We start from the raw sequence: 110,023 nt of genomic DNA, 5'->3' as shown, positions 1-110,023 counted from the left end.
ACCCTCTGTAATGTGGGTGAGCCTCATCCAATCGGCTGAAGGCCTCAACAGACTGCTGCTGCTGCCGCCACTAAGTTGCTTCAGTCGCGTCCAACTCTTGTATGACCCTATGGACGGCAGCCCACCAGGCTCCTCTGTCCATGGGATTCTCTAGGCAAGAATACGGGAGTGGGTTCTTGCCATTTCCTTCTCTCCTTAACAGACTAGAGGCTAACATCCTCCAATGAGGAGGGAATTCTTCTAGTGGACTGCCTTCAAATTCAAGCCACGACATCTGCTCTTCCTTGGGGCTCTTTCCTGCTTACCCTGCAGATTCAGGACTCACTAGCTTCCAGTCATGTGAGCTGACTCCTTAAAATTCCTCCCCTGTGCACCCAGTGTGTATATGCCTGCTTGGGAGCTTCAGTCGGGTCTGACTCTTTGAGACCCCATGGACTGTAGCCCACCAGGCTCCTCTGTCAGGGGATTCTCAAGGCAAGAGTACTGGAGTGGGTTTCCATGCCTTCCTCCAGGGGATCTTCCCCACCCAGGGTTCAAACTCCCGTCTCCTGCATCACAGGCGGGTTCTTGGCCGCTGAGCCGCTGGGGAGCCGTATATACATATTCTGAGAGAGAGGGGCCTCCTGTTGGTTCTGTGTCTTTGACTTCTGTTTGCTGCTCCTTGAAGGCAAGAACCCTTTGGTCCCTGTGTCCCTAATACCTGGCACAATACCAGGTGCAGAAGTGCACTCAGCTGATGTCTTTGAATGAATCTCAGTCAGTAGACCCGCGGGCCTGGGGTCTTTTATTTTCCCCCCTAGTTGGCCAGTAGAGCCTTGTGGTTAAGGCTTTGCCATCAGCTCGATATGGGTTCCGATCCTGATTTCCGTTACCACCAGTATATGATCTTGTTTGAGCCCTTTCTCCTCTTTGAGCCTCAGTTTATTTGCCTACAGAACGAGGGTGGCAACCCCTTCCTCCTGGGGTTGACATGAGGATCACTTGAGGTGATGTGTGCCAAGGGTTCACCTGGAGCCTGCCTGGAGCCCAGGACTCACTAGTCAACGCTGTTAGTTGGGCACACAGTACTGGAAAATTCTCTGCACAAAGGCAGTCAAGAAAGCATTGTTGGGATATCACAGGTGAAAGCAGGACATCCCAGAAAAATCGAAGGTTTCCCTCTTCAACAAGGGAAGAGGTCCTGGCACACAGCAAACGTCTGATACCTGAGTGAAAGAGGCGTGCTCAGGGAACATGAAGCAGCCACCAGAGGCCCCGCTCGGTGAGAGACGGGACAAGAGCCCCAGGTGCAAACACAAGCGGCAGCCAGGGCTCATCCTCCCCCGAGAAGGCTTCTGAGCCCGGGACGGCACAGGACCCAGAGGTCTGTTCATGCGCACTCGCAGAGTCCTTGAGTGGCAGCCCTCCCCGGTGAGCGGGCCGCACAGTGAGGTCTGGAGCAACCAGGAGGGAGCGCGGGAGAAGCCGGTCCCCAGGCAGGCAGGCTGCACCCAGACCCCCACGACCGTGCCCAGCCCCGCCTGCCGGCTTTCCGGCTGGGAGTCAAACCACTGAACAAACAAATCCCAGGCAAGCTGGCCCCACAAGCCTGGCTGAGAGGAACGTGAGGTGTCGGTGTTATTCTAAACCGGCTCTAGGTTCAAGCTTGCACGGCAGTGCTATTTTAACGCAGCTCCAGTTTCAACTGTCAAGCTGCCGCAGAAAGACAATCACAGTCTATCCAGAAAGAGCAAAGCTCTGGATTCGGGAGGCGACAGCTTGCCCACAGGGCCCGGCTCCTGGCTCTGGCCCTTTCGCTCCCTAAGCTCCCGCCTGATCAAAAGTGCTCTAAAACCAGAGCATGAATGGCAGACAAGCAAGGCGACAAGCTCTGGAACATTTCTCAGCCTCATTAGGGACTAGACACGAGATGCAGCCGTCAAGAGGGCAGAAACGAAAACAAAGCGCAAGTCGCTGGGAAGGCCGGGAAGAAGCGAGCTTTCCTGCGAGCTGCAGGAAAACCGTGGTCCTTTCGTTTGATGGGTTATATGAAGCCACCACCACATGGAACCTGCAAACTCTGTACAACATCAGGATGAATAGCTTTGCGTTAAGTGAAAAAACTCTGGCTACAAAAGGAAGTGACCTGAGAAATGACTAAACAGATTAGTCGGGGTGGTTGTAGTAATCATTACCTATGGAAATGGTTTTAATTGGGCATGACTTACTTTGAACACATTTTTAAAATTTTAAATGTACGAAAAAAGAGGGAAAAACAGATTTAAATGTGCAAGATAGAAAGTTGTCAGTGTCCTGTAAAGTGAAAAAAGCTGTGCAACAGTAGTTTTGGCCTTAATCCAACCATTTATACTGCTCTAGAAGAATCCACGCCTAACTGATAACAGAGGTTACCAGTGGAGAGCGGAACAAGGAGGCATGAAAGAGGGGGAATTTCTCTTTCTACTTCAAAAAATAACGTCACCTTTGGGATAAGGACTGGACATTTCTAAAAAATTGTATAAGAACAGAAAAGAATCCATAAGATATGAAATTTAAAATTCTGTGTATAAAATATAGAAGGAAATAAAATCATATGCCAGAAATGGGGCTGCAAAGAGTTGGGCACAACAGCAACCGAACGGCAAAGGTGACTGATGGACTCAGGGAGTATTTTTATTGTGTTTCCTCCAACTAGTCTTTCCCCCACGGACTCATTATTATCAGCCACTTGTAGTAAGAAGAGGGAAATGTCCCGATGTCCCGTAAGTGTTTTTAAAAGGAGACTGTGGAACTCAGTAACCCTACCATGTGAAATATGAAGTCTTCTCTGGGGAGTATCCATCCGCAGGATACAAAGCTCCAACCTGGAGGCATTCGGAGTTTCCTCCAGCAGCCACAGACAGAACCTCAACCACGGGGGTGGGAGGAAATGCCTACTTTAAACTCTCAAATAATGAGCTGGTTGCTTTCCCCAAAGATGAAAAGAACTGGCCCTTTGAATCCCTGCCAAAGCAGGGAAGGCTCCTCCCCACAGAGGGAAGCGGATCTGAGCCCTTACTCTCCACCATCCAGTTCAGGCAGTGGTGGAGGGAAGACAGCTTGGGCTCTGAGCCTGCCTGGGCCCACACCCCGGTTCAGATCCCTGGCAGTCCAGACAAACGCCTGAGGTCTGCACGACCCAACTGTATGAAATGTAAATGGCTGAAAACCAGAGAAGAGAAAGACAGCATTAGGAATTCAGCCAGGCAGCAAAGCAATTAGTTGAAAAAAGTTAGCCTCAGTCCCGCAGAGGATTCCAGACTCAAAGCAAATGAAAGAATTGCCTTGAAGGTGTAGCTTGAATTCAGGTAAATCATTACCCCTCCAAATGACACGGACTTGGAGTTCTCTGTTGTCATAGTAACTAAAAACCACAGGCTCGGCGGTTCCTCTATGGCCAGGGGAGAATCACTTTATGTTTCAGGTTCCTGCCCCCAAAACACATCTGGTTGCTACTTTCTTGAGATAATAAAACTGCTTTATTTTACAGGAGGCTAGTGGAGGAGGCAGGACTGCCGTGACCATCTTCTCACACTCGGGGCCAGGGGTGGAGAGTGATAACAAGGCACGCTTGTGTCTCCTGACCGGGATGGTATCGGCTGCGACCAGAATCCCCACCATCATCTCCTATGACAAGAGACGAACTCAGAAGCGCCATAGATAAATCAAAATAATGAAAGCCTCAAAAATGTTGAAGTAACCTTCATGAAGGCAGGGAGGACAAAACAGAAGCAAATAGATAATAAAATGACAAATTTCAGCCCTGATATGTCAATAATAACATTAAATATTAGTGTTCTAAAGGTACCAATTAAAAGGGATTAGGAGAATAAGCTTTAAAACCATATACTGTCTACAAGAAACTTACTTCAAACATGTAAAAGTAAGTAGGCTGACAAACAAAACAATGGAGAAGATTACCATGCAAATCCTAACCAAAAGAAAGCCGGAAACAGCTTTACGAATATCAGATGACGTAGACTTGGGGCTTCCTGGGTGGGTCAGTGGAGAAGAATCTGTCTGTCCAGTGAAGGAGACTTGGGTTCAGTCTCTGGGTTGGGAAGGTCTCCTGGAGGAGGACATGGCAATCCACTCCAGTATTCTTGCCTCTAAAATCCTGTGGACAAAGGAGCCTGGCAGGATGCAGCCCACGGCTCGCAAAGAGTCAGACACAACTGAGCGACTGAGCACGGCTGCACCAAGCAGACTCAAGAGCAGAAAGCTTACAAGGGGCAGAGAGGGACGCAAAAGAGTCGGTCCACCAGAAAACAGAGAGCCTACATGTGTATGCTCCAAACAAGCGCTGCGGAGGTGTGGAGAGCTGATAGAACGGAAGGGAAAGATAGACAAATTCACAGCAATAACCAGAGACTTCAACACTCCTCTCTCCACGCTTGAGAAAACAACTAGACGAAAAGAAATTCAGGAGGACGAGGAACTCCACAGCAGAACTGAACTGGCGTCCAAAGAACACTCTACCCCAGGGCAAGCTAGTGGGGTGACGGAATCCCAGGGGAGCTGTTTCAAATCCTGGAAGAGGATGCTGTGAAAGTGCCGCACTCACTGTGCCAGCAAATTTGGAAAACTCAGCAGTGGCCACAGGACTGGAAAAGGTCAGTTTTCATTCCAATCCCAAAGAAAGGCAATGCCAAAGAATGCTCAAACTACCGCACAGTTGCACTCATCTCACACACTAGTAAAGTAATGCTCAAAATTCTCCAAGCCAGACTTCAGCAATACGTGAACCGTGAACTTCCAGATGTTCAAGCTGGTTTTAGAAAAGGCAGAGGAACCAGAGATCAAATTGCCAACATCCACTGGATCATTGAAAAAGCAAGAGAGTTCTAGAAAAAACATCTACTTCTGCTTTATTGACTAGGCCAAAGCCTTTGACTGTGGATCACAACAGGCTGAGGAAAATTCTGAAAGAGATGGGACTACCAGACCACCCGACCTGCCTCTTGAGAAACCTGTGTGCAGGTCAGGAAGCAACAGTTAGAACTGGACATGGAACAACAGATTGGTTCCAAATAGGAAAAGGACTACGTCAAGGCTGTATATTGTCACCCTGCTTATTTAACTTCTATGCAGAGTACATCATGAGAAACGCTGGACTGGAAGAAACACAAGCTGAAATCAAGATTGCCGGGAGAAATATCAATAACCTCAGATATGCAGATGACACCACCCTTATGGCAGAAAGTGAAGAGGAGCTAAAAAGCCTCTTGATGAAAGTGAAAGACGAGAGTGAAAAAGCTGACTTAAAACTCAACATTCAAAAAACTAAGATCATGGCATCCGGTCCCATCACTTCATGGCAAATAGGTGGGGAAACATGGAAATAGTGAGACTTTATTCTCTTGGGCTCCAAAATCACTGTAGGTGGTGACTGTAGCCATGAAATTAAAAGACACTTGCTCCTTGGAAGAAAAGCTATGACCAACCTAGATAGCATATTAAAAACCAGAGACATTACTTTGCCAACAAAGATCCATCTAGTCAAAGCTATGGTTTTTCCAGTAGTCATGTATAGATGTGAGAGTTGGACTATAAAGAAAGCTGAGCACTGAAGAATTGATGCTTTTGAACTGTGGTGTTGGAGAAGACTCTTGAGAGCCCCTTGAACTGCAAGGAGATCAAACCAGTCAATCCTAAAAGAATCAGTCCTGAATATTCACTGGAAGGACTAATGCTGAAGCTGAGACTCCAATACTTTGTCCACCTGATGTGAAGAATTGACTCACTAGAAAAGACCCTGATGCTGGGAAAGATTGAAGGCGGGAGGAGAAGGGGGTGACAGAGGATGAGATGGTTGGATGGCATCACCGACTTGATGGACATGAGTTTGAGCAAGCTCCTGAAGTTGGTGATGGACAGGGAGGCCTGGCGTGCTGCTGTCCATGGGGTGAGTGACTGAGCAACTGAGCTGAACTGAGTGACCCCCAGTTCACGTGTTGAAGCCTTGATGGTCCCATCTATAACGGGGGCATCACAATAGGACCTACCTCATGGGGCCGTTGGCAGGAAGCAGGCTTGGAACTCAGGCCTGACTAATCCCACAGTCCTGCTCTTAATTAATGAAGCAAATGCTTTGCTTCAAAACCAGAGAAAATAAACAAAAAAACTTCCATATATGTTAAATAGACATTTCTCCAAAGATATACAGATGGTCAAAAGGCACATGAAAAGATGTTCAGCAGCGCTCAGTCTTAGAGAAATGCAAATCAAAACTATAGTGAAGTATCACCTCATACCAGTCACAACGGTTATAATCAAGAAGTCTACAAACAATAAATGCTGGAGAGGGTGTGGAGCAAAGGAAAGTCTCCTACACTGTTGATGGGAATATAAATTGGTTCAGCCACTATGGAGAATATGGTGGAGGTTCCTTAAAATAAAACTGAAAATAGAGCTGCCAGAAAACCATAATTTGAAAAGATATGTGTACCCTAACGATTGTTGCAGCACTATTTACAATAGCAAGGACGCGGAAGTAAGTGAAATGGCCGCTGACAGAGCAGTAAAGAGGATACGGTGTGTATATATATATATGTATGTATACACAACGGAATATTACTCAGCCGTAACAAAGGATGGAATAATGCCATTTGCAGTGACATGGGTTGACCTAGAGATTGTCATAATGAGCAAAGTCAGACAGAGAAAGACAAATATATGATATCACGTATATGGAGAATCTTAAAAAATGGTACAAACGAATGTACTTGCAAGACAGAGATAGGGTCACGGATGTAGGACACAAACATGGCGACCGAGGGAGGACGGAGGGAAGACTGGACTGGGAGACTGGGCTTGGTGCATACGTGTGACTGGATGTGAACCAGGGAACTATTAATGATGAGGCCCCGCCTGTAGCAGAACCCACTATGTGTACAGGGAGCTCGACTTAGCACTCTGTATCGACCGTCCGAAAAGGACTGGCGGCGCGTATCTGCATAACCGGCTCGCCTCGCGGCTCAGCAGAACCCAGACGCCACTGCAGACCCCTAGGCTCCAGTAAAGGCTCTGCTGCTCCAGATCCCCGAGCAGGCCTCCTCTGGGTGTTGGCTCTGGGGCCCGTCCCGCCACCCCCTCACCTGGACGGGCAGGCGGTGAATGTTGGCCCAGGGCAGGGTGCCTTGGGCTCACCCCCGGCTCTGCCGCTTTCTAGCTGTGAAATCTGCCCGTGACTCGCTTTCTTCCTCTGGGAAATGGGGGTGATAATGGCGCCGACCCCAGAGAGCCTCTGTGAGGGTGAAATGAGGGAATCACAGCAGAACCCACCTCACAAGCTCGCCTTAGGGAGTTTTCCACGCGAAGGCCAGAGAAAGATGCCCCGCACACCCAGGAGAAACCCCAGGAGACAGCCGTCGCGGGGGCGGCCCAGCCTGGGGTGACTTGTCCCGAACCTGGTCAGGCTTTTCTTCTTCAGTCCCTTTTATTTTGCTGTTTATTTTTAATCAGAGTGTAATGGCTTTACAAAGTTGTGTTAGTGTCTGCGGTACGGCGAAGAGCATCGGCTGCACCCCCCCCTCCCTCTGGAGCCTCCTCCTGCGTGCCCCTGGCCCCACGCCCAGGCCATCGCAGAGCGCCGAGCCGAGCCCCCTGCGGGGTGCAGCGGCCCCCACTCGCCGCCCGCTCCACACACGGCCGCGTGCGCGTCAGTCGTACTCTCTCAGCTCGCCTCCACGCCCCTTCCTCCGCTGTGTCCACACGGCGGTCCTCCAGGTCCGCGGCTCTATTCCCGCCCTGCAAACAGGCTCCTCAGTCTCAATTTCCCAGATGCCGTACACGTGCGTTCATACACGCTGTTTGTCTTCCCTGGCTCCTCTTTGAAGGTGTCGCCCGGCCTGTGACCTCAGCCTCGCCTTCTCCTCTCTGATACCCTGTCTGGATGGACCCAGGTGTCTATGGCTCCAGGAGGGGATGGGGTGGCGGGACCTCAGACCCACACCCCCGCTCGCAGGCTTCCGAAACCCTCAGCTCTTGCCAGGACGCTGACCGAACCATCCTGCCACCAGTCCTGGCATCAGCGCCAAACTGGGTCCCGGGCCTGGGGGCAGCTCCAGGACAGAGGAGGGGCCGGGGAGACACCGCCGGCCCTGGGGGAGGAAGGGTTGAACCACAAACCGCAGGCGCTGACTCACGGCCTCCGCTGGGTGCTGGGCAGATAAAAGCAGCAGCCCCGGGGCCTCCTGCAGCCACAGGGACGCACAGGCCAGCGATGGCCTGGGGCACGGTGGTCCACGTGGCCCCGGGGCAGCCCACCCAGGCCGTGTGTGTGCTGGGCACCGAGACGCAGCTGGATGTCTACAGGTGAGCAGGGGACGTTCTGGGGCCACGGGCAGCTCTGGGGCTGTGGGTGAATGCCTTCTGCTGCCACACGAGGGGTTTGGCTCAAGCGGCGGCCACTGCCGGGGAGAAGCCGGAGGGCCGAGAGCCGAGTGGCCCCGGGACTCCCCTGGACTCAAGGCAGCGGCTCATCGCCACAGATGAGCAGGGCTTCCCCAGGGCCTCACCGCACAGGAAACCTGGTAGGGCAAGCAGGACCACATCCTCTCACGCTTGAGGCTGTGAAGCGCAGAGAGGTCCTGTGACTCGCCCAAGGTTGCACAGTGCATGGATCCTGGGAACGAGTCTGGCCTCCGGATCTCACAGCCCCGGCCCAGCTCCCCTTGCACTGGGCTGCCCTGCGCTGCTCAGTCAAGCCTCCCTCCGTGGGTGTGCAATAGCGCGGGCATGATGAGACAGGTTCTGGCATGGAACGGCGGAGGCGGAGGCCTGGCCCTGCTACTGGTTAGCTGAGATGCCCTGGGCAGCTGGGCCTCAGTTTCTTCATCTGTGAAATGGGGATTATACCCACTTTGTAGGGTGCTTGCAGGGATTAAGTGTGGAAGCCTTGAAAATGTCTGTTGTGTACTCACTACAGTGCTGGACCTGCCCCGGTGGTGGATCTTCTGTTCATTCATTCCTTTGACAAATGCTAACTGAACCCCTGTTGTAGCCAAGCCCCGTGCCAGGCTCTAGCTAAACAGGGAGGTCTAAGCTGCTCGTGGTGGGCACGGCTGGGCCGTTGCTGTTGTCGGTGGGCATGGTGCCAGCCTCCAGCTTCCGCCGCCACAGGTGAGCAGCTGTGCTTCTAGAACAGTGCCCAGAGGACAGTTTGGCACACTGCCTTGAGTGTCACTTGCCTCCTGAAGCGGGGCAGCAAACCGCAGGAAGTGTCTGGGGCCTCCTGGGGACATGGAGGCTGGCAGGAGGCCGAGAGGGTGAGGACTGAGGGGGGAGGAGGCCCACCATCATCCGGGCCACCCTGCGCCAGGGCAGTCTGTCCATCGAGCCCGGGGTTCCAGCCCCGCTGGCTCACACGGTCACGGTGACACTCACGTCACGCTTGGCACACACAGCTCAGTCAACCCCCCGTGAGGAAGGCAGCGCTGTCCCCATTTTACAGAAGAGGAAGCTTGTTTTTACCAGTTACCTTTCCGTTGTCCATTTTTCTCTGTACTTGCCTTTTTGAAGGAAATTTTCCTGTTCTCTTGAAAACTTTCTGCATTTTCTCCATGTATGGAAATTTATGGACTTTATTTCTATTCTTCTGGTGAACACCTTTCCATTTTAACAATAAAATGTTGGAAGTAAAAGCTGCTCAGTCGTGTCCAACCCTTTGCCGCCACGTGGCCTGTGCCCCACCAGGCTCCTCTGTTCATGGGGTTCTCCAGGCAAGAGTACTGGAGTGGGTTGCCATGCCCTCCTCCAGGGGATCTTCCCAACTCAGGGATGAAACCTGGGTCTCCCACATGGCAAGCAGATTCTTTACCATCTGAGCCACCAGGGGTTAAACACTATCTTAATCCTCTCTTCAATCAAGCACCTCGGAATATTTTAACTCTCATTACCCCTCCCAATTTACATTCTGCCTTTTTTCTTAATGTCACAATTTTGATATTTTTATAAACTTTTAAAATACAGACAATACTCTTTAGATTAACCAAAGTATTTACCATTTTACTTGCTCACCATTCTTCCTTGCACCCAGATGCTTCCAACATTAGATATCTTCTTCTTAAGGTATACTTCTTAAAGTGTATCTTTAGAAGTTGCTTTGGTGAAAATGCATTGGTTTTAAATTAAAATGCCAGTTCTTCATCTGAAAACGTTTTTATTAAAATATAACTTTATGTACACAAATAACAGTTAACAGTTATTTTTTCAAGATACTTTGAAGATGTTATTTAACTGTCTTCTGGATTTCATTACTGTTGTTGAGAAGTCTACTTTCAATCTAATTATGAAGCAGGGAAAAGACTAATAGAGTTTTGCCAAGAAAATGCACTGGTGATAGCAAACACCCTCCTCCAACAACACAAGAGAAGACTCTACACATGGACATCACCAGATGGTCAACACCAAAATCAGACTGATTATATTCTATGCAGCCAAAGATGGAGAAGCTCTATACAGTCAACAAAAACAAGACCAGGAGCTGACTGTGGCTCAGATCATGAACTCCTTATTACCAAATTCAGACTGAAATTGAAGAAAGTAGGGAAAACCGCTAGACCATTCAGGTATGAACTAAATCAAATCCCTTATGATTATACAGTGGAAGTGAGAAATAGATTCAAGGGCCTAGATCTGATAGATAGAGTGCCTGATGAACTATGGAATGAGGTTCGTGACATTGTACAGGAGACAGGGATCAAGACCATCCCCATGGAAAAGAAATGCAAAAAAGCAAAATGGCTGTCTGGGGAGGCCTTACTAATAGCTGTGAAAAGAAGAGAGGCGAAAAGCAAAGGAGAAAAGGAAAGATATAAGCATCTGAATGCAGAGTTCCAAAGAATAGCAAGAAGAGATAAGAAAGCCTTCTTCAGTGATCAATGCAAAGAAATGGAGGAAAAGAACAGAATGGGAAAGACCAGAGATCTCTTCAAGAAAATCAGAGATACCAAGGGAACATTTCATGCAAAGATGGGCTCGATAAAGGACAGAAATGGTATGGACCTAACAGAAGCAGAAGATATTAAGAAGAGGTGGCAAGAATACACAGAAGAACTGTACAAAAAGGATCTTCATGACCCGGATAATCACGGTGGTGTGATCATTCACCTAGAGCCAGACATCCTGGAATGTGAAGTCAAGTGGGCCTTAGAAAGCATCACTATGAACAAAGCTAGTGGAGGTGATGGAATTCCAGTTGAGCTATTTCAAATCCTGAAAGATGATGCTATGAAAGTGCTGCACTCAATATGCCAGCAAATTTGGAAAACTCAGCAGTGGCCACAAGACTGGAAAAGGTCAGTTTTCATTTCAATCCCAAAGAAAGGCAATGCCAAAGAATGCTCAAACTACTGCACAATTGCACTCATCTCACATGCTAGTAAAGTAATGCTCAAAATTCTCCAAGCCAGGCTTCAGCAATACGTGAACCGTGAACTTTCTGATGTTCAAGCTGGTTTTAGAAAAGGCAGAGAAACCAGAGATCAAATTGCCAACATCCACTGGATCATAAAAAAAGCAAGAGAGTTCCAGAAAAAACATCTATTTCTGCTTTATTGACTATGCCAAAGCCTTTGACTGTGTGGATCACAATAAACTGTGGAAAATTCCTCAAGAGATGGGAATACCAGACCACCTAACCTGCCTCTTGAGAAACCTGTATGCAGGCCAGGAAGCAACAGTTAGAACTGGACATAGAACAACAGACTGGTTCCAAACAGGAAAAGGAGTACGTCAAGGCTGTATATTGTCACCCTGCTTATTTAACTTCTATGCAGAGTACATCATGAGAAACACTGGGCTGGAAGAAGCACAAGCTGGAATCAAGATTGCCGGGAGAAATATCAATAACCTCAGATATGCAGACATCACCCTTATGGCAGAAAGTGAAGAGGAGCTAAACAGCCTCTTGATGAAAGTAAAAGAGGAGAGTGAAAATGTTGGCTTAAAGCTCAACATTCAGAAAACGAAGATCATGACATCCGGTCCCATCACTTCATGGCAAATAGATGGGGAAACAGTGGAACCAGTGTCAGACTTTATTTTTGTGGGCTCCAAAATCACTGCAGATGGTGAGTACAGCCATGAAATTAAAAGACGCTTACTCCTTGGAAGAAAAGTGATGACCAACCTAGATAGCATATTCAAAAGCAGAGATATTACTTTGCCGACTAAAGTCCATGTAGTCAAGGATATGGTTTTTCCACTGGTCGTGTATGGATGTGAGAGTTGGACTGTGAAGAAGGCTGAGCGCCGAAGAATTGATGCTTTTGAACTGTGGTGTTGGAGAAGACTCTTGAGAGTCCCTTGGACTGCAAGGAGATCCAACCAGTCTGTTCTGAAGGAGACCAGTCCTGGGTGTTCATTGGAAGGACTGATGCTGAGGCTGAAACTCCAGTACTTTGGCCACCTCATGCGAAGAGTTGACTCATTGGAAAAGACTCTGATGCTGGGAGGGATTGAGGGCAGGAGGAGAAGGGGACGACTGAGGATGAGATGGCTAGATGGCATCACTGACTTGATGGATGCAAGTCTGAGTGAAGATGGTGATGGACAGGGAAGCCTGGCATGCTGCGATTCATGGGGTCGCAAAGAGTCGCACAGGACGGAGCGACTGAACTGAACTGATTATTCCTTAATGGGCGACCAGACTTTTCTTCTTTCCGGAAACCTGTAAGATCTGTTTGTCTTTGGTTTTCTTAACTGCGGTGAGATGTGTTTGTCTGCAGGTGTACACAAGTGTGTATGTGCACATACAGAGGGGAACCATTGACAACTCCTGTTACTTTCCGTATCTCAGCAATGCATCAAAGAGTATATTCTAAGAACTTCCCTGGTGGTCCTGTGGTTGAGAACCCGCCTTGCAATGCAGGGGACGCAAGTTCGATCCCAGGTCTGGGAACTAAAGTCCCATATGCTGAGTCTCCTGAGCCTGAGGGCCACAACTAGCCCCAAAGCAGCCACATAAAGAAACTGAATAAGTGTTTAAACAAGACTGTGCTCTAACCACGAGCCAGCTGCTTTCTAGAGCACGGCCTACCACGACTCCAGAAACAGAAGCTCGTGTGATTCTTCACGTGTGCACAGCCCCATGTGTGCACGTCTGTGTGCAAACCTCGGGGTGTGCGCCTCACTCTCCGCACACACCCGTGCGTGTGCCTTGGTGTGCCCCTTCCCAGTTCAAGAATCAGTCCTCCGGGTCAGGGGTTTCCTTTCTGCTCCTCACTGTCTCCTGTGGGCACGCGTGCGTGCTAAGTCGCTCAGCCGTGTCCGACTCTCTGTGGCCCCGTGGACTGTAGCCCGCCAGGCCCCTCTGTCCATGGGATTCTCCAGGCAGGAACACTGGAGGGGGTTGCCACGCCCTCCTCCAGGGCATCTTCCCGACCCAGGGACCGCCCTCGCGTCTCTTATGTCTCAGCGTTGGCAGGCAGGTTCTTTACCACCACGCCCCTGGGGAAGCCTGCTGCCCCCTGAAAACCTCCTTATTACCACCGGTCAGGGTCAGTCTGCCTGCCTTGTGGTGTCTGCACTGGCAGCAAGGGAGGAGCCCTGGGGCCAGCCGCAGTAGGCTGGGCTCCGCCTCACCGCCTCCGTCTGTCCTCCCCGTCTGTCTCCTCCACAGCTCTGCCCCCAAGGGCTCCACATCCTTCAGCATCACCGCCTCCCCAGGAGTGGTCGTGAAGGTCGCCCACAGGCCTCCAGCCAAGAAGAGTCCCACAGGCTCGTCCCAGTGGCCCCTGGAGCCCGGCCTGGACGTGAGCCTGAAGCTGAGTGCGGCCAGCGAGAGCACAGGGGACCAGCAGGTGAGGGCAGCGCGGGGCCGGGAGGCGGGGCGGCCAGCAGGTCCCGACAGGCCCGCCCCTCGGCCCGTCCGGGGTCAGCAGGTCCTAACAGGTCGGCCTGTCCAGCATCGACCCGCGGCCTCCCCACTCTCAGAGCCTGCTTGTCTCCAACAGAACTCATGATAGCTTGTTCCACCCATAGCATCCTCACATCGAGATGTCGGGGGCTCACGGAGGTCAGGGTTTTGATTAAATTTATTCATCCAGCAAATGTTTAATAATCGCCTTCTCTGTGCTGGGCACTGTCAGACCCTCAAGATTTTAATGAGCAAGAAGGTGAGATCGCAGCCCCTATGGTGCTCACAGCCCATGGGCGAGAGCGTCAGACAATACGAATGGCTAGGAACGGGGTGTCCGCTGGGAGGCGCATGGTCCAGCAGCCCCGGGAAACTGGCCCTGGCCTTGCACTTAACTTCTTAGGCTGCTGTAACACAGGGCCACGGTTTTAAAGCAACAGAAACCTGTTCTCTCACATTTCTGGAGGACAGAAGTCTGAAATCAGGTGTCAGCAGGACTGTGTTCTTTGGAATCAGTTCTTTGCCTCTTCCCGCTGCTGCTGGCTGCGGGATCCCGGGACTGATGGCTCCAGTCTCTGCCCCCGGGGCCCGCCCCTCCTTCTCAGTCCCTCTCTGCTTCCTTGGCAGGACGCTTGTCACTGGACTCAAGGCCTGTCTGGATAACACAGGATGATCTCAAGGTCCTTAATTACATCCGCAAACATCTTTTTTTCCCCCCAAATGGGGTCACATTCACAGGATCCAGGGATAGGACGTGGACATGTCTTTTGGGGAATCACCGTTTAACCCGCTGTACTCACATTGACTATAGATGGATAATCAGGGCCCTCCGGAGGTTCTCACACATAGATCTGGGCCAATAACCACTTGTTCCCAGCAGGGGAGGTCAAACAGTCCCTCCCCAGGGGCAGAGAGTTGTTTCTTGTTGTAGGAACACAGACCTTGGGCATCAAAGCTGCTCAGCGAGTGAGTAATCAGGGGATGCTTCCTGGAAGAAGTGGCAAGCTGAAGGGTGCTGTGAATGACCTATTTAAGAGGGGTAAAGAGGAGCTAGAGCTCAGCATAGAGGATGTGGCCTCGGTGCGCACTGCGGATAGGAGAGGGTGAGATGTATGTCGGGGAAGCTGAAAAAGGCTTGTATGGAGAGAAAGGAGCGGGAAGAGAGGGAGCCAGTGTCAGAGGGTTGGCATCCAGGACCTCTTTCTCTTGGGGCAACAGGAACCTTTCATGCAGGAGCAGCGAGACCGTAAACGTACATTGGTAAGACCCACTGGCTGCAGTGAGTGAGTCGATTAGATCTAGGCAGGGCGGCTGGTCAGGAGGTGGACGGTTTAGACGCAAGGTGACGGCAGCTGCGACGTTTCTCTGGGTGCCCACCATCCACAGGGCAGGTCCAGACGCCTCAGTGTGGCCCCCGGGAGCTCCGCTTCCTCTGGGGGCAGCTCTTGGGTTTTGCTCTGGGGAACTCCCCTCCACCCTCTTGCTTGGGAGCGTGGTTCCTGATGCTCGGCCAGACGGGGCCCATCGGATGGGTTCTCCCTGGACTTGGAGCCTTGGGAGACGGGGGCTGGTGTTTCTCGATCTCAATGGCATCTGCCCTGAAGAGGCCAGCCCTGCTCAAAGCCCCTGCTCCCCGATCCCTGGAGGCTGGGGCCCAGCCTTCCCCAGTCTGCTTCCTCAGGCCTCCTCCCTGCCCCTGCTGGCCAGCGCTCCCCGCGGCTGTCACCCCAGCCTCCCTCTCACGCGTCTCCCATCACACCCCCAACCGCTGGACTCCTGCGGTCCCTCCTGGAGCCCCTCAAAGGGTGCCTCCCGACACCAGGCAGGCAGACCAGGCCCCGGGCCCCGGCTCCTGAAGGACCCCCTTCTACGCATCACAGTCACTTGGGGGTGTTGCTGCCCCTCCAGCGCCATGCACCGGGGCGTTCCCAATAGGCTGGGAGCCCCTTCCTCGTCTCCTCGGCACCCCGCTCCGAGCCGGCGCGTAGCAGGCCGTTTGGTGTCTGTTGAGTGACTAAGGACGTCATTCGGGTTCGCTCCTGTTCCGCAGGTTCAGATTTCGTACCATGGACCCGCGCCCACCCCGGTTGAGGCCCTGCTCTACATCACTGGGGTCGGTAAGTGGTGCCCAGCAGCTCGGAGCTCAGCCCCCTCCCCTCCACACACCCCACGCAGGAGAGACTACACCCCGACGCTTACTCGAGACCAAGTGGAGAAAAGAAGCATTTCTAGACAGCCACACATCTGGTCGCTCGTAAACATTCCTTCCCCAGGCAGTGAGCACAAACACAGCTGGAGGCAGGGCGTTTGCAGGGAGGTTCAATCACATGTCAGTGTTTTACTTCCCAGCTTAGGAAGTGGCATGTGGATTTTTGACATATGAGTCTCTATACCTTTTTGAAACCTCAAATATTTATGAGAAAAATAGATGATACTGTCTTATACAATAACATAGACCAGGATCCCCCAAATGATTTACATCCCACCTTCACCATTTTTGCCATGTCAGTGATCTGTACTCAGATTTATTTAGTATTCTTCTTCAAATAAATTATGTTTGAACTTGCCTTCATATTGGACAATAATATCATAATACCAGCATTATTTAAATGTACATTAAATATATGAACAGCATATGAAGGTTTCATTCATTTATTTCATAGTAAGTGTAATTTATTTATTTCATTAATAAATATGAATATAAATAAATTCCATTCATTATTTCACTAAAACACATTTTAATAATTTTATTATTATTATTTAGCACTTACTCTATGCTGGACAGAGTGCCAAGACTTTACATTTAAACCTTACAACAGTCCAGTGAAATTGCCACTATCATCCCATTTTACAGGTGAGGAAACTGAGGTACAAGAGGTAAAGAGACTTGCCCAAGACCACACAGCTGGTTAGCCAAGGAGCCAGGACGTTCTGGCCACCGAGTGCTGTGCACTCTGGCCCAACATTGACTCACGGCCGTGTGTGTGTTTACAAGGTCATCCAGGCCAATCTCATTCTGTGACCTCATAAGGTCACCGCACAATTATCACTGGAATGGTCACGTTGCCGAGTGTTCTGGTGAGGGGAAGGCATATGCTTTCTCACCCCTGCCATGTGGACAGAGCAGGTATGTCTGAGGCTGTGATTTGTCCCACAGCACACAGATCAGAAAGTCAGGTGGGACCGAAGCAACCACTGTGCCCCCTGCTGCAAGCTCAGCGGGGGCTGAAGGTGGGCCAGAGGTTTCTGTGAGGGGGCAAGGTGTCCTTGCAGGAGCTTTGCCTCATACACCCATTGGGGTGGCTGGGAACTCTTTCTGAAGCCCTGGGGTGGGGGCGCATGGGGCAGACAGGCAGGGTCTGGTTGGCATCCTGGTTGTGGCATGGCCTCCCACCCAAAGAGGATGCCTGTGGTCAGGAGCCCCTGCTCTTCTGCCTGAATTACAGCCAGACTTCTTGGGGGACATGGGGAGTCTTACACCCTGTGTCTCCTCTGAAGGGGAGGCAAAAAAACCTTCGTGCAGGTACGCCTCCTGGGGAAAGGACTGTCCATCTGGGGCCAGACCAAGTGCCCCACCCTTGGTCTGGTATCCTCACCAACACTCTCCTCTTATTTGCTGGGATTTCAGAAATCTCCTTGAGTGCAGACATCAGCCGCACTGGCAAAATGAAGCCCACGGGCAGCGTGAAGAACCAGGTACGCACGCACAGCTTGACCTCAACCTGGCCCTGAATGGCCTCCTGACTCTGCTGGGCTCGCCTTACACGCCCCCTGGTGGTGATGGGATGAACAGCAGTGTGCTTCCTATATCCATGTCAATAGGCCAAGAAATACAAGTTTAGGGAGAAAAAGAAAATTAAAACCGGCAATACCATTATTGCTTTGGTTTATATAGGCCCCATCGAGTCTACAAAACTACATTTTCATGATTGTACATTCAGAGAACCTGTCATCCCACAAACCGAAAGCTAGATTCACCCAGTTCATGCACAGCAGAGAAAATTTGCAGGCAGGTCAGGACCCTGGCCCCAAAATCTAGGCTGTGGAGAATTCCCTCATGGCCCAGTAGCTAGGACTCCACGCTTCCACTGCAGGGGTCCTAGGTTCAATCCCCAGCTGGAGAACTAAGATCCCACACGTGGGACTTCCCAGTAATAATGAATTCACCCGCCAACGCAGGAGACATAAGAGATGGGGGTTCAATCCCTGGGTCAGGAAGATCCCCTGGAGGAGGGCACGGCAACCCACTCCAGCATTCTTGCCTGGAAAATCCCACGGACAGAGGAGCCTGGCGGGCTGCAGTCCATGGGGTCACAAAGAGTCAGACACGACTGAACGAGTGAACAGCAACAACGTGCCTCATAGCATGGCCAAAAGAATCCCCTGTGCTAGAGTTTAGCGGCTGGTGGGCAAGGTTCACACGGGGGGAACAATAGAGAAAAGAGGCAGTGGTTGGCAGAGGGAAGGGGGTGGGTGGGGCAGGGAGTGTAGGCTGCAGAAATGTAGGGTGGTGGGATACACAGGCGACGAGTTGCCTTAAACCTCAGGATAAACCTCGTGGTGTCCCTGAAGCCCCAAAGCTGCCTGCACATTTTTATGCTGATCTGGACTTTAATTAACCAATTAATTTTTTTTTGGTCACGCTGCACAGCTTGCAAGATCTTAGTTTCCCTGCCCCAGGCAGTGAAAATGCCGAGACCTATTCACTGGAGCATCAGGGCAATGCCAGGGCAATGCCCATACGCTGGTGTGCACTTAAGGATGACAGGACCTGTCAAAAATGAAGGTCCCCTTGTGGGATCGGCCAGCAGCGAAGGGAAGAACTGCAGCTCTGGGAGGGGAACCCGCCCTCTGTCTTTCCCAAATTGCAGTCATCCCCTGGGGCAGAACGCTCTGCTACAAACAGAGGACGGCATCACCGTTCAGATCCTTGATGGGAGGGCCGCTCCATTTGCTTTCATCTTCGCAGAGATAGCAGCCAGCTGCTGAGAATAGTGCCCACACTTTCAGGAAAGAGTTAATTAAGAGTTCTCATAAGAGGAACGATTTAGATCCGAATCTTGACACAAACGTTTAGCTCAGTTTGGTTTGGCAATCCAACAGTTTTTAAAAGCTGTTGAAATCAGTTTTACTGTCTTGGCCTCCTAACTTCATTTTTTAAAAATTTTTAAAGATTTTTTTTTTTATGTGGACCTTTTTAAAGTCTTTATTGAGTATGTTACAGTATTGCTTCTGTTTAACGTTTAGACTTTTTTGGCTGCGAGGCATGTGGGGTCTTAGCCCCTCCTCAAGGGATCAAACCCACACCCCCGGCACCGGAAGGCAAAGTCTTAGCCACTGAACCACCAGGGAGGTCCCTTGGGCTCCATTTTTAAAATGGATGAACTGAGTTTGCTTATGACTTTGGGGGGAGGCAAAAGTCCACTCTCGGGACCAGAACACTACCTGATGTGGGAGCGAGGTGTGTAAACCATTCAAGACTGCGAGGTGCCAGGCAAGGCGGGGGCTTCCCCAGGAGAGGGAGGGGCACACACGCTCCTAAGTGTGCCCGTTTCTGCTGGGTCCACAGAGGGCCTGGACCTGGGGCCCCCGTGGGCAGGGCGCCATCCTGCTGGTGAACTGTGACAGAGACAACCCCAACTCTTCTGCCGTGGACTACCAGGATGAGCAGCTTGACGACAACGGTAAAGACCCCCAAGATCTAGCGGAAATAGGGTTTTTTGTCTTTTTGTAAGGTCTTTCGTCCTGAGCCTGGCAACAGTCCTCAGAAATCAGGCTTATTGGAAGCATGCTCTTGTTAGCACACGGGTTATGTAGGTGAAGGAATGAACAAGGGTCCTGAGAGGGCAAGTGACCCGCCCAAGGTCACACAGCAGCCAGGGGAGGGCTGGGAGCAATGCCTAGTGTCCCAGTGCCTCCTCCAGGGCCGTTTCCATCTCCAGCCTGTTGCCTAATGCAAACTTCTGCTCTCAGCTCAAGCCTGGGGCCTCAAATAATTTAAGACAAAAGCCTGACTAGAGCCCCAAACTCAGGTGAGAGCGACTCTGAGCCCTGGCCAGACTGGGCACTGCTCTAACCAGTTCAGAACTATTAACTTAATTGATCCTTCAGAAGTATGTATGGTTCTCATTCCCACTTTACAGATGGGAAAACCAAGATACAGGAAGTTAAGCAATTTGCTCCGGGTCACACAGCCAGTAAGCGTGTGGCTCAGGATTTGAGCCCGGGCATCCTGGCACTGGGGCAGGTTTAGGAGCCCTGCTGGCACACCTCCGAGTGGTGGCCAGGATGGGAGACGCACGGCCCAGGTGCACTGGAGGAGGGCGCCCAGGGAGTGAGGTCGTTTGGCCAGGGCAGCAGCTACTGCCTTCCTGCGGGAGTTGCTAGAATGGCCTAGCTGGATGCAGTTTGAAGTTGCGGGCAGTTGGCGTGTCCTGATGCCAGGGAGCAGCGTCTCCATGGTGCCTGGCACACACATACCTGTATGGACCCTCCCAGGATGCAAGGTGCTATAATTCGGGCTTTGCGCCTGTGACTGCACCCTTTCCGCGCGGGCTCTGTGCCTAGCCCTGCGTGCTGACAGGGATGCAGAGGCGTGGAGAGAAGAAACGACTCCCCAAGCTCCCACAGACCCAGGGCTCACGCCCCGCCCACTCCAGCGCCCTTAACCACGCGACTCTTATCCGGCTCTGCTCTCCCCACGTCTTTGCCAGCCACCATTCAGGCCGGTTCACCTCCCTCGCGGGCCCCGGGGAGAAGCTTCTCCACTCACTCAGTCCACAAACAATCAGTGAGCGTCTGCCTCGTGCTAGGCATTGGTCTGGACGCTTCTCAGAGCTGGGAGCAAAGCAACACGCAAGACAGATGTGGTTTCTGCCTCGCCAAGCTAGCATCCTAAGCTCATCCTGGTGGGGGAGGTCATGTCCAAACCCTGATTCGCTTTAATTCTAAAATGAAAACTGTCACTTAAAAACTGGAAAGAGCGCAAAGAAAATAAAGCCAGGTGACGAGATGAAGGGTGGTCTTGGGGGGAGGGTGGTCTCAGGGGCTGACGTCTCAGCCACGCCCTTCTCTCTCCAGACCTGGAGGACCTGTCCCTGGTGACCCTGAGCACCAAGACCCCCGGGGACTTTTTCAGCAAGCACCAGCTGGTGCTCCACGTGGCCAAATCTGAGATGGACAAAGTCAGGGTGTTTCAAGACAATGGTGAGTCACCTCTGGCTGTCACCTCACCGCCCCCCGCCAAAGGGACTCAGCCTCTCCACACCCTCCTCGGGGAAAATTCCCGAGCACCTCCCCCATGCCAGGTCCTAAGAATCGAGGAGGCAGCAGGGAGCGAGCTGGAGGGCCTCTCTGAACGGATGGGCACAGAAAGGGCACAGACAAGACCCAGGCAACAGACGGGGTCTGGTGCCAGGCGAGCGCAGAGAAGGGCCTGCCGTCCCTCCCAAGCACTGCCGAGGCTGATCGTGTGTGTCCAGCTCTTCTCTCTCTCACACACATGCACAAACACACACAGAAGACTCATTTGCAGGAGCTGTTTTGCTCTTATTTCTGAAAGCAACTGGGGTTTTTGTTTGTTTTCCTTTTTTTTTTTTTGGCCACAGCGTGTGGCATGCAAGACCCTAGTTCCCCAAGCAGGGACTGAACCCCCGCCCCCTGTGGTGGAGGTGTGGCGTCTTACCCATGGGGCTGCCGGAGAAGTTCCCACAGGGGACGCTGAATCCAAGCTGACTGCACACAACACCTGGTAACATGCAATCATTTGTTCAACAATCTGCTGGTCAGAAGCATCAGCAGCTTCTCGGTGGCTCAGGGGCCCCTGCCGCCCCGCGCTAGGTCAGCTCTAGGCACAGGGGACAGAGCAAAGAACTTAGCAGTCTCTGCCCTCGGCGGGATGGGGTGATGATATGTGAAAGATCGTTGCCTGCGGCCCCAGAAGGCGCTAAATGTGTCCTTGCAGAGAAGGGTGCAGCAAGGGAGGGGGAGAGGGCGGTCGGGGAGGCCCCCCAGAAGGTCGCTGAGCACTGGGAGACGGAGGAACATCAGGGGAAGGGCACTCTGGGGCAGGGGGTACCGCGGGTGCAAAGGCCCTGAGGTGGGCTGTGCCCACGGCTCGAGGATGCAGGGGGGCCAGTGTGCTGAGAGCACCAGGCAAGGTTTACAAGGGTGAACAGGCAGAGCAGAGAGGCCAGAGGGGCGGGGCCGACCACAGAGGCAGGAAGCGACTACTGCTTCTCGTCTGTACGGGGTGGGGGGCCTATGAGGGCTGTGCCAAGGAGCAGACCTGACTTACTTCCATTCAGACCGCAGGGATTAGACTGACATTGATTTGGCCACAAACCAACTCCTTGCCTCTGTGGAGGTATCACCCCCTCCAGGAAGCCCTCCCTGACCCTCCAGCACTCATTGCTGTCTGTGATTTTGACTGTCTTTTCCTTGCCTCTGTGGAGGCATCACCTCCTCCAGGAAGCCCTCCCTGACCCTCCAGCACTCATTGCTATCTGAGATTTTGACTGTCTTTTCCTTGCCTCTGTGGAGGCATCACCTCCTCCAGGAAGCCCTCCCTGACCCTCTAGCACTCATTGCAGTCTGAGATTTTGACTGTCTTTTCTTCTTCCTGCTGTGGCGCTGGTGGTGAAGAACCCGCCTGCCGATGCAGGAGGCATAAGAGACATGGGTTCGATCCCTGGATGGGGAAGCTCCCCTGGAGGAGGACACAGCAGCCCACTCCAGTATTCTTGCCTGGAGAATCTCACGGACTGAGAAGCCTGCTGGGCTGGGGTCCATAGGGTCGCAAAGAGTCAGACCCGACTGGAGTGACTTAACATGGACGCACTTCTCCAGTAGACCATGCGCTCCGTGCGGCCAAGGACAAAGACTGTCTCCCTGACCCTTCGGGGTCAGCTGCGAGCAGGTCAAAGGCAGGGAGTGGACGAGAGAAAGAGCGGACTATCACGTATGCTGGGCTTTCTGTAGCACTGGGTGGGACTCAGGCACCCCCATCACGCCGGTCCTGGGCCTCCATTCGGTGATGTCGCGGCTGAGGCTCAGGCCTCTCCCCCTGAGGAGGGGCTCGGGCTCCTTAGAGACAGGGACGCAGCGCTGACCCCCTGCTCGCTCCCAGGGGGCCGGCAGCCCTCCCGGTACAGCGCGGTCCTGGGGCCGGGGCGCCCGTGTCACCTGCTGGAGCTCCCGGGCGGCCGGCGCAGCGCGCACTTCTACGTGGAGGGCCTGGCCTTCCCCGACGCCAGCTTCCCGGGGCTCGTTTCCCTCCACCTCTCCCTGCTGGACGCGTCCAACCCGGTAGGCGCGGTTGGGGGTTGGCGGGGGCGGGGTGGGGGGGCGTGGCGGGGAGGTGCTGGGGGTGGTGCTGGGCTTCCAGGCCCCGGCCCAGCTGGGGAGGGGCTCCCCGCGCACCTGGCTGCTCTCACAGCCCCTCTCTCGCCCTCCCCCCCGCCGCAGGAGCTCCCCCAAAGCCTGCTTTTCCAGGACAGCGTGGTCTTCCGTGTGGCCCCCTGGATCATGACCCCCAACACCCAGCCCCCGAAGGAGGTGTACGTGTGCAGGTGAGGGGCCCTGGAGGGCCGGGGCGGGGCCCAGACACACACACACACCCCCCAGGGAGACCCTGGAGCAGGACCCCGGGGCGCTTCGTGCCCCGCGGCGTGGATGGGGGCAGGGGTGCTCCCGCTGCGCCGGCTGAGGGCGGGGCTTGTTTGGCGCCGCAAGCGGACAGGGAAGTCATCGTGGGCGCTGTTTCCCTGCCACTCTTCGCCCCGAGCATCCTGAGGGTGGCTTTAGCGCCGGGGGGCCTTTGGACTTCGCCAGACCCGGAAGATGAGAGCTCTGGTCCTCCGGGCGAGGCCTCCGGGCTCCCACGAGGGCGGCCCTGCACGCGGAACCCGGGCACTCATTTCCAACGCCCGTTCCTGACCAACCTCTGAGCTCGCGTTCTCCATCCTGGGGCAGGGCACGCGGCAGGGGGCCCTGGGCGTCCATCCCGCGGCTAGGGAGCCCCTGATAACCACGCAGGGCCCCGGGGGGGCCTTCCCCCCGCCCCTTCCTGCCACCTGGGGGAAGGAGGGCTGCGAGTGTAACCTAGTGGTCAGGACGCAGCCTGGAAGCCAGCAAGGCCTGGACCTGAAAGCGCGTGGCGTGACCTTGACGCTCACCTCCACGCTCTGCTTTCTGCTCGCTGGAAGGGTGCCTGCTGGTCCCCTCCTGGGTTGTCAGCAGAGCTCAGGGAAACAGCATGCTCAGAGCAGACAGACGGGGCAAGCGGGGGTCTCCATCGGGCTCCAGGGGTCTCGAAGCACCCACCGCGGGGCTCCCGTCCTGTGTCCTGGCCTCAGCTCCTGCGCCTGCTCCACCCTTAGTCCAGCCCGCCTCCTCAGAGCCCAGCCAAGGCCGCTGGGTGTGGAATCAGGGGCCCCGAGGACCTTTTCTTTCTTCCTGATCTTTCTAGGTTATTTGAAAACGAGGACTTCCTGATGTCACTGACCGCGCTGGCCAAGAAAGCCAAGTGCAAGCTGACTGTCTGTGCGCAGGACGAGAGCGTGAATGACCGGTGGATGCAGGTGTGTGCCCTCGGGGCAGGCGGGCTGGGCGCGGGAGGCACACCCCGAGGGTCAAGGGGCACGGGGCCCCGGCTCCACAGGCTTGGCCCGCACCCCGCTGGCCACCCTTCCTTGGCCGGCGAGGGAGTTAAGAGCCTCCCAGGGTCCCCGCAGACGGGGGAGGCTCAGGAAAGCGACCCTACTGACATTTAAACGGCCTGCTAGCCGTGTCACCAAGATGACCTTCCTGCTTGAAAACTCTCAGACGACCTCAGGAAACTGAACAAATGCTGCAGCGCTCGGGGGCTGGGGCTCCAGCGGCCACTCCAGCAGCCCTGCCTCCAGGCAGGCCACCCCGGGCTCAGCTCCCAGGCCAGGCCGCCTGGGGCTCAGCCTCCAGGCCGGGCCGCCCCGGGCTCAGCCTCCAGGCAGGCCACCCCGGGCTCGGCCCCCAGGCCGGGCCGCCCCGGGCTCGGCTCCCAGGCCAGGCCACAGCCCTGCCCCAGCGTCTTCTGAGGCGCCCGTCTCCCCCTCAGCTACCTCCCGACCCAGTTCCCCCACGTCCACCACCCTGGATCAGCATTCCTTTCTAACCCCCAAATGTGGCCTCCCTGGTGGCTCAGACGGTAAAGAATCTGACTGCAGTGCAGAAGACCTGGGTTGAATGCCTGGGTCACAAGGATCCCTGGGTCAGGAAGAGCCCCTGGAGGAGGAATGACAACCCACTCCAGTATTCTTGCCTGGAGAATCCCATGGACAGAGGAGCCTGACGGGCTACAGTCCACGCGGTTGCAGAGTCGGACGCGACTGAAGCAGCTGACACACACACACACAACCCCCAGATAATACCCTCTCTGCCTTTCCTATCATTCCACCTGTGTTAGAGCAAACTAGATGAAATGGCTGGAACGTCACCATTTTTCATCTCAGGGAATGGCAGTTTGAACCTCCAAGATGGTTCAGCCTAATAGTGTTTTATGGCCAATATTAGGCCTGCTGGCTGGAATGCAGGCCAGCTGTGCACCCGATCCAATCTGCGCCCTCCCGTCTCTGTCCCAGGGGCTCAGCTGGGGCCTTACCCCCTCTCTTTTGGGGCAGGATTACCTCTGTCCTCCAGGCTCCAACTCAGCAGCACTCTTATTATTATTATGCATTTGTGGGCTTCCCTTGTGGCCCAGTTGGTAAAGAATCCACCTGCAATGTGCGAGATCTGGGTTCGATCCCTGGGTTGGGAAAACCCCTTGGAGAAGGGAAAGGCTACCCACTCCGGTGTTCTGGCCTGGAGAATCCCATGGACTGAGTAGTTCATGGGGACCCAGAGTCGGACATGACTGAGCAGCTCTCACTTCGCTTTCATTATTCATTTGTGTTAGGGAACCGGTGCTTCACAATGCTGTTAGTTTCTGCTCCACAGCAAAGTGAATCAGCTGTGCGTGCACACGTGCTGCGCTGCGCTCAGTCGTGTCTGACCCTTTGCAGCCCCTTGGACTGTAGCCTGCCAGGCTCCTCTGTCCATGGGATTCTCCAGACAAGGATACTGGAGTGGGTCGCCATCTGCTCCTCCAGGGCTCTTCCCGACCCAGGAAGGGAACCGGGGTCTCCTGCGCGGCGGGCAGATCCTTTACCAGCTGAGCCACAGGGAAGGCACACGTACACGTGTATCTACGCTTTCTTAGGTTCTCTTCCCATTTGGGTCGTCATGGAGCGGAGTAGAGTTCCCTGTGCCCCACTAGAACCTCTTTAAGAAGTCTCCCCTGCGCCATCCCAGCTGCGTTGGGAGCCCCCCTCTGTGTTCCCGCGGACGCCTCACCTCCCTCCCCTCCCCTCCCCTCCTAGCTCTGGGTGCTAAACGCCCAGCTCTTGGGTCGCCCCTCGAGCTCAGGGCCCATGGCTGGTACACCATGGGTCCCTGGCACCCACCAGGAGCAAGAGTGAAGGGCACCTGGGTTGATTCCTCTGCACGTGGATTCAAGTACAGGACAGTAAGCTCTGCTTTCCCAGAGCCCCTCTTCTGGGGTTGAATAACCCAGTGCATTTGCCCTTGACCCCATGGGGAGAGAGAGCAGATGGTTCTCCAGCCCCCATCCCTGCGCCAGGCGTCAGGAGCAGGTGTGACAGCCTCCCTGCCCCTCTCTCTGCGTAGGACGAGATGGAGATTGGCTACACCCAAGCCCCACACAGGACGCTGCCCGTGGTCTTTGACTCCCCGAGGAACAGAGGCCTGAAGGACTTCCCCATCAAGTGCATGCTGGTACGTGCCGCACGGGGCGGGCGCGGCGTGCACGCCCGGCTCCCGCCTCCTTCCTGGCTTCCACCCCCCGCCCCACACTGAGAGCCCGCAGGTGCGTAGGGCCGAGCAGCTGTCGCACAGGTGGAGGGGCAGTTTTTTTTTAATTGTCTGTCTATCCGTTGCTATCTTTGTTTTTAAGTTTGTGTTTCTGTGTGTGTGTGCATGCTCAGTCGTGTCCAACTCTTTGCAACCCCCTTGGCTATAGACAGCCAGCTCCTCAGTCCGTGGGATTCTCCAGGCCGGAATACTGGAGTGGGCCGTCATTTCTTCCTCCAGGGGATCTTCCCAACCCAGGGATCAAACCCAAGTCTCCTGCACTGGCAGGCGGGTTCTTTACTGCTGAGCCACCAGGGAAGCCATTTTTAAAGTTACTGTTTTATTTTAATTTTCTTTTTCAGCTGCGTGGCTTGACATGTGGGATCTTAGTGCCCTCACCAGGGATCAAACCCACACTCCGTGTGTTGGAAGCGCGGAGTCTTAGCCACTGAATCTTCAGAAAGCCTCCTCCTGGGATATTTCTGTTATGTGATGAGATATGGGCTTGCCTTTCCCAAAGCCCTTTCTGGCTGTGAGCTCGAGCTGTCCCTCAAGAAAGCCCTGCTGAGCGTGCAGGTCGGGCATGGGCACTCTTTGTTCCGCTGCAGATGCTCTTGGGGCCTCGCTGGTGTCCGGCGGTTAGGACTCTGCACTTCCACTGTTTAGGGCACAGGTTCAACCCCCAGCCAGGGAACTAAGATCCCTCATGCCCTGTGGTGTAGCCAAAAGAGAAAAAGATGCTCTTCTGCAAGGTGGGGGTAGAGCCCGGACCAGAACCTTCCTCAGCATCCAGCTGGAGGCTCTGTCTTTTGAGTGGGAGTGTGACTTTCAGGGGCTCCCCTCGGGACACGCAGGCTGTTCAGGACCAGAGTGGTCATTTCCTTGGTGTGACTTTATCAGCCAAGGTCTCCACATGTGTTTAGGGGGTCAGGTGACAGCGTAGCATTGAGTCATGCTTGACTAACTGGGTAGCTTCCTGCAAACTCAGCACAGAATAACAAAAACGGTAACAACTGTAATAACAGTCACATTTGGGGCTCACGTCCTGTGGCGCTCACGGTGCTGAATGCCGACATGAGGTCACGTAATCTGTCTGACAACCTCTAATAGTAGGTGCTACTACTAGGCCCATTTCATAGATGGAGAAACTGAGGCTCAAAAGGTGAAGCGGCTTTCTTCAGGTCACACAAAAAGACAGTTAAGCTGCAACTCAAAGCAGGCCATGAGCACCCTGCCCCTGCTTTCTCAGAGAGCCCCAGGCCTGTGCTCTGAGCCCTGACAGCCCCCAGACTTCAGGCACCCAGAGAAGATGGAGGAGGGAGTGTGAGGTGCAAGCTGCGCTTCGGTGAACGGCTGTCCAAGCAGCATTCTGTTCCCCAAAGGGCGAGGGGCTGACCTTGCCCACGCGGGAGGCTTTGAAAGGAGACCTGAGTTTAACTCACTGGCTCTCCCGTGCTGCGTGCTGCCGACGCAGGGATTTAGTTGGGGTCATGACGTCTCTGCCATTTGGTTCACTTCAGTCACTCAGTCGTGTCCAACTCTTTACATCCCCATGGACTGCACCACACCTGGCTTGCCTTTTCTTCACCAACACCCGGAGTCTGCTCACATTCATGCCCATCGAGTCGGTGATGCCATCCAACTGTCTCATCCTCTGTCACCCCCTTCTCCTCCCACCTGCAATCTTTCCCAGCATCAGGGTCCTTTCAAATGAGTCAGTTCTTCATATCAGATGGCCAGAGTATTGGAATTTCAGCTTTAGCATCAGTCCTTCCAATGAGTATTCAGGACTGATTTCCTTTAGGATGGACTGGTTGGATCTCCTTGCAGTCCAAGGGACTCTCAAGAGTCTGCTCCAACACCACAGTTCAAAAGCAGCAATTTTTCAGCACTCAGCTTTCTTTGTAGTCCAACTCTCACATCCATACGTGACCTCTGGAAAAACCATAGCTTTGACTAGATGGACCTTTGTTGGCAAAGTAACGTCTCTGCTTTTCAATATGCTGTCTAGGTTGGTCATAGCTTTTCTTCCAAGGAGTAAGCGTCTTTTAATTTCATGGCTGCAATCACCATCTGCAGTGATTTTGAAGCCCAAGAAAATAAAGTCTGACACTGTTTCCACTGTTTCGCCATCTATTTCCCATGGAGTGATGGGACCGGATGCCATGATCTTCGTTTTCTGAGTGTTGAGCTTTAAGCCAACTTTTTCACTCTCGTCTTTCACTTTCATCAAGAGGCTTTTTAGCTCCTCTTCACTTTCTGCCATAAGGGTGGTGTCATCTGCATATCTGAGGTTATTGATATTTCTCCTGGCAATCTTGATTCCAGCTTGTGCTTCTTCCAGTCCAGCGTTTCTCATGATGTACTCTGCATATAAGTTAAATAAGCACGGTGACAATATACAGCCTTGACGTACTCCTTTTCCTATTTGGAACCAGTCTGTTGTTCCCTGTCCAGTTCTAACTGTTGCTTCTTCACGTGCATACGGATTTCTCAGAAGGCACGTAAGGTGGTCTGGTATTCCCATCTCTTTCAGAATTTTCCACAGTTGATTGTGATCCACACAGTCAAAGGCTTTAGCGTAGTCAATAAAATAGAAGCAGATGTTTTCCGGAACTCTCTTGCTTTTTCTATGATCCAGCGGATGTTGGCAAATTGATCTCTGGTTCCTCTGCCTTTTCTAAATCCAGCTTGAATATCTAGAATTTCACGGTTCACATTCTGTTGAAGCCTGGCTTGGAGAATTTTGAGCATTACTTTGCTAGTGTGTGAGATGAGTGCAATTGTGTGGTAGTTTGAACATGCTTTGGCGTTGCCTTTCTCTGGGATTGGAATGAAAACTGGCCCTCCTATAGACAGCCTTGGATGGAGGGAGGCTGTGGTGGTCCCTTGGCCCGCACGCCAGTCAGGGGTGTCGGTCACTGTGCTTAGTCACTCAGTCGTGTCCAGCTCTTTGTGACCCCGTGGACTGTAGCCCGCCAGACTCCTCTGTCCAAGGAAGTCTCCAGGCACGAATACTGGAGTGGGTTGCCATGCCCTCCTCCAGGGGATCTTCCCAACCCAGGGATCAAACCCAGGTCTCCTGCATTGCAGGTGGGTTCTTAACCATCTGAGCCACCAGGTCGGGGTATCTTGATTCAAATCACTCAGGAAAGGAATTGGGGATCGTGGAATAGGGACTCCCCTGGGCTTTCCTGGTGGGCCAGACGGTGAAGAGCCCGTCTGCCACGCGGGAGATGGAGGTTCGGTCCCTGGGCATGGCTGCCCAGTCGAGGGCTCTCGCCTGGAGAATTCCACAGACAGAGAGTCTGGCGGGCTGCAGTCCATGCGGTCGTCACAGAGTCAGACTGGACTGAGCGACTAACGCCTTCACGCCTGCTTTCTCAGGGACTTCCCTGGTGGCCAGTGACTAAGAATCCTCCTTGCGATGCAGGAGATGCGGGTTCAAAGTCTTGTTGGGGAGCTAAGATTCCCCCTCGCCTGGTCAGGGAGTAAAGACCCGATGCAGCCAAGTAAATAGATAAAAATACATTTTATAAAAAGAATTGGGATAAGAATCGAGCTCCTCACCAGGCTACAGCGCCATCTGCTTCTCCAGCCCTGGGCCACTTCCCTGCCCCTCACCGGGCTGCAGCCCCACTGGCCTCCTCCCTGGCCTTCACATGCGCCCAGCTTGTGCTCACCCTGGGGCCTTTGCACCTGCTGTTTCCGCTGCCTGCGGCGCTTGCCCCAGTTCAGGGTCTGGCTGCATCTCCACCTCCAAGTCTCAGCCTCTGTGCCCTCCGGGAGGCCAGCCTGAGGCAGAAGGACCCACCCACGGCCCTGGTATTCTCCACCTGCCTGTTCCTCCTGGAGTCTCTTATACATCACCAGCCTGCTTGCTTCCCACCCTCTGCCTCCCAGATAAGCTGGAAGCGCCACACAGGCAGGGGCTGGGCCGTGGTGCCATCACTGCTCACCAGGCACTTGGCGCGCAGCCTGACACGCGGGGGCTGTTCCTTCCACAAGGCGACATCAGTAAACTTTAAACCAGTAAATGGAGCACCAGGGGCGCTTGCCAGAAATAGAAGCGTTTAACCTTGAAGTTAAACTGAATGAAAACAAAGAGTGCTATTAAATCCATCTTCACACAAAGGTCCACAAAAGCTCAGAATCGAGGTTTTGCTCTCCTTGTTAAGACAGGAGGTGAGTGGGTGTTAAGGGTGGATTTGTCCCACCGCTCTGAGACCTTTATCTTTGACTGACCAGAAAGACTGGAGGAGAACCTGGACACCTTCTAAGTCTGTGCTGGGATCGATGGCAAGTGCCCCCCGTCCGGGCATCTCCTGCACACCCCACTCTGGGGGACCCCCTTCTGCAGACAGTGGAAACCCCTTGACTGCAGGAACCCAAGCCTGCAGCCTTGGTACCTTTCATCTCATGGCACCAGGGCAGTGACCGGGGTGAATTTATCACCCCTTCACCACACGTTCTTTGAGCACGTAGTCTGTGTCCAGCCCTGTTCTAGGCAGTAGGGATCTATTGCTGAGCGATGCCAAGGCCCCTACTCTCATGGGGTTGTCATCCTAGCTCAGAGAGATAGACAAATGAAATAGTCAGGGGAGGCCTCGTTGAGAAGCTCACAGTGGAGCAAACACTCCAAAGAGGAGGGAGCTGACTCCGCGGATGTCTGGGAGGAGAGGGCTCTGGGCAGTGGAACAGCAACGATGAGTCTTTTTAGTTTATTTATTCTCGGCTGCACGGACTCTCTCTGGTTGCAGAGTGGGCGCTCGGTGTGTGGGCTCAGCTGCTGGGGCACACGCACTCGGTCGCTCTGCGGCATGTGGGATCTAGCTCCCAGACCAGGGATCGAACCTGTGTGCCCCGCACTAGCAGGCGGGTTCTTAACCACTGGACCCCCAGGGAAGGCCAGAACAGTAAGCCTAATGAATAAATAAGTTACATTATATGTTGGGAGGTGCAGTCAAGTACTACAGAAAAGGAAAGCGGAATCACGGGGCTGCCAGCAGCCAGAGTGCTGGGGGGATTAGATGGCAACTTTAAATGAAATGGTCAGGGGAGGCCTCATCGAGAAGCTGACACCGGAGCAAAAACCCCACAGAGGTCAAGGAGTTGCCTCTACGGATGTCAGGGTGCAGAGGGTTCTGGGCAGCGGGAAAGTCAGTGTGGAAGTCCTGAGGCGGGACGTGCCTGGCAGGCCCAGGGAGTGGTGAGGAGGCCGGAAGGGGGGTACCGAGTAAGCAAGAGGCAGAGAGGTGGGGAGGCAGGCACGTGGCGGGGATGGGTGTCGCTGGGGGAGACGGGTCCTGGGGCTTCCTGGCCACTGTGAGGCCATTTCTTCAGAATCTGAGACTCTGTGGGTTCATTGCAGAGTCTTCAGCAGAGGACGAGTATGATCTGATTGGTGCTGTTAAAGGCAGTCTGGTTGCATATTGAGAATGGACCACAGCGAGGAAGGGTGGGGCGGGGGGATCGGGGACGAGGTCACCACTGTACCTGGTGACAGATGATGGGGCAAGGGAGTGGAGAAGCAGTCGGCTTTGGGATGTGATTTTATTTTTAATAGTCACTTGCTGATCTGCCTGCACCAGGCCTTAGTTTCAGCCTGCAGGAGCTTAAGTTGCAGCATGTGGGGTCTAGGTCCCTGACCAGGGATTCAACCCAGAGTCCCTGAGCTGGGAGTGAGGAGTCTGAGCCCCTGGGCCACCAGGGGAGTCCCTTGGGATACGCTTTGAGGGCAGAGCGAACAGGACTTCCTGACACTGTGCGGGATTGACAAGGGGGGTCTCCAGGCCTTGACCCTCGTGGGGGGCAGGCGCCACCCCCTGGGAGGGGAGGACCTCGGGACAGGCAGGGAATGAGGGAGTGGGGAGCAGGGTCAGCAGTTCTGATTGGGGCAAGTGTGAGATGTTTGGTCAGCCTCCAAGCGAGGCGTCAGGCAGGCCGGGGACGCACTCACGGCGTTTGGGAGGGGCGTGCAGACCGCGCTGTGAGCCTGGCCACGGTCAGCATGTGGACGGTATTTCTCGAGACCAGGCGAGACCACCAGGGGAAGGAGTGAGAGGAGGACCAGGTCTGTGCCCCACCCCCACCCCCAGCGCACAGGAGACTCGGAGGGAGCAAAGGGAGGGAGACCACAATGGCCCAAACGCCAGGTGCAGAGAGCGTGGGAAGGCCGGGGGCGACCAGCCGACCCAGGCGCCGCTCAGGGACAAGGGAGCCCAGGCCTTGCGCGCCGAGCTGACTGTGGCTGCAGGGACCCCGAGGGGCATCTGTCCCACACTTACTCTTGGCCGGCTGGTGCTTGCTGTGGGGGCTTCCCGCTGCACACAGCCTTCCTCCAGCTGTGGGGGGGCTCCTCACTGCAGTGTCTCCTCTTGTCTCAAGGCACAGGCTCTGGCGCTCGGGCTTCAGTAATTGCAGCTCCCGGGTCTCGGGCACAGGCTCTGTAGCTGGGGGCACGGACTTCGTTGTCCTGTGGCAAGTGGGAGCTTCCCGGGCCAGGGATTGAACCCTGGTCTCTTGGACTGCAAGGTGGACTCTTAACCAGCAGACCACCAGAGGAGCTCAGGGGAGCAGTTTTGATGGCCAGCAGGGGAGGAGGTCAGGTTGGCAAGCGTTTTAGAGAGAAAGGGAGGATTTGGAAAGAATGGGTTTTAGACCTGTGGAGTCACAGACCCGCTTGAGGCTACTCATCTTCCCACAAAACATGCCCCAAGCCCAGTATTTGCCATCAAGTTTCAGGGCGTCTGTGGCCCCCATGAAGCCCCAGGGTACAAACCATCAATTTGTGGGCAGTAGAGTTAGAGGTGAGCTTCCCTGGTGGCTCAGCTGGTAAAGAATCTGCCTGCAACGCAGGAGACCCTGATTCGATTCCTGGGTCAGTCGAGAAGGGATAGGCTACCCACTCCAGTATTCTTGCCTGGAGAATCCCCATGGGCAGCAGAGCCTGGTGCCTGTAGTCCGCGGGGTCACAAAGAGTCAGACAGGACTGAGCAACTGAGCACAGCACAGAAGCACGGGTTAGAGGTGCAGCAGGCAGGCTGAGAACGGCCTCTCAGACGGGCCCTAAGCCCAGAAGCAGACGCCGTCTTACATGGCAACAGGGGCTTTGCAAGTGAGATTAAGTCAGGGACCTTGCGATGGGGATTCTCCTGGGTGATGTGGGAGGACGCTATGCCCTCACAAGGCTCCTCATGAAAGGGAGGAAGCGGGGCCGGGATGGGGAAAGACTTCTGATGTCAGCAACAGAGGCTGGAGTGATGGGCACTGAATACGGAAGAAGAGCTGCCAGCCAGCTGACCACTAGACGCTGAAAAAGGAAGGGAAATGGGTTCTCTCCCAGAGCCTCCAGAAGGAGCCAGCCTGCCACCCCTTGATTCCAGTCCCGTGAGGCTGACTCAGACCTCTGAGCTCAGAGCCGGCGGCTTACAGCGGCAGCTGGAAGCCAGCGCGGGGTGGGAGGGCGCCGCCCCCGCGGTCTTCTCTCGAGGACAAGGGGCCGCAGCCTTGTGGGGAGGCCCACTGCAGCCCCAGGCCGGGACACGCCCCTGTGGACCAGGAGCGTCTGCTGTAGAGACAGCTCGAGCCGCAGTCTTCCTGACATAGTTTCTGCTCTGAGGACAGAGATGGAACCTTGCAGACTCATTTTCACACCCGAGTTAAAGCTTATGGCGTGGGCTTCCCCAGTGCTCAGGGGTGAAGAACCCACCTGCCAGTGCAGGAGACGTGGGTTCGATCCCTGGGTCAGGAAGATCCCCTGACGGAGGAAATGGGGACCCACTCCAGTATTCTTCCTTGGGAAATCCCGTGGACAGAGGAGCCTGACAGACTATAAATGCATGGAGTCACAACGAATGGGACACGGCTGAGCGACTGAGCAGGCACACACACAAGGCTTAGAACGCGCCCCGCAGAGACTCATAAACCCCTCTCCTGCCCGCCCTGACTCAGCCTTCCTTCAGAATCCCTCAGACGGTAACGGGACCTGCTCTGAACCAGTGGCCGAAGGGTTTCTTCTGTGACCAGTCTCATCTTTAAACCTGGACCCCACACTCTCGTCCCCAAGACCCTGGGCTCTCTAACTCTTGGCCCCTGCTCCTCCCTCCTCAGGGTGCAGATTTTGGCTACGTGACTCGTGGGCCCCAGACGGGCAGTGTGACTGACCTCGACTCCTTTGGGAACCTGGAAGTGAGCCCCCCAGTGACGGTCGGGGGGAAGGCGTACCCGCTGGGCAGGATCCTCATTGGGGACAGCGGTTACCCCAGGTGAGGAGAGGAGGCAGGGAGGGGGCGGACTCAGGGGCGTAGGGGCATGGGGTGCAGCAGAGGCCAGAGCAGAGGGCTTCCCTGCTGGCTCCTGGCCAGGGGGGCTCAGCGGGAACGTCCCTGGGGTCCCGTGGGTTAAGACTCCACGCTTCCAACATGAGGGGCGTGGGGTGGATCCCTGGCTGGGAAACAAAGACCCTGCATGCTTCTCAGTGCAGAAGAAAAAAAAAGAGGGCTCAACAAACTTGAGGGACTGTGGGGAATCAAAGCAGACAGCAAAGAACACCCAGTGGGGAGCCCAGTTCCAAGCTCGGCCACCTGCACGCCTCAGGCCGCTGAATGTTTGCTGAGCACCTGCTTTGCGCGGGCCCTGTGCCAGGAGCTGGCAGGGAGTGTGGCCCTGAGCAGGACGGGCAAGCCCTGCTGCTGTCCTAGTGGGGACGACGCGCCACAGAAAAGCTAACAAGTAAGCATTTCCAGCAGTGAAGAAAGCAGAAAAGTGGGGCAGAAGAGGAGAGGGAAGCCGGGTAGGCAGACCCAGGAGGGCTTCTCTGGGGCGGGGCCCGAGGCCCGACGACGAGCGGGGCACGGCCAAGCGGGGCTCTGGAGCAGGGTTCCTGGGCAGGGACTCCCGAGCTGGTCCAGCAACTGAGGCTCCGAGCTCCCAGTGCAGGGGGGCTCGGGTTCGATTCCTGCTCAGGGAACTAGATCCCATATGCAGCAGCTAAGAGTCTGCGGGCTGCAACTAAAGCGCCCACAAGCCACAGCTAAGACCCGGTGCGGCCAAATAAGTAAGCGCTTTTTGAGAAGATCATGGGCAAAGGCCCTGAGGCAGCAATGAACTCGGCGGGTTCAAGGCCAGAGGGGCTAGAACAGAAGCTGAGCAAGAGGAGGGGTGAAGGGCCGGGTCCCGAAGGCGCCTGGAGGTCGAGGCAGAGCGCGCGGAGGCCGGGGCGGTGACGGGGCACGCGCGAGGGCGCACAGCTGACAAGGGGCACTGACTCGGTGGGACCAGCTCCACGCCCACGGCGACGCTGCTCACGACACCAGCATCCAGGCTGAGTCAACAGGCAGCGCTTGCAGAGGCTAAGGACTGGCCCTACACCCTTCACTGACTCCATGCCTCAGCCGTCGCCAGTAAAACTGGGGTGACGGGTTCTCAACTTCTCAGACGGTAGGAGATACGATGATAACAGAAGGCATCCCAGGGTCTGAACCCCTTCCCTGGAGAGTCCTGGCCGCTTCACCAAGTCCCAGGCCCTCAGAGACTCCCTTGGTAACTCCTGCCCTCGTGGACGCCCCCACCCCCGTCTCCCCATGAAAGTGAAAGCGTTAGTCACTCAGTCACAAGTGTCCAACTCTTTGTGAGTCCGTGGACTGTAGCCCACCAGGCTTCTCTGTCCATGGGATTCTCCAGGCAAGAATACTGGAGTGGATTGCCATTTCCTTCTCCAGGGGATCTTCCTGACCCAGGGATTGAACCCGGTCTCCTGCACTGCAGGCGGGCCCTTTAGCAGCTGAGCCAGCAGGGACGCCCATCTCCCCACTGCTGCTGTAGCTGTTCAGTTGCTCAGTCACGTCCAACCCTTTGTGACCCCATGAACCGCAGCACACCTGACTTCCCTGTCCTTCACCATCTCCCGGAGCTTGCTCAAACTCATGTCCAGTGAGTTGGCTCTTGGCATCAGATGGCCAAAGTACTGGAGCTTCAGCTTCAGAGTCAGTCCTTCCAATGAATATTCAGGGTTGACTTCCTCTAGGATTGACTGGGTTGACCTTGCTGTCCAAGGGACTCTCAAGAGCCTTCTCTAGCACCACAGCCTGAACGCATGCCTGTCTCCCCGTGACCCCCCTCTGTTGGCAGCAAGGAGAGCCAGGAGATGCACCAGACCCTGCAGGACTTCCTGGGTGCCCAGCAGGTGCAGGCCCCGGTGAGACTCTACTCTGACTGGCTGTCTGTGGGCCACGTGGACGAGTTCCTGAGCTTCGTTCCGGTGCAAAAGAAGGTGTGGTCTTGGGGGGCTGCCTGAAGGAAGCCACAGGCCTCCTTCCCGGGTTCCCAGACTCAGCTCTGCCTCCGCCGGGGAGGGTGGGGGACACTGACCTTATCTTCCCAAATCTTTCTCCCTCACCCAGAAGGGGGCATGGAAGAAGCAGCCAGCTTAGGTACAAGCCCCCGCTCCCCACACCCTTGGCAGAGCCTTCCTCCCGGGACCCCCAGGATCCAAACTAACCTCTGACCGCAGGCTTTCTGCCCCCAGGGCTTCCGGCTTCTCCTGGCCAGCCCCAGGGCCTGCTACAGACTGCTCCAGGAGCAGCTGAAGGAGGGCCACGGGGAGGCCCTGCTGTTCCAAGGGGTCAAGAGTAAGTTGGCCGCGCCTGGCCTTTCCCCTGGGAAGCTTCCTCAGCCTATACGTGGTCTCCCATCCCCAGATGGAATCACTCAGGTCACTGGCATCTTCCACCCTGCCACCGGGCACCAGGCACTGTGCAGGGCGCTAGGGGTGCCGCGTGAACAGAGAGGAGGAGGTCCCTGCCCTCGGGACTCACAGTCCGGGGCGAGTGAGTTCAGGAAGCAACAACACAGGGGCTTTGAGGGGTGTCTGGGAAGAGTCCCAGGAAGGCTTCCTGGAGGAGGCAAAGGTCAGGCCTGAGTATGAGACGTGAGCAGGAGTTGGCCAGATAAACGGGGCAGTGGGGTGGGACTAAAGATAGTCCAGATAATCCAGGCAGAAGGAACAGCCAAGGCTCAGAGGCAGGAGAAGGCAAGCTGTGTCTGAGGACCTGAAAGAAAGCTTAATCTGGATGGAGCACAGAATGAAATATGTTTTCAGTGATGTCTGCAGACTCAGGCTGGAGTCAGAGGCTGATGTCACTACGACTGAGAGCTTTCACCTAGCGTCTGTATATGTCATGGAGCATCAGGCAACGGTCAGGCCTCTGCCCCTCAGGAAACAGGATCCCTTTGGAGATGAGAGAATTTACGAGACTGAAAGTAACGCTCTTAATAAGAACTTACCCAGTGTAAATTTTTTTATTAAAGTCATTTACCTCCCAGGTACTCATAACAAACCTGTGTGTTCTGAATCATCGCTGCCCCCATTTTCTAGACGGGAAAACTGAGTCCCTACTGGACCTTCTGGGAAGAGCAAAGTGGATCTCTGAATTCACCTGCTTCTTTTTCTCCATGACAGAAAAAAAACAGCAGAAAATAAAGGACATTCTGTCAGACAAGATGCTGAGGGAACACAACTCGTACGTGGAGGTACTAGGCTGGCCACTCAGGGCACGTCACCCCCCAGGTGGAGGTACTAGCCTGGCCATTCAGGGCATGTCACACCCCCAGCAACCTGACACTCGCCCCCACCCCCGCGCCCAGCTCTCTTCCCCGAGGTTAGAAGACCAGGACGGAGCCTTCTGGGTGATCAGTCCCGGGATCTGGGTCAGTGTGTGCGTGCGTGTGTGTGTCTGTGTGTCTGTGTGTGTGTCTGTGTGTGTGTCTGTGTGTCTCTGTGTGTGTGTGTCTGTCTGTGTGTGTGTCTGTGTGTGTCTGTGTGTATCTCTGTGTGTGTGTCTGTGTGTCTGTCTGTGTGTGTGAGAAAAGAGTTGGCAAAGTCAGAGAAAGACAGGGCAGACTCAGAAACAGGCACAGACGCGTGCAAGAGGCCAAGCACTGGAGTGGCGGGACAGGCAGGGACACTGAAGCGGAGCCGGGGCGGAGCAAAGGCAAGCAGGAGAGGGGCCAAGAGGTGCCCCGCTGCCTTCCTGGCCCTGTCTCAGGCCCTCCCCTAAACCGGCCCGCCTGCGCCCCACCCCCAAACCCCATCCCCAATCCCGAATCCCCGCCCCGCCCACCGCTGCCCCTCCTCCCGCCCCCCAGAAATGCATCGACTGGAACAGGGCGGTGCTGAAGAGGGAGCTGGGCCTGGCCGAGCGGGACATCGTGGACATCCCGCAGCTCTTCAAGCTCATCAAAGACTCGCGAGGGACCCCCAAGGCCGAAGCCTTTTTCCCAAACATGGTGAGAATGCGGACCTCCGAGCCCGCCCAGCTTTGCCTGCAGTCTTAAGTCCAAGAGGCCTGGGCTGTGGATCCAGCAGGCTTGGCTGTCTCCTCACCCCTCGGGGTTTGCGTGGCCCTCTCCAGCTTACAGCGCTTTTAAGAGGCAACCGCCTGGGGGTGAAAGACTGTCGTTACCCCGCTGATGCGCAGGGAGTCAGGTCTCTAGCGAGAGCTGGGGTTCAGAGCTTGGCGTCTGGCTGCGCTGCCCGCTGTGGGCTTCCTTGTGTTGGGCCAAGTAAGAGCCAGGCAGGTGGTTTGCGGACTGGGTTCTCCAGGACTCTGGGGTTCCAAGACAGGGCCTCCCTCCCATGCTTTAGATTCGTCTCTGTTTTATGCTTTGAGATATTGCAGAAAATTTTGTTTAGAAAAAAAGGATTCCTTGGCTCAAACGAGACAGGAGGGAGCACCATCCTCGTAACCCCCTCTCCTGAATAAGGGTCCTTGGCCCCAAGCATTTCATTTCTTTCTGCAGTTTAGCCCCGGGGGAAAGAAAGCTGATGCCTGAAGCTGGCGGTGCAGCGTCTCAGACGAAGGAATCTGAGGGCTGACTCGGTTCCTCCTCCCTGTGAGGCCTCACAGGGAGCTGTGACTGGAGCTTGGGGGCGAGGGCCTGGGTGTGGAGCAGGTGGAGAAGTCTAGAGTGCCAGGCAGCCGGCATGGGCCGAGTCTGAGAGCTGAGATGTCCCTGCAGTGACTCTTGAGCCCTGGAGACTGACTCCGAGCTCACTGCACCCTGCCCAGGCCGCACGCCTGTTCTCACGCGACTGTCACACCTGGAAGCGTGCTTGGCTCTTTCTGCTGATGGGGCGCAGAGAGGCCAAGTGACTTGCCCGAGGCCGCACAGCTGTGTAAAAGTCCTGGGATTCGAACCCACAGGCCACCTCCCAGTGTAATACCTTATGTAACCGACTGTGGAGGAAACAGTCGTTTACATAACGCATTATGTATGGAAAGTGCTATAAAAGGTGCACTTATTCACCAGATCGTAATATCAACAGATCTGTATGAAGTGCCTCCTCTGTGCCAGGCGCTGTGCTGGGAGCTGCGGGAACCCAGAGGATGGCTAGTTGCCCGAATCTGGAGAGCCACAGGCTGCTTCACACAGGCAGTGGCTTTGGGACGGGGCCTTGAGGAATCGAGTTTGCCGGAGAGCGGCAGCGAGGAGGGAGGGGAAGGGCTGAGAACACGGACCCAGAGTCCGAAGGCTTGGGTACAGGACCTAGCCTCACTCCCTGGCCTTCAGTAGCTCTCATCACCTTTCTGGGCCTCCGTTTGCTGGCCTGTGAAGTGGGGCTGTTATAGGGGACACTCAGGTGGTGCCGCAAGGCGCACGCTGCTGCCCCTGACCTGGCCGCCCCCTTTGCAGGTGAACATGCTGGTGCTGGGCAGGCACCTGGGCATCCCCAAGCCCTTCGGGCCCGTCATCAACGGCCGCTGCTGCCTGGAGGAGGAGGTGCGGGCCCTGCTGGAGCCGCTGGGCCTCCACTGCACCTTCCTCGACGACTACTACGCCTACCACGTCCGGCAGGGGAACGTGCACTGCGGCACCAACGTGCGCCGGCAGCCCTTCTCCTTCAAGTGGTGGCACATGGAGCCCTGAGCCAGCCCCGCCCTCGGGAGCTCCTGGCCTAGACTCCGGCTTAGCCAGGGGGATAACTTCCGTGCTTTGTCTCTGTTACAGCAATTTACTTCTCTTGTTTAGCTGTTCTATACTCATGAAGGGCTTTAAAGCAATGTTCTTGCATTTTCAACAATAAGCTTGATTTTTACAAGACTATATTAGAAGGTTGATCCCATGGTGATGGTCTGACCTCCTGTGACCCACCAAAGCATCAGAGATGGAAGCAGCATCTTCCCAGCAGCTCTGACTTCTCAGTTCTAAGGACGGTCAATTCTTACTCAACCGGCCCATCAACTGATACCTCCTCTCTCCTAGAGGTGCTATTGCTTCCTGACCTGCACACAGATTTCTCAAGAGGCAGGTCAGGTGGTCTGGTATTCCCATCTCTTTCAGAATTTTCCAGTTGATTGTGATCCACACAGTCAAAGGCTTTGGCATAGTCACTAAAGCAGAAATAGGTGTTTTTCTGGAACTCTGTTGCCTTTTCCATGACCCAGCGGATGTTGGCAATTTGATCTCTGGTTCCTCTGCCTTTGTTACCTAGAACTAAAGAAACTACATCTAAACCGCTGCGTGGCAACAAGGACTGATTCAGGGGAGGATGTCCAGCCAGCCGGCCAAGGCCGCGTAGCCCCGGGCCTGCTGACTGTAAACGCTTCTGGACCAGAAGTCCTGCATCATCACCTCCCGGTCTCAAGCTCCTGCTTCGCCAGCGTGAGACACAGCACGTTTAGACCACTCTCTCTCTCTGGGGCCCATCAGTTACAGCTGTCCCGGGACCAGCTTCTCCTACAGGGCGACCGGCTTCCTGATTCACTATCCCGCTCTGAATCAATAGGTCTGAGCGGCGTTTCCTGGACACCCTGGCTAAATTCAAGCGCAGTCTTTTCTGCAGGTGACAGCCTTTCCCCTTAGGAAAAAAATGACATGGCCACTGTTCCTGGGCTCCCATTTTCATCTCAGGTAGCTTGGTGTTCCTTGGTGATCTGTGGCTTTTTACACAAGTCCTGGTAGAATTCTGACTCCTAGAAACGCGGATAAGAGTTGTTCCCCATCAAGCTGTACACCCTTTTCTGGGCACTTGTGAAGCAGCCGCAGGGAGCCTCCTGTATGTTTTGGGCAGTCAGAGTTTTTGTTTCAAAGGCTATGTTGATCTCTTTTGGAGCTTCTTTTTCTATGAAGTCAGTATATATTTTCTTTGCTTTTGAGGACTGCTTTTGGGGTGACTTGGTTTTTTTTTGAAGTGTTCACAGGCCAGCCAGAATTCAGTATTTTCATCATAGAGTTCAGATTTTTCAAAAGCCCTGAATGCAGCAAGACCATATTTACCGGGTGGCAGCTCATCAAATGCTTCTGACCGCAGCTGCGCTTCCTCGGGAGAAGGCTTAATGAAGGCTTGCTGTTTGCTTCTCTTGCCAGTTTTGGGCTTCCCAGGAGAGGAGGGATTTTGCAAGAAGTAGCTCAAAACAGCTCTTCCAATCTTCTAGGGGGGGTTCGCTTCGCCTTCTCTCGCTTCTCCCCTTCTTGGGGTGGGTGCCGGCGCTTTTGCCCCTGGCTCCGCAGTCCTGCTGGACAGTCAGGAACACAGCACGTCGCGTCACCGTCCTGCAGCTGCTTGCAGGGAAATCGCAGTGACAGAGGGGCCTGGGGGGCTACAGTCCATGGGGTTGCAAAGAGTCGGACACGACTGGGCCACTAAACAGCAACATGCATTCCTGATTCATGATACAAAATAAAACTGTGAGTGTAGACCGATCAGAGACGGCAGGCAGAAAGAGCAGCAGGGAGCCAGTGCCTCCAGCCTCAGGCTTCTCCGTAGACCACACAGTGTCGTTTACCAGGTTTGAGGGCAAAGGTGCAGCCTCAGAGTCGGGTTCCCATTCACGTTGTGCCCAGAGAAGAAGCAACAGGCACGGAAGGCACGCGCGGCGGGAGAGCCGCCTGTCCCCCGCGCAGCGCCTGCAGCCTCGCGCACCCTCCCGCTTGTCGCTCCCACTCCGGCAATGTGAAGTCCCCGTACAGCGGCCCCTGTCCCTCCTTTCCTGCTGGAGACACGCGGCACGGAGTAGGGGGCCACAGGCTTTGTGGAACGAGGTGATGCCTCCCCACTGCGTCCTTCTTAAACGCTTTCTTTCATGACCGTGACTTTTGGACTTTGATTCCTCTCTAGAAAATAAAACTCAGTGACTTGAGGTCTTGAACACTGAGGCCAGATTTCAGCCGCGTGGAGCCTGGGGGGCTTAGAAAACATCCAGAGATACCATTTGCAGGCGGGGGCGCGGAGACCGTGACGGTGGGGAAGATGGTCACCGGGAGCATCTGCCCTCACCGGGCTGAGGAGGAAGGGATTCACACGCCAGCTCACCGTGGGCTTCTCTGAACAGAATCAGCTGTCCACACCCCCCAGCCCTTCTCGGGATGTGCTGGGACAGAAGGGGCCGGGCACAACGGGAGGCTGCTGTGAGGCTGTCCCCAGACCTGACCGGTAGGGCGGCTTGGAGCAGCGACTGAGCTCAGCAAACGAAAGCTGGACGTATCGCCAGATCCCTGGGGCTGCAGAAGGCTGGAGACAGGAGCTGACGGTCAGAGTAGCCCCTGGTGCTGTTCTATAGTCACTACGTCATGTCTGAACGCCTCGCAGCCCGTGGACTGTAGCCGCCGGGCTCCTCTGCCCGTGGGATTTCCCAGGCAAGAATACTGGAGTGGGTTGCCATTCCCTTCCCCAGGGGATCTTCCCGACCCAGGAATCGAACCCGGGTCTCCTGAACTGGCAGGTGGATTCTTTCCCAGTGAGCCACTGGGAAGCCAGGGCAGCCCTTCTGTTAGTCGCTCAGTTGTGTCTGACTCTTTGTGACCCCGTGGACTCTAGCCCACCAGGCTCCTCTGTCCATGGGACTCTCTAGGCAAGAAGGCAAGAATACTGGAGTGGGTTGTTGTTCAGTCGTTCAGTTGTGTCCGACTCTCTGCGACCCCATGGACTGCACCACACCTGACTTCCCTGTCCTTCACCCTCTCCCAGAGCTTGCTCGGACTCACGTCCCTCGAGTCAGTGATGCCACCCGACCACCTCATCCTCTGTTGATCCGCCGTCAGTCTTTCCCAGCGTCCTCTGCTGATCCTCTGTCGTCCCCTCCTCCTCCTGCCGTCAGTCTTTCCAGCATCAGCATGTTTTCCAATGAGTCCGCTCTTTGCATCAAGTGGCCAAAGTATCGGAGCTTCAGCTTCAGTCCTTCCAATAAATAGTCAAGGTTGATTTCCTTTAGGATTAACTAGTTTGATCTCCTTGCAGTCCAAGGGGCTCTCAAGAGTCTTCTCCAGCACCACAGTTGGAAAACATCAATTCTTCAGAGCTCAGCCTTCTTTCGGAGAAGGCAATGGCAGCCCACTCCAGTACTCTTGCCTGGGAAAGCCCATGGATGGAAGAACCTGGAAGGCTACAGTCCATGGGGTCGCTGGGAGTCGGACACGACTGAGCGACTTCACTTTCACTTTTCACTTTCACGCATTGGAGAAGGAAGTGGCAACCCACTCCAGTGCTCTTGCCTGGAGAATCCCAGGGACGGGGGAGCCTGGTGGGCTGCCGTCTGTGGGGCTGCACAGAGTCAGACACGACTGAAGTGACTTAGCAGCAGCAGCAGCAGCCTTCTTTATGGTCCAACTCTCACATCAAATGATTACTGGAAAAACCACAGCTCTGACTGGATAGTCACGACTGAGCACAGCACAGCAACTTTCAAACTTCTGAACTGAGATTTTTTGGTGACTGTTTTATGTCTGGTTTCTGGAAACAGATTCTGAAATGAAGGCTTCCTCGCAGGAGGTTTTTGGTGGGCTGTGGGGGTGCTCTTAGGAACCGCACCTGGGAGGGCGTGGGGGGGGGCAGCAGGAGGTGATGAGCTGGGATCCAGCGGCCACCGATGGTTGGGAAACCCCCCGGGACGCTCTGGGGCTGAGTCCTCAGAGTTGTCCTGAATTGAGACAAGCAGCCTGCCCGTTGTCTCCCCACGGTGGGTGTAGCTGCCCTCCAAGGCTGGGTGATGATGACCTCTGGAACTGGCAGTAGATGATTTTAGGAGGGGGGCTTGCTGTGAGCAGCCCGAAGCCATCGCCTGCAGCAGCTGGGGAATTAGTGCCCTCGCCCCAAATACCATGGAGTCCACCAGGGACGCCGGGACTTGACCACCTCAGAGTGAGGCGGAAGTGTCACTGCGGGGCTGAGGCAGGACTTCCTGCATGGGGTGAGCATGCGAGGAAGTGTGGAGACCCAGGCAGAGCTGTTTTAAGGTCACAAACACCTCGCTTCATTGGGAGACCTGGGGAAGCCCACTGGGTTATTTTGGTCCGGCAGGGGGAGGGGGTTGTGGGTCATTTAGTGATTCGGGGCCACAAGAGTGTATGGAGCACCTACTGTGTCCAGGGCTGTTTTGTGGGTGCTGGGGAGTCAGTGGTGAACAAACATCCCCTAGAGGGGATGCAGGACCTGAGCTAGACACAGCCAAGCCCCTCGCGCGCCCGAGATGTCTCTGCACCAGGCCGAGGGCCCCCGCACAAGGCAGGGCTGCCCCTGGGTGGGAGGGACTGAGCTCCTGAGCTGTTCTGCTCCAGAGCCCTGAGCCCAGCCCTCTCGAGCCCTCCCCAGTCAGACCACCCCACCCACCAGCCAGCCTCTGGCTGACGTGTGTGAGCAGATGGCTGGGTGTGAGTGAGCCATCTGGGGTGTGAGCTTACACATGGCTGGTGCCTCCTACCTGAGGGGCTAAAATTTTAGAGTTTTCCTGGCCACCCCCTGCCTGCAAGAGCCCCCAGAACAAAGCCACTCCTGACAGTTACGCTGCAAAGCTAAAACCTCCAACAAAGGGCTGTGTTTCTTTCAATCTCAAATTCACCAAGCCTGGCTCACTGAGTGACCTTCACATGGTACCCAGTTTATGTCCCCCAGGCTGTTATACACAGCTTAATCATCACAGCATCACGTGCCAGGGCAAAAGGTCGGAAACAAATGCCTGCACATGATGAGGCAGACTCGCCCGGAAGGCTACACAGCCATAAAAGGGCCCGGGGTGCTTCTTACACGCCTCATACATACGTGATATGAAGAGCCTCCGAGCTACACTGCGAAGTAAGCAGCAAGGTTGGAGCCCTGAGCAGCAGAGAAGTGAAGAGGAGGGAGGGCACAGGTTCCCGTTGGCTTGGGGACCTGTAACGTTTGTTTGGAAAGATTTAGAAGAACCCGATGCCGCTGGCTGCCTCCACATTGGGGAGCTAACGGGAGAGACAGAAGGAGGGAAACTGTTGCAAGCCGCCTTTTGAACTTGGACGCATGTGCCTGTCATATGTATTCAAGAACCATCAGTTCAGTTCAGTTCAGTTCAGTCGCTCAGCTGTGTCCAACTCTTTGCGAACCCGTGAATCGGAGCACGCCCGGCCGCCCTGTCCATCACCAAGTCCCAGAGTTCACTCAGACTCACGTCCTTCGAGTCCGTGATGCCATCCAGCCATCTCATCCTCTGTCGTCCCCTTCTCCTCCTGCCCCTGATCCCTCCTAGCATCGGGGTCTTTTCCAATGAGTCAGCTCTTGGCATGAGGTGGCCAAAGTGCTGGATTAACCCACACTTAAAGTCTTAAACTTTGCTGGCGAGCCTCGTGGGCTAGAGCAGGTGTTCCCATTTCTTGGCTCAGTGAACTCAGCGGAGATGCGGAGCTGCTGGTGACCTTGCTCAGCGGGGGCCCTTCGTCCGCTCTTTCCACCAATCCCTGCCCGCCCCCTGCTGGGCGCTGATGACACAGCTGTGCTCAAGGAGCCCCCTAATCCCCTGGGGAGGGCACGCAGCTGCCTGGACCACCCCCAGGGGTTCGAGGCTTTCACAGGCGCCATCCCCTAGTCAGCTTCAGAGCCCTGGGAACCACTGGTCCATCACTCACCACTTTCCAGGAAACCCACACCTTACGACCGAGGCCTCAAAGTCTAGAGGGGTGCCCCGTGCCCTCTCCTGACCAGCGCCCCACGCACCCCCCTACAGATCCTTGCTCCTGACAGCTCGCAGCTTAGTTAAGCCTCCAGCGCCAAGGCCAGGTTGACCAATCCCAGGCACCAGCTTTCCAGCTGGAGGCCAGAGCTCCAGGCAGCCAGCCCCAGCCCCTGCAGAGCTGCAGACACTAGCTGCTTAATGAATTGGTGCTGCCCCGGCTCTGACCCCAGCTGCACCTCAGCAGCGCCTCTCCTCCCAGCAAACCTCTGCGGAGGAAATCAATTACACTCCGGCAGCTGCTATAGCCTCCTTAACAAGGGGGCGGGCTGGAGGCCCCTGAGCCCATAAGAGGGGCGGGCGGTGGGCGCAACCTCGGAGTTGTCAGAGGTTGCCGTGCCGGGTGGGGTGGTCACCCCAGAGGGCCGTGCCATGGCGTTCCGGAACATCGTCCCTCTGTCCCTGGACGGCCCAACCCATGCTGTGTGTGTGCTGGGCATGGAGCTCTTCTTAGACGTCAGTGGGTGAGGAGCTGGGAGAGGTCCGGGCGGGGAGGCTGGCGAGGCTCCTTGCCTGGGGCATCCTGGGCCTAGGTGGGAGTCGGGGGCTAACTGCACGCCCTGTACCTACCCCGCTGTCCTGCTCCATCTCAAGGAGCCGAGGTCGGGTCTTTAAGGGCCTCCCGGTCCCGCTTCTGCTGCTCCTAGGCTATGGGACCTTGGAAGCATGTGCCTTGCCCTCTCTCGGTGCCCTTCCCCATGAAAGGGGGTGAGGATGACCCCCGAGGCGGCCGTGTGGACTGATGAAGCAGGCTCCTGTGAGCTGGAGCTGCGGTGGGAGGGGACTCTCAGGGCCCCTGCCTTCCCCCGGCCCCGGCACAGACCTGCCAGGCCTTGCTTTTCCCCCGTAGGGATCCCTCGTGGCTCAGACAAGGGGCCCTCCCCTCCTAGGAAGGTGGGTGTTCAAGAATAAGATGTAGGTTAGCAACTTCCAGAGCATCCGCGGGAGGCGGGGGTCTGGGCTGCAGCTTGTCGCGGGCGGGCACGGAGGTCCTGGGAGCAGGACGTGGTGAGGGGAAGGCTGATATGTTAGGACCCAAAAGTGCCTTGACCGTGAGTTGGGGGGCCTCAGCAGCAGAGAGGCTGGGGGCACCCCCTCCAGCTGCGCTCCGGGCCAAGAAGGCGGGGCTCCTGTGCGCCAAGCTCTGTCTGCTCGCCGGCCCCCAGGTGCGCCCCGCCGGCGTGTGAGTCCTTCTCCGTGGACGCGTCTCTGGGCGTCGTGGTCCGCGTCTGCGGCGCAGACCCGGTGGAGAGCAGGGAGGGGCTGCCCGCGCCCCGCTGGCCCCTGTCGTGCCCCACGGACGTGCTGGTGGCAATGACGTCCCCCAACTTCGCGGAGGACGAGGGCAAGGTAGGCCTTGAGGGGGGAGGTGAGGGCAGCTCTCCCGGGAGGTGCTGATGCAAGCCCTGGGGGCTCCCTCCTGGCAGCTGTGGCTTCCTGAGCGCCGAGTCTGAAAATTCAGAGCCAAACGCTTTGTCTGATCGCATTCAGTGCTTGCAGCCAACCTGTGACTCCATTTTACAGACAAAGAAACTGAGGCACAGAGTCAGGGAAGCATCCTGCCCAGGCCAATAACTGGCTGAGCAGGGATTCAAGCTCAGGTGTGTCTGTCTCCCCCATTCACGCTTCTGACCACCACACTAGCTTCCAAATTAGCTTTTTTAAGGTCTGGCCTAAAAAGTTTCAGCAGTAGGACTCAGATGGGCTTTTTGGCTAAGGCTGGTCTCCCAGATGTGGAGCCTCTTGATGAAACTTAAGAGCTACCATGGGTCTGATGCTGAGTACCAGGTATCGAATCACGTTTCCCAAGGTCGGCGTTCCCTCTGTTCATGTGTGAGGAAACGGAGCCACACCCTAATGGGACAGACCCAGGATCCAAGCCCAAGCCCATGCCCTATCCTCTGGGCAGGATGCCGCCCTGATGGGACCCGTGGCAGGGAGATGGACTCTCAGCTCGTACAATGGGCTCAGCTGAATCTGAGCGGTTAGTGGTGGCTGAGTAATTAAAATCACCTGATGCCCAGGCCTCAGCCCCTGCCAACCAAACCATCCTCTGGGCCTCATAGCTCCCAGGTGACCCCAGTGTGAGGCTGAGCCAGCACAGCTGAGGGAGGCATGTTTCGGACCGGGGGACTTTTGTTGCCAGAACGTTGCAGAGGAGAGTCAGCAGGGGGCTAAGCTGGGATGACTGAGGGGGAGTACACACACCCCCCTACACCCGTGTCCAGGGCAGGTGACTCCCCAACAAGCAGGTGAAGTGAAAGTCGCTCAGTCGTGTCCAACTCTTTGTGGCCCCATGGACTATACAGTCCATGGAATTCTCCAGGCCAGAATCCTGGAGTGCGTAGCCTTACCCTTCTCCAGGGCATCTTCCCAACCCAGGAATTGAACCCAGGTGACCCGCATTGCAGGCGCATCCTTTACCAGCTGAGCCACAGGGACGCCTGAGAGACAGGTAGGACACTTATCAAGCGTCTCAGAGAAGGACTGAGGCTGTGATGTGGCCCAGCTGAGCCCAGAGCACCTGAGAAGCGTCTCTGCCCAGGGCTCCGCCTCCAGCAGCACCAGGACTGAGACGCTTACCTCGGGCCCCAGCTATCGGCTAGTTCTGTGGTTCGTGATGAAGGCCTGTGGTCAAGGCCAGAGGCTGAAGGACAGGGCTTTCTCGAAAGTACGAAGACTCCTCTGCAAGCAGAGGTCGCTGTGAGACCCAGGACAGGCACCCCCCGCCCCCGGCGGCCTCTTTCTGGGCAGCTTGGCCCATTGGAGGCCCCACATCCTCACGGCCCATCTTGTGGGGTCCCAGGAGGGGTGGTGTAGCAGGCAGGACATGGAGGGCAACTTAAAGCTTCACCTCTAGAGCTGCACAGCCCAGATCATAAGTCCTGTTCCACCCCTTTTACTGGCCAATAGTTCAGTCCTGACTTCTCTGCCCTGTGGTTAGAGCCCGCCTGGACGGGCAGTGGTGAGGCCTCGATGTGGAAGGGCTTGGTGGAGGGTCGTGGCGCGTCACACCTGGGGGCTGTAACAGCCCAGTGACCCTGTGCTCACTCCCGGGAGTCACTGGAAGCTCAGAAACTGTGGCGTGAGACCGAAGGCAAACGGCCAGAGCCGGGTACGGGGCCCTGTCCCCGGCCCATCTGCTAACGCCCCGGGGGTCCCGGGTGGTCTTCACAGGTCCTGGTCTTCTACCACCAGCCCAAGGAGGACACCCCTGTGGCCACGGCTGTACTCCACCTCACAGGCGTTGGTGAGTGTTCCCCGGGCCCAGGGGGAATGGCAGGGCCTCTCCATGTAACGAGAGGCCCCTGTGGACTCATTCGGTGCCCGCTTCCCTCAAAGCTCAGCCGCTGCTCTGCCAGCCTCGCTCGCTCTCGCTGTCGGGACCCCTCGTGTTCATGTCCACACCCACCCGTGTCGGGGCCCTATGGCGGCCTCTCTTTTAGTCGGTGATGTCTGGTCCCAAGTTGAGCTTAATGATGACAAACTCTTTCCCTCATTCATGAGTATTCCATCAGCAGTTCTTGCTGGTGGAGCAAGCCACCTCCCCTCCTGCCCTCTGCCGCGCTAACAAAGTCTCGTGTCCATTTTGGGCTGCCCCGCATCGTCGTGGCTGTGCCCGCTTTCTCCGGCTGCGGGAGCAGGGGCAGGGCTTGGGCATCTCACGGCAGCGCGTCTGCTGTCGCCAAGCACCGGCTCTGGAGCTCAGGCTCGGTTGTGGCCCAAGGAGCTCAGAGGTCCCGCGGCACGTGGACCCGCTGGGACCGAGGATCGAACCGTGTCCCCTGTGTTGGCAGAAGAGTTCTTTATCACTGGACGGCCAGGGAAGTCCCTGCCCTTTCTTAGACTGTTCCGGAACAAACTATTCCCTTAATAGAAACAACTGTGGGGCCTATTCTCTTGAGGAACTAGCTATAATGTCTGCCTTTAGACCTAATTCCATGGTGTCTTCAAACTCCGCCCCCCGCCTCTCTGCATCCTTAGTCCTTGCTCACCTTCCCGTGAACCTGCTCAGACCAGATGCCCACCGCCGAGGGTACCAGACAGCCTCTACTGGCCTCGCCTCAGTGGTCCACTCTCCTCCGCCTGGACCTTTCTGCAGTGTCCGTGGCCCTGGTGGTCCTTTCTTGAGCCATTTCACCTGGAACGCCACAGGGACCCTGTGCCCAGATTCCTCCTCCACGGCTGCCCTTTCCTTCTCAGGTTCCGGTTCTGGATCCTTCGCTGGCTACACCCATGCCCCCAACCCACCTGGCAGAGTGCTGCAGGCTCAGGCAGCCCACGGATGACTCAAAACCCTCTAGCCCAGCATCTCCCATAAACTCGGAGGCCTACCGGCCAACATAGCTCCTTGAGGGTCTAAGCAAAGTCTCACACCGAATAACGCTGGGCTGACTCCCCCTGCCCCAGACGTCTCTTTCCTAATAGTCCTGGCATCCGGCTCGATGGTAGCTCCATCCTTCCAGCTGGTCAGGGCCAAGCCCTTGGGTTTGCCCTGACTTCTCCTCGCCCCATGTTGACTGTGAATCTTGTTGGGTTATCTTAAGTCTAGCTCAGGTCCAGCCATCTGCCGCTTCTGAAGCTCTGAGCCTGGCCTAAGCCTGGTCACCTCTGCCTGGGTCACTGATCAGCCCTCAGCGAGGTCCTCAACGGGGTTCCCTGCTCCATCCTTGACCTTCTGCAGGTCCAGTCTCAGTTCGGCCCCTAGAGAGGCCCCCTCTTTAGAAGGCTGTCAGGTAACATTTCATCGAATCAGAGCCTGCTCCTGCTTGCCCATGCTCGGGTTAAAGCTGGCATCATCCCTGCCCACGCGACCTGCCCAGCCTGGCTCCAGGCTCCCTCTGACCCGCAGCCTCTTTCTCTCACTCTGCTCATCCTGTTCTGGGTACTCTGGCCTCTGATCTTGGAACTTGCCCCTGTGCGCTTCTCATCCTAACGGCTTTTATCCCAGACACTAACACGGGTCACTTCCTGTCTCCTGCAGGCCTCTGCTCACACTCAGGAGGCTTCTCTGATCTAAAACTGAGACGGCCCACCGGCCCCTGTTCCCTGCAGCGTTTCACCGTCGGACATAATGTGCGTTTTATTTCTTCACCGCTTGCCACTGCTGTGTGTGCACGGGTACACGCACGCGTCCCTGACGCCAAAGCAGCCAGGGCTCATCCTGTGTGTTGCCGTACCCCAAGGACCTAGAACGGTACTTGGTGGGTAGCAGGCCTCGCTAAGCGGACGGCAGCAGAGGAGGGCTGTTCCTTGGCCCTGACATTCCAGCTGAGAGATAGCGTCCTAGATGCCAAGAGCTATGAACTGGGGTAAAGTCACAGGCAATCAGTAGGGTCAGAGGAGGGGGCGGGAGGCGGGAAATAAAGACCCAGGAGGAGCCTCTATGGTGATACTTGGGCAGAAGCCTAGATCCTCAGCCCTAAAGGGGCTTGGAATTCCCACGTACTGAGCCCTGGCTGTGACTCAGAGCGCCAAGAGCTTTCCTGAAGTCTAGGGAGTTGGGCCTTCCAAGTAGGCATCACCTGGGAAGCAGCCAAGAGGCACAAATGGCATTGTGACCGCAGTGCAGCTGTTCTGCGGGCCCCCAGGAGGTTAGGAGAGACCCACGGATGCCTGGCCCCCTCCAGGCTGGCTCACGAGACACCGTCTACCTCTGAAGAATTTTCTTCTAAGCCAGCAGCCTGCCCCAAAGGCTGAAGGATCCTAACACCAGCCCTAGGCCATCCGGAGGGTCCTTACCTTCAGCCCAGAGGCTGCGTCCCGCAGGTCTCAGTGGCTGAGACCTCTTCCCCTCTGTTGCAGAGCTCTCCCTGGATGTGGACATCTACCGCAGCGGGCGCTTTGAGGCGACTGACAAACAGGCTAAGGTGAGGCTGGAAGCAACCACAGACTCGTTTTGGCCTTTGTAGCTCTTTTTTTTTTAAGATTTATTTTTTAATGACCATTTTTAAAGTCTTTATTTAGTTTGTTATAATATTACTTCTCGGTTTTTCTTTTAATGCTTTGGTTTCTTTGGCTGTGACGGCATATGGGATCTTGGCTCCCCAGTCAGGGATTGAACCCACACGCCTGCAGTGAAAGCTGAACTGTTGGACTGCCGGAAAGTCCTGTGTCCAGTGTCTCTATAAGATATATATATACACACACACATATATATTTGGCTGGGCCAGGTCTTAGCTGCAACATCTAGTTCCCTAACCAGGGATCGAACCCAGGCCCCCTGCTTTGGGAGCACGGAGACTTAGCCACTGCACCACTAGGGAGGTCTTATAGTGTCTCTTAAGTCAAATTCAGTTCAGTTGCTCAGTCGTGTCCGACTCTTTGCAACCCCATGGACAGCAGCACATGAGGCCTCCTGTCCATCACCAGCTCCCGGAGTTCACTCAGACGCGTATCCATCGACTCGGTGATGCCATCCAGCCATCTCATCCTCTGTCATCCCCTTCTCCTCCCACCCTCAATCTTTCCCAGCATCACGGTCTTTTCAAATGAGTCAACTCTTCGTATCAGGTGGCCAAAGTATCAGAGCTTCAGCATCAGTTCTTCCAATGAATACTCAGGACTGATTTCCTTTAGGATGGACTGGTGGGATCTCCTTGCAGTCCAAGGGACTCTCAAGGGTCTTCTCCAACACCACAGTTCAAAAACATCAATTCAAATCAGAACGGGTGGCATCAATTTCTAACACTTTCAAAAAATTAAAATGTCAGTAACTAGGTGTCACTAGGCTGCCATCCTCGCCTGGTCATGGAGCCAGGTAGGCCAGAGGGTCAGCTCTCCCCTCAGAGGGAACATGTCTCCTCAAACCCACAGGGCTTCCCCTGTGGCTCAGCTGGTGAGGAACCCCACCCCCCTACAGGAGGGGAAACACAGGGTTGCTCCCTGGGTCGGGAAGACCCTCTGGAGGAGGACATGGCGACCCGCTCCAGCCTGGGGAACCCCATGAACAGAGGAGCCTCGTGGGCTACAGTGCATGGGGTCGCAGAGAGTCGGACACGACTGAGCGAGTTGGACTTTCTCTCCTCAAACCCCACCTCCTATGACCCTGAGCCGAGGCTGGAGCTGGCAACCTACCTCTGACCTTCTCCCTCCTCTCAGCCCTCTTTCCTGATCTGCTGGCCGATTCTGGAGGCTCTTGAGTGGACTCTGAAGGGTTCACCCTGGAGGAAGGCTTGACTCTGCCCCGAGGTGGAGCAGCGTCTATAAGGCTGAGGACGCGCCTGGCTTCGGCCTGAACCAGTGTTCCTGTCGTCTTTACAGAAAACCTGGGTCTGGGGCCCCGGTGGCTGGGGTGCCATCCTGCTTGTGAACTGCAGCCCTTCTGTCGTGGGCCAGCCCATGGACAAGAACAAGGTGTTCTCCTCTGAAGGTGAGAACGGGTCGCTGATGGAGGCCCATCTCCCCTCCCCTCCCTGGGCTCTGCCCCACCTCGCAGTAAACCAGACTCCAAGCTGACACCCTGCTCTGGGCCCTCGAGCCTCTTGTCAGTGGACTGAGCTGGGCAGGAAGGGGCCCCGAGGCAAGAACACAGGCTCTAATGTCAGATAACAAACTGCTGTTACTTCCTGGCCATGGACTTGAGTATGTGAACTTTCCTGGTTTTGTCTCCCCACCTGTAAAACGGGGGTCATACAAAGGTCGTAATGGGTGCTTGAGAGGGCTAGACAAGGACCTGCAAGGTGGAGGCCAGACACTTCCTGAAAACCCGCTCGTAGCCTGGGGGCAGGGCCCTGAGTGTCCGGACAGTGTCCTGACCTGTGATCGCGACGTGGGTCCCAAGTCTCAGCTGTAGAATGGGGTGCCCTGGTTCACACCAAACCTGGAGGGGAACCCTTGCTGACCAGCTGTGCCAGGCCCTGTTCTAGGAGTTTGTGGGGACCTATCTGCCTCTTACAACTGAGAGGGTAACTGCCAGCCTCACTGGGGTGGGCCCCCAGGATGGCAAGCTGCCTGTGGCCATGTGGGAGGCAAGCGGCAGAGACAGTGACGCAGGCCTGGGCCAGGGCAGGAGGTCAGGGGTCTTTGGAGCTCCAGTGTTAACACAAGACCCCAACCCCCAGCCCTACTGCCCCCTTCACCCCTGGGGCTCTGGCCCCTAGAAGCCCCTAAACCGTTTCCTTCTCTTTTGTTCAGAAGTAAAGACTTTGTCCCAGATGGTGCTGAAAGTTCAGGGGCCCAGCTGCATTACAAAGAATTACCGGGTGGTTCTCCACACCTCCAAGGAAGAGTCGGAGAAGGCAAGAGTCTACCGGCCACAAAGTGAGTGAGTGTGAGCATGTCAGGGCAGGTTGTGGCCATCCTCGGCCTGGGCAGAGTCCCCGGCGGGAGGTTGCTGGGGACCTAGGGCAGCAGCTCAGGGTCTGTTGCAGCTGGATGTGTGTCCCTGAGGCCCTCTGCCTGCTGCCCCCAGCCCACATGGTTCTAGAAACAAAGACGCCGTCATGAAAGCCGCCATCATCGATGGCCCTGGCGGTTGGAGGGTGGTAGTCGGGTACGGAGAGGAAGGTGGCAGGTGGCATTATCTGAGAGGGTGCCCGTCAGAGGGGTGAGATTCCTGAGGAACGAAGAGGTGGTCTAGACGTACCATCGAAGATCAGAGGGCATCTGCCCCACCTCCAGCCAGTGGTCCACCGCTGGAGAAAGCCGCGCGGTTCAAGGAAGCGCCTACTCTGTGCCCTAGGGCACCAGCTCTGGAAGGATAAGCGTGCTGCCTGCTCCCAAAGCCCAGGGCCGATGGACAGAGAGCCAAGGACCAAGCAGGGGCTTGGGATGGAGGTGGGCAGGGCCAGGCCCGGGCGGGCAAGAGCAGGAAGGGCCTCCAGGTGAAGGTAGCCGTTGCGGCTGGTCCTGCTGCTGCCTTTTTTTGTTTTAATTTGGCCTCCTCGGGTCTTTGCTGAATCTCACTGGCGCTCTCATTGCGGTGTTTGGGTTCCCTGGCTGGGGCACAAGGGCTCAGGGGTGGTGACATAGGGACTTGGCTGCTCCACAGCATGTGGGGTCTTAATCGCTTGACCGAGGGTCAGGCCAGTGTCCCCTGCCTCGCAAGGTGGATGCTGAACCACCTGGACACCAGGGAAGTCCCCGGCTGCCTATTCTGTGTGGCACGGATGGCTGTTAAGCCCCCAAAGGGGCGAGGTTGCCAGTGAGTCCGAGCCCCCCCTTAGCGGCCGGTATATAGGGAAGCCCCCAGGGAAATCGGTTATGCTTCTAGATATGAGAGAAGGCCCCGGCAGAGGGGAGAGACCAGGGCGCGGGCGGCCACACCCCAGCCCTGCAGCACACCTGCTGAGACCCCTGGGCAGGGGCCCTGCAGGGATTTGGGGGAGTCCCACCCCCTCACGGCCTGGGCCGGGCCAGTGAGGGGCCCTGCAGGCAGACGGGAGCAGGGGGCCGTACGGGTGTGTCCCCTGCGCTGGGGTGGCCAGCTGGCCCGCCGCATACCCGGGCCAAGCCTGCCGCTGGCATGCCTAGCGCCTGCGATGAGGCTCTTCTGAGCCGCCTGGAGCCCGTCTACCTGGGAGCCACAGCCCCACTCGGTGATCGCTGTGTTACAAGCCAGAGCAAGAGGCTGGTGGCCCGGGCCTGGGGCCCGGCTTGTACTGGATGAGGCTCCCAAGCCTGTCTCTGAACAGTCTCTTGCTTTGAAGACTTATGACACTCCTCCCAAGTGGGTCAAAGCGTAGAACCACCATGAGCCTTCACTTCCTGAAGGCAGGTGTTTTTTTGAGTCCCACCCCCGGCAGGTCTTTAAAGAGCAACTGGCCCTCACTGATGAACAAACATCTAGCTATCCATTAAGCCCCAAACACCAGGAACCTAGGGGCACGGCCAGCCTGGCTTCTGACCCAAGGATGTGCCATCGGGGGTGGTCTGCCCTCCTTTCCTTCCAGATGATGGTTCCACGGCCTTCGAGTTGGTTCTGGGGCCTGACCAGCACACCTACACCTTGGCGCCCCAGTGGGATGACAGGAAGGGTACCTTGAAGGAAACCTTCTATGTTGAAGCCTTAGAGTTTCCATCTGCCAGCTTCTCGGGCTTGATTTCCTTCTCGGCCTCCCTGGTGGAAGAGTCTCAAGACCCGGTATGACCCCCTGGTAGCCAAGCAGCCCTCGGGGCAGGGGCTGTGAAGGAAGGAGGCCTCACACAGCCGGGCAGGAGACGGGGGCACGGTGGGGCTGGGGTGTCGTCACCTTCGGGTGAGGGCCCAGGGGGGTGCGCTGAGCTGAACAGCAGGAGGCCTGGGGGAAGCGGGGAGGGTGGGCGGGAACCAGGTCTTCCATTGCAGCGAGGTATAAGCGGGACCTCGTCTTGCTCCGCAGCTGGTTCCAGAGACTGTGCTGTACAAAGACACAGTGCTGTTCCGGGTGGCCCCCTGCATCTTTGCTCCCACCACCCAGATGCCTTTAGAGGTATACCTGTGCAGGTAAGAAACCCAGGCTTCCTGGGCCGGGCCATTTCTGTAACTGCTATGTCTGCCGGCAGGGCGGGTAAAGGTGACTAGACCTGTCACCGGGAAGGTGAACTCCTTCCCCCGAGACGGTCACCCAGGGCTTGTTACTTAATGAAGGGGCTGCATCAGTGACCATAGCGGCCCCCGTCTGCTCTTACCAAGAGGCAGACAGCATGGCTCCCCATAGGATCGAGGGCTATAAAGCCAGGTATTAATAAGGGGACAGAGAGGGTAAGGCGGAGACTGTTCCAGCAAGGAGGCCTGAGCAACCAGGAGACGGTGGGGAGAGGGGAAGGCAGGATGACAGGGCTGGGCGTGTTTAGGTTGTGGCCTCTGGGGCTGCAACAGACCCTCGAACACTGGGGTTTTCTTTTAATTCGGTTGTGCCGGGTTCTAGTTATGGCACGTGGGGTCTAGTTCCTGACCAGGGATTGAATCCAGGGCCCCGGCATTGGGATCATGGAGTCTTGGCCACCAGACCACCAGGGAAGTCCCAGGAAGGCGGTCTTTTTTTTTTTTTTTTTTTTAAGGGAAGCAAAAAATAATGGTAATAGGTGAGGTCCAGCAGAGAAGGGAAAACTTACAGGGGAAAAGAGCAGACGAGTCACATGGCCTTAAGTGGCCAGCCCGCCCACTTTCTAGGAGGGAAAGCGGGACGCACTGGCTGGAGGACGTGCCGGTGGTGAGAGGCTGTCTGGTGCCAAGGACCTGGTGAAGTTGCCATCTTAGAGACTTGCCAGTATGGGGGTTTCCCCAACTGTTTTTAGTAAGAGTTCTAGAGAATAAACACAGAACTAAATCCAACCAGGGTGGAAGGTTTTTCCAGGCAGATAAGCCCAAGGAGAAGGACAAGAATGTGATTGTTATGGGGCATCACAGACTCGACGTCGGATATGGAGAAAGGCAAAGACGTGGGCTGACGGGAATAAAAGCGGTCGAGAGGCGGGCATCCCAGTGAGGTCGAGCTGCGGACCCAGGGAGCAGACAAAGGGGAGGGGAAGATGGAGGTGGTGGAGCTGGACGGCTGATCTGGGAGCTGGGGGCCACTGGGATGGGAGGGCAGAGAGAAGACCTTGTCAGGTCCAGGCTCGGAAGAGGTCACGGTGGCCTGGATGGAGCACCTTACGGCAAGGACCTCCGTCCCTCCTCCAAACCCAGTGGAGGGGTAGGATAGAAATAGCTCTGCCGTGGAAGGGACTGATAGGGGAGTACGGTCTGCTGAGGAAAGCCAGGCTTCAGAATGAGAAGGGAGAAGGCAAGAGCTTGAGGATTCTCCTGACAACAGATTTCCAGGTGCCAGGTCTGTCTTTGCTTTCTGTATCTGAAGACAGAAGTTCACTCGCAGGAGGCATCTGCTGACACTCTGAGCTAAAGACCCGCCCGTGGGGGAGGCACTCTTTGCCGCAGATGGTGTGCGGGACTGGGGCTGCGTCTCCTCCCTAGCATGCACCTCAGACGCTCCAGACCTTAGCAAGCTGCTTCGCTCCCTGTAGTCTGGTCTGTGTAGAACTGAGAAATAGGTCCCTTCGGAACACTGGCGTGGAAGAGCAATTCAGGTTCATCGTTCTCTCCCGCACTGAACAGGTGCGCACTGTGGGCCTGTCAGCCTGGGGCTACGCACTGTGGTACCGAGGCCTCGGGGCTCAGGACCCACCCCCGACACCCCTGTGAATATGTCAGCCACACGGCCATCTCACGGGGGCACTCGGCTTCTCGAGGAAAAAATGCAGCCGCTGTGGGGAGAGAAGAGACCGCCTCTGGGTAGACTGAGGCAGTTCCCAGACCGCTGGGCAGCGGGCGGAGAGGCCTGCAGAGCAGGGGCGAGCCGGTCCTAGGGCCCCAGAGCAGATGCTGATGCTAGCGACTCTTGATCTGACTTCGCCGTGAGCTGGGCTGAGTGAGGCTGGGCCGGGCACACCCTGGGCGTGCCAGCTGGGGCTCCGTGAGCGGGGGGACAGCACTCTGCTCCCCTCGAGGGCAGGGGCACCCTTCCCCTGGGGCTGAGAGGTCACGGCAGGGGGGAGAGCTCGGCGGCCTCCCCAGACCGGCGCGTCTCCCGTGGCAGAGAGCTGCAGGCCCAGGGCTTCGTGAGCGCGGTGACGGAGCTGAGCGAGAGGAGCAACAGCCAGGTGGCGTCCGTCTACGAGGACCCCAACCGCCTGGGCCGGTGGCTCCAGGTAACAGCCCGTGGCGAGGGGCGGGGGCGACCCCACGAGCGACACACGGCAGGCCTCACCAGCGCCACTCAACCCTCCAGCGGAGCTAAGACTGACCAGGGACGGCCCTGTCCTCGGGACGCCAGCGGGGGCCGACGAAATGACCTGCCCAAGTCCTAGCCACTAAGGGTAGAGCTTAGGGTCCAGCCTCCTCCCCTTCCAGAATGTTCACGTTCGGGACCACAGAACACACAGCCCGAAGCCCCAGGTTTCTGAGGATCTGACACCTCCAGCTACAGGGTCCAGCTCAACCCTGGCTGAGCACGAAGTGTCGAGCCCAGCCTTTGGAGGTCCGGTTCTCTGTTCACAACCGAGCCCCGCTCTGTGTAGCAGAGATGAAAGAATACTGACCTCTGCCCTGATCTCACCATAGCAGAACTCTAAGCGCTGTGAAAGCAGGAGAACGAGACGGTCAGATGAGTCCCTAGATCAGCCTCAGTGGTGTAGGCAGTCAGGACAGTCTTCAAGCCGAGGGAGTAGGAGCTGGCTGTGCAAAGGTTGGGGTGGGGGTGGACTGGACTGGAAGTAGGAGGCCTTCGGGCACAGAGACAGCTGAGATCCACCCCGTGTGGAACAGAAAAGCTGGTGTGGCCAGACCAGAGCCAACAGTCGTCAGAGGTAAGAGCTGAATTTCATTTATCGGGGAAATATTAAGCCAAGTTAAGGAAGGGAAGAGGCCGGTCCTAAGCAAGGTGACACTGAAAGGTATGAATCGGGGGAGTTGAATATTCTGACTTAGGGTTTTTAAATTATTCTTATTTTTGGCTGTGCTGCACAGCACGTGGGATCTCAGTTCCCTGATCATGCCCCCTGTGGGGGAAGTGTGCAGTCTTTTAACCAGTGGCCACCAGGGAAGTCCTTGACTTAGGTTTTGGAGAGACCCTCTGGCTGAGAAATAGAGCCCACCTTAGGGAGGGCAAGAACAGAAGAGACGCTGATTGGAGGGTCTTGCGGTCACACAGGCAAGAGGCCGTCAACAGCAGGTGGCTTCCCCTGAACAGTCCCAGAGAGGAGTCCACTGGGAACAGATTTTGGAAATAAAGCCAGCAAGGTCTGCTCATGGACGAGGGTGCAGATGAGAGGAGAAAGGGTCTTGGGTGACTCATCAGGTTTTAAAGGAGCGACTGGTCAGGGAAAGCCCCCAAGGCAGGGGAATGCCTGTGCAGGATTTTGAGGGTTGAGCAGGAGTTTGCAGGAAGCCCGGGGGAGTCTCTGTACCCGGAGGGGGCCTGTGTAGAGGGGGCATTGTGGCTGGAAAACAACATGGGAGAGTAGCTGATGGAGCGAGAGAAACTCACCGCCTGTCCCCCTGTCTCCTCCAGGATGAAATGGCATTCTGCTATACCCAGGCTCCTCACAAGACTGTCTCCTTGGTCCTGGACACCCCTCGGGTTGCCAAGCCTGATGATTTCCCCATGAAATACTCACTGGTGGGGGCTCGATTTGACTGATCTGAACTTGGTCCGCCTTCTCGGGTCTGGTGCCTGCCGGGACGCGATGGGTGCTGGGGAGAGGGCCCTGGTGGCGTCTGGGGGTGGGGGTGGGACTCTACCGGGAGCCTGGAACGGGTAAGACGGAGGCTTGAAGCCCCTCCCTCCTGACGGCCGCCCCGGCCGGGTCTCCCTCCAGAGCCCTGGGGTTGGCTACCTGACTCTGCGCACCCAGGACCACACGGTGGCCAGCATAGACATCATCGGGAAACTGATGGTGTCCCCCCCTGTGAAGGCCCAAGGAAAAGAGTACCCTCTGGGCAGGGTCCTCATCGGCAGCAGCTTTTACCCCAGGTGAGGCAGGAGGCCAGGTGGGGGCTGCCTTAAAACCAAGGGGAGGGACCCTCGGAGTTCGCCCGGACCCTCCTGATTCCCGGGGGACTCAGTGGGCCATCTGCTCTGGGCCTTCACCTGTCAAGTCAGGCCCTCTGAGCCCTCACGTAGGAGACTAGCGGGGAAACAGCAGACAAGCTGCTCATTCCAAGCGGCGATTTCCAGGGTTTCAAATGAAGCACGCGACGCTTGGCCGGCCTGTTGACCCAGCGGGACACACTGCCAAGGAAGGTGTGGCTAGCTTTCTTGGTGGCCGCTCGCCTGTTATAGAGCCAGGAAATAGCTGCGTCCCGGGCTCAGGCTCCATCTAGAATCCCTTGGCTCAGTCCTGAGTTGAGCCAGAGTAGAGAGTTTCAATTTTTATGGAAGTACAGTTGATGTACAATGTCTTAATTTCTGCTGCACAAAGCGACTCAGTTATACAGACCTGTGTTCATATTCTTCCCCACTACGGCTTGTCACAGGATGTCGAATGTCATTCCCTACGCTGTGCAGTGGTGAGAGATTCTTAATAACCACGACCCCCTTCCCCCGGTACAGCCTGGCCAGGGGTTAGCGCACCGTGTTACCTGAAGGTTGCCTGGCTCTCAGCGAGTGTTGGCCGCCAGCCTGGGCCACACCGCTTCCCGGGCTGTTCTTTCCACCTTCCCTTTAGCAAGGACTCCCGGAACATGAGTCAGAGCCTCCAGGACTTCCTCCGTGCCCAGCAAGTCCAGGCCCCGGTGGAACTCTTCTCCGACTGGCTGATGACCGGCCATGCCTGCGAGTTTATGTGCTTCCTCCCCACACAGTACAAGGTGGAGGGCAGAAAGGTCTGTGCCGGGGGCAGGCGGGGATGTCTCCCACCCTCTTCCAAAGACTCCTGGAAGTTTCTGGAGGAGAAGCTGGCACCCGACCCCCCTCCTCTGTTCCCCAGGACTTCCGGCTGCTCCTGGCCAGCCCCAGCTCCTGCTACAAACTGTTCAAGGAGAGACAGAAGGAGGGCTATGGAGATGCGATGCTCTTTGAAGGGCTTAGGAAGGACCAGCTGCTTTCTAATGGTAAGGCAGCCCCTCGGCCCCCGTGTCCTTTCTAGACAGCCCCCTCTGCTTTGTCCCTCCCGATGGAAGGGGTCCTCAGGAGGCATGGGAGCATAAAACGTGCCATCTTAGAACATTGTGTTCCCTTTCAGGGTAATTCTGGTGGTACTAGCATGGGCAGACCAGCCAGAAACCCTGGGACAGCTGAGGCTGCTAGGATATATGCCGCGGGGAGCTCCGTGCTCCAGGGGGCAAACCAGATGCTACCAACGCCAGCCTCTGGACCTCTCTGGGGAGGCTGGACAAGTTTCTGGGCACGGGGACTTCCGGCCCTCTGGTCGCCCTTCAGGAGGACGCAGTGGGCAGACAGTGGGGCCTGCTGCCACGGCAGCTCTGTCCTGTCCCTTTTGGGAGCCTAGAAGGGGGGTCAGGGTGCTGCTGTAGTCCTCCAAGTGTGGCCTGAGGACCGGCAGCTTTAGCGCTCTAACTGGGAGTCTGCTAGAAACGCAGAATTCCAGACTAGCCTTTGGGGTGGGGCTCAGGATCTCACGGTCCGAGGACTTGCGAAGGTGACCTTGAGCACGAACCACCTGTCACACACCAATGACTCTGTTATCTCAGTTGATGGCAGAGTTGGGCAACTGAAGAACAAAGTTGAATAACGCGGTCGAGACCACAGGTGGCAGGCAGCCAGATCGGAAGGCAGGGAGGTGCCCAGGCAGGCGCGGGCTGCTAACCTGGCCCAGACTGCCTGCCTCAAAGCCTGTGGTAGGCTCCCTGACTCTAGCCAGGGATGGAGGGGCCGGTTGTGGCGGCAGGAGTCCTCCTTGGCCTTTGACTGACCCTGCTGGGTCTCCAGATGTGACATTTGACCTAGAATGGTCCCCTGGAGATGAGTCGGGCCACACGCCATAGTCCCTGGCTGGCACGGCAGCTTAACTAGTGAGCTGTCTCCAGGACGGGAGTCTGCCCAGCCCTGACCCACAGCCTGCCTGCCCTCTCCTCCTTCCTACAGGGAGGGAGGCCGTTACCATCAACCAACTTCTGGCTGATGAAAAGATGAGGAAGCAGAATGACTATGCCGAGGTACGGACCACGGATGGGGGGACCTGCTCTAAAAGGCAGGGGAAGGCCAGGACCACCTCGGCAACGGGTCCCTAACTGCACAGTAATAACCAACCAAGCGTCACGCACAACGCCCGACTCCAGTCCTCACGGTGACCCTATGAAGTGACCTTGGCTTGTCCACGCGGATGGCGAGGCGCACAGAGCTGATGCCAGTGAGCTGGGAAACTGACCTGAGCCCCAGGGTGACCCAAGTCAGCCAGTGTTGGACCAAAGTCAGGGCTCTCTCAGCACCCACAGCTTCTCCAGGAAGCTCTGAGCGCTAGAGAGCACCCCAGGGCCTTCTTGACTCTTCCTGGATGAAATTGCCCAGTACCTCAAACCTTTGAAAACGTGGATCACAAGTTATGAGAAGCAGATGTCCCAGAAATTAAACAACCTCTAATGGGGAAGCCGGGGCCTGGAGAAGGGCAATGACGGGCCCAAGGTCACCCATTAGCACAATGCCGCTTGCCTCACTGAGTCCTTAGGGCTCCCAGCCAAGGCATGCACTGTACCCTGACCTGTGAAACAGGGGAAGCTTCTGGGCACTGCAGGGTGGGCAGCAGCCAGGTGGGTGTCCGAACAGCACCCCTGAGTCCTGGTGACACGCACCCTGGGTGTAGGGTCGCGAGCCCTCTGTCATAAACCTGGGAGGTGGCTCAGGCATTGGGTATTAGCTGGTCTGGGGAGGGAGGTGCCCGGGGGTCCACTGCTGGTTCCGTCTCTAAGGGCCTGACAACGATCTGAGGACCGATTGTGCCCTCGCCCGGGTCCCCCACTCTAGCCAGGATCGAAGCCCAAGGGGCCCCCACGCTACCATGGAATTGGCACTAGGAGCCGGCCGGCCCCGTGCTGACGAGCTGGCAGATCCTGGCCTGAGACACCAGGCGTCTGCGCTGAGCGCCGCACCCCTGCCCGCAGCCACTGCCGAGGCGGCCAGTTCCTCGGGGCTGCGCCTGAGCGCCCTCCCTCCCTGGCCCCCGCCCCCCGCAGAAGTGCATCCACTTGAACCGCAGCATCCTCAAGAGGGAGCTGGGCCTGCAAGAGGAGGACATCATCCCCATCCCGCAGCTCTTCTGCCTGGAGCACATTGCCAACGCGCCCCCCAGCGAGCAGACTAAGAGGCTCTACGCCCGGCCCTACTTCCCCGACCTGGTGAGGGCTGCGGCTGGCCGGCCTCGGGGCTAGACTAGAGGCGGGACCCCGCAGACAGGGGTGCCTGAGAGGAAGGGGCAGCCCGCCTGTTAGGGCAGAGCCCTGCAGGGAGCAGGTGAGCGGGGCCCGGCTGGGCGACACCAGGGTGGAAGGGGCTGAGCCATCTGCTGGGCACAAGACCACAGAGAGTCTCTCTCGTGGAGTCTCCATGTATCTGCAGCACCCTCTGATTTAGAACAGGAATTGGGAATTTGGCAGTGTGGGTATTATGAGAGACCTCTGCTAGGCCAAGCCTCTTCCAACCGTGGTCTACACCTGACCTGTCTCTTACCACTGTGACTCCTCATGGAGATGCCTAAAAAACTGAGACACTTGTCAATTTCTTAAACACTTGCAGGCCTCTCTAAGCCCTGGGGATGCAGGACCTGCATTCAATCGCAAATGGTTCTTTTTACAAAACCAGTGAGGCCTTCTGGGTGTGGAATATAGACTTTCCTGGCCCTGGGAGAAGGGAGGCGTGGGTAATGGTGGGAGCAGCTGTGTTTGAGGATGAGAGATGCTGGAGTGAAGGTGTGTGAAGTCCAATGACGAAACTGGGGGTGGAGAGCGTTCCAGCAGAGGCAGGCGAGATGACAGGCCAGGGCAGGAGCAACGCAGTACTGGGGAACCGGGGAAGTTGCCAAGCTAGGCCTCGGCTGGGCAGGGTTCTGGTCTTGCTGATGAGAAATGCGGGAGTCACTGGAGCGTCCAGCGGAGTGGGGAGGCTTGCTCAAAGGGATGAGTGGCGCCTGCCCGGGCACGGGCTCGGGGACCTGGTCTAGCCCAGCTGCAGCTGGGTTTTCCCTGCACGGAATAAACCCCGTGGCCTTCCTTGAAGCCTAGAAGACTGGGGGGCTTTTCCACGACGACTCTGACCCCTGTCCAGGCCTGACCCACCTAACCACCCCCCGACAGCTGCAGATGGTCGTGATGGGCCTGAACCTGGGCATCCCCAAGCCTTTCGGGCCCCGGGTCAGCGGCGCCTGCTGCCTGGAGGAGCGGGTCTGCCAGCTGCTGGAGCCGCTGGGCTTCCAGTGCAACTTCATCGACGACTTCGACTGCTACCTGACCGAGATCGGAGACTTCTGTTCCTGCGCCAGCATCCGCCGGGTGCCCTTTGCCTTCAAGTGGTGGAGCATGGTCCCCTAGACCACCTGAGCGCCCCTGCCCTGCCCTGCCTGGCACGCAAGGCCCACCACCGCCACCTGACAGCGCCTGGTTCGTGCCCTGCTCAGGGACCCCCTTCCTAACCCTACGCGCCTCCAGCTCCCGGATGCTCAGTGGGTGGCAATGCTGGCAGCCTGAGCCCCTTGGGAGAGCTTAGAAAATGGCTTTCAGCAGAGAAGTTACTGAGGGCCCATTAAAGTCCTAGCTGTTCTGACTGCATCTTGGCCATGATCTTGTTTGGGGCGGGGGGAGGTGGGGACAGGGGCTAACGGCTCAGGATGGGAAGTGGAACAGCTGGGACACCCCGGGGTCAGGCCGCCCCAGGGAAGGGCTGGGAGCCAGGCTGCCTGGAGCAGTAAGTGACTCGGCTCGGGTCACAGTCATCTTCCCTGGTGGATCTCGATGCTTGAACTGCACAGGAGACTCTAGGCTGGGAGAAGGGAGAGGGCTTCCCTTTGGCCAGGTGGGAGCTGCTGGGGGCCAGTCCTAAGGAACTGACCCTGGGCCTTATGGACAGTGGGCTTCAGCAGGGACAGGCTCCGGTCTCCTGGGTGGGCAGGTACAGCCTCTAAAGGGCAAGCTGCGCCTCAGTCCCTAGGAAGCCTGTAGTGTCTGAGAGAGAGGGGCCCACCCGTGACCACGCAGATGCTGAGGTTTAACCACAGCTGCTCCCGCCCTGCCCCCGGGAAGCTCCAAGCAGTCCAGACACTGGGAATGAGGCGGGGTCGACGGGAGGGGCTGATCGGAGTACAGAAAGCAGCGGGCATCCCAGAGGCCTCACAGGGAAGGTGTTGCAAGGCAGGTGGCCTGGAGAAGCTGTCAACTCGGGCGGAACAGAGTTCACAAGGTGCCCCCTGGTGGACAGCTCGCCACACCGCCAGGTGGGCATCAGCAGGGCTCCCCATGAAGGGCGGGGGAGGCGGGCAGGGCGAGGACGCTTTCCCTGCCTCAATCTTAGCCAGCCAGAGTTGGGCCAATGGGGCTCTGGAGCCTCCCTGAGGGTCGAATGCCTCCAGGGACAGCAGGGGGCTTCACCCACCTCCCCACCCAAACAGGGCTAAAAGCTACACTCTGAAGCCCGGGGCTCTGGGGGGCCTGGAGTCGGGGCTGCGGAGGGGCACGTTGGGAAGCACTTCTGTGTCCTTCCCCTTGTTCCACTGAAAGAGAAATGCAGAAGCCGAAACAGAGCAAACAACGATGCCGTTTATTTAAAATGTTTACTCCAAGAAATATATATATAAAAAAGAACAATTAGAGCACTAAACCAGGCACCTTCAACGAACCACCACCTCCCCCTGGGCTCTCCCCTCACGCCCAGGCTCCTCGTCCAGCCTCCTTCCAGAGCTGGGAGATGGGTCTGGGGCCACAGCCATGCCCCGGGCCGAGCTGTCTCCCAGTTCCCTGTTCTAAGGGGTTTTCCCTGTAAGAAGTTCATTTTACAATTCTGAGCTCCAAGCAGTGACTGGGAGACAACAGGGCAGCCTCACGTGGAGGGGACATCCCTTTCCTGCTCCAGCCCCCGGCGTGGGCCAGGACCTGGGTGGGCGCACAGCCCCAGGGAGCCGCACACGGTCCAGGAGCGTGGGCGCCAGGCCTGCTTCAGGAAGAGCTCTGTCGGGGGAAACCGAGGGGCTCTACACGGGGAAGCTTGAGTCAGAGATGGTGATTAGAGGGTGATTTGGACAAATCAGGTTAGTTTAGCAGAAGCTCTGGAGTTGCAGAAGCTTCTCCCCTGGACTATAAACACAGACAGCAGAGATGAGCGTGAAGTCAGACTAAACCTTAGCACAGATGCAGGCTGGCCTCCTGCCGCGAGGCCTCCAGGCTGGCCAGGACAGGCGCTGCCACATCCCTGTGGAGGAGGGAGCCGCCGTCAGGAGCGACGGGGCGGGAGGGACGAGGAGAGGAAAAGCAACGACTAGTCATTTTTGGCATTTTAACATCGAGACAAAAACGGTAACAAAAGCGAAGCAAGAATAATAATAAAAAAGAGAAATACTGAACTTTCCCTTCCACCCAGCCTCACAATGCACCTCTCCCCCGTCTCCCCACAAGCACCACTGACCCAAACGGCTATTTTAAAGCACCCAAACCAGTCCAGACCCTCTAGAGACCACGGACCTGGCCAGGGCCTCCACCTCTCTCGGGTCCGAGCAAGAGGAGGGTTCCAGCAAAGGCACCTCGTAACTCAGGCAGCGCCAGGGACATGCTGGTGCGCAGGGCACTTGCGGGGAGCCGGTCGCAGCCTCTGCGCTGACTCGGGGAAGGGGACTTCTTCCACAATCCCAACTATTTGGTAGCACAGCCAAGCAAACATGGCTAGAGAGTTGGGTTTGTGGAACAAGAACCCAGGCCTCGGAAACAGACTGGGCTGTTGCAGCAGGATCCAGCCAGGGGCTCGGGATCAAGACAGAAACACGCAGGCGATGAAGGCCGGGACAGAGAGGACGAGCCTCCTGCGCAGGGACTCCAGACGCACTGTCCTGCTGGCCGGCCTCCAACGGCAGGTGCTGGCAAGGTGGCCCCGGCTCACGGGAGCCTTGAAACCGCATCTGAAACCACGTCTGTCCACCCCCAGGTCCCCACTGGTTCCGCGATCACCTGGTTTCCATTTGGACTTGACAGCTAAAGTACGTACGAATGGCTACACACAGACCCACGAGCCCCCGCCGGGGGGAACGGCAGGTTCTATTAATGTCACAGCCAGAAGGCAACGGGGCTTACAGGCAGCCAGGGGGAGGGGCAGAGCGCACGCGGCCGGTCAGAAGGAAAAGCGAGAAGGCGGCGGGCCGGGTGCTGCTGAGCACGCGGGGACCACCGGGAACGGTACTGCCGCTCCCACGAGCGATGTGTTTTTCGAGCACAGAGAGACCTGTCCCAGGCGGCACCCGCCAGGCTCACAATGCTCACCACAATGGAAAGGGGCGTTTTTGAGAAGTGTATGGGGCAGGGGATGGGGAACCTAAAAAAAAAAGCCTAGATTGCTCAAAGTTTCTGCCTCTTTCGTAGGAATGGTAAGTCTACTATGAGCAAATATTTTAATTAAACATCAAGGAGGGGGAAAAAAAATACCCACTTTGGAAAGCATAGAGAAAAGGTAGTTGGCGTTGAATCACTTATAAGACGGAGCCTCAGGGAGTCTGACAGAAGTGCACCTTCGGTCCACTTTCGCTTCTGAAACGCCTCGCTGGACTTCCCGTCCCAGTGCAAGTGGCCGTGACAGCTGCCGCGAGAGGTGTGGAGCGGGGGCTCCGGGGCGTCAGAGGGTCCGCGGGTTGTACTCTGGCAGTTTCCTGATCTTCTCCTTCTCCGCCTCACTTTCGTCTCTTGCAATCACCAAGGAGTGTGAGTAACCCATGGCCACCTAGGGGACACGGGCACCGGGTGGGCAAGGGCGCATCAGCCAGGCACTGAGTTTGGGGTTGACAAGCCCAAGGCTGACCGTGGGACACTGGGAAGCTAGGCTGGCCAGGGATTAGCACAGAGGTCAAAGCGGAAGCACCCTGGAAAGCTCAAAAAGGCCCTGACTGAGGACCCCCAGTGTCAGTGAGACCGCCGCCGACCATCTGGGGCCCCAGCAGGCCCGGACAGCAATGGCCGGCAGAAGCCAGCAGCTCCCTCTGCCTCTCTGAACCACAGCCCTGCCTCGTGGGAAGGACAAGCACCCTGCGCCTCAGCAACAAGGGCTGGTGCCCGAAGGGCCAGTCGCAGGGGCCTCACCCTACCACCTGCCCCACAGCCTCAGGGGAAGGCGAGATGCAGACAGGAGCAGGCCCCGCACTGGAGCAAACTGGCTGTGGCTGGGCCGTGGCCGGCGGCCCTCAGGGTGCGTGCGGCTCACCTCTGTGCCGGCCTGGTCACCCACCAGAAAGCCCCAGAGTGAGGCACAGGGAGGCGGCAGTCGAGACCAGGCAGCGTGCAGAGGGCAAAGGCAGACGAGCGCGGCCCGGCCCACCTTCTCTCCCTGCTCCCCAGGGCTCCCCACTCACTTGCTCCGTAAAGATGCCGTCGAGCGTCTTCACCTCCTGAGCTGCCGTGGAAGACTTTGGCTTGTGGTCCCCATAGCCCTGGTGAGGTGAAGAGGGATGCTCACGAACACCAGCCGGAAAGCTGGCACCAGGGTAGCCTGCCTGGGCCTCCCACGGACCCAGGGCCTCTGTGGCTGAGCCCCGCCATCTCAGACCCGAGGCCAGGCCTGGGCAGCAACAGGCACCCCCAGGCGCCAGCAGGTGCCCTGTCCTAACCCTGGGATCAAGATGCTAAGAACGTGAGCTGAAGGGTTTCTGCCGCCTTCTGGGGAGAGTCCCCAGGCAGATGGCAGCACGGTGAACACAGGGGAAAGGCGGCCTCGGCCCTCAGGGGCCCTAGGCCACGGGTGCTGGCTGTCCCCGTCCCCACAATCAGCAGGGACTCCAGGACACGGGACGGAGGCACAGCCCAGCCTGGGGACAGGGGTGCAGGGGGCGCACAATACGTGCTACGGTGTGAGGGCCTTCCAGCCCAGCTCAAACAAGGGCCCCCACGGGGGGCCAGCTTCCTCTGCTGCCAGCCAAGGGCCTCACGGGCTCCTCAACTCTGAGAGGGGGACCCAAAGTCCACCTTGTTCCCTCCAAGCCTCCAAATCAACACTCGGAGTCTGTTTCTGACAGATGCTAGGGACATCTTCTCTCAGAACGGCCCAGGTTCTCATCTCTTTCAAGGTTCCACTGCACGGCCCCGAGGAAAAGGCATGTTCAGGGCCACCGGCCCTTGAGACGGCACAGGGGTCGAGAAGCACCCCAACACCCCACACCCATGACAGGGGGACAGGAAACAGGCCTCGTTCCCAGAAGGAAACACAAGAGCCAGGCTGACGACCAAACCGCAACGAGAACAGGCGGACATCAGGGTGAGCCCCAGCCCAGCCGTTCTTGATGAAGACATTTAAAGTTAAGAACTCACCACACCCAGAAGCTTTGGGTGAGGCCAAGTGTGTGGGGAAGGTTAATCAGTCCAGTAACTGAGATTAAAAGCAGGAACACAGACAAACTTACTGGGAAAAATGAGGGAACAATGTCCCCAAATGACCTCAGAAGCTGGAAACCAGGAAGACCGGATACATGGTCATTGCTGGCCCCACGGTTTAGGAGGGCACGCTGATCCTGTAGCTTGAAACCCTCCTGGGGAGAGCGAAGAGCAACCACCCTCTCCCCCATCACGTCATCCCACAATTACCGTTTACACAGCGTGAGGGGAAACAGGACCTGCAACTTCCCAGTTTCCACTAACAATGTGGCCAGAAAAGACTTTCAAAAAACCGTCTCATCTTTGAAAGCTGAAGCGACACTGCAGGCCTGCATGCACCAAGAACACAGACGCGCACGCGCGCACTCCTCCTTTCTGCGTGACTCAGGAGCCCGAGCAGGGCTCTGCCCACCAGGCAGGGACCAGCTTACCAGCTCCCCGAAGGTCGGTGAGGGGCCCCAGCTGATCGTGCTCTCGTCCGCAGCCACGATGATGCTGCTCTTCCTGCAAACGGGCAGCAGCTGTCAGCCAGGCGTCCAGCAGTCCAGCCCTGCACCCCACCACCCAGCAGCCCCAGGCGCTTTCGTGGGCTCCCTGCAAGGCGCGAACCTACCAGCATAAAACCAAGCTGGCCCCACTAAGCCTCCATCTGCGACAGCACAGCACGGGGCCAGGAGCGCCTCCTGAAGCCCACTGTCCGGAGCAGACGCAGACAGGAGAGGCCCTCAGCACCCGGAAACACGGGCCCCCATCTCCCCACCCCGTGCCCACCCTTAGCTCTCAGGCCCTTGGGGCAGGTGGTCCCTTTAAGAGGAACAAACACAGTGGGAAAAGGAAGAGACACCAAACGAGGATGAAGAGCTCCCTCCGAAGGGGTGGAGCCTGCCGGACAGGAAGCTGGGCAGGGCCACAGGCTTCAGATCAGGGCCACAGCAACCCAAGCACTACAGAGCCACCTCCCCCAAACCCGGCAGGTAACGGACATCACCAAACTCCTCCCCGAGAAGTGCTGCATGGCTCAACAAGTACCCTCAAAACAAACAGAACACCACTGACTTAAAGTCACTTTCTCATTCCCACTGTATTACGGTAACTTAAAACGTCCCAACTACATAGGGTTGTGAACCTGCAACACAGATAGAGCACACCATCTTTGAAGAGTGAAACCCTCAGTGACTTTCTGCAGCTGCAGGAAAAGTAGTCACCTGTCCAAGGACCTCCCAACGCCCCCTGCTCGGAGCAGAGTCCCTCCCCTCCAGACTCTGGAATTCGGAGCACCTGACACCCCAATGGAAGAGTGGAGCCCTCTAGGGACAGGACACCATCTAGGTGTGTCCACCATGCCCAGGGCAGGGGCAGACGTCCCGCTTACGGGAGACACGGTCACGTACCCACAAGCTAGGCTCCGGATTCTCCAGCCACAGAGGTCCTGCACGGCCTTCGGGTACATGGTGGACTCCCGGGACGTGTTGGTGGCCCCCCAGAAAAACAGACCACCTGGGAAAGAGAAACACGCCCCCACTGTCACCGTCTCTCAGGGGCTGAATGACTCCTCATCTCAGCAGCATCCAAGGAGAGGAGGAGAGGAAGGGGACCCGCGAGGCCTGAGGGGCAACAGAGAGTTCTGGCCAGGGCCTGGGCGGTTGATGAAATCAGGTCCCTGGTCTCAACCACGGCAGAGGCCACGGGTCTCCCCAGTGGAGCATGCAGCCAGGCAGGAAAACTGGGACTCTGGGCGCCTTCCTCCCAAGGCCCAGACAAGGAATGATCACTGACCCACTTCACTGACAGCGAAGGAGCAGGTGTAGCCGGCGTAGATCTGGGACGCCCCACGCCCTGGGAAGTCGAACAGCTTCACCAGGCGGGGGACCATCTCGTCCTTCTGCTCGGCGTGGCCCAGCCGGCCGTAGCCACCGAAGCCCCAGGAGAAGACCCGCTTCTGGGAGTCCAAGACCAGCTGCAGGAGGGAGAGAGCACAGCGCTGGGACGGGACGCGCAGGGGGCTGCTGCTCTGCGAGTCTGCGGCCGCAGCTGAGGGCAAAGGGCAGACACACCGAGGTGACCTCTGCCTGCCGTGGACGGGGGAGGGGCCTGCCAGCAGGTGCAGCACAGCCAGGATGCCTGCTGCCTCCTCGGCCATTCCTAAGACATGGCTGTTCAGGTCTTAAGTCTTCCCCTTTCCCCCATTACAGTGATGTCTCTAGGGCAGGCCGCTGCACTCCACTTCCTCTTTCAGCCCTGACTCAACTGCAGACAGAGTCCGGAGGAAGAGCCCTGTCCACCTCTCATTCTCCTTCAGGCAGGCCCACATCACACAGCTGACCTCCACTTGGTCACAGGCGCAGTGCGCGTGGTGACAAGTCAACAATTTAAACCCGTCTTTACATGCACCCCGGTGTTCACTGTAGCATTCTTTACAACAGGCAAGACGTGGAAGTTGAATGGATAAACAAGGAAGATGAACGGATAAACCAGGTGTTTATGTAGCAGCCTGGAAGGGAGGGGAGTTTAGGGGAGAATGCACCTGAAATGAACATAACACTGTTAATCGGCTACACTCCAGTGTAAGTTTAAATAAGTTAAAAAAAAATCTTTTTAATTAAAACACCAATTCCTCTTCTGAAAAAAAAAGGGGGGATACATACACAATGAGCTACTGCTCAGCCACCAAAATAGTGATGTCATCTGCAGCGGCGTGGGGGGGGCCTGGAGATGGCCACTCGGAGTGAAATGAAGCCAGAAAGAGAAGGACCACAGGGCATCACTCATCCAGAATGCAACAGAATCGAACTTGTTTATCACACAGACTCACAGACCAAGAAAACAAACTCACGGTGACCAAAGGGGAAGTGGGGCTGGTGGGGGCAGGGGAATAAATCCCAAGTCTGGGACTGGCAGACACACAACAAGGAGACGACAAAAAAGGCCTACTGTAGCACAGGGGACAGCAGTCACTGTCCTGGAGCAAATCGCAATGGAAAAGAATATGGAAAAGGACACAAGAACACATATAACCGAACCCCTCTGCTGTAAAGCATACACCAGCACAACGTGGTAAAGCAACTATACTTCAATTAAAAAACCCATCTTCCTCTCTCCAGTCTCCTTGATGTCTGGTGTCTGAATCATGTACATGTAGAACCTATAAACATGATTTGAGGTCAGAGGCCTGAGTGAGTAAGATCTATTTCTTCTGACTACACTGTATGAGAGAAGCAGCCGTTGGACTAGAAGGGACCAAAGTTGCCCAGTCCTGAGGTCACACCGCCAGTTGCCCATGAACAGGAGACTAGCCCGTCTCTGAACTCCTAGCAGGACAAGGGAGATGAGACCCAGGGCTCAGGCAGAATAGCCACAGGAGGGCAACTGAGGTAGAAAGACGCGCGTGCAGAAGTTCCATCGCCTTGATCTAAATTGGCCTTTAAGGAAACACCCTCAGTGACTGAATCCATTCACCGCCCTGAGATACCATCAACCTGGAAAGACATGACACAAAAGACAGAAACAGAAAACTCTTCCTGTATGACCCCAACCCAAAGTCTGCTCACTCAGCCCCGTCTGTGAACGCCATGCAGAAGCTGGCAGGTGAAAATGATGCCCCCAGACATCTGACAGTGTGAAGCCCTCCAGGCGGCCAGGGGCTGTTATCTGCTTTGCAAAGCCCAGGGTCTCCACTGAGGTGAGAAACACTGAAGCCTTACCGTGTGGTTAGCGCCACAGGCCACGTCCCGCACCACCACATTTGGGACAGGCAAGATCTGGCCGTCTTTTGTCTTCTCGATGAAGATGGCTACGCGCCGGGGCACTAGCTCGCAGTCATACTCTATCCGCTGCGCCCGGGCAATAAACTTGCCGTCCGAGTTGTGACCTGCAGTGACCAGAGGTAGCCGTCAGTCAGCAGGGACCAGGGCGCAGGGCACCTGTCCAGTCTAGCCGGGCCTCATGGGGACTTTTGGTCAGCCAAGGTAGCATCCTCCTATCTGAAGCATATCCAGGGTATGGAATTGATGTTGTGGGTTGAAAGCAGTTACTTTAAAAAATGAACAGAAATCAGAATAAGAAACACCCAAAGGCATGATCCCTAACAGGGAGTTTTGTAAAACCCCTGTGTCTGCACGGCTAGGGCTGGACTGGGGCCAGACACGCGGGAGGCTCTCATACCCATAGGCTGAACTGCTCCGTGCCCACGTCGGGGCCTCCGAGGGCCCTCCACGGGCCAGAAAGGCCAACCCGCCCCAGTGACCCAACATACTAGAGTGGCTGTCGGAACCAGGCACGCTGTTGTCTCTGCTGCGCTGACCCGGAAACTGTCGCGGGGGCGCGTGCACAGCTCACAACTCAAGCTCTAATTCCCCGAGACCACCCTGGGTTCAGACAACGGGACTGAGGGCGGGTTCTCCAACAAGCTGCGGAGTTAAGACTAACGGGCTCCACAGACACAGACGAGGCCAATCCCCCAGAGCCCGTTTCAGCGAGCCTAACAAGCCCGGGCGTCTAGGCATCCCGCCGCAGCGGGGACGGGCGCCCGGGAGTTGCTCACTCAACATCAGCCGCCGCCGCCAAGGGCGCCACATGTCCCGGAGGGAGAACCTACCCGCCGGCCGCCTAAAAAGGCAGGAAGAGCGGGCTGCCCCCGCGGCGTTTCGGGAAGCAGGCCGGAGGCTCACTTCCGGCGCCCCGTGGCGTTTCCGGAAGCAGGCCGGGGGCTCACTTCCGGCGCCCCGCGGCGTTTCCGGAAGCAGGCCGGGGGCTCACCTCCGGCGCTTCGCCGGCCGGCACCGGCGCCCACGCCACGGAGACGGTTTCTCCGGCAGGCTCTGGCAACTCCCTGGCAACCAAGAGGCGTGTGCACGGGGCTGTTCCTGCTCACTCACTTCTGACTAAGGTATATTTAGTTTCACAAAGGCGCTGTTCCCTGAGTCTATTTATACCGCCTCCCAGCCCCGCGCCCAAATGACGCGGAGCCCCGGCAGCCCCGGGCGGGCGCCGAGGAGCCCGCGCGCCAGCGGCCACGTGGCCAGCAGGGGGCGCCCGCGCCGCGCCGCCAGGGGCTGGGAGACGCCGGGGAGGGAAAATGGAGACCTTGGAAAAGCAGGACTTTTCCAAAAGGAGTCAACTCCACTCACTGCCGGTTCCTTCTGAGTCTGACTTTTCTACTCAGTGAAATGTAAGCCAATTTCATCCGTTCTGTTTAGGGCTGAAAATCCGGAAGGGAATCCTACTTTCAAATGATTTTGGCTCTTCCGTATACCTGAAACAGTGGCCAGGCCAGGGTGTTCAAAACCACCTTACTCTTGTATAATTTCCTCACTTTCGATAAAGGCCAATCTTTAAACACGAAAATGAATGAACATAGGTTTGATTAAAAATTGGTAAAGAAAAAAAAAACCCTGAAATCATTTTATATAAAAATGAATTCCCAAATGAGAAAAAAATCCTTTGACAGACTCACGCCCTGACTTTCATTAAGGCAAGTCCCTGTCGGACTCCACAGCCCCGTGAGTTACGACATGCTGGTCCACAAATGGGACATCCACTTAATGGATCAAGGCCATTATCTGCGATCAATTACCCACATTTCTACCATGTGTGTGCAGCCCCACACTGACTGCTGGTTTTAAACATACAGTTATATCACAGAGCTTTTTAAAAATGTGCTTGCATACCCAGCTGACCGTATTCAGGGCACCCGAAGGAATAGAGGTTCCCTTTGCAGTCCATTATCATACTGAATTCCGCCCCACAGGCCATTTTGGTAATTGGCTGGCCGTTGTACATTATCTGAAAAGAAAAGACAGCAGACTTTCAGACATTTTTTTTTTTTTAAAGATTGATAAAGTCTCCACAGGTTGGTGTGAAACAATTACTAGGCTATAAAGGATTTCTAATGGGCTCAACAATGCTGAAGGCAAAGGCTTTGCACATATGTAAAGAAACACCGCCCAGTACAGAATCAGTTCACAGATAGGCAAATCATGTCCCTGGGTCTCTCTAACCCTCAAAACGGGGGGCCTCACACATTCTAGTGCCCAGTGAACGCTGAATTCAACTGACTGGGACTGTGGGCAAGAGGGTCCAAGGAAACAAACCAGAATCACACTTAGCCCCCACACTTCCCTCTCGTCACTACCTCGGATGTCGGGCGACTTTAAAAAGAAAAGCTTTCATAAGCATTACTGCTAACCAGTAAAATGAACTGGTTTACGTTCTCTTTTACCACTTTAAGAGCTGCTGGCTAATTAGCCTTAATTGAAGGTGTGAATAGAAAATATAATGGTCTGAAATTAGGAGGTAGAAGACAGCAAAGGCCCTGAGTAATTTAACATGGGGTTTGGACACAAATCTGAGAAAGCGCTTAAGATTCTCTATTGCAAACTAATCAGCCTGGGGAAGCCAGACTGGAGAAACCGGGGGGCGAGCAGTGTCAGTATTGCAGGAAATCATGGGAAATGGCGATGAGACTGGGAGGGGGCGCTGAGCCTCGGGCTCTGACCCGGCCTGGCTCACTCTGAAACAGTCTCATCCCACTGCAGAGCAAATGGCTGACAAAACAACATTTCGAAAACCCTCCAAACGACAGGTGTATTTGTCCAAGGTCTCTTTTTCAGACTAAGACGTCAAAGTCCCTCCTCTAAAAAACACTCAGGAGCCTCCTGCTGCCTTATGGCAGAAGTTCAATATTTAGGTATAAATCCCAGCCCCCAGATGACTCCAGAGTTTTTCAGGAACAAGAGATGACCTAACCTATTTGTGTGCTGAGCACCTGGCAAGTCGCTTGTTACGAGGTCAAAATTCAAAAGTAGTTTCAGACAAAGACAAATCACATCCATGGAACAATTCTCACTGCAGAACAGAACAGGCTTCACACAGGCCTCTGGAACAGATTATTTCCAGTCGGAATAAAAAACTGTTTCTAGGACGTTCTTCAACTGTGGCTGTCTATTAAACCTGATCCACTCAAAGCATCGAGACCCTGCTTTTAGAAAGGAGCCAGCAACTCAAACAAGGGGGAGAGATGCCTGATCTCCCCCTAGAAAACCCAACCCCGAAACAGAAAGAAGCAAAGGCCCTGAAGGGGGGGGCGCGGGCGGCACCTGCGCGGGGCTGGGGATGGCGTCGGTCTGGTTGCCGAGGCCCAGTTGCCCCATCTTGTTCTCTCCAAAGGCAAACACGGAGCCCGTTTCTGGAAGGAGAAAACGACATCGTTAGCAAAGGGAAAACAACGCTGAGGACGTTGAACGAGACTGAGAATCAAAGGCTGGAAAATCAGAAAAACAGCTCCTTTGCCAGGAAGAACGCAAGTGAGACAATTTTCCACAAGGGGGTAGGGCGGACACCTCAGAGCAGAGCCACTGCCCGGCACAGACCCCCTCCATAGCCTTGGCCACTGACAACCCATGGGTGCGGCTCACGACGCCTTGAGAAGCTGCCCACCAGGCTCCCTGGGCATCTTTATGATTGTGACCGTGAGTCACAGGGGCAGCTCCACCCCCAACCCAGCTGGACTGTTTGGCCTCTGACCCCATTTGGAGGGAAGTGGCCCTTCCTTACCCGTCAAGGCCAAGGTGTGGTTCCTCCCACACGCCGCAGACACAATCACCTCGTGGCTGAGCCCCTCGATGAGTCTGGGGGCTTCCACTCTCTTGGTGTCACCATGGCCCAGCTGCCCCTTCTCATTTCGCCCTGTGGGTCAGGAGCAGGGCAGATACAGCAGGAGGGAGGGACAGGGCGGCCAAAGCAGCCACAGGGCGAGTCAGGGTCTCCCAAGAGGCGCCCCCCAAACCCGCAGCCGAGAGGCGGGCGACAGCAAGCCCGGCGCTGCAGGCAATGCCAGCCTTTCAAGGCTGCCGGGTAGAGTTGGGGGGCCAGGTAAGATGTGCAGAGCCGTCCCTAGAGTCGCTTTTGCGGGCAGCCGCCAGCCACCACCTCACCTGCTCTGACCCTCTTTTCTGGGGCAGGGCTGGGACCCATCCTGGCATTTTCGTCAGCTCTGTCCTCCAGGGAAAATGATACAAAGCAGGTTCAGCCAGGACGTCACACACGAGCGGACGAGCTCATGGAAACTCACAGCTCTCACTTCTCCCCGTTCCTGCCAGACGCCAATCCCCTCATCCGCTCCACTCTGAGGTATTTTAAGACAGTAACACCTGCCTTGCAGGAGTCTGACTCCCGCAGTGCTCTGGGCGTCTACCATAGACCTTGCCCTTCTCTTCAACCCTACCTCCTGCCGGTCAGCCTTCACAGGACCCTTAGCCATGTGAACCCCAGCGATGGCCCAAGGCCAGAACACAGAGCTCTGAACACAGGCTCTCCCTGGACACGGGCCCCCTCCACCTCTGGGCTGTGCTAGCATGGAATCGGGGCAGGAAGGCTCCAGGAGGCTGAGCCCTGCCCGGCCCCCTGCACTGCACAGCCCCCCAGGGCTTCCCAGGTGGCACAGTGGTAAAGAACCCGCCTGCTAATTCAGGAGATACAGGATTGAACCCTGGGTCGGGAAGATTCCCTGGAGGAGGGCATAGCAACCCACTCCAGCATTCTTGCCTTTAAAATCCCATGGACAGAAGAACCTGGCGGGCCGCAGTCCTTGGGGTCACAGTCACCCATGACTGAGCATGACACCCACACCCACCCCCTAACAGAGCCTTTTAGCTCCAAGCAAACATGGAGGGCTGGGTGGGCCAGAAGGCTGGCCTGCCCTTCATCTTACCTAAGCTTTCAACTCAGGTCACAGTAGTTCCAAATCTAAACCGCTCGGTGGGCCTCTCCCAGGTCTCTCTAAGAACCACACTTGTAAATAAACATTTTGGGAGATTTTATGGGGCCAGAAAGCCAGGCAATTTGGAAACCATGGGAGGTTTCCATATCCTTCCCCAACAATGAACTTTGACCTTGCAGTCATGAAAGGGGGCGAGGAAAGCCACAAAGGTGAGCCCCAGCTGGCCTGGACAGGGCTCAGGAAGGGGTGACTGGTGGCCATTACAAGAGGAAAACCATCCTCAGGCTCTGATTACGGTGCTCCAGGGGGACAGAGGGACACCAGCGTCAAGTGGAAACTGCCCAAGTTCACTGTGAAAGGCAAGAACAAGCTGGGGCACAATTCCTCTGCAAACATGAGGGGCCCAGGTGGCTGGCACATGCAGACCCCGTGAGTTCCGGGCCCCTGCACTAATGCCCCCGGGCCTCACCGTGGACTCGGGACACCCCCTGTAGCTCGTCCCCCCGGCCCCGCCCTGCCCCACAGTGACGAGTCTGCTCATCGGACACATCTTGGTTCTGGGGCACAGCTTTTTCAATCATTCTCTGCCCACAGGTTCAAGAGAGGGGACATTTTCAGAAACACCACGAGTGAAATTCAGCAGAAAGATGAGAAATAAAGACACCTGAAGTTGGGGACCCCGACACAGGAGGCTGCATCCAGCGTTGGAGACAGTGAGCAGGAGGAACGTTCTGGGGGAGAGACAGAGCTCGGTGCCCACCAGGAGAAAGTGAAAAGCGTGGCAGTGCCATTGTGTCACCAAGAAACTCCAAAGTTTAAATTTGGGCCAGACACACTGCTTAGCTTTTTTTCAACAGAATCACAAAATTAGCAGAGTGCAGGGAAGACAACAGATGTTAATGTATTTGGACTTTGGTACAGCCGCTCATGAAATTGCAAAAAATGGTTCAAACAGCCCAAAATAAAAATGCAGTCATATGGACGCAAAGCTAGCCAAAGGGCCAGAAACAAAGGGTGAGGACCAATGCCAACACCCCCCGCGGAAAGAAGGGTCTCGGAGCCAGCAGAGGGCGTGGACGAGACAGAGCCTCAGCCAGAGCCTGCACGAAGGATCTGCAAGAGGAATCGGGCTCTTGGCACAGAAGCCCGCTGCAGGGGACCCTGAAATGGGAGGGAGGCGAAGAGACAGGGACAGCTCCCCCGCACCCAGGCCAGGGAGTCCAGGAGCAGGGCAAGCAGATGACTTCTGGAGAGTTAACTGGGCAGACGGAGTAAGAAGCTGCGGAACAGCCAGGCAGAGACTTGGGCTGGTGTCACCGCGTGGCGGATGGGAAAGCTGGTGGCATTTAAAGTGGCAGGAACAGAGGTCTACGTCATACTGTGCTGGGTGCTGGGGGGGACCGCAAGCCTAAAATAAGATAGGATTCAGTTCTAGGCCCCTCGATCTCAGAAAGCTGCAGGTTCGGTCAGAATGTTCGGGAGAGGGCTGCTTAAAGAGGATGCCAAGAAAGCGGGGGCGAACCGCTCAAAACCAGGCAGGAGGGCAGAGAACAGCGGCGTGCTCTGGGGGCAGGCTGGCTGGGCGTCGCGAAGAGAGGACACACAGGAGCGGGGGCAGCTGAGGGTCCTCCACCCAGAGGACGGAGGCCGCGAGTCCCTGGCGCGCCCCGCTCCGTGGGTTACCGCGACCCCGGGTACTTACCCCAGCTCCACAGCTTCCCTTCCGTGGTGATGAGGAGGCTGTGGGCGGCGCACGACCCCGAAACCACCGTCCGCACCCGGACCCCCGACAGGCACCCATACCTGTGGGGCCCCCACAGGTTCTGACCAAGGTTGCGGTAAGCAGCTGTGGGGAAGGAAGGACCGCGCGTCAGACACCGCCCGAGCTCAACTGCCGGGGAGAGCCGCCCTGGGGGCCCCACCGCCCCCCAGTACCCCCGGGGGCTCCAGGGCGGCCCGCGACTCCCGGCCGCCTCCCGGGGGGTGGGGAGGCCCCGCCCGCGCCGCCCTCCCCCGCAGCCTGCCCGCCTCGGCCCACCCTACAGCGCTTCCGCGCTTCCCGCCCGTGCTGCTCCAGGCACGAGGCCCCTTCACAGCCCCACTTCCCCTTATTAATGCACGGGGTGTGGCCAACCTCTGGCCTAACTCTCTCAACTGGAGGCTCTCAGAAAAACGAGCTGTTTCTAGGCCTGTGGTGACTTTCATGAGATACTGCTGCTGCTGCTAAGTCGCTGCAGTCGTGTCCGACTCTGTGCGACCCCACAGACGGCAGCCCACCAGGCTCCCCCGTCCCTGGGATTCTCCAAGCAATCACACTGGAGTGGGCTGCCATTTCCTTCTCCAATGCATGAAAAGGAAAAGTGAAAGTGAAGTCGCTCAGTCCTGTCCAACTCTTAGCGACCCCATGGACTGCAGCCCACCAGGCTCCTCCATCCATGGGATTTTCCAGACAAGAGCACTGGAGTGGGGTGCCGTTGCCTTCATCATGAAATACCAGCTGCTGCCAAACCAACTGTGTCAGACTGGCAGGGATGCAGGAGCTGACTGAAAGGTCAACTTGGCCATCAAGCACCTGGCTCCAGGGGGAAGTCTGTTTACCCGCCCAGTCAGTCCCCACGCTGAGGCGCCCCGCCAGCAGAGGGCGCAGGCGCAGCCTCAGAATCACATGGGGCCCGGGGCGCGGGGCGCGGGCAATCCACGGACAGAGGGGCGGGGCAGGCTGCAGTGCACGGGGCTGCAGGGAGTCGGACACGACTGCAGCCACCTTTCGCTTTCAGCGCATGTGGCGCGCGTGTGCTCAGTCTGGCTCTGTGGCCCTGTAGGCTGTAGCCCACCAGGCTCCCATCCGTGGGACGTTGTGGTAAAGAAATAGGGCAGTGGGCCACCGTTTCCTTCTCCAGGGGAGTTACACAGGGTGTCCCACAGAAGTGGGAAGTTCCCCAGCGCGACTCAGGACCCCCTGGGCTTCTCCGCCTGGAAACACTGCCCCACTACTGCAGGGTGAGAGAAGACCCAGCAACTGGCTGGACAAAAGCAAGTCAGAAACGACGGCCTTCGGGGCTGTGCTGAGGGCTGGGCGCCCTGTCTGTGGACAGCACACAGGGCCAGGAGGCACTATGGCTGACCCAACGGCCCTAAATGGACCCCTCACGGTCAACAGAAGGTCTGATTTGCCAGAGCGTCTTCCCTGACTGAGCTCCACAGATGTCAGAGGCCAAGATGTCATCAGTTTGTGAGAGATGAGAGGCAGGAATTCTCAGGGCCTCCCAAGTAAGCTTGAGGGGAAGCCTAGTTAAATGAAAGGCACTGCAGCAGTCCAGGCAAGTGGGCCAGGCTGGAGCTCACTAAAGCCCGGGGCCCAGGCCGAGTCAGGGGGAGCACGCCATCACTGTGCAGTCTCGAGAGAGGAGGAAGCAGCTGCCTGTCTGAGGCCCAGCGATGCGCACCTAAGGGCACATGGGCTCCGGAGGGAAGGTCGCTTTGCAGAGGTGGGCAAGGCTGGGGCAGGCGGGGAGACCCTCCTTCCCTTGAGGTTTGACACAGGTGGGAAACCTAATTCTCCCTCCCTTCCCTTCATGTCCATTGGAAAGGTCATGGCAGCCGAAAGACATGGAAAGACTTAAATTTTTCATTTCATTCAGAGGGAGAAACATTTGGGAAGCAAAGGTAGGCCTCAGAGAACACAAAAAGGCAAGAGAGAGGCCGGGCAGGGCGCCAGCCCTTCAACCAGACGCTGCCCTGCTCCGCCAAGGGCTCCCCTCTGGAACCTACTTCCTGCCCAGGGCCCCGAGCGTCTCTAGTTGCAAGCACGGCCTCTCACCTGAAGAGCAGCTTCAATAAACAGTGCAACTCCTGCACAGGAGCTGGCGGGGGGGCTGATGCTATCGCACCCCGGGAAAGGTGCCCGGTGCCACCAGCCGCCAGGCAGCTTGGGCCCAGACAGCTGGGTCCTGAAGGCTGGGCGCTGGCCCCAACAGGAAAGTGGCTCAAGCCCATTTCTAACTCAGCTGGACCCTGAGCCACCAAAGCCCCTGCCTGCTGTTTTCATGGACTGAGATGATCTCCAGTGCCTGCCCAGAGGCCCCAGGGAGTGTCAGTGTGCAAATATTTGTTCACCGGGCAATGCTGGAAAGTACTTTGGGAATCTTTCCAAGTGAAATCAAGAAGCCATAAGATGTGGCAAAGTGCCAGCCTCACTCCTCTTGGATGGGCTGGTATTCCCCCCAAGGAAAGACACCACCTTTCAGAAACCATCTGGGGACCAAGATACTTCTCGGGACCTCTCCACTCTCCCAACTCCAAATTGTTCCTTGTTCTGTCAAAACCGTTCCTGCAACCATTTGGCAGTTTGCAAAGAAACATGAACTCCTTTGAAATGTCTTATCAAGTCTGACATTTGACACGTGACCCATGTTGAGGACGCTTTGACATTCCACAGCACCAGTCTCTCCATTTTAATGAAGCTAAGTGACATGGAAAGAAAAATGGGGGGAAAGTATCAATGCTTATTTGAGGGTAATATTTATATTTTTATCTCAACAGAATTACCAAAACCAGAGTTGTGCCCAAGTGAGGGTCGTGCTGAAGACCTGGGTTCAAACCCAGTCCCATCACTGTGTGGCCCTGGGCACTGTGTGGCCCTGGGTAAATCACATGGCCTCTCTGAGCGCCTCTGTAAACAGAGTACCTACCTGGCGGGTGGCCACCAGAATCACACTGGACACACGCACACGGGAAGCACTCAATCAGTGATAGTATCTTCCAGTTTTAGACATCATTTCTCATACCTTGTTGTTTAGGCACTTCTTTTCGACCAATCAAGTCCCAGTTGGTTGCCCCAAAAATCAAAAGCTGCCCTTTGCACTTAGACCCTTCAAGTTTCTACAGAGAGAGAGAGAGGGGGGGGAAAATTAGCTTGCAGTGCTGCTCTGACTTCCCACACCTGTCCAACGGTAGCATGAAACACGATGATAGTAACAGTGCAGCATTAGCGCCTGCCCCAGAGGCCTGCACGGTGGACAGGGGCCCTGGCACAGTCATCGCTTTCCAAGCGGAAACTGGTGAGCTCCCAGCAGCTCATCAGTCGAGCCCAGGCTCAGTGTCATCCTTCGATTTCTCTTTAAGATATCTTTGGCTAAGTACTGCAAAAACAGCCAAACGACGCCCGCCCTCTTGGCTCTGCAGACTGCCACACAGGTGTCTGCAAGAGGCCTGCCGCGCTACGCAGGAAGCATGTTAGAACCACGGCCCTGGGGCCAAGGCGGCATCCTCCCGACAGCGCAGCGAGCCCCACGTGGCCCTGGAGCCCTGGGGCCCGGGCGCCTTCCCCATCCTCCCTGGGCGCTCCTGGCTGCAGCAGCTCCCTGGGCCCAGGGCTCCGCTGCAGGGAGGAAGGGCGGGCGGGCGGGGCGGGCCTGTCCTCACTCCTGGCCCAGAGCTGGGGGCTGTGGGCCAGCACACCTCCGTCCTGAGGGCCAGGCGCCCACTGTCACAGGAGCATGTGCCGCTTCAAGAGGCTACTATCCAGTTCCAAGTGGGATTCGCTCTGAGATCGGCTTGGTACCCTCGTTAAGGCCAACGTTTGTCAGAATCACTTCTGAGTCTCCACTTGGCTCCATGCAGGCCAGGGGAGCAGTTACTCCCTGTCCTGCTCTCATCCTTCACACCGTCACCGTTCCAGGGCATTAAAGGCAAAGAAGGGGTTTTCCTCCAAGTGTTCTTGGAAGGCTCTGAGAAGAAACAAACCAAACAGCTGCAAATCCAGTCATCTAACCCTACACGCTGACTGCCCTGGCGAGGCGTCCTGGCAGCCCAGCGTGTGTGGGCTGGGGGGTGGGCCATGGATTCCACTTGGGGAGATCTGTGACCTAAACCTGACGTCACAGGCACCCCCCCGCCCCAGTCCCATCGTGCTTGCTGGCCTGGCCGCATGCAGGGGCTGGAGGCAGGTGGTCCATCTGCCTGTGTACAAAGGGCCGCGAGGCAGCCAGGGCTGCAGAGCCACTTTGCCACATTTCAATTATTCAGAGAATGACCTTAACCAGGGTAGTCTACCCCGCAGCACCCAGACTCCGATTACTTGAACGGGAGCCGAGTTTCCCCTGGTTATCTCCCCTTCTCTGTTTAACTGGCAGGCCTGGCTGGAACGTTCTACAGGCCTACTGCAGGAGAGCAGCAGCATCGAGGACTGTCAAACCCCCGTGGGTGGAGCAGCCCTGGGTCTCTGCCTGCATTACCAACTTGCTCTCCACCATTTCTCAGGTCCGTGTGGAGGGCCAGCAGAGACTCAGGAGGAACCTAAGCACCACAGAATGAGCTATCAGGCCAGAACAGTGGAGAGAAGAGACCGGAATTGACCATGACCCCCTAGGTGGGCAGAGACCGGTAAACCGCTCCAAACCCCGGTGCGCTCAGCACACTAATGGGTCACCAGTGTTGGCAGCCGTCGTGGCACCTGCAGTCCGCCAGAACTAGCTGCCATCACCCTGGGCAGAAGTGTCTCCTGTGACCTGGAGATGCCAGCACCTGCATGAGCGGTCACTGAGCCAGCTGAGCATTTACACAACCCCCCAAGCCTTCGGGGAACCCAAGGTACTCTGTGAGAATCCTTGGTGAACTGGTCAGCTGTGTCTCCTCCGGTGACAGTGTTCCTGGAAGGAGGGTGAGTGGTACCTCGTCTGGGTTTTTAATGCCATGGGCCTCATTCCTTCACTATCTACCTAACTCTTTGCTGTAGGCTGCCTACCCTTATTTCTCTATTAATTCCATTCTTCCCTCCACCTGATATGAAATAAAAAATACAAGTAAGGACTGGAACTCCTCTAACATCCCTTAAAGATCACAGTCCAAGCCCCTCTTGGCCACACAGCTGAACCTGCACACTTGCGGGAGACCCCAGACGTGGGAGGGCTCCATGTAGGGCACCCCAGGGACGGCTGCCAGGGCTGTGAGCCCCAGAGGGTCCCGGCCTTCACCGCGGGGCCGAAACTGGTCTTTCGACGCCATCAGCAGCCGTGCTGCCAGTGCCTATAGATGGTGTGGCACAAAGGCTGGGAGAGCCGTCTCCTACCAGGATGGGGGGAATTTTGCGGGCCGCGGAAGAACGGCCACGGCAGACACGCGTACTGAACTTCTTCAAGCAACAAAGTGGGGTTTCTGGTCCAACGCAATGTTTACTGCCCTAGTGCAAGAAGCATGCTTACAAGACTGAGAGTCAGCTGTGAACATACAACCCTTTAGAAAGCTGCCGCTTCCGGCAGAGGGAAGACCATTCAGAGAAAGGCCAGCAACAATTCCCTAGTGGGCTATCAACTAAAACAGGCTCCAAGCTCAGCTTTCAGCTGCATTTATCTGGTCCTTTCAGATGAGGCAGAGTTGTCTCAGGGTCCACAAAACCTGAGCAACCCAACACTGGAAGAACTACAAAGGCCTGGACAGCCTGCGACACTCAGCTGTCTTCCAGGAGTCAGCCAAAGCTGCTCACTTTACCTACAGGGTTGTGAAGTTCACAGGGGATTCAGGCTGCACCGACACTGCAGGATTGGAGAAGGCTCATCTGATACAACCCCACAGAAACCCGAGGTCCTCGGAGAGAGCATTTTCTGAGACTGAAATCCTAAGGATGTTTTATGCACACAGCTTCTCCTCAAGGCGACTCTGCCGCTCAACCATGCAAGTATTGGGGGTTTATCTTTCACAGACCCAACACCTGCAGCTTTGTTAACTGAAGGCCGCATGGCTTCAGACAACTCCTGGCAGCTGCCCTCATGCAAACCTCTTTCCAAAAGCCCTGGAAGGCAGCGAGGCTTGCGAAAATCTCAGTAAAAAGCCTCTTTCTGAAATGAGCTGAGGACAGTCGCTGGCCTGCAGAAGCAAACAGGATTCCCAGGACCGCTTCCCGGGTGCTTGCCCTGGAGTCCAGGAACACACCCAAGAGAGGGGCAGTGCCCACGCAGGGCAAGGCACTGGGAATGCAATGGGGCAGCCTGGCCCTGGCCTTGGACCAACTGATGCTGAAAGGAACTTAAAGGCTGAGCTATGAAGCACTGAGGAGTATCCCTCGTCGGACCCTCAGTCTCTTGCCTGCCCTGAGCTGAGGACTGGGTGCTGGCCAGCTCACTGCACGCACTCTCCCCATGACTGCCTCCTGGGGTCAGTCTCAGCAGCAGGGTAAGAATCCCCTACTTCGGGATAACTAAACTCACTGCTCTGAAACGCCCACTGTTTCCACTGGAAGCACTGGTGAAGACTGCAGCAGCTGGCCCTTCGTCTCCGCTCCCTCTGGCCTGGAGGGAAAACGTCCAGAGCCCCACATAGAGGGTCACGCTTGTCCCCGTGCTCCTTTTCTCAACACGCTGCCCTGGGCTGGTCTCCAAGCCCAGGTGACACATTTCACCACCCCCCTCCACCATCCGACACACTGACCCTTCCGATGAGATGGCGCTTACAGAGCATCTCTAACAATCTGCAGAGGTGTTCAGGATGACATCAGGAGGAAAAATCCCTGAGCCCAGTGGAAATCTAGCTCCATCCTGGGCCAGGCCCTCAGACTCTGTGCCCCAATTTCCTCACCTATAAAGTGGACCTAGAAGGGCCCGGTTGTTAACCATTTAAATACTGCCTGAGCTTCCCTGGGGAAAAGCATGCTGGTTGGAACTGAGAAAAGGATCTCTCCAGACCGTGACTATACCCCAAGTGCAAGTTCACACTATTTGGAGTTATCTGAGCATCTGCTGAAAGCTTTGGCCCTCTCCCTAAACACACGTCCCCCTGACACCAGATTAAGATCTCTGGCTCTGCAAGGTTTTGCAGGCATATGGACTGGTCACAACCTTAACTAAGATTGGAAGATCCAACTCTAACGAGCAAATTAAAGCCTATTCAGGCCACGGGAGGTGTGGGAGAAACCTGTGCAGAGCCCACACGGAGCGCCCGGGCCCTCCGACCACAAGCGGTGAACAAAGCTCGGACACCTCTGGGGGTGGGCGGGGGGGGGGGGGGTACCCGTTCCCGATTTCGGGGAGGGCGAGGGCTCTCTGGAGCATGCGCCCTCGCGCCGGGCCCCGGAGCCCGCCACCCCCGCCGGCCCGGCGGCGCGAGACCGCGCGGAGCCGCACGGGGCATGCGCCGAGGCCACCAGGCCCCGCCCCCCCGGAGCGCCGGAGCCGAGGCGGCGGGAACCTCAAAGCCCCGGCGAGGATCGCCGCGCCCCGGGCGCGCCGACGGGACCCCCCCTGCAGCACCCGGGCTGCCCGGCGGCCGCGGGGGCCCGGGGACGGCCGAGGGCGCGCGCCTCCGCGCCCCGCGCGCGCCTCCGGCCGGAGACAACTTGCAGAAGTCCCCTTCCCGGCGCGCCGGGGAGGCGGAGGGCGTCCGCGGGCGCGGCGCCGGGGGCGGGGCCCTGACCCCCGCGGGCGGGCTCCGGCCGCCCCTCCCCCGCGGGCCCGGGGCGCGCGCCCCAACGGCCATCGGCCGCGCGGTCGGGTAGGCCCCGGCCCGCGCCCTTTTGTTGCGCGGCGGCGGCGATGATTCAGCCCGCGGCCTCCGCCGGCCCCGCCGCCCCCGGCCGGGACGCGCGGTGACGCGCCGCGGCCCTCGCCCGCCGCCCCCCGGCTCGGCCCCGCACTCACGACGCGCTCCTTGGTATGCTCGGGCTCGGTGATGACCGAGGCCGCGCCGCCGGCCTTGGTCGCCGCGGGCCGCGCCGCGCGCTTTCCCCCGCCGGAGGCCCCGTCGAGCTCCAGGCCGTCCTCGTCGCCGCTGCTGCCCCCGCCGCTGCTGCTGCTGCAGCGCTCCGGCCGCTCGCGCTTCCTGCCGGCCGGGCCGCCGCGCTTCCTGGGCCCCGCACGGGCCGTGCCGTTGCCCGAGCTCGGCTCCTCCCAGGCCGCCGCCGCCTTCTTCCTGGGCATGGTCGCGCTGGAGGAGACACGGGGCAGCGGCGCACAATGGACGGGTTATAAACCGCGCGGGGGGAGGGGAGCCAGCCGAGCCCGCGGCCTCCACTTCCTCCCCTGCCCGCCCCGAAGTGGCGGCCACGGGGCGGGCGGAGAGGGGGCGAGCCCGGAGGAAATCGCGCCGCCTCCGGGGAATCCCGCACGGGAGCCCAGGTCCCCGACTGCAATCCGCTCAAGGAAAGAACAAATAAATGGGAGGCCCCCAAGGCCCATCCTCAAGTTAGCTTTGCCCACATCGCATCCTAATTGCAGCCCGGTGCCCAAAAAAGTAATGGGAGAGAAAAAGGAAATCTCTGGTCCACCAGGTTTTCATTACGGAAGGCCTCGGGGCACTTCAGAGGTCCCCCTTCGGCACCTGGGGGGTGAAGGAGCTTACCCCTCCCCGGCTGCCCCACTTGCTGCTTTTGTCTCCGCGCCCCCCTCCCCAAGTCCACTCAAATGCACTTCTCTTAACCGCCCGCCTCAATCCCCAGTTCTGCTCCAGCCAGGGGGTTCCGACCTCGGGCCCCAAGAAGCCGAATCCCCCCGGGGGGGCTGTCCCCCGCGGAGAAGTGAGGGGCGGCGCGAAGAAAGCTGGCCCCCAGCCCCAAACACCTGCTCGCAGACACGAAAAATAAGAACTTTAATGGAGCTCTCCCGTCTCTCAGCCCCTCCCCGAGCGTGCGGCTCGGCCGGTCCCGCGACCCCAGCCGCCGAGTGGCCGGCTCCGCCGCTACCTTCCCCAGCGTCCCCGTGCCTCAGCCCTGTCTGCCCTTTTTTTTTTTTTAATTGATTTTGAACAATGGGATCTCTGTCTGTCTCCGATTAAACCACGTGGATCCGCCTTCCTTCCCCTTTTTATTCATTCAATTCCCCCATCCCCCTTCCCCATTTTTTTTTTTACCATTTCTCCTCTTTTAAAAAAAGAGGAGGAAAAAAAGCAAAAACAAACTTTCCCAGACCCCGCAAACTGATCGCTGTCGATTTCATTTTCAGCCCCTACCTGCTCAGAGTGATGAGATACCGGAGAGAAAAAGGAAGAGGAGAGGCTAAAAGACGAACCGAAGGGCTTTTTTTTTCTCCCCGGCCCAGACGAGGGCTCCAGCCCACTCACCAGATACACTTAAAATGTAAATACGAGCTTCCAGGACAAATGCTACAACACAAAACAGAAACACATGTGCGGCCGGGCGGCAAGCGAGCGCGGCCGGGCGCGCGGCGCGGGGCCCGGGGCGCGCGCGCCCCCTGCCGGCCGGCGGACCCGGCGGCCTGGCCCTAGCCGCGGTCCCGGGGCAGCGCGGCCCACCGGAGCCTGCGCCCGGCGCCCCGCCGCCAGGCGCCGCTCCCCCGTCCTGCGCGCTTTGTGGGCGGCGCCACGTGCCCCGCGCATCAGACATTACTTTGGGGGTTAGGCGAGCGTTGGACTGTTTTTCCCGGGCACGTCTAGACAGGTCACCTGAGGACACTCGCTGGAGAATAGTTACTTTTCTTACGAATCCGCCAACAAGGGACGTGCCCTAATTGACTGATTGGAATGAAAGATGAATACAATTTGAATAATTTTCTCCAGCGCCGAGAGAAGTTGTATATTTTACTTGCCTAAGAATGTGCCCCACTATGTAGCAAGATGCTGTTAACATGGTCGAGTTACATACCTATATGTTTCCTGTATTAGCGAATTAAAGAGTAATAAATTTGGAGGCCAAGGAGGCACTGGAGTTTCTGATGGAAAATTTTCACGTAGAGACCAGTACTTACTGAGGCCCCCGTACATGCAAGACACGCAGCGCTAGCTGCAAAGGGTGAGAACTAGGTCTCTGCCCTAGCGGAACGCACAGGGTAACGGGAAAGATCGAGCAAGTACTTGCAAGTATGTGATGTGGTTCAAGACATGCTCTCCCCGATTATGCCACCTTGGCTGTTGAATAAACTGAAGAAAAGATTTTGAGGAGACAGCAGAAATCAGAAGGTCATGTTGACCTTCTTCCCAAAACCCAATCATAAAACCCTCAGGTGAGAGATGCCCTTCACATTCCAGGACGACAGGAACATCCTTATCTCTGAAGACGAAGGGAAACTCGGAAGAATCTTGATAAACGAGACTTGCTGAATTGCCTCCAGTGTGCTCCACGTAACCTCAGGCTGGTCCACCTCTCCCGTCCCTCTGGACTGTCCGCTCCTCGTCACACCTAGCAGAAAAGTACACAGCGCAGTTTCTTTGGGACGTCACTTCCTTATGAAGTCTCCCGTGACACCTAAAACTTAGGTTAGAATAAGTCTGTAGGCTCTTTTCCTGTTGATCTGTCTTTGTCAGCAAAATTTTCAAACCCAGCCAGGGACCAGGTGGAGGAAAGCTTGTTTCTCCCCTCCATAAGCACTGCAAAGTGATACTTAATGTAGGACTGCCCTGGCAAGGGAATCCATCCTATTCTGGATCAGGGAAGGCATCCCTGTAGAAAGATCATCTGAGCCGAGTTACTGACAGGGTGGGTAAGACTCACCAGATGAGCAGGGGTAGGAAGACTTCCAGGCCGGATGGAGGGAACAGTTCACACAAAAGCCTAGGGGCCTTGGGACTTCCCTGGGACAACGGGTAAGACTCATCATTCCCATTGCAGAGGGCCCAGGTTTGATCCTTGGTCAGGGAACTAGATCCCCCATGCCACAACAAATAAATATTTTTTAAAAGTCTAGGGATCTTGAGAGACATGCTTTCTGGGTATCCCATGGGATTGGGTGTGTGTTAGCCACTCAGTGGAGTCCAACTCTTTGCAACCACATGGCTCCTCTGTCCGTGAAATCCTCAAGGACTGGGTTGCCATTCCCTTCTCCAGGGGATCTTTCCAACCCAGGGATCTAACTCAGCTCTCCTGCATTGCAGGGGGATTCCTTACCATCTGAACCACCAGGAGCACTTACAGGGTTGGTAGAGAAGAACAATGTGGTTTGAGCTGAAGAGACAAGCAAGTGCTGGCTCGTGCAGAGCCTGGCTGCCACATTAAGGGTTGCCTTTTGCTGGAAGATCTTGTTACCTCATTCTGAGAACGGGAGGAAAAAGGCTTACTTTCCTCCTGCTGGTCCGCCTTTCCACATTTTTATTTCAATATCACTCAGCCTCCCACAATGATTTTTACCTGATTTCTCTTTCCTTAAGCATTCTGCACAAGGAAATTCCTATTTTAGGCAACTTCCTGAAGATGGCCAGAGTACTAGGATTCTTTGCAGTCAATCCATCTCTTAACCATTATTGCAAGAAGCAGGATTCAGGAGGCAACAAATGTACAAAGGAAGACAGAAAAAGCAAGAGGACTAAACCTAAAGTATTTGATCAGACTCAAAAGTCTGTGTGTCCAGGGAGCCAAGGCCGTTTATGTAAAAGAACTTGGGAAATAAGAAATCAGCTGGTGCATTTCAGAGATTTTCAGAAAGGTCAAGACAGGCTGTAGAAGCACCCTCTGAAAGCTTCTTCTTAATAGTTGTGACTTTAAAAAGATTTAGGGGATTAAACCTTGATATTTTGATACAAAACATAAGCAGAGCCAACCAGACAAGAATTTTGCCTGAGTATGCCATCAAGACCCCTCCAGGAAATGGCATGCCAATGCTTGTCAGGCTGCGGTGGGTGGGTGGGTGGTTATCCGCCCAACACCCTGTGTGGCCAATTAGGAGCCGAACATTCAGTACCTTTAGATGTCAGCCAGCGAGTCTTTTTCTTTTTTCTATTTCTCCATTATAAAGCTTTTTGCCGGCTTGAAAGACACGGGCGTCAGAAACACTGATGCAATGAGACGCTAATATCCGATTGCATCATACAATCCTAGGTGTGGTGCTCCTGAAACTGGTTTTTCTTGAGGTTGTGCGGCCATAGAAAAGCGCTTTGGGTAGAACACCCGAGAACTGGCCCTACTTGTCAGATGGCAGAATTAATTTTTGCAACTGCATGCCTCAATTCCACACCAGTATTCTCCCGGGGGAAGCCGGCGCGGCTTTCCACATGGGTGTGCTGCCGACATTCATCAGTTAGGTGTGTCGTGCTGCAGCTTATGTAACAAATGTCGCCCCGGGAGATGCACCTACCAGACAGGCTGGAAATGACACTTCCACCTCCGAGATGGGCTCTGATTGGATCTCACTTGAATGGAGCCACTTCTCTGGGAACAGACCAGCTTGGTGCAAACCTGGAAGAGGAGAAAGGAGAGAAGGTGGCTAAGGTTTCTCGGGCGCTTGCTGGGTGGCTGGCAGTGCGCTGTACGCACTGCACACACAGAGCCTCAGACGTGCGGGCTCTGCCTTCCAGCCCGCCATCACCAGGACCCGAGGCTGCCTCCCCGAGTGTTCATAAAGTCGCATGTCCAGTGAGATTAGTCTCCGATTAAGGCCCCTCCCGAAAATGGAATGCTATTCAACTCGGCCACAGAAAGCTACACCTCCTGTCGGAAGATTAACTTTCTGGTCCAGTGTCTATTAAAAAATGATCACTGTTCGTGGGTTAGCTAATGATGCTGCTGCCCACTGAAACACTGGTCTCTGTGCAGTTGGGTTGCTGCTGCTGCTGCCAAGTCGCTTCCGTCGTGTCTGACTCTGTGCGACCCTATAGAGGGCAGCCCACCAGGCTCCCCCGTCCCTGGGATTCTCCAGGCAAGAACACTGGAGTGGGTTGCCATTTCCTTCTCCAGTGCATGAAAGTGAAAAGTGGAAGTGAAGTCGCTCAGTTGTGTCCGACTGTTTGCCACCCCATGGACTGCAGCCCACCAGGCTCCTCTGCCCACGGGAGTTTCCAGGCGAGAGTGCTGGAGTGGGTGCCGTTGCCTTCTCCATGCAGCTGAGTTAGGCTAAGATAATATAGGGCTTCCCTAGTGGCTCAGCTGGTAAAGCATCTGCCCGCAATGCGGGAGACCTGGGTTCGATCCCTGGGTTGGGAAGATGCCCTGGAGGAGGAAATACACCTTGGATCTTACCATCCTACGTGGGAAGCATGCTGGAAATGTGACCAGCACGACCTGAGGTGTGCTGTCGGTGTACTTACCCTGGGTTTCCAAGTCTTAGGACAGCATAAAAGAGTGTGAAGTCTCTCATTACTGATTTCATTGTCTCGATCCTGTGTTGAAATAATAGTATTTTTGACCTTTAGGTAAATGTAGTATTAAAAGGAACATCGCCTGTTTCTTTTTCATCTTTTCAGTGTGGCCAGCACAAATGTTTAAATGACCTTTATAAAATTTTGTGGTTCCTATTTCATTTCGATTGGAGGACACTACCTTCGAAAGCATGACTGGAGGACCCCCCGGCAGACCAGCGGTGGAGACTTCTGCTGCGGGAGCGGGACCGAGCCCTGACCGGAGCTGAGCTCCCCAGCGACGTGCGACGTGGTGGAAAAACAGACAGACAAAACAGCCTGGAACCCAACGACTCGCCCTGGACCCAGCGCTTTCTGCCTCTGTTCTCTAGTTTTCCCCATCAGTAAGATGGCAAGAAAGGGTCTGGGCTAAACTGAGGGGTTATTGCTTCTAGATTAAATGTTCTCTGATTCTGAGAACAATGGTCGGTGGTGGGTGCCTGTCATACTGTTTGGAAAGATGTGTTCTAGGAAGGGAAGATCTTTTAAGCCTTTTCTACTATTAAGCCATGAAATTTTAGAATCCAGATGGTCTTTAAATATTATCGTTGGATCTTTAAGCTCCCCATTCTGTAAGCCTCTTCTGGACTAGTCTCATGATTCATTCATCTGTGTTTCTCCAGCAACCACCCAGGGCAGCCTGGCACGCAGTCAGCCATCCATATACGTTTGTTGACCTATGTCATATGCAGATGAAGAGCCAAAGCCTAGAGAGGCACCGAGAATACCTCAGACCACACAGCTGGCTGGGAGGAGAGTCTGGAAGAACTCAGGCCTGAATTATTCAAGGCCTGAATCGGCTGAACCCGTTTGGGAGACACTCGGGGTGGTCCTGGCCACGGTAGCTGAATCACCTGGACGTTTGTTAGAAGCAGAGAATCTCAGGCCTCAGCCCTACTGACTCTGAACCTGCATTTCTATTAAGACCCCCCAGGCGGTTTGTATGCATCTGAAAGTGTGAAAAGTGCTCCTTGAAGTCATGTCACCTTCCGCAAGCAAAGCCTCCCTGTCTGTGCCCTGCAGAAGCTATCCAAAGTCTGTTTCCAGGGACCTCCCTGGTGGTGCAGAGGCTAGGACTCCATGCTCCCAACGCAGGGGCCTGGGTTCGATCCCCTGTCAGGGAAACAGATCCCACATGCAGCAGGCAAAGATCCTGCTTGTCACAACGAAGGCTGAAGACCCTGCGCCCACAGCCAAGCCCCGGCCCAGCCAAACAAACACGCGAATGAACAAAGACGTCTACTGAGAGTACAGGGTGCTATCGCCGTGCTCTCCAGCGCATGGGTCTTAGTCACAGAGTCGCGTCCGACTCTTGCGACCCCGTGGACTGTAGCCCGCCAGGCTCCTCTGTCCATGGGATTCTCCAGGCAAGAACACTGGAGGGGGCTGCCATGCCCTCCTCCAGCTGCGCCCTATGCTCTAGTCTATTAGTAGAGGGTAGAATGCTCATCAAGACTCCATGCTGGCTAATGAGGACTAAGATTTAAGGGCATTCAAGTAACATGGACTGAGCCTCTGCTCTGCCCAGTACCTAGGGCCAATGCTCCCACTTTCCTTCCTGAGGGTTTGAGGGCGGCCACGATTTTATAGCACCTCGAGGAAGAAGTTACCCTCGGCATGATCCCACTACCCCTGCTTTCATATAACAGAGTCCAGGAGAAACCTGAAGTGAAACCAAGTACACCTGGGAGTCCAATCTAATTTTTCAGATCCAGGAAAAACAAGATCAAAATCATTTGCATCAATGTTTGTATGTGGTTTATGTCTTCCCTTCCCTGCCTCTGCAACGATGCTTACGATTCATGGTGCACTCCCAGCCTGTGCCAGAAGCCCAGTTGGCAGAATTGGTCTCTAATCAATAGCTTTCCACTCAGTTTTAAGACTATCCCTCATCCAAGCTTGCACATAAAAGCCGTCTACGGCAGAGATTCCATTCTTCCCCTGGCCGTGGCAGGATGGATATACGGCTTTGAGATCAGAGGAAGAGGCTAAAGAACAAACAATTTGCAGGCCTTACAGATGTTCACCTGGCGTCTACATGTGATGGAGCCAAGAAGCCAGGTGATTTTCTGGTGAGGTCAAGAGACAGTTTGAATGGCCAAGATAAACCAGGGCTTTGAGATCAGCTGCAGAATTGGGTCATGTGCCTGGAAGGTTCGTGATACAGCCAGAAGGCGTCCAGCCTGATGAATGTGTCAGGCGGCCCTGCCGGCTGGAACCGCTGTGTTTCAGGCCACGCCATGTCATCCCGAGCTATAAAAGCCGTTTGGAAAATGAGCAAGGCAAGCCGCTGGGGATCCCGCTGAGCCAGCTGCTTGGACTGTCCGATGTCCACCTTCACGGGGTGGACGCTGCCGGCCAGACGGAAGAGCGTCGGCGCTGTCGCTCAGTCGTAAGTTGTGTCCGACTCTCTGTGACCCCATGGACTGCAGCCTGTCGGGCTCCTTTGTCCACGGGATTTCCCAGGCAAGATCACTGGAGTGGGCTGCCGTTTTCCCGGCCCTGGGGTTGAACTCGTGTCTCCTGCATCGCAGGCAGATTCCTTACCTCTGAGCTCCCAGGGTGAGCAGGTCTTAAATTTAACCAAGCCCTGGCATTTGTTGAACACCTACATGCAAGGGATTGTTCTAAGTAGCAAAAAGCTTGTCTAATTTTTAACGTTTGTACAGCCTGGCTCCTATTGTGGGCTCCTGTGTGTTTGTTAGGGCTGCTGAAACAGTGTAGCAATCTGCCGGGGGTGGGGGGGTGTGATTAAACCTCAGAAATTTGTTTTCTCCTGGTGCTGGAGGCTGGAGGTCTGAGGTGCCGTCTCTCCTGAGGCCTCTCCCCTTGGTGTGTAGACGGCCATCTTCTCCCTGTCCTCCCGTGTCTGCCTCTGTGCATGTCTGTGCCCTAATCCCCTCTTTTTGTAAAGAGACTAGACACGCCGGATTAGGGCCCACCCTAGTGACCCCATTTTAATTTAATTACCTCCTTAAAGAACCCATCACCAGATACAACCAGATTCCGAGGTAGCTGGGATAGGACTTTAGCATCAGGGCTTTCGGAAGGTGGCAGGGACACAGCTCATCCCATAACAGTCCCCTTTCACAGATAAAGACGGAGACCAAGCGGCGGTCACGCGGCCAAGGCCTCGCAGGTGGAAGTGGAGACGCCAAGACTGCAGCCCAAGCAAGCGCCTCCCAGCCCTTTCTTCCTTGTCTGTCGACAGACCCAGCCCTGGGATCTGGCTCCAGGCAGCGCTGAGAGCCCCCGGCCCTGCAAGGGGTGGAAAACAGAGCGGCCCACCAGAGGGGAGAGGCCTCTGGCAAGGCTGTAGGGCCAGCAGACACACTCCCCGGCAGGTGCAGAATGAGAGGTGGAGCTGGTTCCGGCCCCTGCTGTCTCTCCAGGGCCTGGGCTCCCAGGCTCTCAGTGATGCCAGCCATCCTGCCCGGCCCCTCCCCGGGGTGACTCATGAAAGGGCTTCTGAAACTGAAGGGTTGCTCCCACGCAGGGAACCCTGGCAGTGGGGAACGGTGTGGCTTTAGGGTGACGCCGCTCCTAAAACCATCCTGTCTCTTCGCCCCTCCCTGGTGAGGCGCGCCAGGAAGTCACCTGATCAGGTCACCGCCCAGCAAGCCCACCCCCTCCTGTCTCAGCTTCCGGTTGTGCAGTCCTTGGAACAGCTCAGCTGCGGGCCTTCTCTTTCCTTCAGCTTGGAATCTAGTTGATTCGCAATGTTGTGCTAATGTCTGGTGTGTGGCAGAGTGGTTCAGTTACACGCACACACGTCCTTTTTCACGACATGTTCTTATGGGACGTTTAATGCAGCCTCCTGCACTGCACGGTGGGCCCTTGTCTGTTTACCCGCACACTCTCTCTTTCTGTCCCTCTGGTTCCTGGCTGTGCTGGGCCTCTCTCTAGTCGGGGGCCCAGGCCCCTCAGTGCCGTGGCTTCCCTTGTGGAGCTCAGGCTTCGGTGGCTGTGGGTCGCGGGCTTAGTTGCTCCACGGCAGGTGGGATCTTCCCAGATGAGGGATCGAGCCCGTGTCCCCTGTGTTGCCAAGTGGATTCTTAATCACTAGACCACCAGGGAAGCCCCCCTCCTTCATTTTCTTAAATTCCTCCTCTTCCTGACGCATAATGAGTTATGTGCTCAGTCATGTTCGGCTCTCTGTGACCCCAGGGACTGGGACCATGACCCCACCAGGCTCCTCTGTCCGTGGGATTCTCCAGGCAAGAACACTGGAGTGGGCTGCCATGTCCTTCTCCAGGCGATCTTCCCAACCCAGGGATCGAACCCAGGTCTCCTGTGTCTGCTGCGTTTCAGGCGGACTCTTTACTCGCTGAGCCGTTGGGGAAGCCCAATCTTCCTATTAATTATGACCCCGTCTGTTAATTATGACCCTTCTTAATTTCTTATCTTGCCGTCTCTACAGGGCTCTCACTTGGGCCCCGACCAGGCATAGAATTTAGGCCTCAGCAGTGAAAGTGCCAATGCCTAACCGCCGGCCCACCGGGAACGCCTCACTTGCGCTCAGAGGCCGGAACCAGAAGGGCTGTCTTTGGAATGGGCAGCAGTAGCTCACTTGGATCTGTGGGTCTGAGTCTCAAGCAGAGGCAGCATCTTGGAAGATGATCTCTCCTGTGTGCAGCCAGCAGTGACAGCAGGCTGGGTGCTGCCGGAGCCCACCCTCTACCCTGGGGCTGCGCTGCTCCTGGGGAGTGGACTGCACGGGCCGGCTCACCTTCAGTGTGGGCCGAGGGCCTGCTGTGTGCGGGTCCCGCCTCAGGGCAGCACTGCCGCCAGCCTGGCCAGATAGGATGGCACCTCCCTATCATGGCCTCAGATGGGGTCTCTCCCTGGACCCCCAACTGCCAGGACCAAGGCGGGGCCACAAGCCTTGGCTTCCTCTCTTCACTCGGCGGCTCAGGCAGCAGGAGCAGCTTGTGCGAAGGCCCTGGGGTAGGAGAGCAGTCCGCTCCTCTGGGCAGAGTGGAGGAGAGGATGGCTGCAGGGCACCTGCTCTCAAGGTGCCTGTGAGACGCGCCCTGGGGCTGCAGGCATGACCTCTGTGACAGGCACGAGGGGAGCTGCAGCTCGAGGCTCAGGCCGCTCAGCTGACAGCTCCTAATGCGGTGGCTGGGACTCTGGGATTCTGAAAGCCACACCCCTGATCCCATCCCTCACCGCCCTTCAACCCTGAGACCTGGGCCTCTTCTCAGAATTTGCCTCAGTGGCGTCAGGCCTGGGCTCTGGGCAGCCCTCCTGGACCCCAGGCATCCTCACTGCAAAACAGAGCGATGGGTGTGGGCTCCGTGAACGAGCCTGTGGACGTACTCCACAGACACACGCCGCGCACGTGGGCCATGACTGCACAGCACACGCAGGCACCGCGGCTCTGCACCCGGAGGTGTTCTGGCTGGGACCCTGATGGACGTTTCTAAAATTCCAATTGCTGCCCATTTATCCCAGTGCATATTAGAAATACATACCTGTGTGTTTAACTAGCAACTCAATCCATGCTTTCAGTAATAAATGATAGTTTCCTTTTCAAAATGATCATTTCAGTTTAAAATAGGTGCTTATTTAAAGAGACATTTAATCAGGCGTTACATGTGCCTGTGTGTGTGGTCAGTCGCTCTGTGCTAAGTCGCTTCAGTTGTGTCTGACTCTGTGTGACCCCATAGACGGCAGCCCACCAGGCTCCCCCGTCCCTGGGATTCTCCAGGCAAGAACACTGGAGTGGGTTGCCATTGCCTTCTCCAATGCATGGAAGTGAAAAGTGAAGATGAAGTTGCTCAGTCGTGTCCAACTGTTAGTGACCCCATGGACTGCAGCCCACCAGGCTCCTCCACCCATGGGATTTTCCAGGCAAAAGTACTGGAGTGGGTTGCCATTTCCTCCTCCAGGGGATCTTCCCGACCCAGGGGTCGAACCCTCATTGTAGGTGGATTCTTGGCTGCTGAGCCACTGGGTAAGCCCCCAGGTGTTACATAGATCTTGCAAAAATGGGGAAGATGATTCAGATACAACCTTAGCCTGAGAGACCCGGGTCTGCTGCTCTGATACCTCTCCCAGCTCTGATGGTCTCAGGTCTATGATGGACCAGGCTGACGATCTAGAACAATCCACCGTGAAGGGGGGCTCGGGTAGCAGACAAGAACGCAGGCTCGTTTGAGTGAACACGTGGGATCACGCAGTCTGGCCCTGAGCCACAAAGCACTTCTTGGCTCTGAATGCGTGACCAGGTGTGCAGCCCGTCATCGAGCGCCAGCCTGATTATGGGGTTTAGGAAGCAGGAAGCTGGCCTGGAGGAGGCTGCGCCCGGCCTGCCGAGTCTCATGTGCATGTGGGAAAGAGCATCCTTCCTGCGTCCATCAGAAGAGAAGCCTTTTCTAGCTGGAGTCTAGCCCCCTCCTTTGAGAAATGAGCAAACGAAGGGAAGACGACCCAGGGGAGGGGAGCTGCCTGGAGTCCGGGCTGGAGGGTGGACGCTGCGTCGACTCCCCAGTCCCCACCAGTAGCCACCTTGACACCTAAACCACTCGTGACTTTTTATCTCCTGGTGGTTTAAACAACTCTCATTATGTGCACGTCCTCGTTAAGTTGCCAAGTCGTGCGCTGGTGCCCCTTCCCTGCCTTGGAGGGAAGGAAGGAGCTTGGCTGGACACAGGCACGTTCTTCTTCCATGCCATCATCACCCAGCGCTCTGTGTCTAAGTCAGGGCGCTGGGGACCTCTGGGTGACCAGTCTGGCCAGAAAGGGATGCCGGTGACCCGCAGGGCAGCAGTGAGCACAGGTGACCCGAAGAGGGACTAGGGGTTGGACAGGGTGAGAGACAGTGTGGGAGGAGATGGAGAGCTCAGCTCTGCCAATGGCTGTGTGCTCTCGGACAAGTTAAATAACCTCTCTGTGCCTCGCTTCTCTCCTCTCCAAGTGGGAATGATGACACAGAAGCTTCCGTGGAGCCACATTTGGTGGCCCAAGTGACTGAGTCTTAGGATGGCGCTGGCAAATGCTATTGGCTTGCTACTTTCCTAGACCTTAGGAGGGGAGCCCGAGACCCACAGAGCCCGACTTGTGCCGTGACCCTGGGCCCCTTACTATACTCCCCTGGATCTCGGTTATCTCATGGATAAGACCCAGGTGATGAGGCTGAGCCTATTCCTGTTTTCTCAGGCGTCCGTGCCTTCAGCCCAGAGGCTGGCCCAGAGGGCGTCCTCGGGACAGAGGAACTTGTGTGAGGCCGGACTCTGGCCCGTGCATCTCTGGAACCCTGTTGCCTCAGTCGGTGCTCAGGATGGCCGCAGAGAGTGTCCCAGGTGTGCGGGCGGGAGGGGCCTCGGAGGAGCCCCGGGGGAGGAGCCCAGGGCCCAAGTCTCCCAGAGCCGGGGGAGCCCGGCGCCCCAGCCCCTCTCCATTAGGGCACGTCGTTGTTCAGCGGCTCAGTCGTGTCCGACTCTGTGCGACTCCGTGGGCTGAAGCCCGCCAGGCTCCTCTGTCCCTGGGCTTCTCCAGGCGAGAACACTGCGGCGGGTTGCTGTTTCCTACTCCAGGAAATCTCCCCGACCCAGGGGTCAAACCTGTGTCTCTTGCATTGCGGGCGGATTCTTAACCACTGATGCGCCAGGGAAGCCCAGTCAGAGCATATTCCTTTTTATAATAACGTCAACATCAGTTGGGTCCTTAAGTACCAGGTACTTCACAGGAATGCAGTTAACCCTTACAAACTCTTGAGACGGTTCCGTGTTACAGGGGGAGACATGAAGCCCGGAGGCGGTGCAAACTGCCTGAGGTCACGCAGCGAGCTAACAGTGCAGCGGGACTTAGACGAAATTCTGAGGGACCCCTGAGCCTGGGTATGTGTGTATGTATTTGCTTTCTATTGTGAAATAGATCATTATAGCTTCACAGGAAGGATCCTGCCTGCCCAGTGCAGGAGCTCTAAGAAACACCAGTTCGATCCCTGGATCGGGAAGATCCCCTGGAGCAGGAAATGGCAACCCACTCCAGTGCTCTTGCCTGGAGAATCCCATGCACAGAGGAGCCTGGTGGGCTACGGTCCACGGGATCGCAAAGAGCCAAAGCTACCAAGCACACATTTATTTATTTGCTTTTCATTGTGAAATCATGACAGCTTCACAGGAAGTTGCCAAATAGTAGAGAGTGGCCCTGTGAATGTTCACCCAGTTCCCCCCGATGGTCACATCTTACACAACTGTGATACAGTATCAGAACCAGGAAACTGACGTTGGTACATACACATATTGTTCTATGCCAGCTTATATCCATGGGTAGAGTTGTGTAACCGCCACAGCCATCAAGATACAAAGCTGCCTCACAATCGAAAGATCCCCGCCCCCGCCCCCGCCCCCGCCCCGTGTTAACCTTTTTAGCCACACCCACATCCCGCCTACCTGCCAGCCCTGCCTGATCTGTTCTCCACCTGTATAGTTTTGTTGCAGGAGGTTATGTGTTTTCCAAAAGATCTTACAGAAAAGCCCGAACACACCTTTTGCCCAGTAAGTGGAATCACACACTTAAGGCTGACTTGTTTACTCCGCATGCTCCCCTGAGATCTCACTCAAGCAGCTCTGTGCTACAGCAGTTCGCCCCTCTTTCTTAACAGGCTGTACTCCATGGTACATACGCCCCGTTCAGCCAAATAAAGGACGTTTTGCTGATTGCCAGTTTTGAGCTATTACAAATAAAAGTGCTATAAACATTTGTATAAAGGCTTTTGAGTAGACGTAAGTTTTTGTTTCTCTGGGATAAATGGCCTGGGAGTGTGGTTGCTACATCGTAAGGTAAGAGTATTTTGTTGTTGTTTTTTTTTCAAAGAAACTATCAAACTCTTTTCCTGAGTGACTGTACCATTTTACATTCCAACTAGCAATGTATGAGAGCTCTTTCTCCATACCCTCACCAGCATTTGCGGTTGTCACTATCTTTTTTTCAGTTGAAAACTATCTTTCTTATTTTAGCTGTTCTAGTAGGAAGAGGCAGTGATGTCTCATGGTAGTCTTCATTTACGCTTCCCTAATCACTAGTGACATCAACCATATTTTCATGCTTATTTGCCATTTGTAAACCCTCTTCAGAAATATCTTTTGGGAATTCCCTGATGACCCAGTTGTTAGGACTTCGATGAAGGCTCAGATTCGATCCCCAGTTTGAAAACTAAAATCCTGCATGGCCAAAAAGAAAAAAATAAAAAACAAAAAAACAGAAATGTCTCTTGCCCATTTTCAAATTGGACTTTTTTCTCTTGAGTTTTGAGAGGCTTCCCCCCACCCCCGCCTCAGCTATGAGTCCTTTGTGAAGTCTGTGGTTTACAAATATTTTCTCATTTTGATGAAGTCCAGTTTATCAATTTTTTTCTTTCATGGATTTTGCTGAGGACCTTAGTCCTGGGTGTGAGACAGTCACCTATGCTTCTAAACGTTTTACAGTTTAACGCTTTACCTTGAAGTCTGCAACCCATGTGGAGTTGACTTTTGCATGCTTTTTACAATTCATTTTTGTATTGCAGTATAGTTGATTTGCAATGTTGTGTTCATTTCTGTACAGCAAAATGTTTGCAGGTTTTTATATGAGGTGTGCGATTTAGGTCAAGCTCTTGGCTTCAGTATCATTTGTCGAAAGTGATTCCTTTTTTCTATCCTTTTTTAAAATTGAAGTTGATTGCCTACCCTTTCCAGCGTGGGTTTAAAAAAAACCACAACACTCGGCCACCTCCTGCCTTTATTTGTGATCCCTGCAGGATTTTGTCTGAAGAAAAGATTGCACTCCTAAAATAATTTGAAAACGATTAAACAGGAAGATGCCAACGTTCCCCTGACTCTAAGTATCTGATTAGTTAGTTCTGAGCTAACAAGCCTTGGGTCATGCCTGAAGTTCAGCAGAAAAGGGATTCCTGGGTTCCTGGCCTCTGCTGGGTCCCCTTTCTCACTGTCTGGGGCCTCTCTCCCTAGAAAAGCATGTTCTCTGCCTGGAGGTTCATTTGTGGGACAAACGACATCCCGGGCCTGGGGCAAGAGGCGGGCAGCCCCCAGGAAAGAGCTGTTAAGAGCCGGTAATTTAGCTGCGGGGGCGGAAGGAGATCAAGGGAGGAAACCAGCCCGGAGGACTGGGGCGGGGCTTCACAGTGAGAATCTAAATAGTTGCCTCCACCCACCGGCTCTTTCAAGCTGGAGAGAATTCCAGCCACTCAGGGCAAGAGGTGAAGTAGGCAACCAAGGATGAGATGGTTAGATAGCATCACCGGCTCAAAGCAAAGCCCGGGAGACCTGAAGGGCGGGGAAACCTGGCGTGCGCAGTCCGTGCGACCGCAGGGAGTCGGACATGACTGGCGACTGAACAGTGAGGCCCTGATTGAGGCAGGTGCATTTACAGAGGGCCGGAGGGGCATGTGGGACCACTTCCCTCCGCACCCCCTCTCCCCAAACACATGGGGTGCTCCAGGGTTAGCCTCATACCAGCAACGGCCCAGACTCCCCTGGTAACTAATGTCTCTCCCATTCCTTCTCTGCCATCCCTACCAACTGCATGGAGACCTTGAAGGTTGCCTGTCAAAATCTCTTGGTTTCGACCAATAAAAGGCAGCTAAAAACCATGAACTCGGAAGGCCCCTGTTTCCAACGGTAGGATGCTTTCAAGGTCGCAAGTCAGTCTTCTGCCTCGGGCCTCAACCGTCTGGTGAGGGCGTTTGTCACAGATTATTACGCCCGGTTTACAGACGGGAAAGCTGAGGCTCAGAATGGTTACGTTCTGAAAGTGAACGAGGAGAGTGAAAAAGTTGGCTTAAGCTCAACATTCAGAAAATGAAGATCATGGCATCCAGTCCCATCACTCCATGGGAAATAGATGGGGAAACAGTGGAAACAGTGTCAGACTTTATTTTTTGGGCTCCAAAATCACTGTGGATGGTGACTGCAGCCATGAAATTAAAAGACGCTTACTCCTTGGAAGAAAAGTTGTGACCAACCTAGCTAGTGTATTGAAAAGCAGAGACATTACTTTGTCCACAAAAGTCCGTCTAGTCAAGGCTATGGTTTTTCCAGTAGTCATGCATGGATGTGAGAGCTGGACTGTGAAGAAGGCTGAGCGCCGAAGAATTGATGCGTTTGAACTGTGGTGTCGGAGAAGACTCTTGAGAGTCCCTTGGACTGCAGGGAGATCCAACCAGTCCATTCTGAAGGAGATCAGCCCTGGGTGTTCATTGGAAGGAATGATGCTAAAGCTGAAACTCCAGTACTCTGGCCACCTCATGCGAAGAGTTGACTCATTGGAAAAGACTCTGATGCTGGGAGGGATTGGGGGCAGGAGGAGAAGGGGACGACCGAGGATGAGATGGCTGGATGGCATTACTGACTCAATGTATGTGAGTCTGAGTGAACTCCGGGAGTTGGTGATGAACAGGGAGGCCTGGCGTGCTACGATTCATGGGGTCGCAAAGAGTCAGACACGACTGAGCGACTGAACGGAACGGAACTGAACAAGTGACAGGAAGGAGCTGGTGAGAAATGGCCCAAGACCTTCAGGAAAAGGAAGAGCACTCAGAGAGGTAAAGTTCAAGTTAAGAAGTTCTGAATTCTGGGAGTTGAGAACCTGTTCTGCACTTGAACCCCAGGTAAGCAAAATGTTATCCCATTCCCTAAAGGAGTTTGCTCTGTTCAGTGGTAGATCTGTGTTTGAAAAATTCTATTCAATTATTACTTTAGAATTTTGTAAACCAACACTAAAGCATTTGTGAAAATCGATTTTCCCTCATTATATGAGTACCTACATAGGGTCCCCAAGGGTGAGTCTTTGCTCAAAAAGCCAAAAGTATTTACAGTCTGGGCCTTTACAAAATAAAGTTTGCCAACCCCAACTGCAGAGAGAAACTTGAGCTTAATGCAGATGTCGGAGGAGAAGGGAGAGCACCCAGGTAGAAGGATGAGGAAGGGGGTGACAGACCTTTTGTCCCTGGGCAAGGGAGGGTGCCGTGGCGGGGGAGGGGTGAGCAGCTCTAAGGAGTGGGCACGGCGCTGCTGTTTCCCCGAAGAGCCTGCCGCGGAGAAAGCTCCAGGTCCAAAGTGGCATCACTGGCACTAAATAAAGCCTGTGGTACCAGACCTAGATGTCCTACCTGGTCAAGCTGCAGTTTCAACCTCTCCCAGAAAGGTAACCTTCATCCACCACCCTGGAGTGTTCCGGTCAGCACCTCTGAGGTCATCTGTCCTGTGGGACCTCGCCATCCCCCAGGGGAAGAGGCATCTTCGTGATAAAATCCCTGCCGCTCCCTCCCTCCACCCAAGAAGCCGTCCTCGCCTGAAGTGAAACCCTACTCTTCCCTGCTGGCGCCGGTAGCTCCCCTGCTCCGCCCCCTTCCCGTAAAAGCCGCTCCCCGAGTGGCCTTCCAGACGCTGGGTGAGCGCTGTGCCATGTAGGGGTCCTTGACTAAAGCCAGGTCTTCAGATTTACTTGGTTGAACTCTTAACAGCGCTTTCACGGTGACTGCCCCCTACAAAGTCCCCATCATGCACGTTGCACAGACTCCTGGCCTGCAGGGCGGTGTCGTCAGGACCCTGCTTTCCTGCCAGGAGACTGAGGCTGAGAAAATCCTCACAGCCAGTGGGAGGCAGAGCCAGGACCCTGTGAAGATTAGTTCTGTGTGCCAGGCCGGGCGCAGGGGCGCGCAGATAGCCAGTGAAAACATGAACTCTGGGTGTGGTTGGGAGCTTGTTTCCTGAAAAGATGAGCGTTTGAACTGATAGACTCTGAAGAGCAGCCTCAGCCTGGTGAATGGCTGCCGTCCAGACCCCCGAGGGCCGAACAGAACGAAAGGGCAAACGGCCCTCTCTGCAGGAGTGGGGACCACCCAGCTTCTTCCTGCCTCCATCACTAGCACTTCAGACTCATACCCAGACTTACGCGGTTGCCCCCATCAGGCCCTGGGCTTGTTAGTCACTCAGTCGTGTCCGACTCTCTGTGACCCCCAAGGACTGTAGCCCTCCAGGCCCCTCTGTCCATGGGATTCCCCAGGCAAGGATACTGCAGTGGGTTGCCATTTCCTTCTCCAGGGGATCTTCCCGACCCGGGGATCAAACCTGGCACTATCCACCTGCTTTCATGAGCCTCCAGCCTGCAGACAGCAGGTCATGGGACCGCTCAGCCTCCAGAACCAACTGAGCCAGTTGTGTACAATGAATCTCCGTATTTTATGTATGGCCTGTTGGTTCTGAGTCTCTGGAGAACCCCAATACAGATTCAAACACAAGACTGACCAGTCTCACTCCAGGACCCCAGGCTGCCTCTAGAGGCTGGGCCTGTTCCTTCCTGCCCCTCCTCCCCGCCAGGTTCTGCAGAATACTTCTTAGGTGCTTGTCCTGTGCTCAGGGCCATCCTGAGTCCTTCGAAGGCCTTTCCACCCTTCCAGGGTTATCTTTTCCGGAAGCCTTCTCTGATTTACCAGTAATGATGGTGATCATGGCGACGATGACAGGACAGGCCTTGTTTTCTCCTGTGAATATTTTTGCACGTATGTCACACAACAGCCATTGTGATTTGGTGCTATTGTTACCAACCTTGGTTTACAGAGCGCCCAGAGAGGTCATGTGAGTACTCCACAGTTAAGTGTCTAGTAATATAGGATCGGAACACAGGTCCCACTGGTTCCAAGTCAGCAATCTCTACCGCACACTCTATTGCTTCTGGAAAACAATGAACAATTTCTCACGTGTGTGTTCAAACGTTTCAGAACCCTATCAGGTGCTTCACAGATTCTATGACATCATCTTCAGAACAGTCCGAGGAGCAGGTCTTATCATCGTTCCCACTGCTGGTTTTCTGATGCTCAAAGAGCTGGACGGAGTTCTCAGAAGTTGCACGACAGTTTCAGCAGAGGGACTTCCCTGGCGGTCGTGGGGCTGGGACCCCGCACCTTGGTCCTCCTCCTGAGGACCTCGTGAAACCCCCCTGGGAGAGTCCCCCCGGTGCGCTGCGTCCCCGTGAGTCCCCCGCCCTCCAGACAGTGGGTCCCGGTTTGCCACCTCCTCTGCAGCCAATCAGCTTCCCGAAACCACTGCCTTCCTCCCAACCGGCTCAGCCCAGGACACCCTGAGTCCTGGGAACCTGGAGAACCATGGGTTTGGGCGTGAAAGTAAAGACGAGAAGCCTTTGGAGAGGCACCCAGTTCAAACTTGCTTTGCTGGGCACGGCCCTCAACCCAGGGTACCACAGGCTGGGGGCATTCCCAGCTTTCCACCTGCCGGCCTGGCCGTGCCAGGGGCCAAGAAGGTGCTTCAGGCAAAATACCTGCCTGCGAGAGTGGGCTTCCTAGGTTCCTCTAGGGGTACACGTAAGGCCTGGACCAGGGGCAGGGACACTGAAGTTCTCCCGGTCAGCAGCTCTGCTGACTCAGAGAAGCCCGGGAAATCTCCCCGTCTTAGGAGTCAAACTGAGATAAGAACCTCGAACAGAAACACAGACTTCCTTCAGTCCTTACTAGGACTGTTGTGTGACATACGTGCAAAAATATTCACAGCCGTGCGCTAGAGGACGGCTCCTTCCCAAACCACTTCATGCGTGTGTTAAAAACAAGCTCTGGATCAGTGACTAAACAAAATCACAGAACTTGTTTGCACTTAGGAGCACTGTTTCAGGCTTATTCCCAGAAGGAGAATTGCTGGGGCAGAGGGCATGCCTGTTTTTAAGGCTCCTGATGCAGACTGCTCCCCGAAAGAGCAGGGGTGCTGCGGACTCTGCCCGAGCAGCACGCGTTCCTGGCACCATCACTGAGTGTGAGCTCAGCCCCCTGGTCGTGTCTGACTCTCTGTGACGCCTGGACTGGAGCCACCAGGCCCCTCTGTCCATGAGACTCTCCAGGCAAGAGGACTGGAGTGGGTTGCCATGCCTTCCTCCCCTACCCAGGGATCTAACCCAACGCTCCTGCATTGGCGGGCGAGTTCTTTACCACTGGTGCCACCTGGAAAGTCCCATCATCACTGGTAGATGCATTTTAAATTCCTAACACCAAATACTCCACACACCTAGCATATCTTTATTGAATATGTAAAGGGAATACCAGACCACCTGACCTGCCTCCTGAGAAACCTGCGTGCAGGCCAGGAAGCGACAGTCGGAACCAGACATGGAGCAACGGACTGGTTCCAAATTGGGAAAGGAGTACATCAAGGCTGTATATTGTCACCCTGCTTATTTAACTTCTATGCAGAGCACATCATGAGAAACACTGGGCTGGAGGAAGCACAGGCTGGAATCAAGATTGCCAGGAGAAATATCTATATCCTCAGATATGCAGATGACACCACCCTTCTGGCAGAAAGCAAAGAGGAACTAAAGAGCCTCTTGATGAAAGTGAAAGAGGAGAGTGAAAAAGCTGGCTTAAAGCTCAACATTCAGAAAACTAAGATCATGGTATCTGATCCCATCGCTTCATGGCAAATAGATGGGGAAACCGTGGAAACAGTGTCAGGCTTTATTTTCTTGTCCAAAATCACTGTAGATGGTGATTACAGCCATGAAATTAAAAGACACTTACTCCT

General features: G+C 56.0%; 3 protein-coding genes and 1 pseudogene across 3 annotated transcripts; 2 read left to right on the top strand and 2 right to left on the bottom strand.

The window, feature by feature from the left end:
* Positions 1-8,242: 8,242 nt before the first annotated feature.
* Positions 8,243-40,693, top strand: PADI4 (peptidyl arginine deiminase 4). Its single transcript, XM_068967028.1, has 16 exons — positions 8,243-8,334; positions 13,643-13,823; positions 15,930-15,996; positions 17,508-17,575; positions 19,449-19,546; positions 20,940-21,085; positions 23,007-23,185; positions 23,345-23,448; positions 24,348-24,459; positions 26,582-26,689; positions 34,877-35,031; positions 36,896-37,025; positions 37,278-37,395; positions 38,226-38,296; positions 38,912-39,052; positions 40,460-40,693. Exons 1-16 carry the CDS (start codon positions 8,243-8,245, stop codon positions 40,691-40,693), a joined length of 2,004 nt encoding a protein of 667 aa, XP_068823129.1.
* A 980-nt stretch (positions 40,694-41,673) lies between these two features.
* On the bottom strand, positions 41,674-43,033 carry LOC138076387 (regulator of G-protein signaling 2-like; annotated as a pseudogene).
* A 4,061-nt stretch (positions 43,034-47,094) lies between these two features.
* PADI6 (peptidyl arginine deiminase 6) lies at positions 47,095-65,701 on the top strand. Its single transcript, XM_068969099.1, has 16 exons — positions 47,095-47,204; positions 47,907-48,090; positions 49,918-49,990; positions 52,546-52,610; positions 54,004-54,112; positions 54,877-55,002; positions 56,634-56,824; positions 57,063-57,166; positions 59,259-59,370; positions 60,732-60,839; positions 61,039-61,193; positions 61,888-62,044; positions 62,149-62,272; positions 63,267-63,337; positions 64,352-64,513; positions 65,468-65,701. Exons 1-16 carry the CDS (start codon positions 47,113-47,115, stop codon positions 65,699-65,701), a joined length of 2,067 nt encoding a protein of 688 aa, XP_068825200.1. The 5' UTR covers positions 47,095-47,112.
* A 1,235-nt stretch (positions 65,702-66,936) lies between these two features.
* RCC2 (regulator of chromosome condensation 2) lies at positions 66,937-89,347 on the bottom strand. Its single transcript, XM_068967692.1, has 12 exons — positions 89,069-89,347; positions 84,227-84,320; positions 81,142-81,285; positions 78,275-78,406; positions 77,818-77,906; positions 76,390-76,504; positions 74,425-74,591; positions 72,500-72,680; positions 72,115-72,220; positions 71,155-71,227; positions 69,709-69,786; positions 66,937-69,083 (listed from the first exon to the last, which is right to left on the bottom strand). The coding sequence occupies exons 1-12, from the start codon at positions 89,345-89,347 to the stop codon at positions 68,979-68,981; spliced, it is 1,563 nt and encodes a 520-aa protein (XP_068823793.1). The 3' UTR covers positions 66,937-68,978.
* Between the last annotated feature and the right edge of the window lie 20,676 nt (positions 89,348-110,023).

Source organism: Capricornis sumatraensis, chromosome 3, assembly GCF_032405125.1.
Source record: "Capricornis sumatraensis isolate serow.1 chromosome 3, serow.2, whole genome shotgun sequence".
In the NCBI taxonomy this organism is placed as follows: domain Eukaryota; kingdom Metazoa; phylum Chordata; class Mammalia; order Artiodactyla; family Bovidae; genus Capricornis; species Capricornis sumatraensis.
This window is presented reverse-complemented; position numbering and strand designations above follow the sequence as displayed.

Excerpts from the sequence above, each read along its gene's own strand:
- RCC2 (XM_068967692.1), bottom strand. The coding sequence starts at position 89,347 with ATGCCCAGGAAGAAGGCGGCGGCGGCCTGGGAGGAGCCGAGCTCGGGC. Across the intron at positions 84,321-89,068 it reads AGCATACCAAGGAGCGCGTC|AAACTTGAAGGGTCTAAGTG; the intron begins GTGAGTGCGGGG and ends CTCTCTCTGTAG. Across the intron at positions 71,228-72,114 it reads ATCCGGAGCCTAGCTTGTGG|GAAGAGCAGCATCATCGTGG; the intron begins GTACGTGACCGT and ends GCCCGTTTGCAG.
- PADI6 (XM_068969099.1), top strand. The coding sequence starts at position 47,113 with ATGGCGTTCCGGAACATCGTCCCTCTGTCCCTGGACGGCCCAACCCAT. Across the intron at positions 62,045-62,148 it reads ACAAGGTGGAGGGCAGAAAG|GACTTCCGGCTGCTCCTGGC; the intron begins GTCTGTGCCGGG and ends TCTGTTCCCCAG. Across the intron at positions 63,338-64,351 it reads AGCAGAATGACTATGCCGAG|AAGTGCATCCACTTGAACCG; the intron begins GTACGGACCACG and ends CGCCCCCCGCAG.
- PADI4 (XM_068967028.1), top strand. The coding sequence starts at position 8,243 with ATGGCCTGGGGCACGGTGGTCCACGTGGCCCCGGGGCAGCCCACCCAG. Across the intron at positions 17,576-19,448 it reads CGGGCAGCGTGAAGAACCAG|AGGGCCTGGACCTGGGGCCC; the intron begins GTACGCACGCAC and ends CTGGGTCCACAG. Across the intron at positions 23,186-23,344 it reads TGCTGGACGCGTCCAACCCG|GAGCTCCCCCAAAGCCTGCT; the intron begins GTAGGCGCGGTT and ends CCCCCGCCGCAG.